The 144,179-nt window shown below is 31.9% G+C and overlaps 11 protein-coding genes and 1 long non-coding RNA gene across 18 annotated transcripts in view; 6 read left to right on the plus strand and 6 right to left on the minus strand.

Moving 5' to 3' along the window:
• Window positions 1-13,346, minus strand: part of LOC119604491 (formin-J) — a 68,921-nt gene extending 55,575 nt beyond the window's left edge. Inside the window, 1 exon segment of the mRNA XM_037957141.1 lies at window positions 12,485-13,346. Within this exon segment, the coding sequence (XP_037813069.1) occupies window positions 12,485-12,788 (304 nt within the window). The 5' untranslated portion in view covers window positions 12,789-13,346.
• A 41,662-nt stretch (window positions 13,347-55,008) lies between these two features.
• On the minus strand, window positions 55,009-65,334 carry LOC119604481 (sphingosine-1-phosphate lyase). Of its 2 annotated transcripts, XM_037957127.1 has the most exons (9): window positions 65,184-65,334; window positions 65,100-65,125; window positions 64,613-64,927; window positions 60,535-60,959; window positions 60,234-60,470; window positions 59,951-60,160; window positions 59,654-59,892; window positions 59,441-59,587; window positions 55,009-55,380 (listed from the first exon to the last, which is right to left on the minus strand). In XM_037957127.1, the coding sequence occupies exons 3-9, from the start codon at window positions 64,770-64,772 to the stop codon at window positions 55,140-55,142; spliced, it is 1,659 nt and encodes a 552-aa protein (XP_037813055.1). In that variant the 5' UTR covers window positions 64,773-64,927; window positions 65,100-65,125; window positions 65,184-65,334; the 3' UTR covers window positions 55,009-55,139. The 2 variants fall into 2 exon arrangements, with proteins under 2 accessions (XP_037813055.1, XP_037813056.1); XM_037957128.1 differs by lacking the exon at window positions 65,100-65,125 and having other exon boundaries at window positions 65,184-65,293.
• Window positions 65,335-65,636: 302 nt separating this feature from the next.
• Window positions 65,637-67,095, plus strand: LOC119604489 (enoyl-CoA hydratase domain-containing protein 3, mitochondrial-like). Its single transcript, XM_037957139.1, has 4 exons — window positions 65,637-65,827; window positions 65,887-66,350; window positions 66,434-66,722; window positions 66,781-67,095. Exons 1-4 carry the CDS (start codon window positions 65,795-65,797, stop codon window positions 66,868-66,870), a joined length of 876 nt encoding a protein of 291 aa, XP_037813067.1. The 5' UTR covers window positions 65,637-65,794; the 3' UTR covers window positions 66,871-67,095.
• A 230-nt stretch (window positions 67,096-67,325) lies between these two features.
• On the plus strand, window positions 67,326-68,720 carry LOC119604490 (enoyl-CoA hydratase domain-containing protein 3, mitochondrial-like). Its single transcript, XM_037957140.1, has 5 exons — window positions 67,326-67,451; window positions 67,517-67,974; window positions 68,033-68,157; window positions 68,218-68,381; window positions 68,449-68,720. The coding sequence occupies exons 1-5, from the start codon at window positions 67,422-67,424 to the stop codon at window positions 68,536-68,538; spliced, it is 867 nt and encodes a 288-aa protein (XP_037813068.1). The 5' UTR covers window positions 67,326-67,421; the 3' UTR covers window positions 68,539-68,720.
• A 689-nt stretch (window positions 68,721-69,409) lies between these two features.
• Window positions 69,410-93,975, plus strand: LOC119604470. 4 transcript variants are annotated; one of them, XM_037957112.1, is made up of 15 exons: window positions 69,410-69,454; window positions 76,827-76,948; window positions 77,025-77,188; window positions 77,260-77,488; window positions 77,556-77,763; window positions 77,823-78,117; window positions 78,193-78,254; window positions 84,098-84,371; window positions 84,432-84,802; window positions 84,897-85,003; window positions 86,850-87,551; window positions 87,613-87,718; window positions 87,786-88,062; window positions 88,130-88,616; window positions 90,211-93,975. In XM_037957112.1, the coding sequence occupies exons 2-15, from the start codon at window positions 76,849-76,851 to the stop codon at window positions 91,653-91,655; spliced, it is 4,827 nt and encodes a 1,608-aa protein (XP_037813040.1). In that variant the 5' UTR covers window positions 69,410-69,454; window positions 76,827-76,848; the 3' UTR covers window positions 91,656-93,975. The 4 variants fall into 4 exon arrangements, with proteins under 4 accessions (XP_037813040.1, XP_037813036.1, XP_037813039.1 ...); XM_037957108.1 differs by lacking the exon at window positions 69,410-69,454 and adding an exon at window positions 71,747-71,881; XM_037957111.1 differs by lacking the exon at window positions 69,410-69,454 and adding an exon at window positions 76,486-76,691.
• A 1,977-nt stretch (window positions 93,976-95,952) lies between these two features.
• LOC119604480 (serine-rich adhesin for platelets) lies at window positions 95,953-102,992 on the plus strand. Of its 2 annotated transcripts, none has more exons than XM_037957125.1 (7): window positions 95,953-96,326; window positions 96,385-96,662; window positions 96,768-97,598; window positions 98,222-98,379; window positions 98,490-99,833; window positions 99,936-100,369; window positions 101,849-102,992. In XM_037957125.1, exons 1-7 carry the CDS (start codon window positions 96,190-96,192, stop codon window positions 102,627-102,629), a joined length of 3,963 nt encoding a protein of 1,320 aa, XP_037813053.1. In that variant the 5' UTR covers window positions 95,953-96,189; the 3' UTR covers window positions 102,630-102,992. The 2 variants fall into 2 exon arrangements, with proteins under 2 accessions (XP_037813053.1, XP_037813054.1); XM_037957126.1 differs by having other exon boundaries at window positions 95,957-96,326; window positions 101,870-102,992.
• Window positions 102,993-112,053: 9,061 nt separating this feature from the next.
• On the minus strand, window positions 112,054-114,041 carry LOC119604475 (4-aminobutyrate aminotransferase, mitochondrial). Its single transcript, XM_037957118.1, has one exon. It carries the CDS (start codon window positions 113,840-113,842, stop codon window positions 112,376-112,378), a length of 1,467 nt encoding a protein of 488 aa, XP_037813046.1. The 5' UTR covers window positions 113,843-114,041; the 3' UTR covers window positions 112,054-112,375.
• Window positions 114,042-123,050: 9,009 nt separating this feature from the next.
• On the plus strand, window positions 123,051-123,811 carry LOC119604477 (protein PET100 homolog, mitochondrial). 2 transcript variants are annotated; one of them, XR_005231516.1, is made up of 3 exons: window positions 123,051-123,151; window positions 123,228-123,580; window positions 123,651-123,811. XR_005231516.1 is itself a non-coding variant. In XM_037957119.1 (2 exons), the coding sequence occupies exon 2, from the start codon at window positions 123,254-123,256 to the stop codon at window positions 123,500-123,502; it is 249 nt and encodes an 82-aa protein (XP_037813047.1). In that variant the 5' UTR covers window positions 123,051-123,151; window positions 123,228-123,253; the 3' UTR covers window positions 123,503-123,811. The 2 variants fall into 2 exon arrangements, 1 of the variants encoding a protein (XP_037813047.1); XM_037957119.1 differs by having other exon boundaries at window positions 123,228-123,811.
• Window positions 123,812-124,192: 381 nt separating this feature from the next.
• LOC119604493 lies at window positions 124,193-125,782 on the minus strand. Its single transcript, XM_037957143.1, has 3 exons — window positions 125,668-125,782; window positions 125,042-125,518; window positions 124,193-124,960 (listed from the first exon to the last, which is right to left on the minus strand). Exons 1-3 carry the CDS (start codon window positions 125,711-125,713, stop codon window positions 124,251-124,253), a joined length of 1,233 nt encoding a protein of 410 aa, XP_037813071.1. The 5' UTR covers window positions 125,714-125,782; the 3' UTR covers window positions 124,193-124,250.
• A 2,920-nt stretch (window positions 125,783-128,702) lies between these two features.
• LOC119604488 (facilitated trehalose transporter Tret1) lies at window positions 128,703-130,320 on the plus strand. The gene has a single exon (XM_037957137.1). It carries the CDS (start codon window positions 128,827-128,829, stop codon window positions 130,189-130,191), a length of 1,365 nt encoding a protein of 454 aa, XP_037813065.1. The 5' UTR covers window positions 128,703-128,826; the 3' UTR covers window positions 130,192-130,320.
• Window positions 130,321-133,315: 2,995 nt separating this feature from the next.
• On the minus strand, window positions 133,316-134,783 carry LOC119604487. The gene is made up of 3 exons (XM_037957136.1): window positions 134,696-134,783; window positions 134,118-134,591; window positions 133,316-134,057 (listed from the first exon to the last, which is right to left on the minus strand). The coding sequence occupies exons 1-3, from the start codon at window positions 134,739-134,741 to the stop codon at window positions 133,372-133,374; spliced, it is 1,206 nt and encodes a 401-aa protein (XP_037813064.1). The 5' UTR covers window positions 134,742-134,783; the 3' UTR covers window positions 133,316-133,371.
• A 5,741-nt stretch (window positions 134,784-140,524) lies between these two features.
• Window positions 140,525-141,626, minus strand: LOC119604485. Its single transcript, XR_005231517.1, has 2 exons — window positions 140,975-141,626; window positions 140,525-140,908 (listed from the first exon to the last, which is right to left on the minus strand). It is a non-coding gene; the product is annotated as an uncharacterized LOC119604485 (long non-coding RNA).
• Between the last annotated feature and the right edge of the window lie 2,553 nt (window positions 141,627-144,179).

Below are 144,179 nucleotides of genomic sequence, written 5' to 3' on the forward strand. Positions count from 1 at the left end.
GGACTATAGTCTAGTCTATAGTCTGGACTATAGTCTAGTCTATAGTCTAGTCTATAGTCTAGTCTATAGTCTAGTCTATAGTCTAGTCTATAGTCTAGTCTATAGTCTAGTCTATAGTCTAGTCTATAGTCTAGTCTATAGTCTGGACTATAGTCTAGTCTATAGTCTGGACTATAGTCTAGTCTATAGTCTGGACTATAGTCTAGTCTATAGTCTGGACTATATTCTAGTCTATAGTCTGGACTATATTCTAGTCTATAGTCTGGACTATAGTCTAGTCTATAGTCTGGACTATAATCTAGTCTGTAGTCTGGACTATTATCTAGCCTATAGTGTAAACTATAACCTAGTCTATAGTCGGGACTATAGTCTAGTCTATATTCTGGACTATAGTCTAGTCTATAGTCACTATAGTCTAGTCTATAGTCTGGACTATAGTCTAGTCTATAGTCTGGACTATAGTCTAGTCTATAGTCTGGACTATAGTCTAGTCTATAGTCTGGACTATAGTCTAGTCTATAGTCTGGACTATAGTCTAGTCCAGCGGTTCCCACCGTTTTTTACTTCGCGGACCCCTTGAGGAATTTATTTAATTTCACGGACCCCCATACATATTTTGATATCTTATTGTTATAAATAACACTGTGATACAAAAGTGAAGAAAAATAAAATGCAGGCGTTCTCATATACCAATTCTATTTCGTTATAGTCCATAGAGTACGAATATATTTTTAGTTTTCCCCTTCGTTTTTTTCACTTCGTTAACTTACTTTTTAAGAGCAAAAGATGCGAAAAAGAGCCATTTTTGAAGTTTTAAATTTGAAAAATCATAAGTTTAGTAGTTTTCACCCGATTTTCAAATCCGATATTTTTTTTAATGATACAAGTGTCTTTTAATCCAAAAAAAGAAATCCAAAATTTATGGTCAAATGTCTGAGTTACGGTCGTTTAAGTAAAAAAACTCACACTTTTTAAAAAAAAAATTTCATTTTCATCATGCTCTACTTTGACCATGAGGCAGTGAGTTCATCTTTTATTACTTTCCTGAAGAATCACATAAAGGAAGGTTTCTAAAACTTGTTATTTCATAAAAATCTACGAAAAACTGGATGATTTATGCCAATTTTTCTAATAGCATGTTTCTCGAATTTTTGGGTTTTTCCATACAAATTAATTTTTGTATAAAAATGTTTATAAACATTTTTTAAACTTGTTACAAAGAAAACCAGAAACATGAACGTTTTTGTATGGAAGAAATATGCTATATTTTTATAAAACTTAGCACAACTCATAACCTTTTTCATCGATTATCATAAATTGACCATCATTGGAAACCCAACTTAATGTGCCTTTTTTCAAATGTAATAAAAGCTAAAGTTACTGCTTCATGGCCAACGTAGAGCAGTATGAAAATTAACAAGTAAGCACTGTTGCCAATTTAGCTATTTTCTCGTCAAATCTAGCGATTTTTAATCCCATTTTGCGGGGAAAAATATGATTTAGCTATTAGCGGGAAATCTAGCGATTTTTCTTTAGATTTTAAGGCATTTTTTATTCATTTATATTTTGATAATATCGCTTAAAAGTTGCTACGAATGACGATTTACATATATGTATGTATATAAAAATATGCATTCAATGTAAATTATTTGAGTTTTAGCTGTGTGTATTATACTTATTTTGAATGTTCTGAAGAACATAATTAGGAGCAAATATTTGTGCGTACAGGTAAAGTTATACGAAAAACTTTAAAAGGGGTATATTTTGTTGTACTCAATTAAAAAACGAATATTTAATTATTCTAGTCTTTTAGTAAATGAGTGATATGATAATAAAATTTACCATAATTCTAAAAATTAGTGAACATTGGAAATAAGTGACGAAAGGATCGATCCATAAAGTCCTAAAAATTTACAACATTTCTAAGGCGAATAGGGCCGCATATCGATATTGCAGATAAACTTCCCACAAAAGGAGTGTATAATAATAATCTTGGGTGCCCCGGTAGGCTAGCTGGTAGTGTGCTAGCTGTCAGTCTGAGGGTTGTGGGTTCGATTTCCAGCAGAGATCCTGGTCTGCTACACTACAACGGTCGTATGGTTATCGTCACCCTGCTCGGTAAATTAGGTAAGAATATAATTTGTAATTGTATTGTAATGGAAAAATAAATAATACTCTTATGCTGAAAATAAAGGATCGATCCATAAAGGCCAGCATTTCGAAATTCAATTTATCTTTACAACATTTCTAAAGCAATCTGTATAGGGTCGCATATCGAAATTAACCTCAACTTGACATTTTTCCTAACCAAAAGTGAAAATATTTAACATAAAAAAAGATTCTCTTATGTGTTTGTTATAAGATGTGTTTGTATCACTATCCCATTCCTACGTATGTATATAGATTTTAGCGATAAATCGCTGACTTTTTAGAATAATATAAAAAATCTGAAAAATTTAGCTAGTTTTTTTAGCTATTTGTTTTCAGAATCATATAATAAATATTATTTTGACGATTTATCGCTAAATTTTTCAAAATGTCTTGAATTTAGCTATTTTCTAGCTATTTTTCAGTCGACTTTAGCGATATTTTTGGGAAAAAAGTTGGCAACAGTGCAAGTAAGAGTGTTATATTCGGCTGTGCCGAATCTCATATACCCACCATCAAACTGTATGCCATAAAAGGAATGCTCCCCTATAAACATCAGGGTGATATTTGGAATATGGCTTAAGTCAATTATGGACCGAGCTCTTTTGAACTAACAAAATATTAATTTTTAAAAACCAAATATTTTATTTAAATTTTTACGCTCACGTATGAGTAATTTTCTGAAGAGGACCTTTATATGCGTTAATTATGAACCGATACTCATAAAATTTTGTTCATAGATTTCGTTTGTATAGAACTTGTTTATGCAAAATTTCAGCGCTATACTCTTATTTTAAATAAGGAAAACTCGTATTTCAATAACCAAAACTCTTTCCTGAAGGGAACCTTTTATAGGGGCTAGGGTCAGTTTTAAATGAGTCCTCATTAAATTCGGAATGAAGAATTATGTTCCTAAGTATAAACTTTTTTTATGTCGATTTTAATCGCTGTACTTCCAATTATCTGAATTTTCTTCATAAAATTTTCTAAAGAGGAACTCATATGGGGTATGGTCAATTGTTGACCTATCCTCATAACTGTTTTTGTAGACCGATTTTGATTCATATAAAACTTGTTTACATTAAATATCATCGCCCTACTCGAATTTTTATGCCAGTAATTAACGTTAATTTAATTTTATAAAGGGGGCTTGTATGGGGGGTAGAATGAATTACCGACACATTCCGCATGAAATTCGGAGCGAATTTCATAACCGTATTTCATAACTCATATTTTTAAGCCAGTAATGATCGTTTAAGTGTTTTCTGAAGGGCGGTAGGGTAAATTATGGACCGATCCTCCCTAAATTTGGTGGACTTGCGCATTAAACTTATGTGCATCAATTTTCGTCACTACAGTCATATTTTTAAGCCAGTAATGAGCATTATAGTTATTTGCAGAGGGGGTCCTTATATGCGGGAAGGGTAATTTATTGGCCGATCCAAAAAAAAAAAAATTGGTACAGAGGTTTTGGCTCGTAAGAAACTTAAGTGTGTAGCACTTCATCGCTTCACTCATATTTTTAAGACAGTAATGAGCGTTGAAGCTATTTCCTGAAGTGGACCCAATAGGGGGAGTAGGGCCAATTATGGACCTATCCACATAAAAGTTATTAAAAAGATTTTGACTCGCGAGGAACTTAATTGTGTAAAATGTTATTGCTATATTCGTAATTTTTAGCCAGTAATGAGCGTTAAAGTCATTTTCAGATGGAGGATAGGGTCATTTATGGGACGATCTTAAAAAAAATCGTAGAGCGATTTTGGTTCGTAAGAAACTTACTTATACCGAATTTCATCGCTATACTCGCATTTTTGGACCAGTAATGAGTGTTAAAGTCATTTTCTGAAGGGGACCTTATATGGGGGTAGGGTCAATTATGGACCGATCCTCAAAAAATTTGGTAGAAAGATTTTGGCTCACATGAAACTTATTTATGTAGAATTTCATTGCTATACTTGCATTTTGGGACCAGTAATGAGTGTTAGAGTCATTTTCAGAAGGGGACCGTATATGGGGGTAGGGTCATTTATGGGCCGATCCTAAAGTAGAAATGTAGAGAGGTTTTAGTTCGTTAAAAACTTATTTATACCGAATTTCAACACTATACTCGCATTTTTGGGCCAGTAATGAGTGTTAACGTCATTTTCTGAAGGGGACCTTATATGGGGGGTAGGGTCGTTTATGGGCCGATCCTAAAAAAAATTGGTTAAAAGGTTTTGGCTCATATGAAACTTATTTATGTCGAATTTCATACTCGTACTTCTGAAGAAGTTATGTCCGTTAAAGCTGTTTCTTGGAAGTCCACTTGTATGGGGGCTATCCGAAAAATTGGACCGATATTGCCTATTTTCAATACCAAACAAACCTTAGCAATAGAGAATATTTATGCAAAATTTCAACTGTCTAGCTCCTCTCGTGTGGTCCCTATCGTGATTTCAACAGACAGACGGACGGACAGACGGACATGGCTAGATCGTCTTAGAATTTAATAAGGACCCGGAATATATATATACTTTTATGGGTCTATGGCCAATATTTCGATGTGTTACAAACGGAATGACAAAATCAATATACCCCCCATCTTTTTTGATGGTGGGTATAAAAATTGTGAAAAAAGTGTGAGTTTTTTACTTAAATGGCCGTAACCAAGACATTAATCATAAATTTTGGATTTATTTTTTTGAGTTGAAAGACAACGCTTGTATCTTTAAAACAAAATATCCAGTTTGTAAATCGGTTGCAAACTACCAAACATATATTTTTTTAAAGTTAAAACTTCAAAAATAGCTCTTTTTCACAACTTTTGCTCTTAAAAAGGAACTAAACGAAGTGATCGGGAAAAATTAAAAATAAATTCCTACTCTATGGACTATAACGAAATGGAATTGGTATATGAGAACCCCTGCATTTTTTTGCTGTATCACTGTGTAATTGTTCGTCCGAAAATTGTCTTAGTCCTGGTCCATAAACCCTATAAAATATTCCCGTACATTGAGAACATTTAGTATTTCGGAGATGTTTTCAATTTCATGGTTTTAAATATAGAATGACTTCTACCATGATGTTTAATTTTATGATCGTGAGAGCTTTCATGTTCATTTCTCGTCAAGGTAGAGAAAAGGTTTCTTTAACAAGTATTGTCGACATGTGCTTAAAGAGTCATGTTTCTAAATTTTTTTGCGATTGCATAGGAGTGAGCTGAGTATGTAAGCTAAGTTTTCGGGAAAATATGTGAAAGTTAGACTTCTTCGATGTTGTTGCGGAATGCGTTACCCACATAAAATACGACCTGAACTCTTTGCGAATGTACTGTGAATTTGGATCTTAAATTTGAATTTTAAAATACCTACGAATTATTTTACTGCGTGGTTTTGACTATTTACGCAAAACGCTATGAATATTCTGATGTTGATTTAATAATATTGGACAACAAAATGAAGTTAAAATCTGTGTATCACGTTGGAATGGAATATTTATATTTAAAATTAACTAGATTAACACTTTTGCTTACAATTTAAAAAAATATTATGAAATGTGACCTAACTTCATATTCCGGGATACCAGTATCAGTATTTAATTCTAAGGCAAATCATTATCCGTCTGCTATAAAAACATTTATTTCGATACATATATATTTATAAAAATTACAAATCACGTAATACTTTACTTTATAAAAGTGAAACAATAAATTTGTAGCGCCTAGCTTCATCCTGATAAACGACCGAAACAATAAAATTCAAAGAGTCACCAACAAATCTGGGATTATTGAATAAAAATTGTGTATTTTAGTATTTATGAAAAATTTGGAGATATTTTTAATATTTTGTAACATATAGAGAATATTTTTTATTCATTTTCGTTCGTCTTCGCGGACCCCCTAGGATTTTGCTACGGACCACTAGGGGTCCGCGGACCCCCTTTTGGGAACCGTTGGTCTAGTCTATAGTCTGGACTATAGTCTAGTCTATAGTCTGGCCTATAATCTATATATTTACCCTGATCTGTTAATTTCTAATGTTCAAAATTGTCCTTGTCTAGTTAATGGGTAAATTTGTTCCTCATTCAACAATTTTATTTTTTTACACAAAATTTTGAAAAATGTTTATTTTTAAACAATTAAATCATTTGCAAAGACCGCATGTAAGTGACACCTGTCAATTAAAAAAGTAAATCCGAATCAGCAGCAGAGCAATAATATTTTTGTTCGAGGGAGGAGTAAAGATCACTTTTAACATTCAATATATCAGCTGTAATATGTCTAATACATATTTATGTATGTATTTGTATCTGTGTGTGCGTGTGTTTTGTTGTGATGAAATTTGAATACTAATCGTTTTGAATATTTTGTTTACATTTTAGCTTAGTTTGCGGATTTTTTTTATTATTATTTCAAATCGTTTTGTTTACTTTGTTAAAATCCCAAGTAGTTTTGTATAAAGTAACAAAAAATCACATAGAAACTGTGACTTAACCTAACCGGTTTTTGAAAATCTCTACAATAAATTATGTTCGGAATTTTTGGCTTTTTTATGGTTTTATTAGTTGTTGGTTATTTGCCAAAAACAAAAACTTTGTAAATACAAAAAACGTTTGATATTTATTGTTTTAAGCTGGCAATAAATAGATTTGCAAAGTCAACAAAAAAAAAATAATAATAAAAGGAATTTTATTGATAAAATCCATAATGGAAAATTAAAATACAGGTAGAAATAAATATTTATGTATTTCCAGTCAATGTCAAGAATACAATACTTTTTTTAATTGTTTTAATTGAGGATGAAAGTTATTAAAATGACATTATTAGTTTGTTTATTATTAGAATATTTTGTTTAAATATAAACAAATATAGTCACTTTTATAGGAATTGTTCTAGAGCTCTGTTAGAAATCGTCTTATTTTGTACTAAAAAATTACCAAAAACCGCTTATTGAAAATTTAAAAGATGGTAACTTAATATTTACAAAAAAAGGCTCTTAATTTTTTCCTTCCAAAAAATATGCTTTCGATCTGAGTCATTTTATAATTTTTTCGAACTTTCTCCTTGATCATCATACAAATTATTTGCCTTCAAGTGCTTTAAATATTGTGTTTAAATTTAAATGCAAAAATCATCATCACATCTTACACCATTTCCAATTCTAGACTAGATCATTTCCAATTCTAGTCTATAGTCTAGACTATAGTCTAGTCTATAGTCTAGTCTATAGTCTAGTCTATAGTCTAGTCTATAGTCTAGTCTATAGTCTAGTCTATAGTCTAGTCTATAGTCTAGTCTATAGTCTAGTCTATAGTCTAGTCTATAGTGTAGTCTAGTCTAAGTCTAGTCTATAGTCTAGTCTATAGTCTAGTCTATAGTCTAGTCTATAGTCTAGTCTATAGTCTAATCTATAGTCTAGTCTATAGTCTAGTCTATAGTCTAGTCTATAGTCTAGTCTATAGTCTAGTCTATAGTCTAGTCTATAGTCTAGTCTATAGTCTAGTCTATAGTCTAGTCTATAGTCTAGTCTATAGTCTAGTCTATAGTCTAGTCTATAGTCTAGTCTATAGTCTAGTCTATAGTCTAGTCTATAGTCTAGTCTATAGTCTAGTCTATAGTCTAGTCTATAGTGTAGTCTAGTCTAAAGTCTAGTCTATAGTCTAGTCTATAGTCTAGTCTATAGTCTAGTCTATAGTCTAGTCTATAGTCTAGTCTATAGTCTAGTCTATAGTCTAGTCTATAGTCTAGTCTATAGTCTAGTCTATAGTCTAGTCTATAGTGTAGTCTAGTCTAAAGTCTAGTCTATAGTCTAGTCTATAGTCTAGTCTATAGTCTAGTCTATAGTCTAGTCTATAGTCTAGTCTATAGTCTAGTCTATAGTCTAGTCTATAGTCTAGTCTATAGTCTAGTCTATAGTCTAGTCTATAGTCTAGTCTATAGTCCTAGAGTCTTAGTCCTAGTCTATAGTCGTAGTCTATAGTCTAGTCTATAGTCTAGTCGATAGTCTAGTCTATAGTCTAGTCTATAGTCCTAGTCTATAGTCTAGTCATAGTCTAGTCTATAGTCTAGTCTATAGTCTAGTCTATAGTCCTAGTCTATAGTCTAGTCTTAGTCTAGTCCTATAGTCTAGTCTATAGTCTAGTCTATAGCTAGTCTATAGTCTAGTCTATAGTTAGTCTATAGTCTAGTCTATAGTCCTAGTCTATAGTCTAGTCTATAGTCTAGTCTATAGTCTAGTTAGTCTTAGTCTAGTCTATAGTCTAGTCTATAGTCTAGTCTATAGTCTAGTCTATAGTCTAGTCTATAGTCTAGTCTATAGTCTAGTCTATAGTCTAGTCTATAGTCTAGTCTATAGTCCGAGTCTATAGTCTAGTCTATAGTCTAGTCTATAGTCTAGTCTATAGTCTAGTCTATAGTCTAGTCTATAGTCTAGTCTATAGTCTAGTCTATAGTCTAGTCTATAGTTCTAGTCTATGTCTAGTCTATAGTCCTAGCTCATAGTCTAGTCTATAGGTCCTAGTCTATAGTCTAGTCTATAGTCTAGTCTATAGTCAGTCTATGTCTAGTCTATAAGTCTAGTCTATAGTCGAGTCCTATAGTCTAGTCTATAGTCTAGTCCTATAGGCCTAGTCTATAGTCTAGGTCTATAGTCTAGTCCTATAGTCTAGTCTATAGTCTAGTCTATAGTCTAGTCTATATCCTAGTCCTAGTCTATAGTCTAGTATATAGGTCTAGGCTATAGTCTAGTCTATAGTCCTAGTCTATAGTAGTCCTCTAGTCTCGTCTATAGTCCTAGTACTATAGTCTAGTCTATAGACTAGTCTATAGTCCTCGTCTATAGTCTAGTCTACTAGTCTAGTGCTATAGTCCTAGTCCTATCGTCTACGTCTATAGTCATAGGTCATAAGTCCTAGTCTATAGTCTAGCTATCCTATAGTCTAGTCTATAGTCCTAGTCCTATAGTCTAGTCTATAGTCTAGTCTATAGTCTAGTCTATAGTCTAGTCTATAGTCTAGTCCTATAGTCTAGTCCTATAGTCTAGTCTATAGTCCCTAGTCTATAGTCTAGTCTATAGTCAGTCTATAGTCTAGTCTATAGTCTAGTCTATAGTCTAGTCTATAGTCTAGTCTATAGTCTAGTCTATAGTCTAGTCTATAGTCTAGTCTATAGTCTAGTCTATAGTCTAGTCTATAGTCTAGTCTATAGTCTAGTCTATAGTCAAGTCTATAGTCTAGTCTATAGTCAAGTCTATAGTCTAGTCTATAGTCTAGTCTATAGTCTAGTCTATAGTCTAGTCTATAGTCTAGTCTATAGTCTAGTCTATAGTCTAGTCTATAGTCTAGTCTATAGTCTAGTCTATAGTCTAGTCTATAGTCTAGTCTATAGTCTAGTCTATAGTCTAGTCTATAGTCTAGTCTATAGTCTAGTCTATAGTCTAGTCTATAGTCTAGTCTATAGTCTAGTCTATAGTCTAGTCTATAGTCTAGTCTACAGTCTAGTCTATAGTCTAGTCTATAGTCTAGTCTATAGTCTAGTCTATAGTCTAGTCTTAGTCTAGTCTATAGTCTAGTCTATAGTCTAGTCTATAGTCTAGTCTATAGTCTAGTCTATAGTCTAGTCTATAGTCTAGTCTATAGTCTAGTCTATAGTCTAGTCTATAGTCTAGTCTATAGTCTAGTCTATAGTCTAGTCTATAGTCTAGTCTATAGTCTAGTCTATAGTCTAGTCTATAGTCTAGTCTATAGTCTAGTCTATAGTCTAGTCTATAGTCTAGTCTATAGTCTAGTCTATAGTCTAGTCTATAGTCTAGTCTATAGTCTAGTCTATAGTCTAGTCTATAGTCTAGTCTATAGTCTAGTCTATAGTCTAGTCTATAGTCTAGTCTATAGTCTAGTCTATATTCTAGTCTATAGTCTAGTCTATAGTCTAGTCTATAGTCTAGTCTATAGTCTAGTCTATAGTCTAGTCTATAGTCTAGTCTATAGTCTAGTCTATATTCTAGTCTATAGTCTAGTCTATAGTCTAGTCTATAGTCTAGTCTATAGTCTAGTCTATAGTCTAGTCTATAGTCTAGTCTATAGTCTAGTCTATAGTCTAGTCTATAGTCTAGTCTATAGTCTAGTCTTAGTCTGTCTATAGTCTAGTCTATAGTCTAGTCTATAGTCTAGTCTATAGTCTAGTCTATAGTCTAGTCATAGTCTAGTCTATAGTCTAGTCTATAGTCTAGTCTATAGTCTAGTCTATAGTCTAGTCTATAGTCTAGTCTATAGTCTACGTCTATAAGTCTAGTCTATAGTCTAGTCTATAGTCTAGTCTATAGTCTAGTCTATAGTCTAGTCTATAGTCTAGTCTATAGTCTAGTGCTATCGTCTAGTTATAGTCTAGTCTATAGTCTAGTCTATAGTCTAGTCTATAGTCTAGTCTATAGTCTAGTCTATAGCTAGTCTATAGTCTAGTCTATAGTCTAGTCTATAGTCTAGTCTATAGTTAGTCTATAGTCTAGTCTATAGTCTAGTCTATAGTCTAGTCTATAGTCTAGTCTATAGTCTAGTCTATAGTCTAGTCTATAGTCTAGTCTATAGTCTGTCTATAGTCTAGTCTATAGTCTAGTCTATAGTCTAGTCTATAGTCTAGTCTATAGTCTATAGTCTAGTCTATAGTCTAGTCTATAGTCTAGTCTATAGTCTAGTCTATAGTCTAGTCTATAGTCTAGTCTATAGTCTAGTCTATAGTCTAGTCTATAGTCTAGTCTATCTAGTCTAGTACTAGCTAGTCTATAGTCTAGTCTATAGTCTAGTCATAGTCTAGTCTAGTCTAGTCTAGTCGTCTATAGTCTAGTCTATAGTCTAGTCTATAGTCTAGTCTATAGTCTAGTCTATAGTCTAGTCTATAGTCTAGTCTATAGTCAGTCTATAGTCTAGTCTATAGTCTAGTCTATAGTCTAGTCTATAGTCTAGTCTATAGTCTAGTCTATAGTCTAGTCTATAGTCTAGTCTATAGTCTAGTCTATAGTCTAGTCTATAGTCTAGTCTATAGTCTAGTCTATAGTCTAGTCTATAGTCTAGTCTATAGTCTAGTCTATAGTCTAGTCTATAGTCTAGTCTATAGTCTAGTCTATAGTCTAGTCTATAGTCTAGTCTATAGTCTAGTCTATAGTCTAGTCTATTGTCTAGAACTGAACTGGAACTGAACTAGAACTGAACTAGAACTGAACTAGAACTGAACTAGAACTGAACTAGAACTGAACTAGAACTGAACTAGAACTGAACTAGAACTGAACTAGAACTGAACTAGAACTGAACTAGAACTGAACTAGAACTGAACTAGAACTGAACTAGAACTGAACTAGAACTGAACTAGAACTGAACTAGAACTGAACTAGAACTGAACTAGAACTGAACTAGAACTGAACTAGAACTGAACTAGAACTGAACTAGAACTGAACTAGAACTGAACTAGAACTGAACTAGAACTGAACTAGAACTGAACTAGAACTGAACTAGAACTGAACTAGAACTGAACTAGAACTGAACTAGAACTGAACTAGAACTGAACTAGAACTGAACTAGAACTGAACTAGAACTGAACTAGAACTGAACTAGAACTGAACTAGAACTGAACTAGAACTGAACTAGAACTGAACTAGAACTAGAACTAGAACTAGAAACTAGAACTGAAAAAACTAGAACTGAACTAGAACTGAACTAGAACTGAACTAGAACTGAACCTAGAACTGAACCTAGAACTGAACTAGAACTGAACTAGAAATGAACTAGAACTGAACTAGAACTGAACTAGAACTGAACTAGAACTGAACTAGAACTGAACTAGAACTGAACTAGAACTGAACTAGAACTGAACTAGAACTGAACTAGAACTGAACTGAGAACTGAACTAGAACTGAACTAGAACTGACTATAGAACTGAACTAGAACTGAACTAGAACTGAACTAGAACTGAACTAGAACTGAACTAGAACTGAACTAGAACTGAACTAGAACTGAACTAGAACTGAACTAGAACTGAACTAGAACTGAACGAGAACTGAACTAGAACTGAACTAGAACTGCTGAACTAGAAAACTGAACTAGAACTGAACTAGAACTGAACTAGAACTGAACTAGAACTGAACTAGAACTGAATTAGAACTGAATTAGAACTGAAATTAGAACTGAACTAGAACTGAACTAGATCTCAACTACAATTGTTCTTTTACTCTAAACTAGTCCTGGTTAGCTCTAGTCTAGTCAAAATTTAATTATTTTCAAATTTCTAAAAATGAGCAAAGGAAAGGGTGTATCAACAGTAAATAATTTAAATTATTAAAATGATTATTATTATTATTATTGAACTTACATTGATCCATATAATCATCGTACATTTGATCTAAAATGTACATGGTTGGTATTTCTCTTGGCGTATGAGTGGTTGTCCTCGGTGTTGTTGGTGTTATGGGTGCTGCAGCTGGTGAATGTGCTGCTGTTGATGTTGTTGTAGTTGTTATAACTAAAGGTGATAGTGGTGTTGGTTGCTGTTGTTGTTGTTGCAGCAGTTGAGTTTGTGTTGTGGGTGTTAATGACATTTCATTTGACAATGCATTTGTTGCTGCCAATGCTGCTGCTGCTGTTGGCGTTGAATACAAAACTTCAGAGGCCTCCATAATGGATTATGATAATTTTTTTTTTCAAAATTTTGTTTGGAAATTTTCTTTTATTATTGTTGTTACTCAGTGACTGGCTGGCTGACTGCTGATGTTAATTAAATGATTTTGAATTGTAACAGCAATTATAAAATTTTTATGCAAAACTTTATAAAAAATCAATGGGCATAGAAACAGTTTAAGACATGCAATCCATGCAACATCATCTTAATACTCAGGCAATATGTGGTGGTGGTGCCCCACCTCATACAACATACCAATCGCCGTTAGAGTAGACGTCGGTCGATCGTCTTTAACAAAAATAAACGTAACGTTTTTTATGAAAAATCGTTCAATAATTGGCGGTATATTTTATTTAAAGTTTGATTTATTTATTAATTTTTTTATTTTTTTTGTAAATTAAACCATTGAATCACTTTTTATTTTGTGGTACCAACTGCACATTTATAAATTTATTTTAATTTTTTGGCATTTTAGCAAAAAATTTATTTTCTTTTCATAACAATTTTCCACTTTTTTTCTTATTAATTATTCACTAGTATTTCCAATATTTTTATTTTCAAACTTTATTTTAAGGCACGCTATTTTGTGATTTTTATAACATTTATTTCCAAAACTTTGATTTAATTATATTGCATGTTAAATTTATTTTTTTTAACTTATTTGCAATCTACTAAAATATTTTTCAATTATTTTTTTTATTTTGTTTATTTCTACATGTTGTGTTTTATTTTTATTCCAGCAACAAGTTTTGAAAATTCTTTCCAAAATCGTATGTTAAATCTTATAGATTGTTTTAACTTTGGTATTTTATTATATTTGAGTTATTTATGTATTTTTTGTTGCTTTTACATTTGTATGGGTGGGGGATTGACTCAATACAATGGAAATTCAAGTTGTAAGTTGTGTTTCTATTGTCTTCCCAGCTAAAAGTTAAAAAAAAGAAAAATAACATATGTTAAAATAAATATCAATAAACTTTAAAACTAAAACTTAAAATTATTTTAAACGAAATTACGATAATGCAACAAAGTTGCGCTGAAAGCTATGTGACATTAGACTAGATATAGACTAAGCTTTCATGAACCATTATGCGACTCTAGAGTAGACTATAGACTAAACTATAGAGTAAACTATAGGCTTGACAAACAACACTATAGACTAGGCTATAGATTAAACTATAAACTAGACTATAAACTTGAATAGACTTAATACAGACTAGAGACTAGATTATATACTAGACCATAGACAAGACTATAGACTAGGACTATATACTAGACTATAGACTAAACTATAGACTAGACTATAGACTAGACTGTAGACAATCACTATAAACTGGAATAGACTTAATACAAGACTATATACTAGACTATAGGACTAAACTATAGACTGACTATAGACAAATAAGACTACAGGCTATAGATTAAACTATAAACTGAAATAAATAGACTAATACAAGACTACAGGACTAGACTATATACTAGACTATAGATTAGTCCAGAGACTAGAATGTAGACTAAAATATAGGACTAGACTGTAGACTAGACTATAGACTAGGACTATAGACTAGACTATAGACTAGACTATAGACTAGACTATAGACTAGACTAGAAGACTAGACTATGACTAGACTATAGACTAACTAGACTAGACTAGAGACTAGACTATAGACTAGACTATAGACTAGACTATAGACTAGACTATGACTAGACTATAGACTAGACTATAGACTAGACTATAGACTAGACTTATAGACTAGACTATAGACTAGACTATAGACTAGACTATAGACTAGACTAGACTAGACTATAGACTAGACTATAGACTAGACTATAGACTAGACTATAGACTAGACTATAGACTAGACTATAGACTAGACTATAGACTAGACTAGACTAGACTATAGACTAGACTATAGACTAGACTATAGACTAGACTATAGACTAGACTATAGACTAGACTATAGACTAGACTATAGACTAGACTATAGACTAGACTATAGACTAGACTATAGACTAGACTATAGACTAGACTATAGACTAGACTATAGACTAGACTATAGACTATACTATAGACTAGACTATAGACTAGACTATAGACTAGACTATAGACTAGACATAGACTGGACTATAGACTAGACTATAGACTAGACTAAAGACTATAGACTAGACTACAGACCAGACTATAGACTAGACTATAGACTACACTATAGACTACACTATAGACTACACTATAGATTAGACTATAGACTAGACTATAGACTAGACTATAGACTAGACTATAGACTAGACTATAGACTAGACTATAGACTAGATTATAGACTAGCCTATAGACTAGACTATAGACTAGACTATAGACTAGGCTAGACTATAGACTAGACTAGACTATAGACTAGGCTAGACTATAGACTAGACTAGACTATAGACTATAGACTATAGACTAGACTAGACTAGACTATAGACTAGACTAGACTAGACTAGACTAGACTAGACTAGACTAGACTATAGACTATAGACTAGACTAGACTATAGACTAGACTAGACTATAGACTAGACTAGACTATAGACTAGACTATAGACTAGACTAGACTAGACTATAGACTAGACTATAGACTAGACTATATACTAGACTAGACTAGACTAGACTAGACTAGACTAGACTAGACTAGACTAGACTAGACTAGACTAGACTAGACTAGACTAGACTAGACTAGACTAGACTAGACTAGACTATAGACTAGACTATAGACTAGACTATAAACTAGACTATAAACTAGACTATAGACTAGACTATAGACTAGACTATAGACTAGACTATAGACTAGACTATAGACTAGACTATAGACTAGACTATAGACTAGACTATAGACTAGACTATAGACTAGACTATAGACTAGACTATAGACTAGACTATAGACTAGACTATAGACTAGACTATAGACTAGACTATAGACTAGACTATAGACTAGACTATAGACTAGACTATAGACTAGACTATTGACTAGACTATAGACTAGACTATAGACTAGACTATAGACTAGACTATAGACTAGACTATAGACTAGACTATAGACTAGACTATAGACTAGACTATAGACTAGACTATAGACTAGACTATAGACTAGACTAGACTATAGACTAGACTATAGACTAGACTATAGACTAGACTATAGACTAGACTATAGACTAGACTATAGACTAGACTATAGACTAGACTATAGACTAGACTATAGACTAGACTATAGACTAGACTATAGACTAGACTATAGACTAGACTATAGACTAGACTATAGACTAGACTATAGACTAGACTATAGACTAGACTATAGACTAGACTATAGACTAGACTATAGACTAGACTATAGACTAGACTATAGACTAGACTATAGACTAGACTATAGACTAGACTATAGACTAGACTATAGACTAGACTATAGACTAGACTATAGGCTAGACTATAGACTAGACTATAGACTAGACTATAGACTAAACTATAGACTAGACTATAGACTAGACTATAGACTAGACTATAGACTAGACTATAGACTAGACTATAGACTAGACTATAGACTAGACTATAGACTAGACTATAGACTAGACTATAGACTAGACTATAGACTATAGACTAGACTATAGACTAGACTATAGACTAGACTATAGACTAGACTATAGACTAAACTATAGACTAGACTATAGACTAGACTGTAGACTAGACTATAGACTAGACTATAGACTAGACTATAGACTAGACTATAGACTAGACTATAGACTAGACTATAGACTAGACTATAGACTAGACTATAGACTAGACTATAGACTAGACTATAGACTAGACTATAGACTAGACTATAGACTAGACTATAGACTAGACTATAGACTAGACTAGACTATAGACTAGGCTATAGACTAGACTATAGACTAGACTATAGACTAGACTATATACTATACTATAGACTAGACTATAGACTAAACTATAGATTAGACTATAGACTAGACTATAGACTAGACTATAGACTAGACTATAGACTAGACTATAGACTAGACTATAGACTAGACTATAGACTAGACTATAGACTAGACTATAGACTAGACTATAGACTAGACTATAGACTAGACTATAGACTAGACTATAGACTAGACTATAGACTAGACTATAGACTAGACTATAGACTAGACTATAGACTAGACTATAGACTAGACTATAGACTAGACTATAGACTAGACTATAGACTAGACTATAGACTAGACTATAGACTAGACTATAGACTAGACTATAGACTAGACTATAGACTAGACTATAGACTAGACTATAGACTAGACTATAGACTAGACTATAGACTAGACTATAGACTAGACTATAGACTAGACTATAGACTAGACTATAGACTAGACTATAGACTAGACTATAGACTAGACTATAGACTAGACTATAGACTAGACTATAGACTAGACTATAGACTAGACTATAGACTAGACTATAGACTAGACTATAGACTAGACTATAGACTAGACTATAGACTAGACTATAGACTAAACTATAGATTAGACTATAGACTAGACTATAGACTAGACTAGACTATAGACTAGACTATAGACTAGACTATAGACTAGACTATAGACTAGACTATAGACTAGACTATATACTAGACTATAGACTAGACTATAGACTAGACTATAGACTAGACTATAGACTAGACTATAGACTAGACTATAGACTAGACTATAGACTATAGACTAGACTATAGACTGGACTATAGACTAGACTATAGACTAGACTATAGACTAGACTATAGACTAGACTATAGACTAGACTATAGACTAGACTATAGACTAGACTATAGAGACTATAGACTAAACTATAGACTCGACTATAGACTAGACTATAGACTAGACTATAGACTAGACTATAGACTAGACTATAGACTAGACTATAGACTAGACTATAGACTAGACTATAGACTAGACTATAGACTAGACTATAGACTAGACTATAGACTAGACTATAGACTAGACTATAGACTAGACTATAGACTAGACTATAGACTAGACTATAGACTAGACTATAGACTAGACTATAGACTAGACTATAGACCAGACTATAGACTAGACTATAGACTAGACTATAGGCTAGACTATAGACTAGACTATAGACTAGACTATAGACTAGACTATAGACTAGACTATAGACTAGACTATAGACTAGACTATAGACTAGACTATAGAGTAGACTATAGAGTAGACTATAGAGTAGACTATAGAGTAGACTATAGACTAGACTATAGAGTAGACTATAGACTAGACTATACACTGGACTATAGACTGGACTATAGACTAGACTATAGACTAGAATATAGACTAGACTATAGACTAGACTATAGACTAGACTATAGACTAGACTATAGACTAGACTATAGACTAGACTATAGACTAGACTATAGACTAGACTATAGACTAGACTATAGACTAGACTATAGACTAGACTATAGACTAGACTATAGACTAGACTATAGACTAGACTATAGACTAGACTATAGACTAGACTATAGACTAGACTATAGACTAGACTATAGACTAGACTATAGACTAGACTATAGACTAGACTATAGACTAGACTATAGACTAGACTATAGACTAGACTATAGACTAGACTATAGACTAGACTATAGACTAGACTATAGACTAGACTATAGACTAGACTATAGACTAGACTATAGACTAGACTATAGACTAGACTATAGACTAGACTATAGACTAGACTATAGACTAGACTATAGACTAGACTATAGACTAGACTATAGATTAGACTATAGACTAGACTATAGACTAGACTATAGACTAGACTATAGACTAGACTATAGACTAGACTATAGACTAGACTAAGATTTTGTTAGATATTGAGTCACATTACTTATTTAATATTCAATCTCAATTCTAGCACTTAAATAATATTCAAATATGTATATGGCAAATTTTATACTATAACTCTCCCTCTCCCAATTCTCACAATTTCATTTCAAATTGAATTCTGACCTTTAAACCGTGATTGAAGTGGAAACGAAATAATAGATAAATACATAAACCCTATATTTTTCGCTTGATTTCATTAGATGTTGAATATATTAAGCTAGAAACAAGTTAGACAACAAAAACAACTTCAGACAATTACTAAATACAAATGATGTGTCATAAACGAGACCTAATTTAAACCATATAAAACTAAAACTTTAATATTAATAATAAAAATAAAACTGGAAAAAGTGTATTTTGCAAACTAACAAATAAAGTACATTTTAATACCATATTTGGTAAACTATTGTAAACTTTTTACAATAAAAGTAAAACAATTATAAAACCAAGACCAGTGACTACTTACTAGTAGACCCATTAAATATTAAGTACTCGGCACCCGTAACTTTTTCTGTTCATCAATTTCGCAAAGTAAGCGTTACAATGTATTAGTTTTACTATTTAGTTGTAAAAAAAACAGCAACTTGCAAAACTGCTACTAATAGTAAAACTAATTTTAGTTTAAATTTAATGATAACAGGTCTAGAAAGCGTTAGTTTTAAAAGTTAACAGTTTATTCATTATAGTATTTTAGAGAGCCGCTATTTATAGCACATCATAATTCTCAATTGCCTGTTTATCAAAATGGTGTATTTTTTACCTTTTTAGTAACTATTTAATTAGCACTTTTTGTTATGAAAGGTTTATAAACTTATGTAAATTAATATTGTTTATCACAAATCTAATTTATCAATAGTCCAAGTGTAAAGTTAAAGCGTTAAAAATTCTAAAATTTTCTTTGTATTCTATTCATAATGTTTACTTCATAGCAAAATAATAGGGGGAAAACACGTGTACTTTACATTTACTAAAATTGTGATGATCGGAGTAAAATTTATATAGTCTGGTCTATAGCTAGTTCCTACTAAGATCGCTTCTTGTTCAGCTCATTTCTAGTTCCGTTCTAGTTTAGTTCTAGTTCAGTTCTAGTTCAGTTCTAGTTCAGTTCTAGTTCAGTTCTAGTTCAGTTCTAGTTCAGTTCTAGTTCAGTTCTAGTTCAGTTCTAGTTCAGTTCTAGTTCAGTTCTAGTTCAGTTCTAGTTCAGTTCTAGTTCAGTTCTAGTTCAGTTCTAGTTCAGTTCTAGTTCAGTTCTAGTTCAGTTCTAGTTCAGTTCTAGTTCAGTTCTAGTTCAGTTCTAGTTCAGTTCTAGTTCAGTTCTAGTTCAGTTCTAGTTCAGTTCTAGTTCAGTTCTAGTTCAGTTCTAGTTCAGTTCTAGTTCAGTTCTAGTTCAGTTCTAGTTCAGTTCTAGTTCACTAGTTCAGTTCTAGTTCAGTTCTAGTTCAGTTCTAGTTCAGTTCTAGTTCAGTTCTAGTTCAGTTCTAGTTCAGTTTCTAGTTCAGTTCTAGTTCAGTTCTAGTTCAGTTCTAGTTCAGTTCTAGTTCAGTTCTAGTTCAGTTCTAGTTCAGTTCTAGTTCAGTTCTAGTTCAGTTCTAGTTCAGTTCTAGTTCAGTTCTAGTTCAGTTCTAGTTCAGTTCTAGTTCAGTTCTAGTTCAGTTTTAGTTCAATTCTAGTTCAGTTCTAGTTCAGTTCTAGTTCAGTTCTAGTTCAGTTCTAGTTCAGTTCTAGTTCAGTTCTAGTTCAGTTTTAGTTCAGTTCTAGTTCAGTTCTAGTTCAGTTCTAGTTCAGTTCTAGATCAGTTCTAGTTCAGTTCTAGTTCAGTTCTAGTTCAGTTCTAGATCAGTTCTAGTTCAGTTCTAGTTCAGTTCTAGTTCAGTTCTAGTTCAGTTCTAGTTCAGTTCTAGTTCAGTTCTAGTTCAGTTCTAGTTCAGTTCTAGTTCAGTTCTAGTTCAGTTCTAGTTCAGTTCTAGTTCAGTTCTAGTTCAGTTCTAGTTCAGTTCTAGTTCAGTTCTAGTTCAGTTCTAGTTCAGTTCTAGTTCAGTTCTAGTACAGTTCTAGTTCTAGTTCAGTTCTAGTTCAGTTTAGTTCAGTTCTAGTTCAGTTCTAGTTCTAGTTCTAGTTCAGTTCTAGTTCAGTTCTAGTTCAGTTCTAGTTCAGTTCCAGCTCAGTTCTAGTTCTGTTCTAGTTCAGTTCTAGTTCAGTTTTTTGTCTAGTCTATAGTCTAGTCTATAATCTAGTCTATAGTCTAGTCTATAGAGTAGTCTATAGTCTAGTCTATAGTCTAGTCTATAGTCTAGTCTATAGTCTAGTCTATAGTCTAGTCTATAGTCTAGTCTATAGTCTAGTCTATAGTCTAGTCTATAGTCTAGTCTATAGTCTAGTCTATAGTCTAGTCTATAGTCTAGTCTATAGTCTAGTCTATAGTCTAGTCTATAGTCTAGTCTATAGTCTAGTCTATAGTCTAGTCTATAGTCTAGTCTATAGTCTAGTCTATAGTCTAGTCTATAGTCTAGTCTATAGTCTAGTCTATAGTCTAGTCTATAGTCTAGTCTATAGTCTAGTCTATAGTCTAGTCTATAGTCTAGTCTATAGTCTAGTCTATAGTCTAGTCTATAGTCTAGTCTATAGTCTAGTCTATAGTCTAGTCTATAGTCTAGTCTATAGTCTAGTCTATAGTCTAGTCTATAGTCTAGTCTATAGTCTAGTCTATAGTCTAGTCTATAGTCTAGTCTATAGTCTAGTCTATAGTCTAGTCTATAGTCTAGTCTATAGTCTAGTCTATAGTCTAGTCTATAGTCTAGTCTATAGTCTAGTCTATAGTCTAGTCTATAGTCTAGTCTATAGTCTAGTCTATAGTCTAGTCTATAGTCTAGTCTATAGTCTAGTCTATAGTCTAGTCTATAGTCTAGTCTATAGTCTAGTCTATAGTCAGTCTATAGTCTAGTCTATAGTCTAGTCTATAGTCTAGTCTATAGTCTAGTCTATAGTCCAGTCTATAGTCTAGTCTATAGTCTAGTCTATAGTCTAGTCTATAGTCTAGTCTATAGTCAGTCTATAGTCTAGTCTATAGTCTAGTCTATAGTCTAGTCTATAGTCTAGTCTATAGTCTAGTCTATAGTCTAGTCTATAGTCTAGTCTATAGTCTAGTCTATAGTATATCTATAGTCTAGTCTATAGTCTAGTCTATAGTCTAGTCTATAGTCTAGTCTATAGTCTAGTCTATAGTCTAGTCTATAGTCTAGTCTATAGTCTAGTCTATAGTCTAGTCTAGTCTATAGTCTAGTCTATAGTCTAGTCTATAGTCTAGTCTATAGTCTAGTCTATAGTCTAGTCTATAGTCTAGTCTATAGTCTAGTCTATAGTCTAGTCTATAGTCTAGTCTATAGTCTAGTCTATAGTCTAGTCTATAGTCTAGTCTAAAGTCTAGTCTAAAGTCTAGTCTATAGTCTAGTCTATAGTCTAGTCTAGTCTAGTCTATAGTCTAGTTTATAGCCTAGTCTATAGTCTAGTCTATAGTCTAGTCTATATAGTCTATAGTCTATAGTCTATAGTCTATAGTCTATAGTCTATAGTATAGTCTAGTCTAGTCTAGTCTATAGTCTAGTCTAGTCTAGTCTAGTCTAGTTAGTCTAGTCTATAGTCTAGTCTAGTCTAGTCTAGTCTAGTCTAGTCTAGTCTAGTCTAGCCTAGTCTAGTCTATAGTCTAGTCTATAGTCTAGTATAGTCTAGTCTATAGTCAAGTCTATAGTCTAGTCTATAGTCTAGTCTATAGTCTAGTCTATAGTCTAGTCTATAGTCTAGTCTATAGTCTAATCTATAGTCTAGTCTATAGTCTAGTCTATAGTATTCTATAGTCTAGTCTATAGTCTAGTCTATAGTAGTTTATAGCCTAGTCTATAGTCTAGTCTATAGTCTAGTCTATAGTCTAGTCTATAGTCTAGTCTATAGTCTAGTCTATAGTCTAGTCTATAGTCTAGTCTATAGTCTAGTCATAGTCTAGTCTATAGTCTAGTCTATAGTCTAGTCTATAGTCTAGTCTAGTCTAGTCTCTAGTCTAGTCTATAGTCTAGTCTATAGTCTAGTCTATAGTCTAGTCTATAGTCTAGTCTATAGTCTAGTCTATAGTCTAGTCTATAGTCTAGTCTATAGTCTAGTCTATAGTCTAGTCTATAGTCTAGTCTATAGTCTATAGTCTAGTCTATAGTCTAGTCTATAGTCTAGTCTTCTCTAGTCTATAGTCTAGTCTATAGTCTAGTCTATAGTCTAGTCTATAGTCTAGTCTATAGTCTAGTCTATAGTCTAGTCTATAGTCTAGTCTATAGTCTAGTCTATAGTCTAGTCTATAGTCTAGTCTATAGTCTAGTCTATAGTCTAGTCTATAGTCTAGTCTATAGTCTAGTCTATAGTCTAGTCTATGTCTAGTCTATAGTCTAGTCTATAGTAGTCTATAGTCTAGTCTATAGTCTAGTCTATAGTCTAGTCTATAGTCTAGTCTATAGTCTAGTCTATAGTCTAGTCTATAGTTCAGTCTATAGTCTAGTCTATAGTCTAGTCTAGTCTAGTCTATAGTCTAGTCTATAGTCTAGTCTATAGTCTAGTATAGTCTAGTCTATAGTCTAGTCTATAGTCTAGTCTATAGTCTAGTCTATGTCTAGTCTATAGTCTAGTCTATAGTCTAGTCTATAGTCTAGTCTATAGTCTAGTCTATAGTCTAGTCTATAGTCTAGTCTATAGTCGTCTATAGTCTAGTCTATAGTCTAGTATAGTCTAGTCTAGTCTAGTCTATAGTCTAGTCTATAGTCTAGTCTATAGTCTAGTCTATAGTCTAGTCTATAGTCCAGTCTATAGTCTAGTCTATAGTCTAGTCTATAGTTAGTCTATAGTCTAGTCTATAGTCCAGTCTATAGTCTAGTCTATAGTCTAGTCTATAGTCTAGTCTATAGTCTAGTCTATAGTCTAGTCTATAGTCTAGTCTATAGTCTAGTCTATAGTCTAGTCTATAGTCTATTCTATAGTCTAGTATAGTCTAGTCTATAGTCTAGTCTATGTATAGTCTATAGTATAGTCTAGTCTATCTATAGTCTAGTCTAGTCTCTAGTCTAGTATATAGTCTAGTCATAGTCTAGTCTAGTCTATAGTCTAGTCTATAGTCTAGTCTATAGTTAGTCTTAGTCTAGTCTATAGTCTAGTCTATAGTCTAGTCTATAGTCTAGTCTATAGTCTAGTCTATAGTCTAGTCTATAGTCTAGTCTATAGTCTAGTCTAAAGTCTAGTCTAAAGTTAGTCTATAGTCTAGTCTATAGTCTAGTCTATAGTCTAGTCTATAGTTAGTCTATAGTCTAGTCTCTAGTCTAGTCTATAGTCTAGTCTATAGTCTAGTCTATATCTAGTCTATAGTCTAGTCTCTAGTCTAGTCTAGCTATAGTCTAGTCTTAGTCTAGTCTAGTCTAGTCTAGTCTAGTCTAGTCTATAGTCTATAGTCTATAGTCTATGTCTATAGTCTATAGTCTATAGTCTATAGTCATAGTCTATAGTCTATAGTCTATAGTCTAGTCTAGTCTAGTCTATAGTAGTCTAGTCTAGGTCTAGTCTAGTCTAGTCTAGTCTAAGTCTAGTCTAGTCTAGTCTAGTCTAGTCTAGTCTAGTATAGCTATAGTCTAGTCTATAGTCTAGTCTATAGTCTAGTCTATAGTCTAGTCTATAGTCAGTCTATAGTCTAGTCTATAGTCTAGTCTATAGTCTAGTCTATAGTCTAGTCTATAGTCTAGTCTATAGTCTAATCTATAGTCTAGTCTATAGTCTAGTCTATAGTCTATTCTATAGTCTAGTCTATAGTCTAGTCTATAGTCTAGTTATAGCCTAGTCTATAGTCTAGTCTATAGTCTAGTCTATAGTCTAGTCTATAGTCTAGTCTATAGTCTAGTCTATAGTCTAGTCTATAGTCTAGTCTATAGTTAGTCTATAGTCTAGTCTATAGTCTAGTCTATAGTCTAGTCTATAGTCTAGTCTATAGTAGTCTATAGTCTAGTCTATAGTTATAGTCTATAGTTAGTCTATAGTCTAGTCTATAGTCTAGTCTATAGTCTAGTCTATAGTCTAGTCTATAGTCTAGTCTATAGTCTAGTCTATAGTCTAGTCTATAGTCTAGTCTATAGTCTAGTCTAGAGTCTATAGATAGGTCTATAGAGAGTAGTCTAGTCTATAGTTTCTTCTATCGTATAGTCTATAGTCTAGTCTATGTCTAGTCATAGTCTAGTCTATAGTCTAGTCTATAGTCTAGTCTATAGTCTAGTCTATAGTCTAGTCTATAGTCTAGTCTATAGTCTAGTCTATAGTCTAGTCTATAGTCTAGTCTATAGTCTAGTCTATAGTCTAGTCTATAGTCTAGTCTATAGTCTAGTCTATAGTCTAGTCTATAGTCTAGTCTATAGTCTAGTCTATAGTCTAGTCTATAGTCTAGTCTATAGTCTAGTCTATAGTCTAGTCTATAGTCTAGTCTATAGTCTAGTCTATAGTCTAGTCTATAGTCTAGTCTATAGTAGTCTATAGTCTGTCTAGTCTAGTCTATAGTCTAGTCTATAGTCAGTATAGTCTAGTCTATAGTCTAGTCTTAGTCTATTAGTCTATAGTCTAGTCTATAGTCGAGTCTATAGTCTAGTCTATAGTCTAGTCTATAGTATAGTCTATAGTCTAGTCTATAGTCTAGTCTATAGTCTAGTCTATAGTCTAGTCTATAGTCTAGTCTATAGTCTAGTCTATAGTCTAGTCTATAGTCTAGTCTATAGTCTAGTCTATAGTCTAGTCTATAGTCTAGTCTATAGTCTAGTCTATAGTCTAGTCTATAGTCTAGTCTATAAGTCTAGGTCTCTAGTCTCGTCTATAAGTCTAGGTCTATAGTCTTAGCTAATAGTCTTAGTCTATTAGTCTAGTCTATAAGTCTAGTCTATAGTCTAGTCTATAGTCTAGTCTCTTAGTCTAGTTCTATAGTCTAGTTCTATAGTCTAGTCTTATAGTCTAGTCTATAGTCTCGTCTATAGTTCTAGTCTTATAGTCTAGTCTATAGTCTAGTCTATAGTCTAGTCTTATGTCTATAGTCTAGTAGATCTAGTCTATAGTCTAGTCTGTAGTACTATTCTATAGTTCTAGTAGTCTATAGTACTAGTTTATCGACTAGTCTATAGTAGTCTAGTCTATAGTCTAGTCTATAGTCTAGTCTATAGGTCTAGTCTATAGTCTAGTCTATAGTCTAGTCTATAGTCTAGTCTATAGGTCTAGTCTATAGTTTAGTCTATAGTCTAATCTATTAGTCTAGTCTATAGTGCTAGTCTATAGTTCTAGTCTACGGTCGACTTAATTTTTGTTTTAGCCAAATTTCATTTGGTATTGTTCTTTATTCGAATAATTTAAGTCATTCACATCCATTTAAAATTTGCAGTTGTAATGGAAACCGGTTTGGTAATTTTAAGAAATTTATTTCTTAAAGCATTGATTCTAGGAAGTACGATCAATACAAAATGTTACATTATTTATTAGCACTTTCTTAACAATATTAATTTATGTAAATTTTTATAAATATTTATTTTTATTCTTAAAAATTTACATACATTTAAACATTTTCAGTTGGATTTTATTTATTTATAATCGTTTTAAAGTCACAAAACAGCAAACAATTTTTTAAATAATATTCGTTTTTCTTTTTAGTATGAGGAAATTTCGTTATTTTTTTATATATTTTTTAATATTTGTTTATTTTTCGTATTTTCTGTTCTAATAATTTTTCGTTTTATTTTAAGTTCTAAAACTACATCATTTTTCTTTTAAAGTAATGATCACGCGTTTATTGTAAAATCGAGACTAATTGCTTAAAAATGTATTTTTTTGAGCTTTAGATTTTTATGTAGAGTATAAATTTTTGTTATTGCTGTTTGTCGTTGTTTGTGGGTACAATTACTTTGTTGAGTACATTTATAGTTTGTTTTTTAACCCAACAATGTATAAAGGGGATCAAAAGAGGCCGGCAGTAGCGGACACTAAAAGTAAATAATAGTGATAATAACAATTAGCCTAAAGACAAGGAATATTGCACAGCGAACTAGTCCTGTAACTGGTTCTTTAGTTACCAACCTTCAAATGAAGTTGACCTGTCTCTGCCTCTATAATTAGGCGATGGACTAGTAGTACCTACGAAAATTGGTTTTTAAACTTTTATATGTTAGTTCTTATTTGCAAACGTTTAAAATATTTCCCATTTATCTTCTTCTCGTAAATATTTATCTAGTCCCTCCCTCACTTTTTAGGGTTAATTTAAGCAGCAAAGCATTCAATTCTTCGGTTACGTTATTATTTACTTTAATTTATGGTTATAAAATTTTTAATATGTACAAGTTGGTTCTCAGAATAATATTTTCTTATTACCACCCACCCCTTGGAAGATGAATTTAATTTCAAAGCTGACGAAACAATAATGACTTGACTGTATGATGTGAGAAGTGAAATGTGAAGCGTGTTTATTTGAATGGAAGAAAAGTGACTTAATGAAAGTGATTTGGAAGTTGTTGGAGATTTTTTCTCCCCAATATGTTGTAGATTAAATAGTAGTGATGCCTTAAAGGATAAGATCCCATTTTAAAAATCTGAAAGATAGAGGAAACTCATGTACAGGAAAATGTTCTGAAAAAGAGATCACTGTATGTTCTAGTTCAGTTCTAGTTCAGTTCTAGTTCAGTTCTAGTCAGTTCTTAGTTCAGTTCTAGTTCAGTTCTAGTTCAGTTATAGTTCAGTTCTAGTTCAGTTCTAGTTCATTAGTTCGTCTAGTTCAGTTCTAGTCAGTTCTAGTTCAGTTCTAGTTCAGTTCTAGTTCAGTTCTAGTTCAGTTCTAGTTCAGTTATTCTAGTTCAGTTCTAGTTCAGTTCTAGTTCAGTTCTAGTTCAGTTCTAGTTCAGTTCTAGTTCAGTTCTAGTTCAGTTCTAGTTCAGTTCTAGTTCAGTTCTAGTTCAGTTCTAGTTCAGTTCTAGTTCAGTTTAGTTCAGTTCTAGTTCAGTTCTAGTTCAGTTCGTTAGTTCAGTCGTTCTAGTTCAGTTCTAGTTCAGTTCTAGTTCAGTTCTAGTTCAGTTCTAGTTCAGTTCTAGTTCAGTTCTAGTTCAGTTCTAGTTCAGTTCTAGTTCAGTTCTAGTTTCAGTTCTAGTCAGTTCTAGTTCAGTTCTAGTTCAGTTCCTAGTTCAGTTCTAGTTCAGTTCTAGTTCAGTTCTAGTTCAGTTCTAGTTCAGTTCTAGTTCAGTTCTAGTTCAGTTCTAGTTCAGTTCTAGTTCAGTTCTAGTTCAGTTCTAGTTCAGTTCTAGTTCAGTTCTAGTTCAGTTCTAGTTCAGTTCTAGTTCAGTTCTAGTTCAGTTCTAGTTCAGTTCTAGTTCAGTTCTAGTTCAGTTCTAGTCAGTTCTAGTTCAGTTCTAGTTCAGTTCTAGTTCAGTTCTAGTTCAGTTCTAGTTCAGTTCTAGTTCAGTTCTAGTTCAGTTCTAGTTCAGTTCTAGTTCAGTTCTAGTTCAGTTCTAGTTCAGTTCTAGTTCAGTTCTAGTTCAGTTCTAGTTCAGTTCTTTCAGTTCTAGTTCAGTTCTAGTTCAGTTCTAGTTCAGTTCTAGTTCAGTTCTAGTTCAGTTCTAGTTCAGTTCTAGTTCAGTTCTAGTTCAGTTCTAGTTCAGTTCTAGTTCAGTTCTAGTTCAGTTCTATCAGTTCTAGTTCAGTTCTAGTTCAGTTCTAGTTCAGTTCTAGTTCAGTTCTAGTTCAGTTCTAGTTCAGTTCTAGTTCAGTTCTAGTTCAGTTCTAGTTCAGTTCTAGTTCAGTTCTAGTTCAGTTCTAGTTCAGTTCTAGTTCAGTTCTAGTTCAGTTCTAGTTCAGTTCTAGTTCAGTTCTACTTCAGTTCTACTTCAGTTCTAGTTCAGTTCTAGTTCAGTTCTAGTTCAGTTCTAGTTCTAGTTCAGTTCTAGTTCTAGTTCAGTTCTAGTTCAGTTCTAGTTCAGTTCTAGTTCTAGTTCAGTTCTAGTTCAGTTCTAGTTCAGTTCTAGTTCTAGTTCAGTTCTAGTCTAGTTCAGTTCTAGTTCAGTTCTAGTTCAGTTCTAGTTCAGTTCTAGTTCAGTTCTAGTTCGTTCTAGTTCAGTTCTAGTTCAGTTCTAGTTCAGTTCTAGTTCAGTTCTAGTTCAGTTCTAGTTCAGTTCTATTCAGTTCTAGTTCAGTTCTAGTTCAGTTCTAGTTCAGTTCTAGTTCATTCTGTTCAGTTCTAGTTCAGTTCAGTTCTAGTTCAGTTCTAGTTCAGTTCTAGTTCAGTTCTAGTTCAGTTCTAGTTCAGTTCTAGTAAGTTGTAGTTCAGTTCTAGTTAAGTTCTAGTTCAGTTCAAGATATATACAAGATCAGTTTGGAACAAGTAAAATAATACTATTATAAAATATGAATAGACAATGAAGTAGCTCTTTGAACCGCTAATAGTTCCGATTCAAAAATCTCAATTTTCCAGCTCTGCTTTTCCTTAAATATGCTCAATTTGTTTATTTCTGTGCTTATTTTCTTAAACATTTAAGAATATAAATTTAATTCAATAAATTAACGATTAATTTAAGCATTAAATGAAAACAACTTGAATTCGGTTATTTTTTGCGTTCAACTTCCCAACAACGCAGTTTATAATTTACGCTACACAGCTGTCACGACTTTTACGTATTTTTATGTATTTCTTACAACTTATAAGGATTTAATTATATAACAAAAAATAACCAAATTGGTAAAATGAAACAAAATTTTTTGTTAAAAATACATTTAACAAAAATATTATAATGCTATTGTTTAAACAAAATATTGTCCCCAGTTAAAGATAAATTAAGCAAAACCACCTACACGATTTAGAGGTGTTTGACATAATCGTACATCTGTCAAAAAAACATACATATTGTCATATGGTTTAGTGCTAATTATGTATGTAAATATGTTTGAAAGTTCGAAATATGTATGTCATTTATACTACTTGTGGTTGGTTCTCTTTTATAGGCATATTAAGTTACAATTTGTGTTATAATTCCTATATTATACATCAATTATTAAACTAATTGAACATATTTAAGAGATAATTAAGTGGTTAGCTACTTAACGAAAAGAAGTCATAGAAATGGAATTAAGTAATTGAGTACGTGCGAATAAAATGCGAAACACAACAAAAAAAAAAACAAGTAAGAAAGTTGTATAAACATAAATTGTAAGTTAATGGGGTTTTGAATTTCTAACAGGGGGTTTGAAACTTAACATTCTTGTTTTTCAAAGGTTAAAATAATAGATTTAGAGTTTAAAATATCATGAGAATAATAACAAAATTTTCAATCATCTGTTAATTTCAAGTATTTTCTTTAAACAATTTCCAACTGCACAACTTAGTATTTTTTCTAAAAGCAAGCGATAAGAAAAATATATTTTCTAGATTACACAAAAAATATTGCAATTTAATCGTTAATTTTTACCAACACATGTCTATATCATGTGACACTTGCTCAACAATATGCATGTGTGTACAAACTTATACAAACAGATCTAGTAGATAAACTGATCTTGTAAATAATGACCCTTAAAAATCAATATCAATAAAAAAGACAAACATATATAAAGATTAATAGTTTTCTTTGTATTCATTGTTATGATCTATATTCTTAACATTCTACTGTGATGACTAAATAATATTAAGGGTATTCATAGTTTGTTGTATTTTCAAAAGTTATGAACTAGAACAGAACTAGAACAGAACTAGAACAGAACTAGAACAGAACTAGAACAGAACTAGAACAGAACTAGAACAGAACTAGAACAGAACTAGAACAGAATTAGAACAGAACTAGAACAGAACTAGAACAGAACTAGAACAGAACTAGAACAGAACTAGAACAGAACTAGAACAGAACTAGAACAGAACTAGAACAGAACTAGAACAGAACTAGAACAGAACTAGAACAGAACTAGAACAGAACTAGAACAGAACTAGAACAGAACTAGAACAGAACTAGAACAGAACTAGAACAGAACAGAACAGAACAGAACTAGAACAGAACAGAACAGAACAGAACAGAACTAGAACAGAACAGAACAGAACAGAACTAGAACAGAACTAGAACAGAACTAGAACAGAACTAGAACAGAATTAGAACAGAACTAGAACAGAACTAGAACAGAACTAGAACAGAACTAGAACAGAACTAGGACAGAACTAGAACAGAACTAGAACAGAACTAGAACAGAACTAGAACAGAACTAGAACAGAACTAGAACAGAACTAGAACAGAACTAGAACAGAACTAGAACAGAACTAGAACAGAACTAGAACAGAACTAGAACAGAATTAGAACAGAACTAGAACAGAACTAGAACAGAACTAGAACAGAACTAGAACAGAACTAGAACAGAACTAGAACAGAACTAGAACAGAACTAGAACAGAACTAGAACAGAAGTAGAACAGAAGTAGAACAGAAGTAGAACAGAACTAGAACAGAACTAGAACAGAGCTAGAACAGAACTAGAACAGAACAGAACTAGAACTAGAACTAGAACTAGAACAGAACTAGAACTGAACTAGAATGGAACTAGAACAGAACTAGAACAGAACTAGAATAGAACTAGAAACAGAACTAGAACAGAACTAGAACAGAACTAGAACAGAACTAGAACAGAACTAGAACAGAACTAGAACAGAACTAGAACAGAACTAGAACAGAACTAGAACAGAACTAGAACAGAACTAGAACAGAACTAGAACAGAACTAGAACAGAACTAGAACAGAACTAGAACTAGAACAGAACTAGAACTTAACAAGGACTGAATTAGAAGAGTAATTGAAAGATGTCCCTTTTCAAGTGATATCTGTTTCTATCTATTAGTTTACGATTCTCATAACCTACGACATTCCGAAATGTATTTACATAATATTAATTTTTATTACATTTTCCATAATTCTGTAATTTGACACGGCACTTTACACTCTCTCTCTCTCTCTCTCTCTCTATGAATCTTTTTCTCTTACTCTACATTTAATTGCAAATACGAAATCATATTGTACGTAGTCGCTAGAATGTCTGTATTCATTATGAATAAACATTTAAATACTAGATATAGTATTTGTATCTTTATAATATACATATGCATACATCCAAGTATTTCTATCTACACACCATCTTAGAGTGTTACTAAATTGTATTCTTTACCTTGTCTTTGAGTTACTTTAATATTTATTTGTTCGAGTGAATATGTATGTTTTGTTTGAAGTGTTTGAGGAATCTTTAAGATACATTTTGGTACTTTTATTTATTATATAGAAGAAAAGTATGTACTTTGTTCTTTGATATATAAAAATATCCTGAAATTTTTAATTGAAAAAGGATACAATTGGTTATTAACAGGTTTAAGTTTGAAAGCACATTTTTATACAAAAAAACGAACTTAATGTTAAATTTAGCATCTCGGGACCCTGCGAATGAAATCTGCTCGTTCTAAGCGCTTAAAACAACAATTAATGAAAGTAAATTTTAAACATTGTTGTTTCCATGTTTAATATCAGTTCCCTATTCTTTTGTTTAAATTCTACATAATTTTGTATATTAAAGTTGTTTGTATGATACTTGTAGTCCAAACTATAAGTATGTTTAAATGTGTTATGTGGGTTTCTAGGGTTCTATTTTTAACAAAATTATTTCAATGACGTATATATACTATGAACAACCGACTGACTGACTGGCGGCTATCATTGCAATGTTCATGCTTGCCACCATATTCGTCGTACAATGAAAACGAGAATGTGACGTTAAATTTGCTCTAGTTTTTTGCGAAACAAAAAGTTGCAAAAAAATAAACTAAAGAATTAAATTTATACATTCAACCTTTTTGTTCAAATTTTGCATTCTTATTACTTTGTAAACAATTTTATTCTATTTTTTTTATTTTCAGTTAGAAACATTTAAAGTCTGTTAGAATTACTGGTTTCGAATTTTCATTTATTATAGTTGCCATACTTTCAAGCATAAAATTATGATGCTTGAAATGTCAGCCTAAACTGTCAAATTAATTTATAGTATAGGTTTTCTATAGTTGAAACGAAAAGTCGACTTTTCGACTTTTTTCATTTAGTTAAAAGTCGACTTCTCGACTTTTTGCATTTTATGAAAAGTCGATTTTTCGACTTTTCGACTTTTTGCATTTTATGAAAAGTCGATTTGTTGACTTTTTTCATTTAATTAAAAGTCGACTTTTAGACTTTTCGACTATATGTATTTTATAAATAGTCGACTTTTCGACTTTTTCCGACTTTTCGACTTTTTTTCGACTTTTTCTGACTTCGTTTTTATCGACTTTTTGACTATTTTCGACTTCTTTCGACTTTTTTTCGACTATTTTTTGAGTTTTTTCCGACTATTGTAGAGTTTTTGACTTTTTTTCCACTTTTTTTAAGATTTTCGACTATTTTTGACTTGTTTCTACAATATTCGAGTTTTCGACTTTTTCCGACTTTTCGACTTTTCGACTTTTTTCGACTTTTCGACTTTTTACGACTTTTCGACTTTTTTCGACTTTCTTCGACTTTTTTCGACTTTCAGACTTTCGACTTTTATTAACAAAGTCGACTTTTCGACTTTTTTCACAGACCATAGTCGAGTTATCGACCTTTTTGTAACAAAATTGTCGACTTCGACTTTTCGACTTTTTTCGACAAAAAGTCGATTGTTCGATTATTCGAAAGTCGATTTATAGAACCCTATTATAGTATACAAAATCTTAAAATCCTTTAAGAAAATCTTAATCTACTTTTGCAAATAGTTTATTTATAAAATATTTTGCTATTTATTTTCGTAAAAAATTCACTGCAGTTTTTTTCAAACAAATGATTTGTTGTTTTTTATCTTATCTCATAAAATTTTATATAAACTACCAGGTACAAGTACTGCTAACTGCTTGTTATCAAAATTAATCGAAAGTATATTTTATTTATCAAAATTGATAAATATTATATTACTTAATTGATTGTTTAAAAAACAAGTGAAAGTTTTGTTATTTTATTAATGTTTAAATACTAAATTAACGCCAGCATTATAAAAAACTTAAAATGCAGGAAATTAACAGCACATAGACTTAATGTCTTAAGGAAATAAGTCTACAGTCTAGTCTATACTCTGGACTATCGTTAAGTCTATAGTCTGGACTATCGTTAAGTCTATATTCTACAGTCTGGACTATAGTCTAGCCTATAGTCTGGACTACAGTCTAGTCTATAGTCTGGACTACAGTCTAGTCTATAGTCTGGACTATAGTCTAGTCTATAGTCTAGTCTATAGTCTAGTCTATAGTCTAGTCTATAGTCTAGTCTATAGTCTGGACTACAGTCTAGTCTATAGTCTAGTCTATAGTCTGGACTACAGTCTAGTCTATAGTCTGGACTACAGTCTAGTCTATAGTCTGGACTACAGTCTAGTCTATAGTCTGGACTACAGTCTAGTCTATAGTCTGGACTATAGTCTAGTCTATAGTCTAGTCTATAGTCTAGTCTATAGTCTGGACTACAGTCTAGTCTAAAGTCTGGACTATAGTCTAGTCTATAGTCTAGTCTACTAGTATAGTCTATAGTCTAGTCTATAGTCTAGTCTATAGTCTAGTCTATAGTCTGCTATAGTCTAGTCTATAGTCTAGGTCTAAGTCTAGTCTTGTCTGTCTAAGTCTAGTCTATAGGTCTAGTCTATAGTCTAGTCTATAGTCTAGTCTATAGGTCTAGTCTATAGTCTAGTACTATCAGTCTAGTCTATAGTCTAGTCTATAGTCTAGTCATAGTCTAGTCTATAGTCTAGTCTATAGTCTAGTCTATAGTCTAGTATAGTCTAGTCTATAGTCTAGTCTATAGTCTAGTCTATAGTCTAGTCTATAGTCTAGTCTATAGTCTAGTCTATAGTCTAGTCTATAGTCTAGTCTATAGTCTAGTCTATAGTCTAGTCTATAGTATAGGTCTATTCGTCTAGTCTATATAGTCTAGTCTATAGTCTAGTCTTAGTCTAGTCTATAGTCTAGTCTATAGGTCTAGTCTATAGTTAGTCTATAGTATAGTCTTAGTCTAGTCTATGTCTAGTCTATAGTCTAGTCTATAGTCTAGTCTATAGTCTAGTCTATAGTCTAGTCTATAGTCTAGTCTATAGTCTAGTCTATAGTCTAGTCTATAGTCTAGTCTATAGTCTAGTCTATAGTCTAGTCATATAGTTAGTCTATAGTCTAGTCTATAGTCTAGTCTATCGTCTAGTCTATAGTCTAGTCTATAGTCTAGTCTATAGTCTAGTCTATAGTTAGTCTATAGTTCTAGTCTATAGTCTAGTCTATAGTCTAGTCTATAGTCTAGTCTATAGTCTAGTCTATCAGTCTAGTCTTATTAGTCTAGTCTATAGTCTAGTCTATAGTATAGTCTATAGTCTAGTCTATAGTCTAGTCTATAGTCTAGTCTATAGTCTAGTCTATCGTCTAGTTCATAGTTCTAGTCTATAGTCTAGTCTAGTCTATGTCTATAGTCTAGTCTATTTTAGTTCTAGTCTATAGTCTAGTCTATAGTCTAGTCTATAGTCTAGTCTATAGTTCTAGTCTATAGTCTAGTCTATAGTTAGTCTATAGTCTAGTCTATAGTCTAGTCTATAGTCTATGTCTATAGTCTAGTCATAGTCTAGTCTAGTCTAGTCTAGGTTCTATAGTCTAGTCTGATAGGTCTAGTCTATAGTCTAGTCTATAGTCTAGTCTATAGTCTAGTCTATAGTCTAGTCTATAGTCTAGTCTAGTAGTCTAGTCTATTGTCTAGTCATAGTCTAGTCTATAGTCTAGTCTATAGACTAGTCTATAGTCTAGTCTATAGTCTAGTCTATAGTCTAGTCTATAGTCTAGTCTATAGTCTAGTCTATAGTCTAGTATATAGTCTAGTCTATAGTCTAGTCTATTAGTCTAGTCTATAGTTCTAGTCTATAGTCTAGTCTATAGTCTAGTCTATGTTAGTCTAGTCTATAGTCTAGTCTATAGCTAGTCTAGCTGTAGTCTAGTCTATAGTCTAGTCTATAGTCTAGTCTAGTAGTCTAGTCTATAGTTCTAGTTATAGTCTAGTCTATAGTCTAGTCTATAGTCTAGTCTATAGTCTAGTCTATAGTCTAGTCTATATAGTCTAGTCTTACAGTCTAGTTCTAAGTCTAGTCTTAGTCTAGTCTATAGTCTAGTCTATAGTCTAGTCTATAGTCTAGTCTATAGTCTAGTCTATAGTCTAGTCTATAGTCTAGTCTATAGTAGTCTATAGTCTAGTCTATAGTCTAGTCTATAGTCTAGTCTATAGTCTAGTCTAGTCTATAGTCTAGTCTATAGTCTAGTCTATAGTCTAGTCTATAGTCTAGTCTCGTTCTATAGTCTAGTCTATAGTCTAGTCTATAGTCTAGTTATATGTCTAGGTATAGTCTAGTCTATAGTCTAGTCTATAGTCTAGTCTATAGTCTGTCTATAGTCTAGTCTATAGTCTAGTCTATAGTCTAGTCTATAGTCTAGTCTATAGTCTAGTCTATAGTCTAGCTATAGTCTAGTCTATAGTCTAGTCTAGTCTAGTCTAGTCTATAGTCTAGTCTAGACTAGACTATTCTAGTTCTGTTCTAGTTCTATTCTAGTTCTGTTCTAGTTCTGTTTTAGTTCTGTTCTAGTTCTATTCTAGTTCTGTTCTAGTTCTGTTCTAGTTCTATTCTTGTTCTGTTCTAGTTCTATTCTAGTTCTATTCTAGTTCTGTTCTAGTTCTGTTTCAGTTCTGTTCTAGTTCTATTCTTGTTCTGTTCTAGTTCTGTTTTAGTTCTTTTCTAGTTCTGTTCTAGTTCTGTTTTAGTTCCGTTCAAGTTCTGTTCTAGTTCATTTTAAGTTTTGTTCTATTTCAATTCTGTTCGTTTCATTTCATTATTTTAAATTTCAAGATCAATTCGTTTACTGTATTGTCATTCGTGTTTTCAGAACATTTGTGGACATTTTTTACATCTCAAAATTTATGACAATAAGAACTTGTCCGTAATAAATTTAATGTATTCTTCTTTATATAAATTTGTTAATCCTCCACTTGTAGCTAATTATAATAATATTCTTAAAAAAAAACTTCCTAATGTATTTTTAAATAATTTTTTCTTTATGATTTTTACTAAAGTTTATTAGCGGTATAAACAAATAACCATTTTTAAACAAAGCATGCAACCGGAATTTTATTTAAATGTTAATTATTTTCAAATAAAAACAAAAAATCAAACAACACACTTATTATTAAACATGATTACTAACAAACTGATCATAATGATGATCATTAGCAAACCGCTAAAGAGGAATTTCCTTAATAAACACTCAAGCGTAGAGAATTTTTATACAATCTGAACACATTGCGATGATCGTAAGGCACATATTGTGTTGTATCGTAGACAAAATAAACTAAAGCAATTATTTGTTTGAAAATCTTTGGATTTGAGTATTAAATAAAATGCACAGCTATTAGACTATCGAGTTAAAAAGTACTTGAGTGTGTAAAGTGGCTTAAATACAAATTAATTATTGTAATTTTTTAATACTAAATAATAAACATTTCATTAATTTATAATTTAAATAAATTGTGTATTTGTATCTTGTTAAAAAGTGAGAGAGAAAAACATTAAGTCAGTATAGAAAATGACATCATTTTTTTTTCGAACAATTTACACAAAATACAATGATTTTGTTTTCTTGCTTTATTATCTAATATAAAAAAAACAACATCGTTAGTTTTTTAACATGATTTAAAATGACATATACACACATTCAAGTAGATACAATATTCATACAAACATTTTCTATAATATAATGACGTCTTATGTCTAACATTATGATGTTTAACAACTTAACTCAATTCCATTCATAAGAAGTTATTAAGAAAGACCACCAAACATAATGTCTTAAAGGTTCTTCAAACAAGTCAAGAACATGTTAATCATTTGAATATCGTTAAAACAAAAACAATCAATAGTCGATGATCGGTTGTCGGTCATCTACTACAGATTACACTCGTGCTGCTGTCATACGTACAACTTCGCATAGTTTTTTGTCCGAGAAGATCTATTGTTAAGTGGGTAGTATTCGCATGTGTAGCTTTTACCGTGAAACAAGTGTAAAAATTTTAAAAATTCAGTTTAGAAGACTTGAGAGACAGCCTACAGATTTTGTTTTCAAAGAACTAGAACAGAACTAGAACAGAACTAGAACAGAACTAGAACAGAACTAGAACAGAACTAGAACAGAACTAGAACAGAACTAGAACAGAACTAGAACAGAACTAGAACAGAACTAGAAACAGAACTAGAACAGAACTAGAACAAACTAGAACAGAACTAGAACAGAACTAGAACAGAACTAGAACAGAAACTAGAACAGAACTAGAACAGAACTAGAACAGAACTAGAACAGAACTAGAACAGAACTAGAACAGAACTAGAACAGAACTAGAACAGAGCTAGAACAGAGCTAGAACAGAACTAGAACAGACTAGAACAGAACTAGAACAGAACTAGAACAGAACTAGAACAGAACTAGAACAGAACTAGAACAGAACTAGAACAGAACTAGAACAGAACTAGAACAGAACTAGAACAGAACTAGAACAGAACTAGAACAGAACTAGAACAGAACTAGAACAGAACTAGAACAGAACTAGAACAGAACTAGAACAGAACTAGAACAGAACTAGAACAGAACTAGAACAGAACTAGAACAGAACTAGAACAGAACTAGAACAGAACTAGAACAGAACTAGAACAGAACTAGAACAGAACTAGAACAGAACTAGAACAGAACTAGAACAGAACTAGAACAGAACTAGAACAGAACTAGAACAGAACTAGAACAGAACTAGAACAGAACTAGAACAGAACTAGAACAGAACAAGGACAGAACCAGAACAGAACTAGAACTAGAACAGAACTAGAACTAGAACAGAACTAGAACAGAACTAGAACAGAACTAGTACATAACTAGAACATAACTAGAACATAACTAGAACAGAAATAGAATAGAACAGAACTATAACAGAAATAGAACAGAACTAGAACAGAACAAGAACATAACTAGAACAGAACTAGAACAGAACTAGAACAGAACTAGAACAGAACTAGAACAGAACTAGAACAGAACTAGAACAGAACTAGAACATAACTAGAACAGAACTAGAACAGAACTAGAACAGAACTAGAACAGAACTAGAACAGAACTAGAACAGAACTAGTACATAACTAGAACATAACTAGAACATAACTAGAGCATAACTGAACAGAACTAGAACATAACTAGAACATAACTAGAACATAACTAGAACATAACTAGAACAGAACTAGAACAGAACTAAACAGAACTAGAACAGAACTAGAACAGAACTAGAACAGAACTAGAACAGAACTAGAACTAGAACAGAACTAGAACAGAACTAGAACAGAACTAGAACAGAACTAGAACAGAACTAGAACAGAACTAGAACAGAACTAGAACAGAACTAAAACAGAACTAGAACTAGAACAGAACTAGAACAGAACTAGAACAGAACTAGAACAGAACTAGAACAGAACTAGAACAGAACTAGAACAGAACTAGAACAGAACTAGAACAGAACTAGAACAGAACTAGAACAGAACTAGAACAGAACTAGAACAGAACTAGAACAGAACTAGAACAGAACTAGAACAGAACTAGAACAGAACTAGAACAGAACTAGAACAGAACTAGAACAGAACTAGAACAGAACTAGAACAGAACTAGAACAGAACTAGAACAGAACTAGAACAGAACTAGAACAGAACTAGAACAGAACTAGAACAGAACTAGAACAGAACTAGAACAGAACTAGAACAGAACTAGAACAGAACTAGAACAGAACTAGAACAGAACTAGAACAGAACTAGAACAGAACTAGAACAGAACTAGAACAGAACTAGAACAGAACTAGAACAGAACTAGAACAGAACTAGAACAGAACTAGAACGGAATTAGAGCACTAGAACAGAACTAGTTCTGAATTAAAACTGAACTAGATCAAAACTAGGACTAAAACATTTAAACGCAAAATTTAATTGAATTGCGAGATTCTCAAAATCTTCCGTATTGAATATGTCTCAAATCATTCAAAAAAACTTAAAATACTTCCACAAGTGGGTAAGAGATTTCAATGATTTAATAATATATATTTTTTTAATTTTATGTGTTTTTTTTTTTTCTAAGGTGTGGTTCAAAGTATAAAATATTTTTACTTAGATGTCTGATTAGAAAAACAGCAAATATTGTGGCTTGAGTAAGTTTTGTTTTAAAAAAAACATGCAAAAATCTTTTTTTAAATATTAAGCAAACAAATAATTCATATTCTATATTTAAAAATGTATAGTTAATATTTAAAGCTGGAAAAATAAAATAATTATTAATATTTTATTAATAATGATCTTCTTCAAACAAACTAATTTGCATATAAAATATTAAACATTAATTTTCCACGACATTGTCAGAAGAGGAAAATAAGTTGTTACTATTAAGCATGTTTAGCTATTAGTTGGATACATTAATAAATATTAAAAAAAAACATAAAATATGATTTATTAAATATTTTTATAAGTTACTGTGATCATCAGAAGTCTGTGACTAAATTAGTTATTTGAAGAACAAAGATTTTGCAATTATAGTTTTGTATTATCTTTAATAAACGCAGTATTTCTTAGGTGTTTATTAACTTTTGATGCTCATAGTATATTTACCCATATGTTTGCCTATGTAAAAGTTTTATTTACTATTATTTTTCTAAAAAAACTAATACATAGGTACATATGTTTAATAAAATAAACATTAAGTTTGACATAAAGTTTGCATGACTTCTAATAATATATGTATGATATACATATTTAAAAAGAAATTATGAAGGGAAAGAGGGTACCTGTTTACTCGAAATTCAACCCCATTGGAAGTTTCAGTTATTATAATAACTATTGGTTTGTAGAACTAACTTTTAGTTGAGTTAAACTCAAAATAAAATGTTAATAAAATTCAGCTATAAATCATAAAATGTTGGAAATCTCTACTGTGTATTTCAAAAAACTTACTCGGAATATTGAACATTTTTAACGAAATCGGGAGAGTATGTTTCAAGAGTCTGTTATGAGCATAGACATTTCGCTCCGGTAAGAGAACTTGCCACAGTCAAAAAGGAGACCAAGGGATCAAAAAAATTCCTTTTAAATAGTTAAAAATTTTCTCTGACATCGAACTAAACTAGAACCGAACTAGAACTGAACTAGAATTAGAACTAAACTGGAACTGAACTAAAACTGAACTAGAACGGAACTAGAACTGAACTAGAACTGAACTAGAACTGAACTAGAACTGAACTAGAACTGAACTGAACTGAACTAGAACTGAACTAGAACTGAACTAGAACTGAACTAGAACTGAACTGAACTGAACTAGAACTGACTGAACTAGAACTGAACTAGAACTGAACTAGAACTGAACTAGAACTGAACTAGAACTGAACTAAACTGAACTAGAACTGAACTAGAACTGAACTAGAACTGAACTAGAACTGAACTAGAACCTGAACTAGAACTGAACTAGAACTGAACTAGAACTGAACTAGAACTGAACTAGAACTGAACTAGAACTTGAACTAGAACTGAACTAGAACTGAACTAGAACTGAACTGAACTAGAACTGAACTAGAACGAACTAGAACTGAACTAGAACTGACTAGAACTGAACTAGAACTGAACTAGAACTGAACTAGACTGACTAGACTGACTAGAACTGAACTAGAACTGAACTAGAACTGAACTAGAACTGAACTAGAACCTGAACTAGAACTGAACTAGAACTGAACTAGAAACTGACTAGAACTGAACTAGAACTGAACTAGAACTGAACTAGAACTGAACTAGAACTGAACTAGAACTGAACTAGAACTGGAACTAGAACTGAACTAGAACTGAACTAGAACTGACTAGAACTGAACTAGAACTGAAACTAGACTGAACTGACTTAGAACTGAACTAGAACTGAACTAGAACTGAACTAGAACTGAACTAGAACTGAACTAGAACTGAACTAGAACTGAACTAGAACTGAACTAGAACTGAACTAGAACTGAACTAGAACTGAACTAGAACTGAACTAGAACTGAACTAGAACTAGAACTGAACTAGAACTGAACTAGAACTGAACTAGAACTGAACTAGAACTGAACTAGAACTGAACTAGAACTGAACTAGAACTGAACTAGAACTGAACTAGAACTGAACTAGAACTGAACTAGAACGAACTAGAACTGAACTAGAACTGAACTAGAACTGAACTAGAACTGAACTAGAACTGAACTAGAACTGAACTAGAAACTGAACTAGAACTGAACTAGAACTGAACTAGAAACTGAACTAGAACTGAACTAGAACTGAACTAGAACTGAACTAGAACTGAACTAGAACTGAACTAGAACTGAACTAGAACTGAACTAGAACTGAACTAGAACTGAACTAGAACTGAACTAGAACTGAACTAGAACTGAACTAGAACTGAACTAGAACTGAACTAGAACTGAACTAGAACTGAACTAGAACTGAACTAGAACTGAACTAGAACTGAACTAGAACTGAACTAGAACTGAACTAGAACTGAACTAGAACTGAACTAGAACTGAACTAGAACTGAACTAGAACTGAACTAGAACTGAACTAGAACTGAACTAGAACTGAACTAGAACTGAACTAGAACTGAACTAGAACTGAACTAGAGCTGAACTGGAACTGAACTAGAACTAAACTGGAACTGAACTAGAACTAAACTGTTTTTTTTTTGAGTGTATTCCTATTAGTTTTGCTTCCTCATTTAAAATTGTATGCTTTTTTACAACCCGCATGACCCTGTTATTGCACCCCAAGAATTCCCCATAGATATTTCATCATCAAATAAGTGTGGGCCACAAAATAGTTGAAAAAAAAGCAACACACATATTGATAATAATACATATACTAGTATTTCCAAGTTAAATTGCTGGAGAGTAATTAAAAGTTTATGACATACTAACTACACCATAGACAAAGGAATTTAAAAAAGGAGATTTAACAAAATTAAATAATTTCAAAAATATTTTGAAAAAAAGTAAATTTGTAAACCTTTTTTAGCAGAAATTTTTAGACATTTGGTAAAAACCCCCAAAATTTGTTTTTTTTGGAAACAGTGTATTTTTGGCCTCACTAACAATTTCAAATGCAATTAGACATGCGCTCTAAAATCTAAAACATACATTACCAGCATTTGGATTTTTCTTCAACATTTTTCTTTATAAATAGTTTTGAAACATCAATAAATATTCCCAACTATGTTCACATTCATTCATAAAGTTTGTGTGTGAATACACTTTTACTTTAAAATCCCTCAAAGCAATTCAACTATAAACAACTAGTTGAGCTGTTAAATTATACGAAAATCGCTTTACTATGGCAACGTTAAGTTGTAAGTTTTTTCTAGTTGTCTCCATACAAACAACATATTCGATTAGAGTCAACAATTAAGTGTGGGTTGCAAAGAGTTTCCCAAAGTTGAAAAACTGTAGGCAAGAGTTATAGAGGAAATTCCCCCTGAGGGAGTATGAAGTATTTTTGTATATACAACTCGACGACTAAACATTTAGTTGGCTAAACTTTCGTTGTATGTTGTTGAAGGACATTAAACATACAGTTAGTTGTTGTAGTTACTGTTGTTGTTTAGGGAGTGCCTTTATATTTTGGTATAAACGACTTTATTCCAAACCCCATTATAGTAGAGTGAAACTTTTAGAAAAAAAAAAAGACAAAATGAACAACGTCATGCCACATTTTTAGAACATTTACGCATTTCAATAATTTTTTGTTGTTTTTAAAAGGATTTTTTATGTAAAGTAGACAGCAGATCCATAAAAGAATGTATATATACGTTTTATGGATAAGTTTGAGTAGGAAAGGATTGTAAATATTTCAAATAATTCCTTTAATCTCTCTGGCGATTCAAATTTGGCGTTTAAAACAAGTAACTTGATAAAATTTTCATCATCAATCGATCTCTGAATTCATTCTTTCAAATTTCGGCAGCTACAAGTTAATTAGAAAGTAGTTATATCCTTTTGCTCACTCTATTTTCCTTGCTAATGTTCCAAATGTTTAATCAATAAACTACAAAATTCCATGAAATAACTAATTATTTAGGTAATTTTTATTAATAAACAGCGGAAAATTTTGAAATATCACAAAAATTTCGAGTTGGAACGAAATGGAATTAAAAGAAACACAACAAAAATATATTTTAAACTATAAGAAATACATTTTTTTAATAAATCTATAATGAAAACCGTAAAATTTAAGTAAAAACCTCGAAATTTTGAACTGGAACGAAATGGAATTAAGTGAAACAGGCTTTTAGCATGTTAAAAATATAAAAAATAATACGATTTTTTAATAAATTACACAAACTGTATTAAAAATTGCCAAATTGTTTAGCAAATATAAGAAATTTTGGCAAAGGAACGTAATGGAATTAAATGAAACAAAGAGAAATTGGTTGTACACTTTATAGAATTGATGGCTTTTATCAAATCTGTAAGAAAAAGTTAAAATTTAAGTAAAAACCTAGAAATTTGGAATTGGAACGAAATGGAATTAAGTGAAACATGCTTAAAATTTAGTTTAAACCTCAAAAATAACTATATTTAAAGCAAAGCAATTAAAATTTTGTAAAAAATTTAAAGAATTTGGAAACTTTAATCAAATTTGTTTACAGGAACGAAATGGAATTAATAGAAACAAAGAAAAGTGCTTTTATTGAATTTATGAGAAAAGATGGTGAAATTTAAGTAAAACATAAAAATTTTTGAGTAAAACGAAATGGAATCAAGTGAAACATGCTAAAAATGTAGGTATTAATTAAAAATAACTAGATTTTAAGCAAATCAATTAAAATTTTGTAAAAAATTCAAAAATTGTTGGCACTTTGAAGAAATTTGTTCAAAGGAACAAAATGGAATTAAATGAAACAATGAAAAATAGGGTTTATACTTTGCAGAATTCATGGATTTTAACTTAAATTTGAAAATTAACTAGTTTTTTGGCGACTTATTTCAATTGTTGTTAAAACTGCACAATTCTTTGAGAATTGGAAGATATTTGTTCACAGGAACACTATGGAATTAAATGAAATATAGCAAAGACATACATATTTAAACTTTAAGAGACACAATCCTCTTATTTAATTAAAAGAAAAATGACAAATTTTAAGTAAATACTGTGAAAATGTTGATTGGAACGAAATGGAATTAAGTGAAACATGCTTAAAATTTTGTTTAAACTTTCATAAAAATAGATTTTAAGGCAAATTCTTTAAATTGTCTTAAAAAATCACAAGTTTTTGTCAATTGGAACAAATTTTTACAAAGGAACGAATTGGAATTAAATGAAACATAGCAAAAATTAATTTTACACTTTACAGAATTTCGTGCTTTTATCAAATTTATAAGAAAAATGATGAAATTCAAGTAAAAATCTAGAAATTTTGAATTGAAACGAAATGGAAATAACTGAAACAAGCTAAAATTTTTGTTTAAATTTCGGATTTTTGTGTTATCATTTAAACTGTTGTAAAAAAGATCACAATATTTTGTTTATTTGAAGAAATTTCTATAAAGGGACGAAATGAAATTAAATGAAACATAGCAAAAACATACTTAAACTTTAAGAAACGCATTGCTCTTATTAAATCAATAAGAAAAATGTTAAAATTTAAGTAAAAATGTAGATATTTTGATTTGGAACAAAGTGGAATTAAGTGAAACATGAGAAAAAATTTGTTTAAAATTGTAAGAGAGTAAAATTTTTATGAAATCATTTAAACTATTATAAAAGAATCCCAATATTTTGTTAGTTTAAAGCAATTTCTAAACAGGAACGAAATGGCATTAAATGAAACATAGCAAAAACATATTTAAACTTTAAAAAAACACATTGCTTTTATTAAATAAATAAGAAAAATGTTAAAATTTAAGTAAAAATTTAGATATTTTGTATGGGAACGAAATGGAATTATGTGAAACAGGTTAAACATTTTGTTTAAACTTAAAAAATAGCTAAGAAATGTTAAAATTTTCATAAATTTATGATATTTAAGCAGAGGAACGAAATGGAATTACATGCAACAATACAAAACTAGGCTTTAAACTTCAAAAAATTTAAGTTTTAAACTTGAAAATTTTCATTAGAAAAAAAGCTTAATTTTTTGCAAATTTTGGTTGAAAAATTCAATTAAATTAGAGATTTTTCTCAGTTTTGTTTCTTTTCATTTTATGGCATCTGTGGAGCCACAAGAAAATCAAAAACAAATGTTATTTTATAAAATGAGTAAAATTATGAAATGAGTTGAAGATGATTTTTAATGACTGCATTGCAGACTATGAGTCACATTACACAATTTGTTGAGGAGGAAAGTTATTTATGACCAACCATTTAAGGAAACTTGTGAAATTCTATGATTTTCTTTTAAAGTTTGAAACTAAAGTTATTATTTCAATTTACAGGCCTCTCTCTCTCTTGTATAAAATTATTGTTTTTGAAATTTTTGTTGTTATTGGTGGCGTAAATTTCAATTTACATTCATAATTAGTTAAACAACAATAAAACAACAATTATTTTTCATATTAATTTGCATTCAATAGTTAGAATTATTTACTTATTTTTGCCAACTATATAACTTTTATATACAAACACGTCTTTAGATTCAAATTATGGAGGTAAATATTAGAAATATTTGTTAACTATTCTAAAAAGTTTAACAGTGATACCTCTTTAAAGAGTTCTCCCTTAAAAAAACTAACAAAAAAAGTCTTTATAAATTAAAATTTCTAAATTATTTAAGAAAACTCTGGATTTCACTTTTTTAACTCAACTATTCTATTTCCTTTTCTATTTATCAAGGTTTCACTGTTATCAACTTTTCTACATTTATTTGATGTGAGCGTATTATTTACCTATTGTAGTACGTATAATTATTTGTTTTTTAATTAAGTTCATATAAATATTTGTTAATACATTGGTATTTGTAATAAACATATGTTTTTTTAAATAAATATTTTAGCAAAAATAAACAATAGAATTCTAGTTAAAAAACTATTTAGTATATTTTTTTTCAAAATATGAATAATTTATTGCCTAAAGTCGGTTGTCCAAAACTTCAGGTTATCCTTCTATTCAAACATTTGACCTTATGGAGAAAATATTTGCCAAACGTTTAAACTATTTCCTTTTTTCGAATCTCCTATTTGCATTATCGATAAAACGATATCATTAATTATATAGCAAATAATCAAAATTAGGTTTCTTATCTATAGCTATAACTCTATATTTCTTATCTAAATATAGACAACAAAAATTTTGGTGTGGGAGTTTCAAAAATGATAAGAAAAACTGCATTGCGTTGAAAATTACACGATATGACATCACAGGTAAATTACAAATACAAAAACTGAACTATATCTGAACTAGAACAGAACTAGAACAGAACTAGAATAGAACTAGCACAGAACTAGAACAGAACTAGAACAGAACTAGAACAGAACTAGAACAGAACTAGAACAGAACTAGAACAGAACTAGAACAGAACTAGAACAGAACTAGAACAGAACTAGAACAGAACTAGAATAGAACTAGAACAGAACTAGAATAGAACTAGAACAGAACTAGAACAGAACTAGAACAGAACTAGAACAGAACTAGAACAGAACTAGAACAGAACTAGAACAGAATTAGAACAGAACTAGAACAGAACTAGAACAGAACTAGAACTGAACTAGAACTGAACTAGAACTGAACTAGAACTGAACTAGAACTGAACTAGAACTGAACTAGAACTGAACTAGAACTGAACTAGAACTGAACTAGAACTGAACTAGAACTGAACTAGAACTGAACTAGAACTGAACTAGAACTGAACTAGAACTGAACTAGAAACTGAACTAGAACTGAACTAGAACTGAACTAGAACTGAACTAGAACTGAACTAGAACTGAACTAGAACAGAACTAGAACAGAGCTAGAACAGAGCTAGAACAGAACTAGAACAGAACTAGAACAGAACTAGAACAGAACTAGAACAGAACTAGAACAGAACTAGAATAGAACTAGAACAGAACTAGAATAGAACTAGAACAGAACTAGAACAGAACTAGAACAGAACTAGAACAGAACTAGAACAGAACTAGAACAGAACTAGAACAGAATTAGAACAGAACTAGAACAGAACTAGAACAGAACTAGAACTGAACTAGAACTGAACTAGAACTGAACTAGAACTGAACTAGAACTGAACTAGAACTGAACTAGAACTGAACTAGAACTGAACTAGAACTGAACTAGAACTGAACTAGAACTGAACTAGAACTGAACTAGAACTGAACTAGAACTGAACTAGAACTGAACTAGAACTGAACTAGAACTGAACTAGAACTGAACTAGAACTGAACTAGAACTGAACTAGAACTGAACTAGAACTGAACTAGAACTGAACTAGAACTGAACTAGAACTGAACTAGAACTGAACTAGAACTGAACTAGAACTGAACTAGAACTGAACTAGAACTGAACTAGAACTGAACTAGAACTGAACTAGAACTGAACTAGAACTGACTAGACTGAACTAGAACTGAACTAGAACTGAACTAGAACTGAACTAGAACTGAACTAGAACGAACTAGACTGAACTAGAACTGAACTAGAACTGAACTAGAACTGAACTAGAACTGAACTAGAACTGAACTAGAACAGAACTAGAACAGAGCTAGAACAGAGCTAGAACAGAACTAGAACAGAACTAGAACAGAACTAGAACAGAACTAGAACAGAACTAGAACAGAACTACGAATAGAACTAGAACAGAACTAGAATAGAACTAGAACAGAACTAGAACAGAACTAGACAGAACTAGAAAGAACTCAGAACTAGAACAGAACTAGAACAGAACTAGAACAGAACTAGAACAGAACTAGAACAGAACTAGAACAGAACTAGAACTGAACTAGAACTGAACTAGAACTGAACTAGAACTGAACTAGAACTGAACTAGAACTGAACTAGAACTGAACTAGAACTGAACTAGAACTGAACTAGAACTGAACTAGAACTGAACTAGAACTGAACTAGAACTGAACTAGAACTGAACTAGAACTGAACTAGAACTGAACTAGAACTGAACTAGAACTGAACTAGAACTGAACTAGAACTGAACTAGAACTGAACTAGAACTGAACTAGAACTGAACTAGAACTGAACTAGAACTGAACTAGAACTGAACTAGAACTCAACTAGAACTGAACTAGAACTGAACTAGAACTGAACTAGAACTGAACTAGAACTGAACTAGAACTGAACTAGAACTGAACTAGAACTGAACTAGAACTGAACTAGAACTGAATTAGTACAGAACTAGAAACAAACTAGAATAGAACTAGAACAGAACTGGAACTGAAATTGAAGCTGAAAAGTACTTACTAGGAGAAAACGAAATAATTCAGATTTTAAAATCCATTTATTTTTGCGAAATTATTTTTAAAAAATTTCTCTGTGTGTTTTTTCACAGTATACATATATCTCAATTAGTCTATGATCTAATCTAATACTTTTAAGAAGAATAAATTGATATTTACCTTTTCGTTTTTTAAATTAATTAATCCAAATCCAAATTAAGCCTTTTTTGTTGAGCTGCTGCAAACAATGTTTCGTGAAAAATTCAATGTGTTGACTCAAAACGATTCGAAAAAATAACTTTGTTAATTACTTTTCGAAAGTTAAATTGAAAAATAAACTTATTGCACAAACACTGAAATAACAAAATAAATTGCACAAAATATAAATAGTTAACGAAATTAAATTCCAAAAAATAATAATAAAGAAGAAATAACAAAATTTTTGTGTATGAATGAATAATTCAACAAAATCTAACGACGCATACGGGCGATAAAGGTATGAAGATTTTTTTTATAAAAATATTTATTTTTTTTTAATTTTGATTTGTTGTTGTAGTAATTAAGCTTATCAAAATGTATTTACTTGTTGTTGTCACTATAATTTTTTGCGATATTTGAATTTCTATGTTGTTTTAAGTTGCAAATTTGTGGTTAAAATTTTTTTGGGGGATTTATTTTTTCTTTTCCTTTTTTTTCTCTTTTTTATATTTTAATTTCTAATGTTTAACACTTAGTTTATTATTTAAAAAAATAAAAAAAAAATACACGCGCCGGTATTATTTTTCTAACGCCGCTTAAAACGAACGTATTGAAATCAAAACCGCTACTAACGTAACAAACAAAAATTTCAACCAATGTTGGTGCTACTCGGCTGGTATGAAATGAATATTATTAACAACAACAACTACAACATTAGTAACAGCGTCAACAACAACAAATACACAAGTAAACAAACACTAGAGTGTGAGTACGTATTGAGCGACATTGTTGGGCTAGGATTTATTTAAGGGTAAAAAGGGTAAATTGAATTGAGTTCTTTTAAGAAAACTCTATATTTCAAGAGTTTTTAAGTAAATATTTAGCTTTGAAAGAGTTTTACTTAATTTATGATGATTTTATATGACTTTTAACAAACATATGTTTAATTTTTTTCTATTTGTAGTACCTTAAACAAACAAAAGTACCTATCATCTCTATTGCGTTTGTAGGTGGCATGTTATATATTTGTAAAGGACTAACATATAAACACTAAAGGATAAAACAATTAGTGCACTTCTAAATTATTTGAAATAAAATAAACAACTATTTCTTTAACTAGAACTGAATTAGAACAGAACTAGAACTGAACTAGAACTGAATTAGAACAGAACTAGAACTGAACTAATGAACTAGAACTGAACTAGAACTGAACTAGAACTGAACTAGAACTGAACTAGAACTGAACTAGAACTGAACTAGAACTGAACTAGAACTGAACTAGAACTGAACTAGAACTGAACTAGAACTGAACTAGAACTGAACTAGAACTGAACTAGAACTGAACTAGAACTGAACTAGAACTACTAGAACTGAACTAGAACTGAACTAGAACTGAACTAGAACTGAACTAGAACTGAACTAGAACTGAACTAGAACTGAACTAGAACTGAACTAGAAACTGAACTAGAACTGAACTAGAACTGAACTAGAACTGACTAGAACTGACTAGAACTGAACTAGAACTGAACTAGAACTGAACTAGAACTACTGAACTAGAACTGAACTAGAACTGAACTAGAACTGAACTAGAACTTAACTAGAACTGAACTAGAACTGAACTAGAACTGGACTAGAACTGAACTAGAACTGAACTAGAACTAAACTAGAACTGAACTAGAACTGAACCAGAACTGAACTAGAACTGAACTAGAACTGAATTAGAACTGAATTTGAACTGAATTAGAACTGAACTGAACTTAACTAGAACTTAACTAGAACTGAACTAGAACTGAACTAGAACTGAACTAGAACTGAACTAGAACTGAACTAGAACTGAACTAGAACTGAACTAGAACTGAACTAGAACTGAACTAGAACTGAACTAGAACTGAACTAGAACTGAACTAGAACTGAACTAGAACTGAACTAGAACTGAACTAGAACTGAACTAGAACTGAACTAGAACTGAACTAGAACTGAACTAGAACTTAACTAGAACTGAACTAGAACTGAACTAGAACTGAACTAGAACTGAACTAGAACTGAACTAGAACTGAACTAGAACTGAACTAGAACTGAACTAGAACTAAACTAGAACTGAACTAGAACTGAACCAGAACTGAACTAGAACTGAATTAGAACTGAATTTGAACTGAATTAGAACTGAACTTGAACTTAACTAGAACTTAACTAGAACTGAACTAGAACTGAACTAGAACTGAACTAGAACTGAACTAGAACTGAACTAGAACTGAACTGAACTAGAACTGAACTAGAACTGAACTAGAACTGAACTAGAACTGAACTAGAACTGAACTAGAACTGAACTAGAACTGAACTAGAACTGAACTAGAACTGAACTAGAACTGAACTAGAACTGAACTAGAACTGAACTAGAACTGAACTAGAACTGAACTAGAACTGAACTAGAACTAGAACTGAACTAGAACTGAACTAGAACTGAACTAGAACTGAACTAGAACTGAACTAGAACTGAACTAGAACTGAACTAGAACTGAACTAGAACTGAACTAGAACTGAACTAGAACTGAACTAGAACTGAACTAGAACTGAACTAGAACTGAACTAGAACTAGAACTGAACTAGAACTGAACTAGAACTGAACTAGAACTGAACTAGAACTGAACTAGAACTGAACTAGAACTGAACTAGAACTGAACTAGAACTGAACTAGAACTGAACTAGAACTGAACTAGAACTGAACTAGAACTGAACTAGAACTGAACTAGAACTGAACTAGAACTGAACTAGAACTGAACTAGAACTGACTAGACTGAACTAGAACTGAACTAGAACTGAACTAGAACTGAACTAGAACTGAACTTGAACTGAAGTAGAACTGAACTATAACTAAACTTGAACTAAATTAGACTTTCTTTAGAAAATATTTGTCATAATCAGTGGGACACTAATTTTCTATAGAACATGTTTATAACAATCTCTGGAAAATGTAACAATCAGTTATCGCTCTCAAGATATTTGAGTCTAATTTCGATGAAGGTCTGGCAATGACAAAGAAAGTGTTCCAGAGTTTCACTCTCCTAGCCATATGCTCTACTTTAGTCTGAATCTGATCGTCCCATTTTGTATGGTTTTGCCCGCTAACCAGTGCCCATTAAGAATAAGCACCATCATACTAACCTCGGACTTATTCATTCAAAGGATGCTTCTCGACCTGTATTGGGGCCATCTCATAGTGGTCCTACCTACTGCTTCATTATTCCAAATGGCCGTTGGACCCTCTTCTTTCGCCGAAGGCCTTTGCGTTCATCAGGTTAACTTCCTCAAGTTCAATTCCTTTTATATATCGCCCTAATTGCGATATTTCTCTTATAATTCAATTTTGTTGTTAATGTTGTTAACGATTTGCTGTTTTCGGTATGTGTTAGGGCACGTCTGGTATTTGTGTATAATCGTACCATATGTCCAGTATACATTGATGACAGATCTCCACTGTAGATCAGATCTTCACTACAGATAAGATCTCCAGTGCAATGGAATGGAAAGATAATGGTAATGCAAGGAGTTGTGATAATCCTGTTAAGCCCTGAATGTTCAATATTGAAACCTATATCTTAGAAGTTCTCACGATGTCCAGTAATTACTTTACAGACATCAACATTTTGAGACTTTTACACTCAGAGACGCCCAGTATACACCGATCAGGGATTAAAAAGCAGATTGGCTTTCTGATGTCCATATTAGATATCCGATACAACTTTGGCTTAGCTTGGAGTATAAACATGGCAATAGTCCGCAATTTATAGAAATATATATAATACCGGAAATGTGTGTTCAGGAACACAATAGTCATAGAGTTTGGAAGGAGATTAAAAATTTTTGTTTTGGATCCCTTAGTATAAACATGGTAACATTCGACAGTTGAAGAAGGAGATTCATAGGACTCCGTAAAGATATGACACCGGACATTTCTTTTAAAGGACGGTTCAGGAACAAAGTAGTCAATAGGGATTTGGAAGATTAACAATCTTTGTTTTGGATCCATCAGTCATCCATTTGGATTCTGTTAGTTCCGGAACACAGTAGTCAATAGGGGTTTGGAAAGAGATTAACTATCTTTGCATGGCGTCTAGTACAGATGTTCCACTTGCCACTGCTGCACAGTTTGACTTCAGTGCATATTGCCAATTGTTTGGCAAGAAGATATCCAGGAGTTGTGGTTAGAACACTATTTATGGGAAGCGCAGACGATCTCATAACCTTTACAAAAGGTTTTCTATTTAAGATCTTCCATTGAGCCATTTAACATTACTAGGGCCATACTGCAGAGTTCTTTTTTCCAATAAGCCCACAGTTTCTCTTAATCTTCGAGATAACCCCTCAAGGTGGATTCCAGTTACCGCTGCTTCGTCTGCGTAAACAACCGTTTCAAGGCCAAGATATTCTAGTGATTCTGATGATCTAGTGATTCTGATTGCCAATGGGACAGCAAGGGCGACATGCAGACGTTCGGGAATAAGTATAAGGAAGCTGTTATAGATTTGACACTAATCAACCGTCTAGATGATCTCGTTACGGATAGAAAAGTGGCAACAGATTGTTCTTTTTTAGACCATAGTCGAATTATCTTCTCGCTGAACTTTGTCTTGACTAGAAGTGAACCTTTTAGGGATCCTAGAAACACAAATTGTGAAGCCTTTAGCACTGGGTTGAACCTTTACTTTTCTGGGCAGACGTGAACAACCTATGTAATGGACTAAGGAACTTTGAATTCAAAGTTCGACTATTGGGAAATTTGTCAATAGAGCCAAGCCTAGAAGTCAAGCAATAGTTTGGAACAACTACAAAATGTGCTTTAACAAGTATAAATCGGATCTCAAATGAGCAAAAAGGATTTCATGGTCCCAGTACTGTGAATCGATTGACAATGTGAACGAGTTATTCAGATATTGACGTATACTATCCAAAGACTCAAAGGTTCTGAAAGATTCAGAATTGAATATTATTCTTATTTTGAAAAATTTTCGAAAATTCCAAACCAAACTAATAATTGAACTGACTCCATTGTATGAAGCTATCTTTACTAATTTGGCAACACCAATGGTAACCACGACACACACACGATATCAATATGTTTGTTATAAACTATTTCTTCTATGTGTTATACGTCAAATACCAAAATAAAACGTAATGATTTTAACAGACTTGTTACCGCCACAACAGCTAACGAGACGGCCAAAGATGCATCACCGCCTTAACAAAAAAAAAAAAAAAAAAACTACAAACAAAACTCCACAAATAATGTGGGAGTTTATTTCCAATTCTAAAACAAATTTAGTTCATTCATTCATTCAATTCAAAATTGAATTAATTAAAGCTGAAACGATCAGCCAAGACAGCACACAGCTAAAAAATGCGCGTATTGCTTAAAATGGTAAAATATTTAAATACCAGTTTTGGTTTTTTATTTACCACACATTCACATAAATTAATTTCTTTTTATTAATAATTTATAAGTCATAATTAAGAGATAACAATTGTGAAAGAAAACTAAATAAAAATACACTAATAATGTTTAACAAAAAAAGTCCTTTTTTTAATGAAGTGCTATTATAAAAACAAGTACAATAAATGTTATATATTTTTTCTAATACAAATAAGTTGAAAACAAAATTATTTTATAAAAATTATAAAGTTTCTTTAATTGCTGATTGTTTTAGTTTCAGGTCGTGTGTAATACATGCAATTAAGGTAACAGCGTGTTACTTCACCCACTACCGTACGATCGGGTATACTTTGGGCCATACCATATAAAGCCATTTTGCCAGATACTGGTACACCAGGATCTTTCATTATCTCTGCTACAGCCGATCTTACATCGTCTATAAATTTATCAGCAACGCCGGGTTTTGTATGCATGTCGGTGATACAGATGTGTATGCTGGAATTGTAAGATTGTCGTTTAGGTTTATCATGGGATTCTTGAAAATAACTCAGGGACTGTAATGAACTTGAAATGTGTTAAATGATGATTCCTCTTAAACTTCAATATTTCTCCTTGTCATCTTTCTTAATTGACTAATTGTATATCGTTTTAGTCTTGATCTTTCTTGATTTCACATTAATGCTTTCTTTTTTATTACACGATTTCAATCACTTATGGAAAGTAGTTTCACACAAATTTTTGGACTTTGATTTTTTCTAATGAGACACCACCGATTTCTTAAATACTTCGGAACACCTAACAACTTTATCAATATAGAATTTGCAGTACCGAAAAACTTTTTTGAAATTTTCACTAGAATGTAGATCTCTAAGACACCCACTGAATGTAACTTGGATCGATTTTACAGACTTTGAACTCTACATATGCGATATACCTTTTTACTTCAGAAGAACTTGTACTATTCCAGTTCAGTTGTGCAGTTCTAGTTCTGTTCTAGTTGAGTTCTAGATGAGTTCTAGATGAGTTCTAGTTCTGTTCTAGTTTTGTTCTAGTTCTGTTCTAGTTCTGTTCTAGTTCTGTTCTAGTTCTAGTTCTGTTCTAGTTCTGTTCTAGTTCTGTTCTAGTTCTGTTCTAGTTCTGTTCTAGTTCTGTTCTAGTTCTGTTCTAGTTCTGTTCTAGTTCTGTTCTAGTTCTGTTCTAGTTCTGTTCTAGTTCTAGTTCTAGTTCTGTTCTAGTTCTGTTCTAGTTCAGTTCTAGTACAGTTCTAGTACAGTTCTAGTACAGTTCTAATTCAGTTCTAGTTCTGTTCTAGTTCTGTTCTAGTTCTGTTCTAGTTCTATTCTAGTTCTGTCTAGTTCTGTTCTAGTTCTGTTCTAGTTCTGTTCTAGTTCTGTTCTAGTTCTGTTCTAGTTCTGTTCTAGTTCTAGTTCTAGTTCTGTTCTAGTTCTGTTCTAGTTCTGTTCTAGTTCTGTTCTAGTTCTGTTCTAGTTCTGTTCTAGTTCTGTTCTAAGTTCAGTTCTAGTTCTGTTCTAGTTCTGTTCTAGTTCTGTTCTAGTTCTATTCTAGTTCTGTTCTAGTTCTGTTCTAGTTCTGTTCTAGTTCTGTTCTAGTTCTGTTCTAGTTCTGTTCTAGTTCTGTTCTAGTTCTGTTCTAGTTCTGTTCTAGTTCTGTTCTAGTTCTGTTCTAGTTCTGTTCTAGTTCTGTTCTAGTTCTGTTCTAGTTCTGTTCTAGTTCTGTTCTAGTTCTGTTCTAGTTCTGTTCTAGTTCTGTTCTAGTTCTGTTCTAGTTCTGTTCTAGTTCTGTTCTAGTTCTGTTCTAGTTCTGTTCTAGTTCTGTTCTAGTTCTGTTCTAGTTCTGTTCTAGTTCTGTTCTAGTTCTGTTCTAGTTCTGTTCTAGTTCTGTTCTAGTTCTGTTCTAGTTCTGTTCTAGTTCTGTTCTAGTTCTGTTCTAGTTCTGTTCTAGTTCTGTTCTAGTTCTGTTCTAGTTCTGTTCTAGTTCTGTTCTAGTTCTGTTGTAGTTCTGTTCTAGTTCTGTTCTAGTTCTATTCTAGTTCTGTTCTAGTTCTGTTCTAGTTCTGTTCTAGTTCTGTTCTAGTTCTGTTCTAGTTCTCTTCTAGTTCTGTTCTAGTTCTGTTCTAGTTCTGTTCTAGTTCTGTTCTAGTTCTCTTCTAGTTCTGTTCTAGTTCTGTTCTAGTTCTGTTCTAGTTCTGTTCTAGTTCTAGTTCTAGTTCTGTTCTAGTTCTGTTCTAGTTCAGTTCTAGTACAGTTCTAGTACAGTTCTAGTACAGTTCATTCAGTTCTAGTTCTGTTCTAGTTTTGTTCTAGTTCTGTTCTAGTTCTGTTCTAGTTCTGTTCTAGTTCTAGTTCTGTTCTAGTTCTGTTCTAGTTCTGTTCTAGTTCTGTTCTAGTTCTGTTCTAGTTCTGTTCTAGTTCTGTTCTAGTTCTGTTCTAGTTCTGTTCTAGTTCTGTTCTAGTTCTAGTTCTAGTTCTGTTCTAGTTCTGTTCTAGTTCAGTTCTAGTACAGTTCTAGTACAGTTCTAGTACAGTTCTAATTCAGTTCTAGTTCTGTTCTAGTTCTGTTCTAGTTCTGTTCTAGTTCTATTCTAGTTCTGTTCTAGTTCTGTTCTAGTTCTGTTCTAGTTCTGTTCTAGTTCTGTTCTAGTTTCTGTTCTAGTTCTGTTCTAGTTCTGTTCTAGTTCTGTTCTAGTTCTGTTCTAGTTCTGTTCTAGTCTGTTCTAGTTCTGTTCTAGTTCTGTTCTAGTTCTGTTCTAGTTCTGTTCTAGTTCTGTTCTAGTTCTGTTCTAGTTCTGTTCTAGTTCTGTTCTAGTTCTGTTCTAGTTCTGTTCTAGTTCTGTTCTAGTTCTGTTCTAGTTCTGTTCTAGTTCTGTTCTAGTTCTGTTCTAGTTCTGTTCTAGTTCTGTTCTAGTTCTGTTCTAGTTCTGTTCTAGTTCTGTTCTAGTTCTGTTCTAGTTCTGTTCTAGTTCTGTTCTAGTTCTGTTCTAGTTCTGTTCTAGTTCTGTTCTAGTTCTGTTCTAGTTCTGTTCTAGTTCTGTTCTAGTTCTGTTCTAGTTCTGTTCTAGTTCTGTTCTAGTTCTGTTCTAGTTTCTAGTTCTGTTCTAGTTCTGTTCTAGTTCTGTTCTAGTTCTGTTCTAGTTCTGTTCTAGTTCTGTTCTAGTTCTGTTCTAGTTCTGTTCTAGTTCTGTTCTAGTTCTGTTCTAGTTCTGTTCTAGTTCTGTTCTAGTTCTGTTCTAGTTCTGTTCTAGTTCTGTTCTAGTTCTGTTCTAGTTCTGTTGTAGTTCTGTTCTAGTTCTGTTCTAGTTCTATTCTAGTTCTGTTCTAGTTCTGTTCTAGTTCTGTTCTAGATCTAGTTCTGTTCTAGTTCTGTTCTAGTTCTTTTCTAGTTCTGTTCTAGTTCTGTTCTAGTTCTGTTCTAGTTCTGTTCTAGTTCTGTTCTAGTTCTGTTCTAGTTCTGTTCTAGTTCTGTTCTAGTTTTGTTCTAGTTCTGTTCTAGTTCTGTTCTAGTTCTCTTCTAGTTCTGTTCTAGTTCTGTTCTAGTTCTGTTCTAGTTCTCTTCTAGTTCTGTTCTAGTTCTGTTCTAGTTCTGTTCTAGTTCTGTTCTAGTTCTGTTCTAGTTCTGTTCTAGTTCTGTTCTAGTTCTGTTCTAGTTCTGTTCTGTTCTGTTCTAGTTCTGTTCTGTTCTGTTCTGTTCTAGTTCTGTTCTGTTCTGTTCTGTTCTGTTCTGTTCTGTTCTAGTTCTGTTCTGTTCTAGTTCTGTTCTAGTTCTGTTCTAGTTCTGTTCTAGTTCTGTTCTAGTTCTGTTCTAGTTCTGTTCTAATTCTGTTTTAGTTCTGTTCTAGTTCTGTTCTAGTTCTGTTTTAGTTCTGTTCTAGTTCTGTTCTAGTTCTGTTCTAGTTCTGTTCTAGTTCTGTTCTAGTTCTGTTCTGTTCTAGTTCTGTTCTAGTTCTCTTCTTGTTCTGTTCTAGTTCTCTTCTTGTTCTGTTCTAGTTCAGTTCTAATTCTGTTTTAGTTCTGTTCTAGTTCTTTCGTCACTCTTAAGTTATGTTTCATGTTGCATTCAATCGTTGTAGTTTTAAAGAAGAAATCTTGTATTTTCTGGGAAATTGTTTATTTTGCTCGATATTCCATCGAATTTATATTCTTAGCACTTTCTAGAGTCTTTGATATATCTCAAAGTTAAATATTTATAATAATCGGTTATAGTTCTCTTTCTGTTGGGGCCTTAAAACCACCACTTATTAATAAGAATTATTTTTCTTCACTAAGATTGGTTTACTTTCCTAAAATAATGAATTCTTCTTAAAATATACTTTTATTTACTGAGTTATTAGTTTTTTATATTCCAGAAACCAATTAGATACCTACAAACTTTTTCATTATCAAATTTATTAAAAAAAAATAAACTAAAATTATTCTACTTTTTCCAAAAAAATGTTACCAATTTCTGATTTTGTTCATATGTATGTGTTAAATGACTTTAAAACTTAAAACAATGTAATGGTAGATAATGAATTTGTGAAAAAGTGTTTTCGACTTACCCCGAAGGAAACTGCAAAGTATTCAAATTCCAGCCCAATTTACATAAAGCATCCGATAAACGGAAAATATCGAAAACATTTGAACCCATAGCCACCACAGAAGTGGCAGGTTTACCAAAAACAAAAATGCCATCAATTTTACGTATGCTAAAATTAAAAAACAAAAACAATTTATAATTTTTTTATTATAAAAAGATTAACTAGACAACTTACCCTTGCTCCACATAACGGGCAGTATCTAAAATACGTTTAGTAGCCTCTAAATAACCACTATAACCAAAACTCATCATAGTGGCCCAGCAGGCGGCAATAATACCACCAGCACGAGAACCATTAATAGTGGGAGAGCCATAAACACCACCAGGCCAATCGGTGGTAACGGTAAATTGATGATTAAGATATTTACCCTCAGAGTATAAAATAACCGATGAGCCTTTGGGGGCAAAGCCGTACTAAAGTAAGATTTACATTAAAACACTACAAACTTTAACTAAAATTTCTTATACAAACCTTATGAGTATCAGCCGAAATACTGGTTACACCGGGCAGTTCAAAATCAAATGTTTTTGTACTATAGCCAGCTGCTCTAGCTAAAGCCACCACAAAACTGCCCAGACAAGCATCTACATGTACTGGAATGTCATATTTAACACCTAAAGCAGCAATAGCTTCTATATCATCCATGGTACCATAAGGGAAATTAGGCGCTGAGCCAGCTAACTTTAAAAATAAGGAGAAATTTTAAAAATTTTAATAGAAAATAAATAATTTTGTATTGTTTAATAATACTAACCATTATGGTATTGGAATTAATGGCCTTTTTAAAGGCTTTCATATCAACTTCATAAGTTTCGGGATCTACATCAACATAACGCACATGAATATTGAAATATTGGCCAGCCTTATCGAAGGCAGCATGTATGGTACGAGGCACCACCATATTTGGTTGGGTAATACCTTTATGTTCACGGGCATAATCACGATAAGCTTTACAAGCCATCACAATAGATTCAGTGCCACCAGTAGTCATCTACACAATCAAAAATTAATAATAAATAAAACGGTCTTACACTTAAAGCTTCTTCCCGACTTACAGTACCACATGTCTTAGCATCACCATGAAATAGTGTACAGGCCATACGCACTACCTCTGCTTCCATTTTACATACACCCGGAAAGATATCTGGATGTAAAGGATTCGTATAGGAAGCTTTGCCATAAACTTGTGTCACTAGATCCACTAAGTCCTCTTGGAAACCATAAACAGCACCCGATACACGACCATCACGCCAATCGTAATGACCCAATTTCAAATGTTCATCCACCAATTTAAGAATTTCCTCTTTACTAAGACCCTCTTCGGGTAGGCGCAGGGAATAGGTAAGTTTTTCACAACTTTTTGATATGTCATTCTCGAAATCAGTTGTAGCTTTAGCTAATTCTGATTCGATTTTTCTGCGCACGGCTGGTACTCTCTTTAGATAACGGAAAAATTGTCTTTTACCACGTACCCAAATGCCTGGAAGTAGACAATAAGAATAGAATAATTGGAAACATAAATCTTCGAACTTGGATGACACCGATTTTGAATATTTTTACTAATTAACAGATATTTGGATAAATTTTTGGAATAATTTTAGAACTAAGTTCGAAAGGAACTAGAACTGATGTAAAAAATGGACGTTTTTGTTTTGTATTTTCTATTTGTTGTTGTTTATAATCATGACTCTTAAAGTATCTATAGTTCAATAATTATTTTAAAACAATAAACGATTCTAATCACTAAATATGAACTAATAAGCAATTACTTAAAAGAAATATGCGAACGTGTTAACATAGGGTTTATCACATTCATTTGATTAAAGTGCAATAAAATGAGTGAACAAATTTATTTCAAGATTTTAAATTTGTTAAAAAAATAACAATTTCGTGGAAGGAAATAGGAACAGATGGAGGTTTTATAAAGTTCACTTTAAATATTGGAATTTTTTTTTATTTATTTTATTTTTGTTGTATTTGCCCAATAATCAATCATCTTTTTTCAAATACATAAATAATATCATCAATTATTTAGATTCTTATATAAAATCGAATCGAAAAGATTTTGAAAATACCCTGTTTTGTAACAACTTAAAAACAGGGGAAAAAACATGATATATATTTTTTAAAATATTTAATATGCATTTTTGAATGTTTTATGAATCATTGTTATTATTATAAAAATACAACAAAGTTAAATTTATTAACAAAAAAAAAAACTTGTTTGTTCATCTAATTATTTTTCGTTTTAATTTAAAATTTTTTAATAACCCCCTGAAACATTTTTTCTACCTGTTGCTGCTTATTGATTTCTAATATCAGTTTGTTAATCCTAATCTATTTAAGTTTTTATATTATTTATTTATATTAGCGGTACTTTAAATATTTACTTTAGTACATTCCGGTAAATTAACGACATATATTTTAAAATTTATGAAATTCATGATAGAGATAAAGGAAACTAAAACACACACAGACACTATTGTTTCATAGTTGTTGTCTTTAATAAAAATTGAAAACCCCCCATAGAAAAGAATTGATAACAGCAGAATTTTAAAACTTTTTGCAGAAGTTTTCTTACAAAAGTAGGAACATTAAAGAAAGCAGTAAAGCTATAAGAAAGTGTTTCTGCTTTAAACAGAATTTCTATAAATTCCACAGTTACAAATCAAATTAGATCTAGTTCAGTTCTAGTTCAGTTCTAGTTCAGTTCTAGTTCAGTTTTAGTTCTGTTCTAGTTCAGTTCTAGTTCAGTTCTAGTTCAGTTCTAATTCAGTTCTAGTTCAGTTCTAGTTCAGTTCTAGTTCAGTTCTAGTTCAGTTCTAGTTCAGTTCTAGTTCAGTTCTAGTTCAAGTTCTAGTTCACGTTCTAGTTCAGTTTTAGTTCTGTTCTAGTTCAGTTCTAGTTCAGTTCTAGTTCAGTTCTAATTCAGTTCTAGTTCAGTTCTAGTTCAGTTCTAGTTCAGTTCTAGTTCAGTTCTAGTTCAGTTCTAGTTCAGTTCTAGTTCAGTTCTAGTTCAGTTCTAGTTCAGTTCTAGTTCAGTTCTAGTTCAGTTCTAGTTCAGTTCTAGTTTCAGTTCTAGTTCAGTTCTAGTTCAGTTCTAGTTCAGTTCTAGTTCAGTTCTAGTTCAGTTCTAGTTCAGTTCTAGTTCAGTTCTAGTTCAGTTCTAGTTCAGTTCTAGTTCAGTTCTAGGTTCAGTTCTAGGTCAGTTCTAGTTCAGTTCTAGTTCAGTTCTAGTTCAGGTTCTAGTTCAGTTCTAGTTCAGTTCTAGTCAGTTCTAGTTCAGTTCTAGTTCAGTTCTAGTTCAGTTCTAGTTCAGTTCTAGTTCAGTTCTAGTTCAGTTCTAGTTCAGTTCTAGTTCAGTTCTAGTTCAGTTCTAGTTCAGTTCTAGTTCAGTTCTAGTTCAGTTCTAGTTCAGTTCTAGTTCAGTTCTAGTTCAGTTCTAGTTCAGTTCTAGTTCAGTTCTAGTTCAGTTCTAGTTCAGTTCTAGTTCAGTTCTAGTTCAGTTCTAGTTCAGTTCTAGTTCAGTTCTAGTTCAGTTCTAGTTCAGTTCTAGTTCAGTTCTAGTTCAGTTCAGTTCTAGTTCAGTTCTAGTTCAGTTCTAGTTCAGTTCTAGTTCAGTTCTAGTTCAGTTCTAGTTCAGTTCTAGTTCAGTTTAGTTCAGTTCTAGTTCAGTTCTAGTTCAGTTCTAGTTCAGTTCTAGTTCAGTTCTAGTTCAGTTCTAGTTCAGTTCTAGTTCAGTTCTAGTTCAGTTCTAGTTCAGTTCTAGTTCAGTTCTAGTTCAGTTCTAGTTCAGTTCTAGTTCAGTTCTAGTTCAGTTCTAGTTCAGTTCTAGTTCAGTTCTAGTTCAGTTCTAGTTCAGTTCTAGTTCAGTTCTAGTTCAGTTCTAGTTCAGTTCTAGTTCAGTTCTAGTAGTTCTAGTTCAGTTCTAGTTCAGTTCTAGTTCAGTTCTAGTTCAGTTCTAGTTCAGTTCTAGTTCAGTTCTAGTTCTAGTTCAGTTGTTCTAGTTCAGTTCTAGTTCAGTTCTAGTTCAGTTCTAGTTCAGTTCTAGTTCAGTTCTAGTTCAGTTTTAGTTCAGTTCTAGTTCAGTTCTAGTTCAGTTCTAGTTCAGTTCTAGTTCAGTTCTAGTTCAGTTCTAGTTCAGTTCTAGTTCAGTTCTAGTTCAGTTCAAGTTCAGTTCTAGTTCAGTTCTAGTTCAGTTCTAGTTCAGTTCTAGTTCAGTTCTAGTTCAGTTCTAGTTCAGTTCTAGTTCAGTTCTAGTTCAGTTCTAGTTCAGTTCTAGTTCAGTTCTAGTTCAGTTCTAGTTCAGTTCTAGTTCAGTTCTAGTTCAGTTCTAGTTCAGTTCTAGTTCAGTTCTAGTTCAGTTCTAGTTCAGTTCTAGTTCAGTTCTAGTTCAGTTCTAGTTCAGTTCTAGTTCAGTTCTAGTTCAGTTCTAGTTCAGTTCTAGTTCAGTTCTAGTTCAGTTCTAATTCAGTTCTAGTTCAGTTCTAGTTCAGTTCTAGTTCAGTTCTAGTTCAGTTCTAGTTCAGTTCAGTTCTAGTTCAGTTCTAGTTCAGTTCTAGTTCAGTTCTAGTTCAGTTCTAGTTCTAGTTCAGTTCTAGTTCAGTTCTAGTTCAGTTCTAGTTCAGTTCTAGTTCAGTTCTAGTTCAGTTCTAGTTCAGTTCGTTCAGTTCTAGTTCAGTTCTAGTTCAGTTCTAGTTCAGTTCTAGTTCAGTTCTAGTTCAGTTCTAGTTCAGTTCTATTTCAGTTCTAGTTCAGTTCTAGTTCAGTTCTACTTCAGTTCTACTTCAGTTCTAGTTCAGTTCTAGTTCAGTTCTAGTTCAGTTCTAGTTCAGTTCTAGTTCAGTTCTAGTTCTAGTTCAGTTCTAATTCAGTTCTAGTTCAGTTCTAGTTCACTCTTATTTCCATTCAAGCTTAGTTCATGCTTAGTTCTAGTTCATTTTGAGTTCATGGACAATTTTCAATAATTTTTTAATTTTACAGAAAGTTTTCCTTAAACAATAAATAATAATTTTATAAAATTTATTACATTTTATAGTAATCACCTCCTATAAAATCAACCTTTACCCCTTCCAAGTTTACATAACTTCTTTAGAGATACTATACAATGTTTAATTTTGACATTATACTTACTTTCATCTTGATTGATAAAACTCCATAACCAAATGGAGGTAAGAACAGCAGAAGCTGTTATGCTGGCCACTTGCCAGGGTTCACGATTCGCAAACAAACGATTGATATTTTCGGTCAATAGTTTGCTACAATCGTAAGCACCAGTTTGAAAAGGTTTCATGATTATGAAAACGGGAATTGTTGTTGTAGTGGTGTTCTTTGGTATTTTTAATTGTAGTCAATGCAAGGTGGATTTGAAATTTTATTTTGGGTATTTTTTTATTAATAAAAATGAAAATTAACAAATTACTTAACACTTTGACGAAACGAAAACAACTGAAATGAGAATTGAAGCAAATTGAGTAAAAAAGGCGATTAAACAACAACAGCCAATGAGTTATGAGTTGGAATGCAATAAAATAATTATAAAAACTTAATTTACTTTGTTATCAATTAAATACAAATGAAAAAAATAACTGATAAAGAAAATTATCAATTATGTACCTACTTTTTTCTATGTCAGGAATTATAACGCTGAAAAAGGCGGGAAAGGGGTAAAACTGAAGCTTTATAAATATTGTGAAAAACTTACGATTTTTTGCAAAATATTGTTGGAATTTATTCAAAATTTACTTAAAAACATAACAAAGAGTTTAGCCAATCGTTTTTGTTGCCAATATTACAACATAAAAATTTAATTATACAGCTGTTCTATTACAAATTGTTTTTGTAACTAAAAAGAAATGTAAACAAACCTGAAGTTGGCTGCAATTGCTAATATAGACAAAAACAGAGCTGTTATTCCTACTAGATAAAGTTATTTAAACAGCTGATGGTAAACAAACCGGAAGTTGGCTGCAGTTGCTGCAAAAAATAACAGGGTTGTTTTCGATATTAACAATTGAAACAAGGTAAATAAATTTAATATAAAGAAATTTAAACAGCTGCTTAATATTTTGGTCACAAGACTGTCAAACTCTATATATAAAAAACATATATATAATAAAAATAGCGTATAGCCATTAACAACTACCTAGTTTAAATACAACTTGTTATCAAACAAAAACACTTTTGGAAATGTTCAGCTGTTTGCAAATTTAGTTTTATTTACATTTTATATATTCACCTGTTGTTATTAATTGCTCAAAATTTAAAGTGATAACATATACATAAATTAAAAAACAAAACACTCAACGCAAAAAAATGCTTCGTCACTTTAGATTTCTATTAAATACAGTAAGTTTTTAAGCAAGTAGATTTTTTTTGTTGTTATCTAAAATCTCTAATTTTTTTAGGCCTTCACTACTGCAAACAAACTTCCTTTGACTAATATGTGTGCCGCCATGTCCACCTCCAGTGCCAGTAATAAATACTGTCAAATTACCGAAAGCAATGGCGTACGTGAAATTATACTTAACGATGCAAAAACACGTAATGCCTTATCGCTCACCATGATGGATGAGTTATTGGCAGGATTAACAAAAACTTGGCATGATACCAATTTACGTTGTATAGTTTTATCTTCTACGGGACCGGTTTGGTCGGCTGGTCATGATTTAAAGGAATTGGCTCCCGAGTGTGGTGTCCAACAGCATACTGCCGTTTTTGAAAAACTAACAAATATCATTTACAATATACGCAAAGCTCCGGTGCCGGTCATAGCTAAAGTTAATGGTATAGTAGCGGCTGGTGGCGTACAGCTGGTAGCCTCCTGTGATATTGTGGTGTGTTCGGCGAAAAGTTCTTTCATAACGCCCAGGTAAGAGTAAATTAGAACCGTTTAGAGATAGATTTATTGAAAAAATATTATATAACAATTATCATTTTAATATACATATTTAGTGCCAACTTTGGTGTCTTTGCCTCTACCCCTGCCGTTGCCATGTCACGCATAATGCCACACTCCAAATGCTTAGATATGTTAATGACTGGCCACCCCATTACTGCCGAAGATGCCTATAAAATCGGTTTAGCTAGTCGTGTGGTACCCGACGAAGAGCTCAATAATGAAATGAATAAAATCGTGAATGCTATAAAAAATAAAAGTCGTTCGGTATTGGCTTTAGGTAAAGAGTTTTTCTACCAACAATTGGAATTGCCTTTGGAAGAGGCCTATAAACAGGGTACAAAGGTAAGTTTAAATGATTTAGAAAGTCCAACTATTATTATTCTATCTGTTTTCATTCCAGAAAATGACTGAAAATCTTCAGCTAGAAGATTCAAAAGAAGGTGTTCGCGGTTTTATGGAAAAACGTAAACCAGTATGGTCTCATTTGTAAATGACACTCTATAACTAGCTGCCTTTAAAATGAAGCCTTAAAGTAATAAGAATAGTAAAACTTATATATTTATATATAATTTTGAAGCAAATCAAAAGTCTTTACACGGCTATTAAAGATTTATACATATTTATTTTTTTATGTGACTTATTTAACTGGTTATGGTTATAATGCATTTATATTTTCAATTTTACCTAAATAAATTATTTAGTATTTTTATGAAAATACGGTTTTATTAAAAAATTATAGTTTTGATTTTTAATAAAATTTAAATTACATTTTTATTAAATTTTTAATTGAAACTGTGTTAATATTTTTCAGAAGAACGTGTAGTTATTTGTATACAACTAGTAACGGTTTACACTGTGCTGTAAAGTTCTTGGATTTCTTTGCATAACTGTTTAAAATCAGTGTTGTAAAGTTTTTGAAATTGTGAGTAATACAGAGTTGTTTCAATTTTTTGCACAAACAATCAGATGTTTTTGTTTTCAATAAATTTCACTTGTTGATAAGACAATAATAGTATAAAATTAAAAAAATTTCCATCAATAATGTTGAAGGTTATAACTAATTTAAATAAGGTAAAATATAGTGTACAAAATAGACAGTTAAACTTTAATAATATAATCTTTTTACCCAAAATTAGCCACAAGCTGTGACCCAAATTTGCAAAGCTGCCCTGCATGTTTCCAGCACCAGAGCAGCTGCACAAACCTACACCGAAGTTACACAATCCAATGGCATACGTGAGATATGTTTAAATGAACCCAAAACACGTAATTCCCTTTCCATGGGTATGATGAATTCCATATTGGAGGCTCTAACCAGTGACTGGCAAAATAAGGAATTACGTTGTATTGTCTTAAGTGCCAAAGGACCGGTATGGTCGGCCGGCCACAATCTAAAAGAACTTATACCTGGCAGTGAACAGAATTGCCAGAAAGAGGTATTTCAAAAGTTAACTGATATAATTTTAAATATATACAAAGCACCAGTACCAGTTATAGCCAAAGTTAATGGTTTGGCGGCAGCAGCCGGTTGTCAATTAGTGGCTTCATGTGATATTATTATTGCTTCAGAAAAGAGTAATTTCTCTACGCCAGGGTATTTAAAAATCAAATCTAATGGTTCAAGATAATATTTTACACCTTTTTTCTTTCAGCGCCAATTTTGGGGTATTTTGTTCTACTCCGGGCATTGCTATATCGCGCGTTATGGCCAGACCCCAATCAGCTTATATGCTAATGACCGGTTTACCCATAACGGCACAAGAAGCCTTTACGGCTGGTATATTTTTGAAACTATTTAAAGGGGTTTAAAAATATTTATTAAATTTTGATGTTTTAGGTCTTGTAAGTCGTGTGGTACCCGTGGCGGAATTGGAAACTGAAATGCAAAAAGTCACCGATGCTATTAAGCATAAAAGTCGTACTGTTATTGCTTTAGGCAAAGAGTTTTACTACAAACAATTGAATTTGTCCATTGAAGAGGCTTATAAATTGGGATCTGAAGTAATATTTTAAACATTTTTAAATTTAGTAAATGGTTTGGTGATTTAAAGATTTGCATCCCTTACAGAAAATGTTGGAAAATCTTGGCTTAAATGATTGTCAGGAGGGCCTTCGTAGTTTTGTGGAAAAACGTAAAGCCCAATGGAAACACGAATAAATAGAAGTATGAATGATTTACAACTTTCTAAAGGAACATTTATAGCGACTAATTTTTCAACTCTTCAAATTTGTCAAAGTGCATTTATTAGTTTTTATATAAAATCATGATGGTTATATTATAATGTAAAATAATGTAAAAAGAAATAAATATGTAAATAAAGTTTGAAAACATTTTGTAAATTTCAAGTTGAGTATTAATGGATAGGATCTAACCCTTTAAAACTCGTTAAATTCAAAGATGTTTCAAATATCCTATGTAAACCTATACACATCGAACATAACATTCAAAACATATACAAAATTCTCTAAAAATCGTGTTTTTTTCGAAATTTTGCACATATCTTGATTATTTATGTCTCGATTGTGCTGATTTCATACAAAAAACTTTATATTCAAAATTTGGTTCTCAAAGATATTTAACTGAACCACAGATATAACATTGGACCATTCAGAAAATAGTTTTCAACAAACATACGAACAGATAGGCGGATATCGCTAAATCGACGGCGTTAATATTTGAAATTAATCAGCGTCTTGGTTTTCAGTCAGTCGACGTAGGTTTCTGTCAGTATTGAGTTTTTAATTTCTACACTTTAGAACACTGGACAAATGGATAGATAACAAACACATATGGCAACTCAAAAATAACAGATTTATATTCTTGGAAAAACCTTAAAATAAAAAATGAGTGATTCCCCATTTAGCAGAAATCAATTATTAGTGTTTTCTCTATTTATAACTCACAGTAAAATAAATCGCTTGGTTAGTTTCACGTTCGCTTTAAGAGACGGATAAAAGTGAATAAATAAAAAAAAAGTTCGTAATTATATTGTTTAGAAAATTGTAAAAGAAAATCCGGTTAAAATTAATATTTACAAGTGATTTTTAATTTTACGTATTAAAAAAATTAAATAGTAAGTATAATTGTAGATTGAATGTAAAATAGTGGTGACGTGGATTTTGTTAACATTAAGGAAATGTAAAAATGCATAGAAAGCTGTTTTGGTGTTTTTGTGTGAAACGGTGGCAATACCCATTTTATTAAAATAAATTCTATTTTGATATAAAAAATATGTCTGCCTTTAGTCCATTCGGAGCTTGAACTATTTTTTTACAAAATTTCAGCATTGGGTTACCTCTTCTAAAATTCCAAAGCAGCGATTAGAAAATTGAAAGTAGTTTCAGAAGCCTTAATGTGTTTCCTATTTATCCCAGCCCTTAGAGTGGGACCCAATTTGCAAATTGTAAAAAATACAATTTTTGGGATTTTCACATAAATTTTTGGGAATTGTTTCCTTCGACCTTTTGAGACTTTATTAATTAATTTAATTTTGGATCTTACAAAAAAGTGAAAACATAGTATTAAATTTAAATATTTATAATTTTTGAACCAAATTAGTTTTTAAAAGATTAGTAGAACAAAGTTCTAGGATCTCTAAAATAATAGAGTTATTTAGAAAACCCCAGTTTATTGTTATAATTGTTGGTAAACCAATATGAATTACTATGATTTTATCTTTAATTTTTAACAACACGAAATCTAATAATTAAATTAATTTGTAAAATCACGCAAACTTTTCAAAACCTTACCTATGATGCTAAAAAACAAAGAACATATACATATATGTATTTAAAAGCAGCGATAATAACCAAATATAATATAAATCATATAAATAAATAAAAGTAGTTATAATGAAAAATTAAAAAAAAACTATGGATCAAAATAATTTACACAGAAAAAAGTTTGAGCATAAATATTATGAACTGCTTTCATTGATAAAAGTTAAGGTATTTTCAGACTACAATACTGAGTATTAATACTTGTCAAGAATATTTGTATCATAATACAATTTACTAGTCTAAATATAATTTGTAATTTGATTTTCAAAAATATTACTGATTTTTTTGGCATACGGTCGGTATTCATAAATTTTTTAAAACAATTCAAAAACTTTTTATTTTCAAACGTATTCGGTATGTATTTTATAAATACAATAAAAAACAAACAAAAAGTGTAAAATACATTAAAAATAAGAACGAAAAGTGCATAAATAATTGAAAATTGGATAAAAAATATTACAAATGTTATAGTGTAAACATAAAATGTATTTTTCGGATTGATTTTTTGAAAATGCGAATTATTTTCATAATATTTTTAATTTGAAGTGTGTTAATACTCAGTATTGTAGTCTGAAAATACCTTTAATAATATTTAAGAATAAGTTCCTAAACTGTATGAATTTTTATTTTTTCAAACATAATCTAGAAGCCTTGACTTAAAATATTTCAAATATGTTTTTATTTTCTATTTGTTAAAAAAATGTTTGAAATTTTCCTAGGAAAATTTTGTACTTCTTTATGAAAAAAAGTAAAAATTAAAAAAAATTCAGTCAGGTTCAAATTAATACATTCTATGAAGTTTTAATATTTTGAATGAAAATGGTTTGGGGAAAAAAAGTCATGTTCATTTATTTATTACAAAATTCATTCAAGTTATGTATTATTTTTTTCTGTCTAATTTTTAAACACATGATTATAGAATTCTAATTCTAACTTAAAATTTTGTTTAAAACTTTTTTTAAGCTGCGCTGTTACCGAATTTGGACTCATCTTTAATCCATCACACCATATTTTCTAGATATCATGTCATAAAGATTAAAATAAAAAAATTTGGTCATATTTGAGACGTTATAATAGCGCGAAGAAATCTTTATTTACAAAATTTTATGTTTAAATTTATGTCGTCCAAAAGTCAAATCTGTCGACAATTTGTAATATATTTTTTCACAAAAATATTTTTTAATTGTTTAGAAATAACTATTAGTTATTTGCTGAGAAAATATAATTTTTAAATATTTATAATACGATATCTGAAAGATAAGATGTAATGCAGGAATTCTGAGGCCAGATTCACGCGGCTTTGGTCTCTAAGTTTCGACTTATTTCAAATTTTGTTGGCCGGTTTTTCATTTTATTTGTACAATTAATTTAAGGGCAACAGCGCTAATCAAAAAAAAAATCTGGCATCACCCAAAGTTGGCTTTACCTGTTGTTCTGTTTACATCATTTTCAAATGTGGCAACATTTTTATCAACACTGTTTCTGATTATCTTCGTGTCATTTTATAAATAAAAAAAGGGGAACCACACATTAAAATTGCTTTGTTTGTTAAAAACTGCGGTTTTCTTCACTTTGTGCACCATACACAATCGACATTTTGTTTTATTGCGAACACAAGTGCATTACTGGTACGGGTAGCAAATAAATTTTATAAAAAATTTCGACTAAAGTTTTGTTATTATTAAAAATATTGTATACGCTGTGAAAATTGTTTGCTAAAAGTAAGATAAATCTTTTATTTAAATAAAATATACGAATTGAAAGTGATTAAAAAAGTAATTAAAAAGTTTAGACTTTGGCATTTACAAAAAAAAAATTATTAATATGCAGATAAATCAGTTTTTTTTTTGTTCTAAAGTGTTTTTTGTGGTTATTTTTATTTAAAAATAGATATAAAAGCTTTTATTTATGTATATAAATGATTTTCTATAAGCAAATTTATCTTTATATAAAAGATTTATACAAACTTTAACAAAACAAAAAGAACTCGAATTTGCCCAAGGATTACAATTGCAACTGCCGCCGTAAAGCGACAGGCGATAAACAGTGTGATGGGTGAAAAATAAAAATGAAAATTAAGCTGTAATTTCTAAACGTCCGATTTTCCGATTGTCCGATTTGAATGAAATTTGGCATGTATAAAGAGGAATTGTTGTCGAGTTAAGACTTTGAATTTGGAGCTCATAAACTTTTATACCCAATTTTCTCAACGAATCAATTTTAGCAAAAAAAAAAAAAAAAACAAAGCAATAATTGCTAGCAAAAATTAAATACATTTTAATAATATTTATCATTAATTTGGCAAACAATATTATGTATAACCCCCCACCCTTCCCATAAATACTAAACAAAATTCATATAGTATGAATGTGTATGCGCCATTTGCTTAATTCAATTTTTATACCCTACACCACTTTAGTGGGGAGGGTTTATTGGATTTGTGCTGATGTTTGTAACATACAAAAATATTCGTCCTAGACCCACCTTAAAGTATACCAATCGGCTTAGAATCGTTTTCTGAGTCGATTAAGCTATGTCCGTCTGGCTGGCTGGCTGGCTCTCTGTCCATGTAAACCTTGTGCGCAAGGTACAGGTCGCAATTTTCAAGATAGTTGGATGAAATTTGGCACGCATGTTTTATTTGACCCAAGGACGTAGCCTATTGAAAATGGTTAAACTCGGTCCATTATTTCACCTAGCCCCCATAGAACAGAACCCCCCGAAAAGGGCTTCTGAGCTCATAATTATGTTAAATATACAGATATATCGATAAAATACGGCACAACTAAGTTTTATAGAAGTCTGCCAAATTTCATAAAGATCGGGCCCCATTTGACCCTAGCTCCCATACAAAGTCCCGTTCAGAAAATTACTTGAATATCCCAAAACACAAATATCGCGATAAAATTCAGCACAATAAAATATTATGTACATATAAATATTCACAAAATTTTATCGGGCTTGGTCCATATTTGCCCCTAGCCCCCATATAAAGCCTCTTTCAGAAAATTAATTTTTCATCCATAAATTGCTTAAATGTATCGGAACAAGGGAATATTGAAGATAAATGCTTTATTATGAAAAATAAATCAAATTTAATATTCATAACTAGTGTAGGGTATCATATGGTCGGCCACGGCCGACTATACTTGTTTATAAATATGTACATACATGTATAATAAATATTTAGCAGTCGTGCATATTGATAATATACAATCAATAGCACAATATTATATACATTTACTTATCATTATGCACATATTTGTTGAGATTATTAAACTCTACATCAAGATGTTTCAATTATAAGGTGAAGTTATTTAATTTTGGAGCGAATTAATGATTTTTTTTATACATGCAATTTGACTGTTTTTTGTAAATGGAAATTTAGTCCGACGCCGTCAAACTCCATATAAAAAGTAGGGTTCTATAGTTGAAACGAAAAGTCGACTTTTCGACTTTTTGCATTTAGTTAAAAGTCGACTTTTCGACCTTTTGACTTTTTCCATTTTATGAAAAGTCGATTTTTCGTCTATTCGACCTTTTTCATTTATTTAAAAGTCGACTTTTAGACTTTTGGACTTTTAGTATTTTATAAATGGTCGACTTTTTCCGACTTTTCGACTTTTTCCGACTTTTTTCGACTCTTCGACTCTTCGACTTTTCGACTTTTTCCAACTTTTTGACTTTTTGATTTTTTTACGACTTTTTGACTATTTTCGATTTATTTCGACTTTTTTTTTGACTATTTTTTTACTTTTTTCGAGTTTTTCCGACTATTTTAGAGTTTTTGACCTCTTTTCCACTTTTTTAAAATTTTCGTCTCTTTTCGACTTTTTCCGACTTTTCGACTTTTTTCGACTTTCTTCGACTTTTTTCGACTTTTCAACTTTTTTCGACTTTCCGATTTTTTGACTTCGACTTTTTTCGACTTTTATTTACAAAGTCGACTTTTCGACTTTTTTCATAGACGATAGTCGAGTTATCGACTTTTGGAACAAAATAGTCGACTTCGACTTTTCGACTTTTTTCGACAAAAAGTCGATTGTTCGATTATTCGAAAGTCGATTTATAGAACCCTAATAAAAAGATTCCCTCTCAAAACCGATGCTGTCAAACTCCATATTTAAAAAAATTTATAATCTATTCGCCTTGGCTTCAACTTTTGAAATTACTTCACCTTATTAGTAACGCCATGCTCCACATTCTCAATTAGCAAATTGCAATTTTGCCAATAAGCAGAGTTGCCGCGCTTGTTTGCAATAGAATAGAAACTGTGCTCCGTTTCTGTAATTCTTGCATTGAGAAAAACTGTCAAAAAAAATTCATGATCATCTTGTGTAAAACAGGGTGAATACATGAAATTTAAACGTTTCTTATTAAATTTTAATGAGAACAGTTTAAAAATAATCAGAGTCACACTGTTAAAAACTGAAAGACTATTATATTTTAAATTTTTTCTCGATTCGAAAAAAAAAAACAAGTAAGAGTGCTATATTCGGCTGTGCCGAATCTTATATACCCTTCACCATAGTGTATTTAAAAAATATAAATTTTATAAAATTTAAATTTATGTACCTATGTACATATTTAATTTTCCCGATTACATCATTATTATAGCAATACCAACAGACATCCAAACATACGAAACGAAATACACAAAAAAAAACAAAAACAAAATACACAACGCAATGAAACCAACAGACATCAAACATACGAAACTGTACACCAACAAACAAAAACAATATACACAAGGCAATGAAACACACAGCCATCCAAACATACAAAACTGAATACACCAAGAAACAAAAACAATATACACAAGGCAATGAAACACACAGCCATCCAAACATACAAAACGAAATACTCGAAAAAAAAAAACAAAAACAAAATACACAACGCAATCAAACCAACAGACATCCAAACATACGAAACTGAATACACCAAGAAACAAAAACAATATACACATGCCAATGAAACACACAGCCATCCAAACATGTGAAACGAAATACTCAATGAATAAGCAGTGTTGTTGTTGTTGCTTATTAATCAAAACATGAAAAAAATTGTCTATTTTTATGAAATTTTCAGAGGTTGTCTCGGATTTTTGCTTATATCTCCGTCATTTATGGACCGATTTTGCTGATTTTAAATAGCGATCTTCTCGAAAGCATGTCTAACAGAATTATTGAAGATTCGGATCTCGCCGATATCTGGGGTCCTCTAAAAACTGATTTCAACAGACAGACAGACAGACGGACATGGCTTAATCGACTCCGCTATCTATAAGGATCCAGAATATATATACTTTATAGGGTCGAAAAATTATATTATAGAAATTACAAACGGAATGACAAACTTATATATACCCTTCTCACGAAGGTGAAGGATATAAATACAGAAACGAGGTACTGGTATAGGATCAATGATGATGAAACTAATAAGTTGAAGTCATTTCAACAGCTGATTGTTTTTTTTTTGTCCATTGAAATTTAGCCCGAAAGTAGTATATGTATATGTCAGACTAAAGAATAATCTTTAAAGCAGACCATAGCTTTGACTATGGGATAGTCTATAGATCAAACTATATACTAGTATATATGTGAGACTATAGATTAGGCTATAGCTCAGACTATAGTCTGTAGCTTAGACTACAGAATAGTGTATAGCTTGGAATATAGACTGTGGTATATAGAATATAGCACTGACTGTAGAGTATATCTTAGACTATAGCTTAGATCATACCTTTTCTATATTCCAGACTTTAGACTTGTCTATAGTTCAGACTATAGACTAGTATATATCTCAAACAATAAACTGATCTATAGATCAGACTATGGATTAGTCTATAGATCAGACTATAGACAAGTCTATACATCAGACTATAGATCAGTCTATAGATCGGACTATAGACAAGTTTACTGTTCAAATCACTTGAACATGTGTTTATATATAACTGTATTTCAATCTGCTAGTAACATTTTCTTCTATGGTTATCTATATATACATGTATGTGTAACGATAAGAAGGAAAAACATCTCTTATTTAATGGCTGTATTTTCCACAAGTCCTTCTATTGTGTTTATGTTTATCACACACATAGAGTGATAAGGATTAAAAAAAACATGTGTTTAACACTTACGCATGTGTACTAGTCTACGTTTAGATTTTACTATGTAGTACTTAAGATTTTTAGTTTAATAAAATATTTAGTGTCTTACAACCATTCAATAGTGTCGTACAACCCCTCAACTACTAAAGATTTGTTTTATTCGAAAAACAATTTCTTTACACTACAGATCAGACTATATACAAGTCTACAGATCAGACTAATAGCGCAGACCATATACTATTCTATGTTTCAGACTGTAGACTAATCTATAACTCAGACTATAATATATATTCTAGTAGATTCTGTGGAAATTATTAAAAAAATTATACATATTTATATTAATGCATTTGACAACACAGTCCATGAATAAACACAATCAGTCGATTGGCAAACGGTGCAGGGAGTAGTTGTAATTATACTTTGTATGAGAAAGAAATGATCGTTTATTTTATATAGTTATTTGTTGTTGTTGTAATACATCATTATTTTTTTTTTTAATATTAAACAAAACTTACTAAATATTACGTTGTTACTAATAAATTTATATTTTCCAATAGTTTGTTTTAAAAAATAGCAACAATGTCCAGCGACGAATCAATTGGCACCCAAATTTCAACAGTTTCAAATCGTGATGATGGTACTAAGACAAAACTAAAGTCTCACAAATCGGAACAATGGGGTATGTATAAAAATGTCTTTATGTACTTTAACTTATATATTTGTATCACATTAATTAATTAATTAAAATCCTTTAGAAATAAATTTAATTGGAAACTTTGTGCTTGGTTTATATCATCGATCATTTGTAAGCGCCAATAATGAATGGCTTATTAAAAAATCCATAATACGGGAAGAGTATAACAAATTTATTACAAAAGATTTAAGAAAAAAATTAAATGAACTCAATGGTTCTTCTGATGTATGTATAAATATGGAAACAGGTTAAAAGTTCTAGACAAAACTAAACAACATTTGATTTCATACCCACAGATTGGCACCTTGTTACACCGTTGCGGTTTTCTACTCAACACTCCCCGTGGAAATCCTTTTTTCAAAATAAAATATTCCAGTTTATTTGATTTTCGCAATAATAAAATTAAAGAATTGGATAAATTAAAAATAAATAGTGATGGTCTTGAACAGAAAACAGACACTGTTAAATCTCCTGAAAGCTTATTACTGGAATTAGTGGATAATATATCAAATGTTCTACAAGAAGGTTAATCTTTATAATATAAAAATCATAAAAATATAAAATTAAAAAATAAAATTACACAAAATTTTAGATAATTTGGAAGTGGATGAAAGTATGGAGCCAATTCCTTTGGAATATCAGGCCTCCTTAATGCAGTTACGCAAAGAAAACTATAATCCTACTAATATGAGCTGCTGCATATGTGAAGAAGATTTTAGCACTATGGATGCATATGAAGAGCATATACAGAAACACGGTGATGATACAGATTTTGAATTTTTAAACACCATGAGTAAATTGTTAGTATAATTTTCCAAAATTTAAACAATTTTTGCTTATATTCTTGTTTTCATTCCAGTGATAACCCCATTTTTAAAATGAGCTATAGACTTTGCAAAAATTCTCATTACTTTTGTTTTGAATTCGAAACAAAACTAGAGAATTTAATAATTGATAAAATTATTATTGTTCAGTCGCGTTCATTTTACTATGTCCACAATATGCGTGTTCCCTATAAGTGTCCGGAAAATGGTACGGATCGCTTTTTTGTCGATTCACATTTGTTTACCATACACGTTGAACAACCAATTGTTTTGATATGTCATCTGGAGAGTAACAAGGAAACACATATTGTTGAACAACATCATTTTATGGTAAATTTAAAAAAAGTTTTTAATATTTTTATAAAAAAAATAAAAATATACATTTGGTTATTTTCTTGTTTACAGCGTTCTGAGGAATTTCCAAAAGTGAATTTTTCTATTAATCCTTATCGTTTACCGGATAAAAAGTAAGTAAATTTTAAAATATATAATTAATTACGGACTATAAACCATACTCCAGAATAGACTATAGTCCAGACTAAAGACTAGACTATAGACTAGAATATAGGCTAGACTATAGACTAGAATAAAGGCTAGACTATAGACAAGATTATAGACTAAATTATAGACTAGACTATAGACTAGACTATAGACTAGACTATAGACTAGACTATTGACTAGACTAGACTATCGACTAGACTATAGACTAGACTATAGACTAGACTATAGACTAGACTATAGACTAGACTATAGACTAGACTATAGACTAGACTATAGACTAGACTATAGACTAGACTATAGACTAGACTATAGACTAGACTATAGACTAGACTATAGACTAGACTATAGACTAGACTAGACTATAGACTAGACTATAGACTAGACTATAGACTAGACTATAGACTAGACTATAGACTAGACTATAGACTAGACTATAGACTAGACTATAGACTAGACTAGACTATAGACTAGACTATAGACTAGACTATAGACTAGACTAGACTATAGACTAGACTAGACTATAGACTAGACTATGACTAGACTAGACTATAGACTAGACTATAGACTAGACTATAGACTAGACTATAGACTAGACTATAGACTAGACTATAGACTAGACTATAGACTAGACTATAGACTAGACTATAGACTAGACTATAGACTAGACTATAGACTAGACTATAGACTAGACTATAGACTAGACTATAGACTAGACTATAGACTAGACTATAGACTAGACTATAGACTAGACTATAGACTAGACTATAGACTAGACTATAGACTAGACTATAGACTAGACTATAGACTAGACTATAGACTAGACTATAGACTAGACTATAGACTAGACTATAGACTAGACTATAGACTAGACTATAGACTAGACTATTGACTAGACTAGACTATAGACTAGACTATAGACTAGACTTGACTAGACTAGACTATAGACTAGACTATAGACTAGACTATAGACTAGACTATAGACTAGACTATAGACTAGACTATAGACTAGACTATAGACTAGACTATAGACTAGACTATAGACTAGACTATAGACTAGACTATAGACTAGACTATAGACTAGACTATAGACTAGACTATACTAGACTAGACTATAGACTAGACTATAGACTAGACTATAGACTAGACTATAGACTAGACTATAGACTAGACTATCGACTAGATTATAGACTAGATTAGACTAGACTATAGAATAGACTAGACTATAGACTAGACTATAGACTAGACTATAGACAGACTATAGACTAGGACTATAGACTAGACTATAGACTAGACTATAGACTAGACTTATAGACTAGACCTATAGACTAGACTATAGACTAGACTATAGGACTAGACTATAGACTAGACTATAGACTAGACTATAGACTAGACTATAGACTAGACTATAGACTAGACTATAGACTAGACTAGACTATAGACTAGACTATAGACTAGACTATAGACTAGACTATAGACTAGACTAGACTAGACTATAGACTAGACTATAGACTAGACTATAGACTAGACTATAGACTAGACTATAGACTAGACTATAGACTAGACTATAGACTAGACTATAGACTAGACTATAGACTAGACTATAGACTAGACTATAGACTAGACTATAGACTAGACTATAGACTAGACTATAGACTAGACTATAGACTAGACTAGACATAGACTAGACTAGACTATAGACTAGACTATAGACTAAGACTATAGAACTAGACTACTAGACTATAGAACTAGACAGACTATAGGACTAGACTAATAGACCTAGACTAGGGATATAGACTGACTATAGACTAGACTATAGACTAGACCTATAGGACTTAGGCTATAGAACTAGACTATAGACAAGACTATAGACTAGACTATAGACTAGACTATAGACTAGACTATAGACTAGACTATAGACTAGACTATAGAGCTAGACTATAGGACTAGGATATAGGACCTAGACTATAGACTAGACTATAGACCTAGACACTATAGACTAGACTATAGAATAGACTTATAGACTGACCTATAGAACTAGACTATAGGACTAGACTATAGACTAGACCTATAGACTAGACTATAGACTAGACTATAGACTAGACTAGAGACTAGACTATAGACTAGCATATAGACTAGACTATAGACTAGACTATAGGACTAGACTATAGGACTAGACTATAGACTAGACTATAGACTAGACTATAGAGCTAGACTATAGACTAGACTATAGACTAGACGATAGAATAGACTAGACTATAGACTAGACTAGACTATAGACTAGACTATAGACTAGACTATAGACTAGACTATAGACTAGACTATAGACTAGACTATAGACTAGACTATACTATAGACTAGACTATAGACTAGACTATAGACTAGACTATAGACTAGACTATAGACTAGACTATAGACTAGACTATAGACTAGACTATAGACTAGACTATAGACTAGACTATAGACTAGACTATAGACTATACTATAGACTATACTATAGACTAGACTATAGACTAGACTATACTATAGACTAGACTATAGACTAGACTATAGACTAGACTATAGACTAGACTATAGACTAGACTATAGACTAGACTATAGACTAGACTATAGACTAGACTATAGACTAGACTATAGACTAGACTATAGACTAGACTATAGACTAGACTATAGACTAGACTATAGACTAGACTATAGACTATACTATAGACTATACTATAGACTAGACTATAGACTAGACTATAGACTAGATTATAGACTAGATTATAGACTAAACTATAGACTAGACCATAGACTAGACTATAGAGTAGACTAGATTATAGACTAGACCATAGACTAGACTATAGGACTAGATTATAGACTAGACTATAGACTAGACCATAGACTAGACTATAGACTAGACTATAGACTAGACTAGGACTATAGGACTAGACTATAGACTAGACTATAGACTAGACTATAGACTAGACTATAGACTAAACTATAGACTAGACTATAGACTAGACTAGACTATAGACTAGACTAGACTATAGACTAGACTATAGACTGGACTATAGACTAGACTATAGACTAGACTATAGACTAGACTATAGACTAGACTATAGACTAGATTATAGACTAGACTATAGACTAGGACTATAGACTAGACTATGGACTAGACTATAGACTTAGGCTATAGACTGACTATAGACTAGACTATAGACTAGACTATAGACTAGACTATAGACTAGACTATAGACTAGACTATAGACTAGACTAGACTATAGACTAGACTATAGACTAGACTATAGACTAGACTATAGACTAGACTATAGACTAGACTATAGACTAGACTATAGACTAGACTATAGACTAGACTATAGACTAGACTATAGACTAGACTATAGACTAGACTATAGACTAGGACTATAGACTAGACTATAGACTAGACTATAGAAGACTAGACTATAGACTAGACTATAGACTAGACTATAGACTAGCTATAGACTAGGGACTAGATAGGGGACTATAGACTGGACTATAGACTACTCGATAGTCTACACTATTACTACACTATAGACCAGATTGTAGACTTGACTACTGGCTAGGACTAAGAACTATACTATATCCTAGACTTGACTACTGACTAGAGTATAGACAAAACTATGTATTGGACTATAGACTAGACCAGGGGTCGGCAAACTTTTGAGTCTGAAGAGCCAAAATTTACAGTTTACAAAACATGGGTTTTAAAAGAGCCACAAAATGTTTGTTTATTAAAACATTACAAATACTTTATGAATTCACTTCAAAAACATATTTTTTGTTTAATTATCTACAAGACGATTTTGCAAGGAATCTTTCTTATAGATTTTTGACTAGAAACACTTTTAGAATTTTTATGGGTCATTCGAATGCGTTTTTTAACACTTGTTATATAAATATATAACAGTTTATTAGAGTGGAGCGACAGTGATATAATTAGGCAGCAATCGAGATAAAATTTTGCACAATTTTTTTTATACAAACAAAAAATTTACTGTGATGTATTGCGGTCATTGAACCATAATTGACCAACCCCAATTCAGAAAATTACTCTAACGATCATAATTGACTTGACAGTAGCAGTATAGAGACGAAATTCGACATAAACAAGTTGTATAAGAACAAAAATCTATCTTCCAAATTTGATTTTATCATAACTGGCTTAATAATGGCAATTTTATGACGAAATTCAACACAAACAGAAACAATAATCACTTTACCAAATTTGGGTACGGTCGGCTCATAATTGATCCTACCCCCCATATTAGATCTCCATTAGAAAATTACCCTATCGCTCTTAAGTGACTTAATAATAGCAGTAAGCGACAAAATTCGACAAAAAACAGATTTTATAAGAACAAAAAAAATATCTGTACCAAATTTAATAAGGATGGATTCAAAATTGACCCTTCCCCCCATATGGAGTCCACTTTCGAAAGTTCCGACATACAACAGGCTAAAATACAAGTATAGTGATGAAAATCAACACAAACAAGTTTAATAGGATCCAAAACTTCATTACCAAATTTTGTAAGGATGGGTCCTTAATACTTTTTCTGGTCCCTTATTTATAGGCAAAAATTTTATGTCAAAAATATATCAATCTTTCATAGATCACTGTCATTAAAACGTGCAATATATAAAAATTTATAATTTTTTGCACCTTTTTATAAAAAAAGATTAAAGTTTAAAGTTTTGAGATAGACTAAGTTTTTAGTATTTAACTGTATCAAAATTCTCCACATTATTAATTAATTACTACATTTTAAATTTCCAAAATATATGTTTTAATTCGAAAAACACGAAAATTTCGGAATGTATGATCATGATTTACATCTTATCTAATCACTGATATGATACCCCATTCGTTTATAGGGAACTTTTCAATTAACACTTTAAAGAATTAAACATTTTCTTACAATATTAACTTGTACATGGAACAAATTCAATGGGAATGATAGGTTTGTATGGCTTTAGAAAGCTTGGATCATAACTTGTTGTTTAAAGTTTCAAAAATGACTCTAAATTTTCATTTTAGATTTTACCTAAATCTTCCAACTTGCTTTTAAACTTTGACAATTTTCCAAAACACAAAGCTTTACTTTTTAAATTGATCAACTGCATTTCTAGAGATCCAATACCAATTTCAAATGGCTCAATGAGGATTTATTCTCAAATGTATAATTGTAGGGACAAATAAAAGCAAGGAAATGAGCGTAAAGCTAATTGTGTTCTTTCTTTCTCACATAAAAAGTATTTGTTTTTGTTTTGTTCATGTACAGAACGATTAAGCAAAGTTAAAAAGTTTTGTATATTGTAGAAACGTTTGCGAAGTGTTTTGTTAGTTTTAATACATTGCTCGTTAATCGATTCGGAAAGATTTTAAAATATGCATACAAATATTTTTTTATAAAATAAATAAAATTTGTGTATGAAACTAAAGAGCCACAGCTCCACATCCAAAGAGCCGCATTTGGCTCGCGAGCCATAGTTTGCCGACCTCTGGACTAGACTATAAACCAGATCATAGAGTAGACTATAGACTAGACAATAGTCCTGTCTAAAGACAACACTTTAGTCCAGACTAAATTCCTGACTGGAAACTAGCCTATATTTTAGACTATAGACTAGATTATAGTCCAGACTATAGACCAAACTTTAGACTCGACTGCATATAGTCTACATTATAAACTAGACTTCAGACTATAGGCAAATTTTATAAGAATTTTTGACTAAATTTTAAACTTGCATTAAACAAAAAACTTCACTACTTCTTCTTCGTCTTTAGAATTTTTAAACCAAAATTCCAATTAGCCGACTATTATCCACCAAAAGAAATTCAAGATGCTTTAAAGGATGATTTCTATTATGAGAAACTCATGAAAACATCTAATGAATTCCGCGACTATGTACGTAATGGCAAAACATTACAGCCTCATAATATAGGAGCTTCGATAAATATACTATTGCAAATAGAAGATATGGACACCATACAACAATATCTGCAATTAACGCAAAAGAATATAAAATTACGTAGTTATGGTGATGAATATAGTTTTCAGGTAATTGAAATAAAAATTTTAAATTATATTCATGTTATAAATATTTTTATAACATTTCAGCTTAAACCCAAACAACGTGTCTTTATTGAGAATATATTATCAGCTTATGATGAGGTAATACTCACCACTCGTACTGATATCTTGGCAAAATCCGAAGATATAATGCAATTAATGCTGCAGAATAAGAGCGATATTAATCGTATGAAGAATACATTTGTTGGTCTAATACAGGCTGTCAATACGGGTCGTATTAGCTTTAAATGTGATAAAAAAATTAATATACACGGTTCATATACGATTATATGTCGGCCATCACGTTTAAATTTTCGTTATCAATATCGTTCGCTCGAGTTGTTGCCAATTGCTATGGATTTTTTAAAGAAATTTCTATTTCCTTCTAAAATAATGCCACGACCATTATCGAGGGTTAGGTAAGAGATCACAGTCGATATATATCTATTTTTTTTAAATGTTCAAACTTTTATTTTTATTATTTTTTTAAATAATTTTGACCTTTTGCTTTAGTTTGGATTTGTATAATAAAAATATAAGCGGGGAGCAATTACAAGCGGTGCGTAATATAGCTGAAGGTCCACGTAATGATGCTACGTATATTGTATTTGGTCCACCCGGTAAGTAACAATTTTATAAAATATAGACTAGACTATAGGCTAGACTATAGACTGGACTATATACCGAACTAGACTATAAACTAGACATAAGACTATAGACTAGACATTAGACAGGACTATAAACTATACTAAAGACTGGACTATAAACTAGACTATAGACTAGACTATAAACTAGACTATAGACTAGACTATAGACTAGGCTATAGACTAGACTATAGACTAGGCTATAGACTAGACAATAGACTATATAGACTAAACTATAGACTAGACTGTAGACTGGACTATAGACTAGACTGTAGACTAGATTATAAAATAGACTATAGAGTGGATTATAAAGTAGACTATAGACTAAATTATAGACTACACTATAGACTAAACTATAGACTAGACTATAGACTAGACTATAGACTAGACTATAGACTAAACTATAGACTAGACTATAGACTAGACTATAGACTAGACTATAGACTAGACTATAGACCAGACTATAGACTAGACTATAGACTAGACTATAGACTAGACTATAGACTAGACTATAGACTAGACTATAGACAAGACTATAGACTAGACTACAGACTAGACTATAGACTAGACTATAGACTAGACTATAGACTAGACTATAGACTAGACTATAGACTAGACTATAGACTAGACTATAGACTAGACTATAGACTAGACTATAGACTAGACTATAGACTAGACTATAGACTAGACTATAGACTAGACTATAGACTAGACTATAGACAAGACTATAGACTAGACTATAGACTAGACTATAGACTAGACTATAGACTAGACTATAGACTAGACTATAGACTAGACTATAGACTAGACTATAGACTAGACAATAGACTTGACTATAGACTAGACTAGACTATAGACTAGACATCAGACTGGACTATAAACTATACTAGAGACTGGACTATAAACTATATTATAAACTAAACTATAGACTAAACTATAGACTAGACTATAGTCTAGACTATAGACTAAACTATAGACTAGACTATAGACTAGACTATAGACTAGACTAGACTATAGACTAGACTATAGACTAGACTATAGACTAGACTATAGACTAGACTATAGACTAGACTATAGACTAGACTATAGACTAGACAATAGACTTGACTATAGACTTGACTATAGACTAGACTATAGACCAGACTATAAACCAGACTATAGACTAGACTATAGACTAGACATCAGACTGGACTATAAACTATACTAGAGACTGGACTATAAACTATATTATAAACTAAACTTTAGACTAAACTATAGACTAGACTATAGTCTAGACTATAGACTAAACTATAGACTAGACTATAGACTAGACTATAGACTAGACTATAGACTAAACTATAGACTAGACTATAGACTAGACTATAGACTAGACTATAGACTAAACTATAGACTAGACTATATACTAGACTATAGTCTAGACTATAGACTAGACTATAGACTAGACTGTAGACTAGACTATAGATTAGACTATTGACTAGACTATAGATTAGACTATAGACTAGACTATAGACTAGACTATAGACTAGTCTATAGACTAGACTATAGACAAGACTACAGACTAGACTATAGACTAGACTATAGACTAGACTAGACTATAGACTAGACTATAGACTAGACTATAGACTAGACTATAGACTAGACTATAGACTAGACAATAGACTAGACTATAGACTAGACTGTAGACTAGACTATAGACTAGACTATAGACTTGACTATAGTCTTGACTGTAGACTAGACTAAAGACAGGTTCAGGTTGGAAACTAGACTAAAATTCAGACTATAGACGACTATAAACTATACCTTGTTTCCATTTCCATTTTAGGTACTGGCAAAACTACCACCATAGTCGAGTCCATTTTACAACTTTTAAAGAAACCGAATACCAAAATATTAGTTACTGCTAGCTCGAACAGTGCTTGCGATGAAGTAGCCTTACGTTTGTGTAAATATCTAAAACAATTAGATATTCCCCGAGCCATGGTACGCATCTATTCACGTTCATCGGAAATTCGCACCGAAACAATCGATGATGAACTATTGGAAAATTCCAATATGTACAATAGACAATTCTATCCTGATATCGAGGTATTACATGAATATCGTATTGTTGTGTGTACGCTGTCGGTTTTAGCGAAATTGGCAACAGGAAAATTTGGTCGCCAAGAAAATGGTGCAACTTTGTATACGCATTTATTTATTGATGAGGTTGCCGCCTCAATGGAAGCTGAAGCTTTAATAGGTATAACTACAGTTTTGACACCGAAATCATGTCTAATTATATCCGGTGATCATAAACAATTGGGTCCGATTCTACAATCGAAACGTGCCAAAGAATTGGGTCTAGATGTATCGTTAATGGATCGTTTATTAGATCGTGATTGTTATCGTGTCGATGTTGATACGGGCGATTATGATCGCACCATACAGACACGTTTGATACGTAACTATCGTTCTCATCCCGCTATTGTTAATTTATATAGTGGTCTCTACTATAATCATAGTTTGGAATCGTTTGCTAAGAAGGGTAATTATATATAGCAGATTATTATATATATTTCGATTTTATTATTTTATTTGCCTTACAGATGATGTTTCCTCATGTGAACTTTGGCACAAATCGCGTAATAAACAATATCCTATAATATTCCATGCTATATATGAGCCCTCTCATTCCGACTATCAATCGCATAGGTAAGTAGTACTTTCCTATTTCAAAAATTCCTTAAACTTAATTGAATTTAATTTAAATCTTTTGCAGTTTATATAATCTCCGAGAGCTGGAAGTAGTAATGGATTATGTTAAAGATCTCATGTATTTTGGCATAAATGGCAAGCCGGTGCAAGAGAGTGATATTGGCATTATATCGCCTTATAAAAAACAATATAGACGCATACAGGAAGAGCTAAATATACGCAAATGGTTTGGTATTGAAACTGGTTCGGTGGAAACGTTTCAGGGTAAAGAAAAGGATATAATAATTGTATCATTTGTACGTTCTGGCACTCGTAATTTGGGTTTCTTGGATAATCCAAGAGTAAGTTTTAATTAAATTAATATAATACTCAAATTTGATGTTGTTAAACAAATCTCTTACTTTTTAGCGTTTAAACGTTACTATATCACGTCCAAAATCTATTTTAATTATGGTGGGAAATCCACAAACTTTAAGTTTAAATAGTGATTTTGAGTATATAATAAAAGAGTGTCAACGTAATAATACGTTTGTGGGTGGTATAGGGCCACCAAGAGGCTTTGCAGGTGGAGCAGGAGGTGCAGAAGCCAAAAAGGAAAATACTACAAAAGCTGACGATGATTTGCTAAAACTTTTAAATGATAATATGAAAGCTCTAAGTGTAGAGAATAAAAATGGCGAAAAAGAAGAGCAGAAAACTACTAAAAATTCAAGAAAAAGTCGTGGACGAAAACGTGGAGGTAGAAAGTCTAATAATAAGAATAAAATTTCGAATGAGAATAAGGATACAACTGTGGATGATAAAGACGAAGACGATGATGACGATGACGATGATGAAGAGGATGATATTAGTGAAACTAGCAGTAAACCTTCTACATCTGGAAAGAAAAGAAATGGTAAGAGTACATTTTATAGCTAAGACTACATACAGTCTAGTTCTGTTTTAGTTCAATTCTAGTTCTTGTTCAGTTCTAGTTCAGTTCTAGTTCAGTTCTAGTTCAGTTCTAGTTCAGTTCTAGTTCAGTTCTAGTTCAGTTCTAGTTCAGTTCTTGTTCAGTTCTAGTTCAGTTCTAGTTCAGTTCTAGATCAGTTCAGTTCTGGTACAGTTCTAGTTCAGTTGCAGTTCAGTTCTAGTTCAGTTCTAATTCAGTTGTAGCTCAGTTCTAGTTCAGTTCTAGTTCAGTTGTAGTTCAGTTCTAGTTCAGTTTTAATTCAGTTCTAGTTCAGTTCTAGTTCTAGTTCAGTTCTAGTTCAGTTCTAGTTCAGTTCTAGTTCAGTTCTAGTTCAGTTCTAGTTCAGTTCTAGTTCAGTTCTAGTTCAGTTCTAGTTCAGTTCAGTTCTAGTTCAGTTCTAGTTCAGTTCTAGTTCAGTTCTAGTTCAGTTCAGTTCTAGTTCAGTTCTAGTTCAGTTCTAGTTCAGTTCTAGTTCAGTTCTTGTTCAGTTCTAGTTCAGTTCTAGTTCAGTTCTAGTTCAGTTCTAGTTCAGTTCAGTTCAGTTCTGGTTCAGTTCTGGTTCAGTTCTAGTTCAGTTCTAGTTCAGTTGCAGTTCAGTTCTAGTTCAGTTCTAATTCAGTTGTAGCTCAGTTCTAGTTCAGTTGTAGTTCAGTTTTAATTCAGTTCTAGTTCAGTTCTAGTTCAGTTCTAGTTCAGTTCTAGTTCAGTTCTAGTTCAGTTCTAGTTCAGTTCTAGTTCAGTTCTAGTTCAGTTCTAGTTCAGTTCTGGTTCAATTCTAGTTCAGTTCTATTTCAGTTCTAGTACAATACTAGTTCAGTTCTAGTTCAGTTCTAATTCAGTTCTAGTTCAGTTCTAGTTCAGTTCTAGTTCAGTTCTAGTTCAGTTCTAGTTCAGTTCTAGTTCAGTTCTAGTTCTGTTCTAGTTCAGTTCTAGTTCAGTTCTAGTTCAGTTCTAGTTCAGTTCAGTTCTAGTTCAATTCTAGTTCAGTTCTAGTTCAATTCTAGTTCAGTTCTAGTTCAGTTCTAGTTCAGTTCTGGTTCAGTTCTGGTTCAGTTCTGGTTCAGTTCTAGTTCAGTTCTAGTTCAGTTGTAGTTCAGTTGTAGTTCAGTTCTAGTTCAGTTCTAGTTCAGTTCTAGTTCAGTTCTAGTTCAGTTCTAGTTCAGTTCTAGTTCAGTTCTAGTTCAGTTCTAGTACAGTTCCAGTTCAGTTCTGGTTCAGTTCTGGTTCAGTTCTGGTTCAGTTCTGGTTCAGTTCTAGTTCAGTTCTAGTTCAGTTCTAGTTCAGTTCTGGTTCAGTTCTAGTTCAGTTCTAGTTCAGTTGTAGTTCAGTTCTAGTTCAGTTCTAGTTCAGTTCTAATTCAGTTCTAGTTCAGTTCTAATTCAGTTCTAGTTCAGTTCTAGTACAGTTCCAGTTCAGTTCTAGTTCAGTTTAGTTAGCCTGTAGATTAGTTTATATACTATAGCTTAGACTAATCTTAGATTAATCTGTATGTCTGCCGAAATATTACTTACATATACATATATTTATTAATTTGCAGACAAAAATAAACGCCAATTAAACAATAGAGCCGGAGCAAAAAGTGGCAAAATTACCAAGCAATATGGTAAAGGTAAACAAAAAAATGTTGATAATAATAGTAGCAGTAGTAAAATGCCTGAAAAAAATAAAATCGAATCATTATTCGATGAATTACCTAAAGTGCCACTGACTACACTGAACACTACTACTACAACAGTAAATTCAAAAAAAGCTGTTACCTATACAAATGAACAACTAATGCAAATGAGACAACAACAACAGCAATATTTTGAAAACATGCAAAGGCAACAACAACACTTACAATTTCAACAACATCAACAATTACAACAACAACAATTACATCATTGGTCTAATAGTTCTTATTCAAATACTAACGATTCCTTTTTCAAAATACCAACAGCCGGCCATTGTCCTCCAACAAATATACCATTCATGAGTCAACAGCAACATTTTAATCAACAGCCTTTGCAATATACTTCACCATTTGCTTCGACACCTAATGCAACTGTTGTCAATAATGCAAATAATTTCCGTTTACCAAACGTTAATGTTCCCAACGATACTACGGCGAATAGAAACAAAGATAATAATAATGGAGCAGCTGTGAATGCTGCTAATAAGGCCAATACAAATAATAGAAATTCGGCTAAGAATAATTATAATAGAAAAGATAACAACAATAATAAGCAGAAAACATCTGGGGTCACTAAAGTGTATGCTAACAAAGCTAGAAATGCCAACGCAGTTAATGCAACAAAGAAACCCACAAAAATTGCTGCTAATATACATGCAAGTGCAAAGGTAAATAGTGACAATACTAATAAGACAAAATTTGGAGCAATACCAAAAACAAATCTTACTAGCAATACAGCAGCTAGGCCAAGTAATTCGGTAACATCTTCATATACTACTGGAGCTGTTAGTCCGATTACCAAAACAGTGGCTCCTAAAGCCAGTACTGCAACAGTTTCTAACAATATTGGGGCTAATAAACCAATTAGCAGCACTGCTAATATATATCCCACCCTAAACAAAACTACCCCTGTAGCTACTTCTACGTCTACAGCAAACTCTTTTACTTCATCCTATAATATCAATCGTCCAACTATTAGTTTAACTACTTCCAATAATATTAACTTTAATAGAGCTACATCAGTTGCTTCAACGAACTCTACAGCTTCTACATTGAATCGTCCAACTAGTAGTTTAACTACTACATCTACAGCAAGTTCTCTTAATTCATCCTTTAATACTAATCGTCCAACTAGTAGCTTAACTACTAATAATCATAACTCACCAAGTTACGCTCCATCAGCACCACCATATAACATTTATTATCAGGATTCTATAAACATTGATTCGATGTATAATCGACCCACTCGTAATTTATCTTTTGAACGAAAACAGAAAGAAAAGAAAGATAATTCATGTGTTATTTCCTAAAGGAATGTGGAAATGTAATTTCCCTAAAATGTTTCTTTATTTATGCGCTCTAACACTTTATCTTTCTTATTTTAAAGACAATTTTATGATTTGCATCATTATAGCATAAAACGTTTAAGTATAAGTACTCGAATTCGGGAAATAGCTAATCTTTAAATAGAACATCTTCTATAAAAAGAAAGGAAAGGTTATATAGTGAGGAAGGTTGTCTGTAGTTTGGACTGTTGAATAGTCCATAATTTGGACTGTAGTCTAGTCAAAGGTCTAGACTATTATCCAGTTTATAATCCGAACTGTTGTGTAGTATATAGTCAAGTCTATAGCCTAGGTTGTAGTCTAGTCTATAGTCTGAACTCTAGTCTATAGTCTGAACTCTAGTCTATAATTTAGACTAAAATCTAGTCAAAAGTCTAGACTATTATTCAGTATATAGTCAAGAATGTTGATTTCTATAGTCTTGACTATTGTCTTAACTAAAGGCTGGACAGTCGTATAGTCCTAAATCTGGACTATTATCCGGTCTATAGTCTGTACTGTTGCCTTGTCTATAGTCTGGACTGTCGTCTAGTCTATATTTTGGACTGTTGTGTAGTCCATAATCTGTACTGCAGTCTAGGCAATATTATGAATTGTTGCCTATAGTCTGGACTGTCGTCTAGTCCATAATATGGATTATTTTTTAGTCTATATTCCGGACTGTAGTCCAGTCAAAAATATAGACTATTATCCTGTCTAGTCAAAAGTCTAGTCTAAAATCTAGCCTGTTGTCTAGTCTATAGTCTGGACTGTTGTCTAGTATAAAGTGAAGCCTATACCGTTGTCCAAACTAAAGTCTGGACTGTTGTCTAAACCATAATATGGACTGTAGTTTAGTAAAAAATCTAGACTATTATCCAGTCTGTAGTCAGTCTAAATCTTTGAAACTAAAGTCAATGCGTTTGGTTTTTAAAACCAAAACTCGATTGACGTCTATTTGGGGCCTCTTAACATTAGTGTATTTCTAAGTCTGGGTATATACTTATGTTGAGATAGTAAAGCATTTAATCAAATCTTTTGAAAGTTCTTGGTCGCAACAGAACTTTCACACTATCGTCAGTTAGCAACCAATGATCTCTGAAAAGTCTTTGACGTTATAAACGTTAATGACTGCTAAAATACTCTTTACTCTCGTTTTTCGAAAGCTTTTGCTTTTGAATCGTATAAATCCCCCTGAACTATATATATAGTTCTAGAGGTGGGTTTAAGAGAGAGAGAGTAAAAGAGAAACAGAAACTTATTTAACTGAATTTTTATATTAAACTCTATGGAATAGAGACAAAAATTCGGTTGTATAGACATCAGAGTATTATTTTTTTTAGAAGAGGAGATCCAGAATCTAGGGATTTGAGAGATTTGTTTGGATCAATATTCCTTTTAACACTGAGAGGGTGAGCTAGAGAAGACTTGTATTTTAATTCTCGCGATATTAGGATTTAAGAGATCATTTAGGGATAATGATTTGATTGATCCCTTTTAGACCTAACCTTAAAAACCTAAATTATTCAAAATGACTATTAACCCTAAGAAGGCGAGACAAAAACTTGTTACAAATTTGAAACTAAAAGTTTAATTTCAAACATTTTAATACATATTTCTAAAGTCTCGGGATTTTGGTAGTTAAAAGATCATTTATGGTATACAATTTTATTGGTCCCTTTTAGTACTAACAATGTTTGAATCCTAAAACCCTAAATTATTAACATTTCTATTAGCTCTAAGAAGGAAACTAGTTAGAAGTTTGAAACTTAAAGTTAGTTTCAAGATTTCCTAAGTCTCAGGATCTTGAAATTTAAAAGAACATTTAAAGGTGAAGATTTGGACTAGACGTTTATCATGAAACACTTTTGTTTGTTTCCCGAATTTAAATAATTTTAATCGAATCTCTTAAGTTTTTTTTTTCTTAAGAAATATAATTTCTTAATCGTATTGAAATTGATTTAATTTGTTATTGTGCTAAAACGTTTTTGCATTGAAATTGTCTTTATTTATATATTTATCACTTTATTTAAACTAATACCCATTAACCCTTAAACATATAAATATTCAAAATTTTATATACTAAAACATGAAATTTGATTGAATATTGATTGAATTTCTATTTTGTAATGTTTAAAGTAAAATATGCTGTATTTAATATCAAAGAAAATATTAAATACCAAGCGTATTCATTACAATTATTAATTCAATTCTTATTCGGTTACTTTTCACCAATAATTACAAATATTATTTTATATTAAATATCAAATATATATGGATTTATGGTTATATATAAACTTTATAATAAAATAAAAAATGAAATCGAATAATTATCAAATTGATTCATTAATAGACTAAACTTGTCAGATAAAGGTTTGTATGTTGTGTGTTTTAAAACAAAACAGAGCATATACTAGCGTCTACACTGGACTATAATCTAGGACTATAGTCCAGTCTAGTCTATAGACTATAGTCCAGACTATAGACTATAGTCCAGACTATAGACTATAGTCCAGACTATAGACTATAGTCCAGACTATAGACTATAGTCCAGACTATAGTCCAGACTATAGACTATAGTCCAGACTATAGACTATAGTCCAGACTATAGACTATAGTCCAGACTATAGACTATAGTCCAGACTATAGACTATAGTCCAGACTATAGACTATAGTCCAGACTATAGACTATAGTCCAGACTATAGACTATAGTCCAGACTATAGACTATAGTCCAGACTATAGACTATAGTCCAGACTATAGACTATAGTCCAGACTATAGACTATAGTCCAGACTATAGACTATAGTCCAGACTATAAACTATTGTCCAGACTATAGACTATAGTCCAGACTATAGACTATAGTCCAGACTATAGACTATAGTCCAGACTATAGACTATAGTCCAGACTATAGACTATAGTCCAGACTATAGACTATAGTCCAGACTATAGACTATAGTCCAGACTATAGACTATAGTCCAGACTATAGACTATAGTCCAGACTATAGACTATAGTCCAGACTATAGTCCAGACTATAGTCCAGACTATAGACTATAGTCCAGACTATAGACTATAGTCCAGACTATAGACTATAGTCCAGACTATAGACTATAGTCCAGACTATAGACTATAGTCCAGACTATAGACTATAGTCCAGACTATAGACTATAGTCCAGTCTATAGTCCAGACTATAGACTAGACTATAGTCCAGACTATAGACTAGACTATAGTCCAGACTATAGACTAGACTATAGTCCAGACTATAGACTAGACTATAGTCCAGACTATAGACTAGACTATAGTCCAGACTATAGACTAGACTATAGTCCAGACTATAGACTAGACTATAGTCCAGACTATAGACTAGACTATAGTCCAGACTATAGACTAGACTATAGTCCAGACTATAGACTAGACTATAGTCCAGACTATAGACTAAATTATAGTCCAGACTATAGACTGGACTATAGTCCAGACTATAGACTAGACTATAGTCCAGACTATAGACTAGACTATAGTCCAAACTATAGACTAGTCTATAGTCCAGCCAATAGACTATAATAAACTATAGTCCAGACTATAGACTAAATTATAGTCCAGACTATAGACTAGACTATAGTCCAGACTATAGACTAAACTATAGTCCAGACTATAGACTAGACTATAGTCCAAACTATAGACTAGTCTATAGTCCAGCCAATAGACTATAATAAACTATAGTCCAGACTAGAGATTATAGTCCAGAACCACAGATATAACGTTTGGACTATAGACTTAACTATAGTCCAGATTATAATACAGACTATAGAATATACTATAGGGCAGAATATAGACTAGACTATATTCCAGCCTATACATTATAATATAGACTTTACTATAGTTCGAACAAAGTTTTAAAAACCTCTAAAATTGCATATATCTAGTATCAGAAATATTTTTTAATCAAAAAAAAATTTATTTCTCCGAAAATTTTATAAAAACTAAAAGGTAAAGAACGTTTATTCATGATTTTTTATTAAAAATCTAAATTTTTATACAAAATATTAATATCTCACCGAATATTTGCTTGCAGTTGCCACTAACTTGTTAATTGACTTAAATCTGGCAGCTTTATTTAAGCTGTCAACAGTTTGAAAAGCACTGAGACGCAGGTTTTTTATTTAAAAAAAGTCAGCGGTTTTTTAAGGTGGCAAAGAAATTTAATTTATAATAAAAGTTGTAAAAGAGTAATTTTTTTACCAATCGCTTAATAATTTTTGACAAAATCTATTCGATTTATAAAAAAAACATAATATAATGAAGTATAATTGTTAAAAAAAAAAAAACATAAAATATAAATAAAAAAATTCGCTTTAAAATAAAGATACAAAAAAAATAATTCAATGTTTGACATTTGTTGTTGTTGTAATCATTTGTGGTGTCATTTGTAAAATAGAAAATAAGAAAATCTATTCCCCGTGGAGGGAATTTATAAGTTATTATATTAGTTTTTGATTTTGCTTTAAATATTGGAATATGGATTTGGAGTCATTGAATTTTACGGAATTACGAGATGCCGAAATAGTGGCACGCATGCGTAAATGTAATTATGAGAAATTTAAAACCTTGGTGCGCATGCATTTATCATTTGAATTGGATTTAAATACAGATGAGTAAGTTGTATATAATTTGGATTGGAAGGCTTCCTTTTGCAACAATAAATTGTTTCAGATTCGATTTACCCTGTCACGAAATTGTTTATGAAGATAAGGGCAAACTAAAGAAATGGAATCGTTTGAGTAAGAAACATAAACATGGTGGTGTTATGGCTGCCGCCTTGGCTACCGGTTCGGCTGGTTGTGCTTCTGTAGGTGTGGGCCATAAAAGTGGCCATAGCGGCAATGGTAATTGTGACAATGGCAGTCCAATTGAGGGCTTACATCAGCAGATTGATGCGGGATTTCTGTTTCATTTGCAGGAATTGAAAGAGTTTTTAATGTTGGAAAAGAGTAAGTTGGTTTATTAAAATGTCCAATTTATGCACTAGTCTCTAATCACAAATAAAATATCCTTTAAATCCTTTAATCGAATTCTAACTCATTTCCTCATTTAAGATCTACAACAAGAAGGTATTTTCCGCAAAACTGGTTCAGCTTCCCGACAAAACGATTTACGTGCACAAATTCAAAATGACAAGCCATTGGAACTAGAGACAGCTGGCTATTCGGCTCATGATTGTGCCACAGTGTTCAAAGGTTATTTAGCCGATTTGCCAGAACCTCTTCTAACAGATGCCCACTATCCAGCTCATTTGCAAATAGCACCATTATGTCTAGGCATTAATCATCACCTGGAACAGGATAAGACCTCAACTTCCAATAATGCCGAACGTATTAAAAAAGAATTACATGTTTTGAATTCCATACAATTACTTTTACTCCTATTGCCCGATGAAAATCGTCAATTATTACAAAACATTATCGATATGTTACATGCTGTTGCACGCCAACATGAATTCAATAAAATGGGTCCCGATAATTTGGCCACACTGTTTGCACCACATCTCATTTGTCCTCGTAATTTACCGCCCGAAGCTTTACACTATTTGGCCAAGAAAATGTCTAGTATTATAGCTTATATGATCATAAGAGGACAGGATATATTTTCAGTACCGGCCAAATTGGCCACCGATATTAGAGCCTATTTCCTGGAACGTAAACGTAAGAAAACCATGTCTCCCGAAATGACTTTGGATGATTCCATATCGGATATATCAACTGTAAATACAGTGTATACATTTGTTGATCGTGAGAAAACTGCAGCAGCTCATAATACTAATAACACCGACACTGAGTTGGCACAGTTGTATGCTCATATACAATCGCTGCCGGAATCCTCAAAGAAACGTAGACTGATAAAACAGTTTAATAAACAGAATGGTCAAGGTAAGATAGCTTTTACAGAAAGTGTTCAGTACTTCAGCTTTAAAGGAGAAATTAAATAGAACTAAAGTAGAACAGAACTAGAACAGAACTAGAACAGAACTAGAACAGAACTAGAACAGAACTAGAACAGAACTAGAACAGAACTAGAACAGAACTAGAACAGAACTAGAACTGAACTAGAACAGAACTAGAACAGAACTAGAACAGAACTAGAACAGAACTAGAACAGAACTAGAACAGAACTAGAACAGAACTAGAACTAGAACAGAACTAGAACAGAACTAGAACAGAACTAGAACAGAACTAGAACAGAACTAGAACAGAACTAGAACAGAACTAGAACAGTACTAGAACAGAACTAGAACAGAACTAGAACAGAACTAGAACAGAACTAGAACAGAACTAGAACAGAACTAGAACAGAACTAGAACAGAACTAGAACATAACTAGAACAGAACTAGAACAGAACTAGAACAGAACTAGAACAGAACTAGAACAGAACTAGAACTAGAACAGAACTAAAATAGAACTAGAACAAAACTAGAACTGAACTAAAAAAGAACTAGAACATAACTAGAACTTAAAAAACTTATGTTCCCAATTTTTACTTTCTTTTCTATTAGGAACACCCTTGCAATTACAAGCCATGAATCGTGTTAAAAATTCCGAAACTTCACGTACAGCTAAATCGCTAAGTGATTCGATTAAAAAACATATATTCCACAAGGGTATAATGTCAAGGACACCAAAACGTCAAGCCATACCAACAGTAGTATTAGAAGTAAGTATTATTTTATCATTTCCCCAAAAAGGCATGTTTTTTAAACTAAAAACTAAAATTTCATATCAATCTTTTACAATTTTTTCAAACTTACGCTATAACCTACACAGACTCCAAATAACTCTAGCATGAAGTCACATAAACAAAGAGTTTTATTCCAAAGTCCTAATCCTCAACCCTTTGCCACCAATACTTCTACCACAACAACAACTTCTGCATTAACATACAACTCATCAGTATCTTCATCATCATCTGCACTAACTACAGCTAACAGTCATACACCTTACAATATTAAAACGCATCCATTACAAAAATCTATATCCTCATCTTCATTACTAATGGGTCAACAATATGCTCTAAATATGAGGGCTGCTGTAAATGATGAACATGATACGGCTATGACTCAGCATCTTCATCATCATAGTAGCAATAGTGGTAGTAGTGATGGTTTTGCTTGCCAAACTAAATCTATATCGGCTCCTGTTAGTCGTCAAACATCTTCGGATTTACAGCATCAAATTAACACTTCTATAATTTCCACAACCTCATCATCTTCGTCATTGGGTTTAACGGCCGGTTTGCCTCAACATTTGGATCCCAATTGTTGTGTTACTCCTTTGAAATTAATATCAGAAGCCGCTAAGCAATTAATAACAGGTGCTGGTGGTCCTGGTGTAGACAAAAAATCAGTAGCTTGGGATGATGCTCATCTGCTAGATATAGAGCATATTTCTAATCCTTCTACACCTCTGAGACAAACACCCTCAAATGATTTAAAATCTCGTTACAAGTCAGAACCAAATCTTAGTTTATCACACAATATATGCGATACACCGAACTCATCAACAGCCCATAACCAGGGAGGTTATGAAATGATTACACCTATAGCTAAACATTTAACAGGACGTTCTCTAACGCGTAAGTTAATGAAGGGCGTAAGCATGGGTAACTTGAAGTTTCCATTTAGTACCCCAGAGTCTACCAAACGTTTAGTACGCACTGTATCCTCTACTTTGAAAAGACGTTCTAGTGATGATTCTCAAATATATCAACAAGCCGAAGGAAGTTTTGCTGCAGCCATTAGAAGTGGTAATGCTCCTCTATTACAAGATATGGATGATGAGGATATCGAAGATGATGACGATACCTTTGAAGATGAGGCAAGTGATTCAGATACTGAAGTCGATAGCGAGAGGGATGAGGATAATGAAGAACACCACATACTTAGGGAAAATAATATAAGTTTGATGGCAGCTGCTGGTGGTAGTAACTCTTCAGAAGTGGCAAATTGTTTTGCAGGAGGGCCGGCTGCTTATCAGCAATTGTTATTGCAACAAAGTGATCTTTATCATCGTAATTTGGATTTAGTTACCAGCACACCATCACTACTGCTAGGGCGCAGATCTATGTCGCCTATAACAAAGTCAACACAAAGAATGCCCAAAGCTATGCAGGTAAAATAGTAGAATTAAAAATAAATCCTTAAAAAAAGAACACTCATTGTAAATTTAACATAATTTTATAAAAAAAAAATTATATTTTATATTTTATTTTAGGAATCCATTATGACACCCCGCTCCCGCAAACCTGTAATGGTACTCACTACCACCACCAGTTCTACTGATCAAAATCAAACTATAAATCAAACTTATTTATCGGAATTTCATGAACAACCAGAACACAATGAAGAGGAAATTGATCAACCAGAAGATGAAGAGGATGATGTTAACGATGATGAGAATTCAATTATGGACAGCAATACTACTGCTCCTCCTCAGCTGGAAATTATTAATGAAGATGCTACCTCTTTGGGTGGCTATTCGGATATTTTTAAACGTCAACAATTATTGCAAGCCAATCAAAGTTTTGTCCAGCAACATTCGGTTGCTTTAGGTTTAAGTTCTGACTCGGACTCTCAAACGAATTCCCAAAGTAATGTACCAAAGGAAAATAATACTACCGATGCAGATGCCCTAACGGAACATTTTAAGTAAGTAGAAAATATCATGGTTTCTTAAATGATTTAGAACTGAACTGGAATTGAACTAGAACTGAACTAGAACTGAATTAGAACTGAACTGAACTGAACTAGAACTGAACTAGAACTGAACTAGAACTGAACTAGAACTGAACTAGAACTGAACTAGAACTGAACTGAACTAGAACTGAACTAGAACTGAACTAGAACTGAACTAGAACTGAACTAGAACTGAACTAGAACTGAACTAGAACTGAACTAGAACTGAACTAGAACTAAACTAGAACTAAACTAGAACTGAACTAGAACTGAACTAGAACTGAACTAGAACTGAACTAGAACTGAACTAGAACTGAACTAGAACTGAACTAGAACTGAACTAGAACTGAACTAGAACTGAACTAGAACTGAACTAGAACTGAACTAGAACTGAACTAGAACTGAACTAGAACTGAACTAGAACTGAACTAGAACTGAACTAGAACTGAACTAGAACTGAACTAGAACTGAACTAGAACTGAACTAGAACTGAACTAGAACTGAACTAGAACTGAACTAGAACTGAACTAGAACTGAACTAGAACTGAACTAGAACTGAACTAGAACTGAACTAGAACTGAACTAGAACTGAACTAGAACTGAACTAGAACTGAAATAGAACTGAACTAGAACTGAACTAGAACTGAACTAGAACTGAACTAGAACTGAACTAGAACTGAACTAGAACTGAACTAGAACTGAACTAGAACTGAACTAGAACTGAACTAGAACTGAACTAGAACTGAACTAGAACTGAACTAGAACTGAACTAGAACTGAACTAGAACTGAACTAGAACTGAACTAGAACTGAACTAGAACTGAACTAGAACTGAACTAGAACTGAACTAGAACTGAACTAGAACTGAACTAGAACTGAACTAGAACTGAACTAGAACTGAACTAGAACTGAACTAGAACTGAACTAGAACTGAACTAGAACTGAACTAGATCTGAACTAGAACTGAACTAGAACTGAACTAGAACTGAACTAGAACTGAACTAGAACTGAACTAGAACTGAACTAGAACTGAACTAGAACTGAACTAGAACTGAACTAGAACTGAACTAGAACTGAACTTGAACTGAACTTGAACTGAACTTGAACTGAACTAGAACTGAACTAGAACTGAACTTGAACTGAACTTGAACTGAACTTGAACTGAACTTGAACTGAACTTGAACTGAACTAGAACTGAACAGTTCTAGAACTGAACTCTGTTTAGAATATTGTAAGTGTATAATATTGATCACTTTTTGTTTTAATAGAAGGTGATCAATACTGATCACTTCTATAGAAAGTGTGATCAATACTTTTATAGATGGGATCAAACCGGTCATTTTAAAGTGATCAAAATTGATAAATTCTAAGAAATATAATTAATTTTTAATATGCTTTTAATTCCTTTTTGCATTTTTTTTTACCTTTAAGAAAAAAACTAAATTTTCGAAAGAACTTCTTTGTGTATTTCCAGAGAATATCTACTAACACGTAGTGTTCTAACCGCACCCCCCGAGGATACCTCATTTACCAGTCATTCGGATGATTTCGATAGTTCACATGAAATCGAAGAAATCGATGAGAATCAATTGAGTTCCAGTTTATTATACTGTTTAGATGGTAATCGACCTGAAATCACAAATGATTCGAATACAACAACAACGGAAAATTTCGAAGATAATGAAGATGATACCGAGGATACCACACATACCAATGAAGATATGAATACTCCAACATTGGCTTTACTTAAAACAGTTACAGCCGTTAGCAGCAGTAGTTGTGGTAGTAGCAGTAGCAATAGTAGCAGTGCCAATAGTGGTAGCAGTAGTAGTGATAGTAGCACTAGTGCTAGTTCTAGCAGCAATAGCAGTAACAGTTGTAACAATACTCATATACCTTTAATAACTACAAATCGTTTAGCCAACAATCCCTTTGTTATACTTAACAATGCACGTAAACGTGCTGCTACCCAAGATTTGGAAAAAATCTCTTCTACTCTTTTCAACAGTCATGCACAATCACCCAATCCCACAACTACTGCTCAGACTTCTTATCATACAAGTTTAGCAGCAAAACAATTAAATTCTCCCACAAGCAGCAAACCAAAGATCAATTGTAATTTTCCAACAAATTCAAATTCTTCTTCAAACAAGGAAAATTGTGAACAGAATGAGAATTATGTGGTTAGCAAGAAACTGCTTATAAGTGAGTATCCTGGAGAAACTTCTTTTTAATATTTATAAAAACTAAAGATTTTTTTTAACATTTAAAATTTATAAACATTTAAACATTTTTTTAGTTTTATAACAACAAATTCATTTTAAAACCGTTGTACGGTTACGTTCTTCCCAAAAATAACTTTCTTTAAAGAATCTTAAGAAATTTCATTTTAATTTACTTTAAATATTTTAGCAATTTGTAAAAAACAATAAAAATTTTAATGACAATTATAATAATTTTTAAATGCGTTACAGTAGCGTCTCGTTTTGGGATTAAACCAGAGTCAAAAGCTTAAAATTTGCTACTTAAAGTTTACAGTCTAGTCCATAGTTTAGTCTATAGTCCAGTTTATAGTCTAGTTTATAGTCTAGTTTATAGTCTAGTTTATAGTCTAGTCTATAGTCTAGTCTATAGTCTAGTCTATAGTCTAGTCTATAGTCTAGTCTATAGCTCTAGTCTATAGTCTAGTCTAGGCTAGTCTATAGTCTAGTCTATAGTCTAGTCTATAGTCTAGTCTATAGTCTAGTCTATAGTCTAGTCTATAGTCTAGTCTATAGTCTAGTCTATAGTCTAGTCTATAGTCTAGTCTATAGTCTAGTCTATAGTCTAGTCTATAGTCTAGTCTATAGTTAGTCTATAGGTCTAGTCTATAGTCTAGTCTATAGTCTAGTCTATATCTAGTCTATAGCTAGTCTATAGTCTAGTCTATAGTCTAGTCTATAGTCTAGTCTATAGTCTAGTCTATAGTCTAGTCTATAGTCTAGTCTATAGTCTAGTCTATAGTCCTAGTCTATAGTCTAGTCTATAGTCTAGTCTATAGTCTAGTCTATAGTCTAGTCTATAGTCTAGTCATATAGTCTAGTCTATAGTCTAGTCTATAGTCTAGTCTATAGTCTAGTCTATAGTCTAGTCTATAGTCTAGTCTATAGTCTAGTCTATAGTCTAGTCTATGAGTCTAGTCTATAGTCTAGTCTATAGTAGTCTAGTCTATAGTCTAGTCTATAGTCTAGTCTATAGTCTAGTCTATAGTCTAGTCTATAGTCTAGTCTATAGTCTAGTCTATAGTCTAGTCTATAGTCTAGTCTATAGTCTAGTCTATAGTCTAGTCTATAGTCTAGTCTATAGTCTAGTCTATAGTCTAGTCTATAGTCTAGTCTATAGTCTAGTCTATAGTCTAGTCTATAGTCTAGTCTATAGTCTAGTCTATAGTCTAGTCTATAGTCTAGTCTATAGTCTAGTCTATAGTCTAGTCTATAGTCTAGTCTATAGTCTAGTCTATAGTCTAGTCTATAGTCTAGTCTATAGTCTAGTCTATAGTCTAGTCTAGTCTATAGTCTAGTCTATAGTCTAGTCTATAGTCTAGTCTATAGTCTAGTCTATAGTCTAGTCTATAGTCTAGTCTATAGTCTAGTCTATAGTCTAGTCTATAGTCTAGTCTATAGTCTAGTCTATAGTCTAGTCTATAGTCTAGTCTATAGTCTAGTCTATAGTCTAGTCTATAGTCTAGTCTAGTCTATAGTCTAGCTCTAGTAGTCTAGTCTATAGTCTAGTCTATAGTCTAGTCTATAGTAGTCTAGGTCAGTAGTCTAGTCTATAGTCTATAGTCTAGCTATAGTCTATAGTCTAGTCTATAGTCTAGTCTATAGTCTAGTCTATAGTCTAGTCTATAGTCTTAGTCTATAGTCTAGTCTATAGTCTAGTCTATAGTCTAGTCTATAGTCTAGTCTATAGTCTAGTCTATAGTCTAGTCTAGTCTAGTCTATAGTCTAGTCTATAGTCTAGTCTATAGTATACATATAAACAAGGAATCACATTAAACGAGTTATTACTGTAAGTTTAACCTAAAGTAGTTTGTTTATCATCTTGATATTTTTTTTTGCTAATTTTAGCAAATTTCTTATTCAAAAACTTGTTTTTCATATTTAAAAACATATTGGAAAAATTTTAATTTTAAAATTAGCATCCACATTCAATTTGACGCAGCGCATTTAAAGATTATATAATAAATTGTTATTATACAAATTTATTCGATTACATTTTGGGCAGCTTTATTCTGTGTATTTTTATATTGTCTTCAGAAAACTCTTTAAAATATAAAGATTCCTGAAACGTATAGTATTAAGTGTTTTATCTATAAGAAATTAAATTATATATAATTTTATTCTATATATTTTTTTTTTACTAAAACTAACAAAATCATATAAAATGATGTTAAATATTAAACGATGCACCGAAACATATACAAGAAAAATTTAATTGAAAGTTTTTTTTTTATTAACATAATCATTTAATATTGCTGGGGCAACTATATAAAAAAAATCATTTAATTTCGACAAGCAAAAGAGTCTTGCTAAAATGTTCAGAGGCATAAAGAAAAACAAATTTTTCAATAGTGCTGAATTTTCCATCTCTGTGTTGGTCTAAGCGTGTGTAGACTTCATGTTTTGTTGTTAAACAAATATTTTTGAAATGTTTATCATAACAGCAACAAAAACAATTCTAAAATTTACACTTTTATTAAGTAGATAATACTCTTTTAACTATCTCTAGACAAGTAGTATTTCCCATTTCTTTTCATTTGCAATTTGCTATTGTTTTCATTTCAATTTCAAAGATCAACATGATCATAAATGAATAAAAGTAACTCTAATTGAATAGAAGCCTTCTTTTAGATAGATAGATAGATAGATAGATAGATAGATAGATAGATAGATAGATAGATAGATAGATAGATAGATAGATAGATAGATAGATAGATAGATAGATAGATAGATAGATAGATAGATAGATAGATAGATAGATAGATAGATAGATAGATAGATAGATAGATAGATAGATAGATAGATAGATAGATAGATAGATAGATAGATAGATAGATAGATAGATAGATAGATAGATAGATAGATAGATAGATAGATAGATAGATTAGATAGATAGATAGATAGATAGATAGATAGATAGATAGATAGATAGATAGATAGATAGATAGATAGATAGATAGATAGATAGATAGATAGATAGATAGATAGATAGATAGATAGATAGATAGATAGATAGATAGATAGATAGATAGATAGATAGATAGATAGATAGATAGATAGATAGACAGATAGACAGATAGAGAGATAGAGAGATAGAGAGATAGATAGATAGATAGATAGATAGATAGATAGATAGATAGATAGATAGATAGATAGATAGATAGATAGATAGATAGATAGATAGATAGATAGATAGATAGATAGATAGATAGATAGATAGATAGATAGATAGATAGATAGATAGATAGATAGAAAGATAGATAGATAGATGGATAGATAGATAGATAGATAGATAGATAGATAGATAGATAGATAGATAGATAGATAGATAGATAGATAGATAGATAGATAGATAGATAGATAGATAGATATATAGATAGATCGATCGATAGATCGATAGAGGCTACAGTCTAGACTATAGACTACTAGACTATAGACTAGACTATAGACTAGACTATAGACTAGACTATAGACTAGACTATAGACTAGACTATAGACTAGACTATAGACTAGACTATAGACTAGACTATAGACTAGACTATAGACTAGACTATAGACTAGACTATAGACTAGACTATAGACTAGACTATAGACTAGACTATAGACTAGACTATAGACTAGACTATAGACTAGACTATAGACTAGACTATAGACTAGACTATAGACTAGACTATAGACTAGACTATAGACTAGACTATAGACTAGACTATAGACTAGACTATAGACTAGACTATAGACTAGACTATAGACTAGACTATAGACTAGACTACTATAGACTAGACTACTATAGACTAGACTATAGACTAGACTATAGACTAGACTATAGACTAGACTATAGACTAGACTAGACTATAGACTAGACTATAGACTAGACTATAGACTAGACTATAGACTAGACTAAAGACTAGACTATAGACTAGACTAGACTATAGACTAGACTATAGACTAGACTATAGACTAGACTAGACTATAGACTATAGACTATAGACTAGACTATAGACTAGACTAGACTATAGACTAGACTAGACTATAGACTAGACTAGACTATAGACTAGACTATAGACTAGACTATAGACTAGACTATAGACTAGACTATAGACTAGACTATAAACTAGACTATAAACTAGACTATAGACTAGACTATAGACTAGACTATAAACTAGGCTATAGACTAGACTATAGACTAGACTATAGACTAGACTATAGACTAGACTATAGACTAGACTATAGACTAGACAATAGACTAGACTATAGACTAGACAATAGACTATAGACTAGACTATAGACTAGACTATAGACTATAGACTAGACTATAGACTAGACTATAGACTAGACTATAGACTAGACTATAGTAGACTATAGACTAGACTATAGACTAGACTATAGACTAGACTATAGACTAGACTATAGACTAGACTATAGACTAGACTATAGACTAGACTATAGACTAGACTATAGACTAGACTATAGACTAGACTATAGACTAGACTATAGACTAGACTATAGACTAGACTATAGACTAGACTATAGACTAGACTAGACTATAGACTAGACTATAGACTAGACTATAGACTAGACTATAGACTATACACTAGACTATAGACTAGACTATAGACTAGACTATAGGCTAGACTATAGACTAGACTATAGACTAGACTATAGACTAGACTATAGACTAGACTATAGACTAGACTATAGACTAGACTATAGACTAGACTATAGACTAGACTATAGACTAGACTATAGACTAGACTATAGACTAGACTATGGACTAGACTATAGACTAGACTATGGACTAGACTATAGACTAGAGTATAATATAGTGTAGTATAGAAATAGTGTAGAATATTCTAAAGTTATAAAGGTTTTATGCAGAAGAGACAAACTTCGACCCATGAAATATTTTTAATTCTATTCATCGATTTAATAATAATTATATACATATGAATAATTGTGATAACTCATTATCATCTACTTGAAGACAATTCATCACTCTTACTCCAACTATTAGTTTATCAATACGTTTAAGAAAGTTATAAGTACCTAATCGTAAAAACACTTTAAACTAATTGTGTTGATTTAGATAACATGAGGCTTGTGCAAATTATAGTTGTTACAAAGGAAATTTTGTATGGCAACAATTTTCTGCAATATTTCTTAAGAAAACAAGAAGCTAAACAATAATTTGTGTTAACGGCTATAGAATAGTTATTGAAGGAAGAAAGGATTAGAATACTTATTAGAAATGTACAATAATTTGTTTTATTTTTGTTATAATTTGTTTAAGAAAAAAGTACCTAAGAATCTAAGTTAAAATGCACTTGCTGGCAATTTAAATAATTTATTTCACTCCACAACAAACCACACACGTTTTAAATGATAAAAAGCAAAAGTACAATTAACACTCTGAATAAAAAATATCTGCATTGTATGTATTTGTTTATTAATAGTTAATTTATTAATAAATAACTGCGTTCTATTCTTTATTTATTTTTATATTTTTGCCAAAATTTCATTTTTTCTCTCAACTCAACAAATTTAGTGACCCACCATAAAAATAAACAAATATTGCAAAATTTCAAATTCAATTTTTTCAAATTTTTCCCCTTGTTAAAAAGATAAGAAGATTGTTTAGATTTATATACAAACATTTTTATTATTATTTCTCTTATCAAAACCTTGATAATGAAAATAATAATAGGTTTTTAATGGCAACAGATTTTACTGAAACTAAGCAGTAAGAGTGTAAATATGATAAAAAAGTTTCCACTGTGCTTAATATTGGATTATATTACAGCATATATTTTAATAATCGTATAAGTTTTTAAAGAATTTATTAAATTCTATTAAAGTTTTATTATAAATTTTATGATTTATTAGTGAAAAGTAGCTACTGTTCACTCATGAAACACATATTATAAAATGATTCTATGATGCAAATTATGTTGAGATACACTTATCTACATTAGGTTGGTACTCAAACTATAGATTACTCTATAGTTCACACTATAGAGTAGTTTATGGTGCATACTGTAGACTACTCTATAGTCCAGAGTGTAGACTATTCTATAGTCCAGATTATACACCATTCTATAGTCCAGATTATAAACTATTCTATAGTCCAGACTATAGACTATTCTATAGTCCAGATTATAGACTATTCTATAGTCCAGATTATAGACTATTCTATAGTCCAGACTATATACTATTCTATAGTCCAGACTATAGATTATTCTATAGTCCAGACGATAGACTATTCTATTCTAAAGTCCAGACGATAGACTATTCTATTCTAAAGTCCAGACGATAGACTATTCTATTCTATAGTCCAGACTATAGACTATTCTATAGTCCAGACTATAGACTATTCTATAGTCCAGACTATAGACTATTCTATAGTCCAGACTATAGACTATTCTATAGTCCAGACTATAGACTATTCTATAGTCCAGACTATAGACTATTCTATAGTCCAGACTATAGACTATCCTATAGTCCAGACTATAGACTATTCTATAGTCCAAACTATAGACTATTCTATAGTCCAGACTATAGACTATTCTATAGTCCAGACTATAGACTATTCTATAGTCCAGACTATAGACTATTCTATAGTCCAAACTATAGACTATTCTATAGTCCAGATTATAAGACTATAGACTACTCTATAGTCCAAACTTTAGACTATTCCATAGTCCAGACTATAGACTATTCTATAGTCCAGACTATAGACTATTCTATAGTCCAGACTATAGACTATTCTATAGTCCAGACTATAGACTATTCTATAGTCCAGAATATAGACTATTCTATAGTCCAGACTATAGACTATTCTATAGTCCAGACTATAGACTATTCTATAGTCCAGACAATAGACTATTCTATAGTCCAGACTATAGACTATTCTATAGTCCAGACTATAGACTATTCTATAGTCCAGACTATAGACTATTCTATAGTCCAGACTATAGACTATTCTATAGTCCAGACTATTCTATACATTATATCTCAGACTATAGCCTAATCTATAGTCCAGACTATAACCTATTCTATAGTTCAGAGACTATAGACTTATAGGATTAAACTATTCATTAACTTTTCTGTCAATTGGTATGACCCTAATGTATTAATTTTTATTAAATCATTGCGTAATTAATGTTGGTTATTTTATAATATTTAATGCCACACGGAGATTAACACAAATGAGGAGATCTTTTTATGAAATAATTCTTATCAATATATATTTTAATGGGGGAAAAATACCACCAGTAAATAATTATAATTATTTAGAATTTAAATTAATTTTAAACTTCCAGTCCATGCTGAACATCTTGACTTCTATGTTAGTTCCCAATACAAATTTGTGTCGAATCATTGTTTGAATTTATAATTAAAATTAAAACATTGACGTGGGTATTATATAAGTAATACAAAAATTCTATAAGCTAAAGGTTATCGGAAGAATTTAATGCCAAATTTGTATACCTCAAAACCAGAAAAATCACGTTTTAGAAAAATTTTAAATTAATAGTTTAAAATGACCTAAAAATTTAGATTTATTACTGAGATAAACTGATTTCGAATTAACACATGGTAAACTGAGTTGGAATTAGAGAGATATTGTAATTTCTCCCTTCGACTATAGAGTAGTTTAAAGTCACGACTCTAGAGTAGCTTATAGACTATACTATGGAGTAGTCTATTGGCTATTTAATAGAGTAGTCTATAGTCAGTCTAGCAGCAGTCTCGATTCTCAACTATAGAGTGGTCTAAAGTCTCGACTATGACTATTGTTGTTGTTTATATTCTGGACTGCAGAGTAGTTTATGATCTGGACTATGGAGCGATCTAAAGTCTAGACTAGGAGTAAAGTCTCAACTATAGAGAGGTCTAAAATCTTGACTGCAAAGTAGTCTGAAGTCTCGAATGCTGAGTGGTCTAAAATCTCGACTATGAAGTGGTCTAAAGTCTTCACTATAGAGTAGTCTCTAGTCTGGACTATAGAGTATTCTATAGACCCAACTGTAGAGTAGTCTATGGTTTCTACTATAGAGTAGTCTATAGTCTTAACTATACAGTAGTCTATAGTCTGGACTATAGAGTAGTCTATAGTCTGAACTATAAAGTAGTCTATTGTCTGGACTATAGAGTAGTCCATAGTCTGGACTATAGAGTAGTCTATAGTCTGGACTATAGAGTAGTATATAGTTTGGACTATAGAGTAGTCTATAGTTTGGACTATAGAGTAGTCTATTGTTTGGACTATAGAGTAGTTTATAGACTGGACTATAGAGTAGTCTATTAACTGGACTATAGAGTAGTCTATAGACTGGACTATAGAGTAGTCTATATACCGGACTATAGAGTAGTCTATAGTCTGGACTATAGAGCAGTCTATAATCTGGATTATAGAGTAGCCTATAGTCTGGACTATAGATTAGTTTATAGTCTGTACTATAGAGTAGTCTATGGTCTGGACTATTGAGTAGTCTAAGTCTGAACTATAGAGTAGTCTAAGTCTGAACTATAGAGTAGTCCATAGTCTGGACTATAGAGTAGTCTATAGTCTGGACTATAGAGTAGTCTATAGTCTGGACTATAGAGTATTCTATAGTCTGAACTTTAGAGTAGTCTATAGTCTTGACTATAGAGTAGTCTATAGTCTTGACTATAGAGTAGTCTATAGTCTGGACCATAAAGTAGTCTATAGTCTGGACTATAGAGTAGTCTATAGTCTGGACTATAGAATAGTCTATAGTCTGGACTATAGAGTAGTCTATAGTCTGGACTATAGAGTAGTCTATAGTCTGGCCTATAGAGTAGTCTATAGTTTGGACTATAGAGTAGTCTATAGTTTGGACTATAGAGTAGTCTATAGTTTGGACTATAGAGTAGTCTATAGTTTGGACTATAGAGTAGTCTATTGTTTGGACTATAGAGTAGTTTATAGACTGGACTATAGAGTAGTCTATTAACTGGACTATAGAGTAGTCTATAGACTGGACTATAGAGTAGTCTATATACCGGACTATAGAGTAGTCTATAGTCTGGACTATAGAGTAGTCTATATACCGGACTATAGAGTAGTCTATAGTCTGGACTATAGAGCAGTCTATAATCTGGATTATAGAGTAGCCTATAGTCTGGACTATAGAGTAGTTTATAGTCTGTACTATAGAGTAGTCTATGGTCTGGACTATTGAGTAGTCTAAGTCTGAACTATAGAGTCTATAGTCCCGACTATGAAGCGAATGTATCAAAGATTACACCTCACTGTTAATAACTTAATAGCGTCTAATGTACAGCAACCAATCTCTATCAACTTTTTCTAAATTCTAGACACTTTTTTTAAATAAAATTTAACAAGAACCAATTGAATTAAATTAAACCAAACTTGTTTGTAGTTTTTATAATTTTTTTATTTGTTATTTTTGTTTTTGTTTTCTTTTATTATTCTTATTTTGTGCCAGCAAATTTGTTCAATCAACATTTATTAATTTATTGTCTCTCTAAATTAAAGCAACATAAATAAATTAAAATATGCTTTACTCTATATGCTTTGACTCTATATGTCTCTCTCTCTCTTTTTTTTGGGTGCTTGCAAGAGACTAAAAGCAGCATTGAGTGCAAATATGTGTGTGTGTGTATTTTCCTAACAGTAAATTATACATATGTATGTATGCAGAGCTTAGATAATTGTACGTAACGGTTACTTAAATTTACATTCCTTTAAGGATTGTGCGGAAACGATCCAACACAATGTTGGCATGTTTTTCGGTGAAAATGAGAGCAGGTCTAAAACGTACAGCCAAATCACCGCAACCACCGGTTTGAAGACCTTGCATTTTGAATTTGTTGATAATGTCGTCACGAGTTTGGGCATTCTTGCAGTTGAAGGCCAAGTAGGTACCACGACCTCTAATGGAGTTGATAATGGTGGGGAATTCCTTCTCCAAATCCAAAAGACCTGACTTCAAGACCTTGCCGGACTTGTTGACCTGTTCCAAAAGGTTGTCCTGTTTGATGGTCTTAATGACCTGTTCGAGCATAAGAATTTTGGCAGGTTCACCCATCCAGGTGTTGAAGATACGGTAGGCTTCTTTGGGGCGGAAAGTGGAGTTGTGGAAGTAACCACCCAATTGCATTTTCTTACTGAAGGTAACAACATCGGGAGGAGATTCCAAGTTGAAGTATTCGTGGCACCACATTTTACCAGTACCACCACCGCCGGTTTGTACCTCATCCATCAACAAGGCCATGCCATTGGCTTTGCAGATGCGTTGCAAACCTTGGAAGAATTCGGGAGAAGCTTCGTTGTCACCACCTTCACTTTGAATGGGTTCAACAACAACACCAGCTACGGGAATGTCCTTTTTGCGGTATTGCTCTACAAGATCCTCAACTTCGGCCAAACAGCGTTTGTCTTGTTCTTGGTTATAGGCAACATTTTCCTCCAAAGGATAACGGTATTGAGGGAAAGAAGCCACTGGCCAATCGAAGGAAGGAACATCAATTTTGTGTATATATTTAGAATGGGTAGTGGACAAAGAGCCCATAGTACGACCATGGAAAGCACCCTTGAAGGACAACAAACTCAATTTAGGAGCACCAGGAGCCATATTAACCATGCAGGAATTCTTTTCCTCCTCGGTGAAAGTAACATTTTCACCACGTTGTGTCTGTCTGTACCACATGAAAATGTTCTTGTAGGCATTCTCATTCGAACAGGAACCACACATCATGGTAGTCAAGTTATCCATACCCTTGGGAGCCACTTCCAACAAAACATTACGCAATTTTTCGGGCCACTCCTTGTTGGGGAATACACCCAAAGCGGGTCTGTTAATAAGCGACTTAAGATTGGCCTCATTTTGGAAGACATTCACCAAACTGGGATGATTATAGCCCAAAGGCATAGAGGAAATTTGTGTGTAAACATCCAACAGCATATTGCCATCTACATCGGCCAAATAATTGCCGATGGAACGTTCATAATCGGCAAACAATTGTACACTTTCGGCATTTTGTACGGCACTCAATTGTTTCTTCAATTCCAAAGATTTGGGACCAGGAATAGTAGCTGTCTTAAGGATGGGTTCCTTGGGCTCAGCTAAGCTGGCAAAATGTTTGACATTTTGCAAAGTGGAAGCTCTAGTTACTTGTTTTAAACCTAAGGCAGCACGCATTGTTATTCCGTTTTTTCTTTTTGTCTTTTTCGTTTTTTTTTAAGTATAAATTTATTGAAATTTCTTTTTTATTTGTCCAGCAAATGTGTTTGTTAATCGATATTTCGACTGAACAACAAAATATTTACCAAATACTGAACAACACGGAATACAATTTAATACTAACTAATGGTATACATTATTTCATTCCAACGTCGGTAATATACCTCTTCACTGAGGCTCTCCAAAAAAAAAAAAAAAATTAATAAAGATGATAGATAGAAGAAAGAAGAGAAAGACCAACAACAATCACAAACAATCTAGACATCATGCTATACTATATACAATACGGTTTAGGGAGGCAACAGCTGCGTTGACAGCGACCGATAACTGCTTTGCCAGCAGTAAGTGAGTGAGTACCCCAAAAACAGTTTAAATCAGATTCGGCGCACATTTAGAAATTATCTTGTTTATACTCAGTATACGTCCATATATTGAGTTTGTTATACAGTTTGCGACACATCCAAATATTAGCTGAAGATTCTTAATAAACTGAGATAAGACAATCTAGCTATGTCCATCGTTCTATCTGTTGAAGCCACTTATAGTATAACGAAGAGAACCTAGTAGATTGAATTTTGTTCTAAATTATATTCTAGTGAGAAATATTTGCTATTGAAAATGGGTCAAATTGGTCATCCCGAAAAACTTGAAAAATAGGACCTTATCGAAGGGAACAAGAAAGCTGAAATTTTGCTGGCAATACGTTCAATCGGTAAATTGTTGCGAATCAAAATACATATGTACTACGTTGCATGTTTTGGCGAAGGGTATATAAGACTCGTTAAAGCCGAATATTGCGCTCTCACTTGCTTTTTTTGTTTCTTGTACTTTTTGTTAAACAAATTATTATCACTATTATTTTGATATAAAAACAATTCAACAATAACATAAGTGTATTGGGTTCTGCAGTGAATACACAACGAATTGTTATCACTCTATAGGGAAATCCAATAGACTAAAGACATGACTATAGACTATTGACCAGATTGTAGACTAGACTACTAAACAATAGATTGGACTATAGACTAAACTATAGACTAGATTATAGACTAGATTATAGACTAGACTATAGACTAGACTATAGACTAGACTATAGACTAGACTATAGACTAGACTATAGACTAGACTATAGACTAGACTAGACTAGACTATAGACTAGACTATAGACTAGACTATAGACTAGACTATAGACTAGACTATAGACTAGACTATAGACTAGACTATAGACTAGACTATAGACTAGACTATAGACTAGACTATAGACTAGACTATAGACTAGACTATAGACTAGACTATAGACTAGACTGTAGACTAGAGCTATAGACTAGACTATAGACTAGACTGTAGACTAGAGTATAGACTAGACTATAGACTAGACTGTAGACTAGTAGACTAGACTATAGACTAGACTATAGACTAGACTATAGACTAGACTATAGACTAGACTATAGACTAGACTATAGACTAGACTATTAGACTAGACTATAGACTAGACTATAGACTAGACTATAGACTAGACTATAGACTAGACTAGACTACTAGACTAGACTATAGACTAGACTATAGACTAGACTAGACTAGACTATAGACTAGACTAGACTATAGACTAGACTAGACTAGACTAGACTAGACTAGACTAGACTAGACTAGACTATAGACTAGACTAGACTATAGACTAGACTAGACTATAGACTAGACTAGACTAGACTAGACTATAGACTAGACTAGATACTAGACTAGACTAGACTATAGACTAGACTACACTATAGACTAGACTATAAACTAGACTATAGACTAGACTATAGACTAGACTATAGACTAGACTATAGATTAGACTATAGACTAGACTATAGACTAGACTATAGATTAGACTATAGACTAGACTATAGACTAGACTATAGACTAGACTATAGACTAGACTATAGACTAGACTATAGACTAGACTATAGACTAGACTATAGACTAGACTATAGACTAGACTATAGACTAGACTATAGACTAGACTATAGACTAGACTATAGACTAGACTATAGACTAGACTAGACTATAGACTAGACTAGACTATAGACTAGACTATGGACTAGACTATAGACTAGACTATAGACTAGACTATATAATAGACTATAGACTAGACTATAGACTAGACTATAGACTAGATTATAGACTAGACTATAGGACTAGACTGTAGACCTAGACTATAGACTAGACTATAGACTAGACTCTAGACTAGACTATAGACTAGGCTATAGACTAGACTATAGACTAGACTATAGACTAGACTATAGACTAGACTATAGACTAGACTATAGACTAGACTATAGACTAGACTATAGACTAGACTAGACTATAGACTAGACTATAGACTAGACTATAGACTAGACTTATAAACTAGACTATAGACTAGACTATAGACTAGACTATAGACTAGACTAATAGACTATAGACTAACTATAGACTAGACTATAGACAGACTATAGACTAGACTGATAGACTAGACTATAGACTAGACTAGACTAATAGACTAGAGACTAGAACTATAGACTAAGACTATGGACTAGACTATAGACTAGACTAGACTAGACTATAGACTAGACTATAGACTAGTACTATAGACTAGACATAGACTAGATATAGACTAGACTATAGACTAGACTATAGACTAGACTATAAGACTAGACTATAGACTAGACTATAGAACTAGACCTATAGACTAGCTAGGACTATATAGACTAGACTATAGACTAGACTAGACTATAGACTAGACTATAGACTAGACTATAGACTAGACTATAGACTAGGCTATAGACTAGACTATAGACTAGACTATAGACTAGACTATAGACTAGACTATAGACTAGACTATAGACTAGACTATAGACTAGACTATAGACTAGACTAGACTATAGACTAGACTATAGACTAGACTATAGACTAGACTATAAACTAGACTATAGACTAGACTATAGACTAGACTAGACTAGACTATAGACTAGACTATAGACTAGACTATAGACTAGACTATAGACTAGACTATAGACTAGACTAGACTATAGACTAGACTATAGACTAGACTAGACTAGACTAGACTAGACTAGACTATAGACTAGACTAGACTATAGACTAGACTAGACTAGACTATAGACTAGACTATAGACTAGACTATAGACTAGACTATAGACTAGACTATAGACGAGACTATAGACTAGACTATAGACTAGACTATAGACTAGACTATAGACTAGACTAGACTATAGACTAGACTAGACTATAGACTAGACTATAGACTAGACTAGACTAGACTATATAGACTAGACTAGACTAGACTAGACTAGACTAGACTAGACTATAGACTAGACTATAGACTAGACTATAGACTAGACTATAGACTAGACTATAGACTAGACTATAGACTAGACTATAGACTAGACTATAGACTAGACTATAGACTAGACTATAGACTAGACTATAGACTAGACTATAGACTAGACTATAGACTAGACTATAGACTAGACTATAGACTAGACTATAGACTAGACTATAGACTAGACTATAGACTAGACTATAGACTAGACTATAGACTAGACTATAGACTAGACTATAGACTAGACTATAGACTAGACTATAGACTAGACTATAGACTAGACTATAGACTAGACTATAGACTAGACTATAGACTAGACTATAGACTAGACTATAGACTAGACTGACTAGACTATAGACTAGACTATAGACTAGACTATAGACTAGACTATAGACTAGACTATAGACTAGACTATAGACTAGACTATACTAGACTAGACTATAGACTAGACTATAGACTAGACTATAGACTAGACTATAGACTAGACTATAGACTAGACTATAGACTAGACTATAGACTAGACTATAGACTAGACTATAGACTAGACTATACTAGACTATAGACTAGACTATAGACTAGACTATAGACTAGACTATAGACTAGACTATAGACTAGACTATAGACTAGACTATAGACTAGACTATAGACTAGACTATAGACTAGACTATAGACTAGACTATAGACTAGACTATAGACTAGACTATAGACTAGACTATAGACTAGACTATACTAGACTATAGACTAGACTATAGACTAGACTATAGACTGACTATAGACTAGACTATAGACTAGACTATAGACTAGACTATAGAATACTATAGACTAGACTATACTAGACTATAGACTAGACTATAGACTAGACTATAGAATAGACTATACTAGACTATAGACTAGACTATAGACTAGACTATAGACTAGACTATAGACTAGACTATAGACTAGACTATAGACTAGACTATAGACTAGACTATAGACTAGACTATAGACTAGACTATAGACTAGACTATAGACTAGACTATAGACTAGACTATAGACTAGACTATAGCCTAGACTATAGACTAGACTATAGACTAGACTATAGACTAGACTATAGACTAGACTATAGACTAGACTATAGACTAGACTATAGACTAGACTATAGACTAGACTTATAGACTAGACTATAGACTAGACTATAGACTAGACTATAGACTAGACTATAGACTAGACTATAGACTAGACTGTAGACTAGACTATAGACTAGACTATAGACTAGACTATAGACTAGACTATAGACTAGACTATAGACTAGACTATAGACTAGACTATAGACTAGACTATAGACTAGACTATAGACTAGACTATAGACTAGACTATAGACTAGACTATAGACTAGACTATAGACTAGACTATAGACTAGACTATAGACTAGACTATAGACTAGACTATATACTAGACTATAGACTAGCTATAGACTAACTATAGACTAGACTATAGACTAGACTATAGACTAGACTATAGACTATAGACTAGACTATAGACTAGACTATAGACTAGACTATAGACTAGACTATAGACTAGATTATAGACTAGACTATAGACTAGACTAGACTATAGACTAGACTATAGACTAGACTATAGACTAGACTATAGAATAGACTATAGAATAGACTATAGACTAGACTATAGACTAGACTATAGACTAGACTATAGACTAGACTATAGACTAGACTATAGACTAGACTATAGACTAGACTATAGACTAGACTATAGACTAGACTATAGACTAGACTATAGACTAGACTATAGACTAGACTATAGACTAGACTATAGACTAGACTATAGACTAGACTATAGACTAGACTATATACTAGACTATAGACTAGACTATAGACTAGACTATAGACTAGACTATAGCCTAGACTATAGACTAGACTATAGACTAGACTATAGACTAGACTATAGACTAGACTATAGACTAGACGACTAGACTATAGACTAGATTATAGACTAGACTATAGACTAGACTATTGACTAGACTACAGACTAGACTATAGACTAGACTGTAGACTAGACTGTAGACTAGACTATAGACTAGACTATAGACTAGACTATAGACTAGACTATAGACTAGACTATAGACTAGAATATAGACTAGACTATAGACTAGACTATAGACTAGACTATAGACTAGACTATAGACTAGACTATAGACTAGACTATAGACTAGACTATAGACTAGACTATAGACTAGACTATAGACTAGACTATAGACTAGACTATAGACTAGACTATAGACTATACTATAGCCTAGACTATAGACTAGACTATAGACTAGACTATAGACTAGACTATAGACTAGACTATAGACTAGACTATAGACTAGCCTATAGACTAGACTATAGACTAGACTATAGACTAGACTATAGACTAGACTATAGACTAGACTAGACTAGACTATAGACTAGACTATAGACTAGCCTATAGACTAGACTATAGACTAGACTATAGACTAATAGACTAGACTATAGACTAGACTAGACTATAGACTAGACTATAGACTAGACTAGACTATAGACTAGACTATAGACTAGACTATAGACTAGACTATAGACTAGACTATAGACTAGACTATAGACTAGACTATAGACTAGACTATAGACTACTATAGACTATATAGACTAGACTATAGACTAGACTATAGACTAGACTATAGACTAGACTATAGACTAGACTATAGACTAGACTATAGACTAGACTATAGACTAGACTATAGACTAGACTATAGACTAGACTATAGACTAGACTATAGACTAGACTATAGACTAGACTATAGACTATACTATAGACTAGACTATAGATTAGACTATAGACTAGACTATAGACTAGACTATAGACTAGACTATAGACTAGACTATAGACTATAGACTAGACTATGGACTAGACTATAGACTAGACTATAGACTAGACTATAGACAAGACTATAGCCTAGACTATAGACTAGACTATAGACTAGACTAGACTAGACATAGACTAGACTAGACTATAGACTAGACTAAGGACTTACTAGACTAGACTAGACTAGACCATAGACTAAACTAGACTAGACTATAGTATAGAGTCTACATTGTAGAGATTTTCTATAGAAATAGAATCTAAATTGTGGAGACTTTTATATAGAAAAAGAGTCTACATTATTGAGAATTTTCTATAGAAAAAGAGTACATTTTCCATTAAAAGATACTACATTGTAAGAGACTTTTTCTATAGAAAAAGAGTCTACATATTAGAGACTTTTTTTATAGGAAAATAATCTACATAATAGAGACTTTTTCTATAGATAAAGAGTCTACATAGAAGAGACTTTTTCTATAGAAAAAGTATTAACAGAGAAAGACTTCATCTATAGAAAAAGGAATTAACATCGTAGAAGCTTTTTCTATGGAAAAAGTATAATATTGTAGAGGATCTTTCTATAGAAAAAAGATCATCTTTAAAGGCCTTTTATAGAAACATTATCTATGTATGTATGTATGTATGTATGTATGTATGTATGTATGTATGTATGTATGTATGTATGTATGTATGTATGTATGTATGTATGTATGTGTGTTTATTTATTAATATTGATTTACAGGTACTATATACTCCAAACAAATCTTATCACTATTTCCCCAATTTAGAAACATATGAGTAAAAAACTCTTTAAAATTGTATATAAACAAAATACTAATTCGTACTATCACCCGACACACTTCTTGCATAGACGACTAGAACAAAATTTATCACACTGAAAGTAAACCATTTTGTTTTATATCAAAATACCGATAAGTATTTAATAAAGATTAGAAAAAAAGTCATGCTATGAAAGTGTCAACGAAATAAATAATAATTTAATATTGTTTTCTTTAATAGACGTCTTCTCAAACAAGTTCAAACTAGAAGTAGATTTTATCAGAGAAACACTTTTATAATAACAATGGAAAAGTTTTATTTCTAAAGGGTCCATACTATAGATGAGGAGGTCTGTTAACCTAAATAATGTTAAACACTTGTTAATTGTTATTGTTAGTACTAAGCAGAGGGTGCTGCTTGTTATCTGGGGTATATTATTGTTTATGGGGGTTTGTATTAAAGTTTGTAACTGGGTATTAGTTATTAAATATTTCGATAGGTTTAGTACAATATATTAAGGTGGTCTACATAAATATAATGTGAAAATCGTTAACTAAAAGAACTAATTTGGAAACAATTTTCATGTGGTATTGAAGTAAAACGTTTAGATTGCTTGTGTGCCTAATTTGTCCGACCACGCTCCTTTTTATTAAACGGATAATAAGGATGTTTAAAAATCAGAATATGATTATTTCAAAAAGTACAGAAAGAGTACACAATTTATAGAAAAAGTTTTAAAAATAACACATAAAAGATAGATATTACCGATTTGTTTTAGGAAATCAAGCAAAGAGGGAAATTATGTAGTGTATTCAAAGTGTCGCATATGCAGTCGTTTCAAACCAATTGTATTGTTTACTTGTCTGTATAAATATGTAATCAAAAAGCTTGAGAACTATAACGCGTGTTCCTTGTATATAATTTGTAAACAGTTTAATTGAATCTCTAGAAATATAGAGAGATAATATATAAAGAAGAGAAATATCACAGGTCGGATACCTAATGATTCTCATTTACTGCAGTAAGAACATAACTACAGAGAAGGAAAAGTTCGTAGTATTGGAAAAGGTTTTTTTAGATGATAATTTTGCTATATAAAAAGAGTCTACTTGGTAGATGATTTTTATATAGAAAACATTCTTCTCTGCTTGGTAGAGTCTTTTTCCATAAAAAGTGTCTGGTTTGTAGAGACATTTTTATAGAAAAAGTGTCTCATTTATAGAGGATTTTGTTATAGAAAAAGTGTTCCAAAAAGTTTCTACTTTATAAAGACTTTTTTTCTATAGAGTGTGTCTGCTTTGTAAGGACTTTTTCTATTGAAAATTGTCTACTTTTTGCAGATTTTTTCTATAGAAAATGTGTCTAATTTGTAAAGAGATTTTTTTCTATAGTATAGCGTCTACATTGTAAAGATATTTTCTTTAGAAAATGAGTCTAATTTGTAAAGACTATTTCTATGGAAAAAAATTGTAAAGACTTTTTCTATAGAAAAAGTGTCTATTTAGTAAAAACTTAGAAAAAGAGAACAGAGAAACAGAGAGAAAAAGTGTTTTCTATGGAAACTGTTTTTTTTATATAGAAAAGGTGTCTGCTTTGTGAAGACTTATTCTAAAGAATTTTTCTATACGACAAGATTCAACTTCTTAGAGATTTTTTTCTATATAAAAAGTGTCTACTTTGTGCAGCCTTTTTCTATAAAAAATTACTACTTTGTAAAGACTTTCTATACAAAAAGGGTCTCCAATGTAAAGACTTTTTTCTATACAACAAGTGTAGAGTTTGCAGAGATGTTTTCTATACAAAATGTGTCTCCTTTGTAGAGACTTTCTATAAAAAAGGAGATTTATCTAAAAATGTGGAACAAATATTAAAAATGATAGAGAAACCTTGAAAGCAGAGTTTCTCCTCTATGTACTCTATGGATTTTACGCACATTCAACGAAGCAGACTATTGCTCTTTTTCTATTAAGTTGTATTAAGTACCGATTTTATTTTGATAATTCCAAAAATCACAATTTTAAAAATAGATGCTTCCAAAATCCCATTTTTTAAACACTAGGATTTCGTTTTTTATTTAAAATCATTAAACAATTTAAAAACACAACTGAAAACTAAGTCGGCTTTAAGCTGCCGACGTTATTTTTAGTTTCAAACAACACCGCCGTTAATGTTTGTCGGCACAGAGCTCTAGTTTGTGTTTGCTGCTGTTATTGTACAAAACAATCAGCTGTGTTTATTTATCGAACGAAAAGGTAAATTTTTTTAAACAAAACTAAATTTGCAATTTATTTTTTTTTTTAACAAATTACCTTTTTACAATTCCATCAGCATATATAAACATTAAATTTCTCGCCATGGGCAACTGGACTTTGGAAATCTTTAAAATGGGCATGTACATGACATTTCCCGTAGCGATGTTTCACATTTTCAATCAACCGGCCTACTTCGAAGAATGGGTGACCAAAAAGAAACGTGAACTTTATCCACCCGAGAATTTGGGACATCGCGAAGCCATACAACAGGCCATACGTGATCATCGCGAAAAACAAGATTTGCAAATAATGAAAGCACTCGAAGATATGGAGAAAAAACAAAAAGTATGAAAAATAGTGTAAAGCTAGTCGTATGCCTTCCAGCATTCGGCAAATGTTTGCTTTGTTGCGGGGAAGGAAATTTATTATGTAAGAATGTGTTGTAATTTTTAAAATTCTATTAATTTAATAATATTAAAATAAATTATTATTTTTTTAGAGAAAGAAAATAAGAATTAAGCAAATTTTGGTTGTTAATTAATGCGAGAAATTCGGAAAACAAGCCGAAGGAAATAGGGTTGCCGAGTTTTTAATTTTATTTTTAAGGAAATTTTAAAGGTAAATTTTTAAACTTTGAATAAATTAGAAAATTTGAAAGTATTTTATTTCTTTAATAATACATATTTATCTCGATTTTGATAAATTTGTGCTTAAATATTTATGAAAGTCATTTATGGTTAAGAACGCAAACAAACTACAGATATAACTACCCAAATATCTAAAATTTTTAATGATCAGAAAATTAAAATCTATATGGTCTCAGTATTGGCATTACTTTTAATGGGGATAGTTGACGTCAAAGACTTCAGATTCTGGTTCAGTTCTAGTTCAGATATAGTTATTTCTAGTTTTTGTTCAGTTTTAGTTCAGGCATTCTATACTTGAGACTATAGTCTATTCTATAGTCGACACAACAGTTTGTTCTATAGTCGAGACTATATTCGTATCTGTATTATATTCTATAGTTTTGAAAACCCTTAATTTTAACAAAAATCTTTATTCAATTAAAACAATATAATTAAGATTGCAAAAATATCTGTCAACCATGCTGCAGACGATGTTTTAATAAATTATTAGCCATAACCTGAGCGGGAAGCCAATTGGCGCCCGCCCTAAGTTTGAACTCATTTAATTCACAAAAAAATGTATAACCTTTTGTTTCATCTGGAAAATTTGGATGTATTAAACCCGATTGTTGACAAACATCTGTACACAATTTCACTTTTGGTATATCCGCTTTAAGTAAATAAGGATTATTGACAGTTAAAAAAACTATAGCAGAATCACTGGCTTTATGCAACAATATCTTATAGAAAAAGATGGGAACTTCGATTTTGCGTATGTCATCCAAATATATTTCTACTAAATTTCGGTCATCTCGAGGTAATGCTAAAACACTTATATAACCATTATATGATTCGATGTCATCTTGGTAGCTGATCGAGACAGCTCGTGCCAATTCCTCTACTCTTAACCAATTGCCGGTGTTAATTGTTTGAAATTCAGGCGCTGTATTGACATAAAAATATGTAGCTAATTTTTCATATGGAAAAATAAAATCAGCATCGGCTGATAAATGGCCACGTGCCAAAAATCGGTGAATATCATTATCTACATAATTTTGACGAACGCCAAAATTGCTTATAAAGCGATTTTTTTGTTCTTGGTAGAACTTATTCATTTGACTAGTTATATAATTCATGCCATCAGCGGTAAAAGTACGACGTTGATCTCCCGTGGAAATAGCATCTAAAGTGAAGAAAGGCAAATTAGGGAAATTTCCAAACCAAAATTAATTAAAGGGCTAATAGCAATAGTCCTTATACTTACATGCCATGGCCGCACCATTCAAGGTATTATGCGTATAGTAGGTATATTCATTTGTGTTATCGTAACATATCTCAAATACTGGTCCATAAAATTGTTGATTGATATTGAAACCGGTTTCATAAATAACACCTTGACCATTTGCACAACTACGCCCAGTAATTTGCAACATAGACATCGGTGCAATTTGGCATAATAATTGCTTGAAATTAGCTCTATTTCTAGTTTTCGAATATATAAAATTACCATTGTCACATGTCAATTGTATGACCTGCTGTATGTTTTGATCTGTATTCACAAATTTATTTCGATTAACAGTGGGACAGGCCAATAACAAATTTGCACCGTTATTGATGAGGGCAACTTGACCGCTAGGCTTGAATAGTTTGTAGTTATGGCCAAAGGATGAAACCAAGATAACTGGTGAACGTATTTGAATATCCGTTGAAAGATTGATATAACAATTGGCAGTTACAATAGCTAAAAAGAGAAATATATGTATATCAAGTCTAATCTAGTCGAGAGTCTATAGACTAGACTATAGACTATATAGTATAGTCTATGATCTAATCTATAGTCTATGGTATAATCTAGAGTCTGGTTTGTAACTTAAATGTTTTTATACCTACCAAATGTTGTGAAACTGCAAATTACTAGAACACAAAATTTGCACATCTTGTCGCAATGAATGTACAAATGAACAATTACAATTACTTTAAAGCATTTCTAATTGTTGAAGCTGTATTTATAGTTTTATTCTGAATCATAATTAAACCATACACCACTATAGTGGTAAGGGTATTATGCGTTTGTGCTGATTTTTGTAACCTCCAAAAATATTGGTCCCATACCCACCTTAACAAATACCAATCTGCTCAGAGTCGAGCCTGTCCCTCCGTCCATGTAAACATCTTTGCTCTCATATAAAGCTTCTTTCAGAAAATCATATTTTTGTTAAGAAATTATTAAAATAATTTTCATTGTTGTAGGGTATCATACGGTGGGCGATGCCCAACTATACATTCTTACTTGTTTTTATCATAGAATTTGCATATAATTTCTAAAAATATAATTACACTGGCTTAAGGCTTTGACGAATTAAAATAAAAGTGTTAATGTCATAAGAAATCTAAAACTTGACCGATTTTGCCATTTAAGTCCCAAGAAACTTTGTTGTTTCTCTAGCTACTTATGAACCCTTCATAAAACCCTCGTTATAGACAAACGGTATTATTTCGTTCCACAAATCCTATTACATATTAAATTCAATTAAAATTTTTCGTTAAACCGAAAAGCTACTGTAGTCGTATTTTTGTTTTGAGATAAAAGAACTTGTCATGCAATTTTGAAAATTTGACAAATGGAATACGCCTCACGAATGGTTAAATTTTGATAAAAAAAGTTATAGAAGAACAAAATTTTTTTTTGCTTGCATTATTACACATTACCATTAATAGGGCTGACATTTTTCAACACACTGCAATCTATTGTTTAGTCTGTAGTCTCGACTATTGTCTAATATAAAGGCAGGTCTAAAATCAGGTCTAAATTCTGGTTTAAAGTCTAGTCTACAGTAAAGTCTGTAGTCAAGTCTATAGTCTAGTCTATAGTCAAGTCTATAGTCTAGTCTATAGTCAAGTCTATAGTCTAGCCTATAGTCAAGTCTATAGTCTAGCCTATAGTCTAGTCTATAGTCTAGTCTATAGTCTAGTCTATTGTATAGTCTAGTCTATAGTCTAGTCTATAGTCTAGTCTATTGTATAGTCTAGTCTATAGTCTAGTCTATAGTCTAGTCTATAGTCTAGTCTATAGTCTAGTCTATAGTCTAGTCTATAGTCTAGTCTATAGTCTAGTCTATAGTCTAGTCTATAGTCTAGTCTATAGTCTAGTCTATAGTCTAGTCTATAGTCTAGTCTATAGTCTAGTCTATAGTCTAGTCTATAGTCTAGTCTATAGTCTAGTCTATAGTCTAGTCTATAGTCTAGTCTATAGTCTAGTCTATAGTCTAGTCTATAGTCTAGTCTATAGTCTAGTCTATAGTCTAGTCTATAGTCTAGTCTATAGTCTAGTCTATAGTCTAGTCTATAGTCTAGTCTATAGTCTAGTCTATAGTCTAGTCTATAGTCTAGTCTATAGTCTAGTCTATAGTCTAGTCTATAGTCTAGTCTATAGTCTAGTCTATAGTCTAGTCTATAGTCTAGTCTATAGTCTAGTCTATAGTCTAGTCTATAGTCTAGTCTATAGTCTAGTCTATAGTCTAGTCTATAGTCTAGTCTATAGTCTAGTCTATAGTCTAGTCTATAGTCTAGTCTATAGTCTAGTCTATAGTCTAGTCTATAGTCTAGTCTATAGTCTAGTCTATAGTCTAGTCTATAGTCTAGTCTATAGTCTAGTCTATAGTCTAGTCTATAGTCTAGTCTATAGTCTAGTCTATAGTCTAGTCTATAGTCTAGTCTATAGTCTAGTCTATAGCTAGTCTAGTCTATAGTCTAGTCTATAGTCTAGTCTATAGTCTAGTCTATAGTCTAGTCTATAGTCTAGTCTATAGTCTAGTCTATAGTCTAGTCTATAGTCTAGTCTATAGTCTAGTCTATAGTCTAGTCTATAGTCTAGTCTATAGTCTAGTCTATAGTCTAGTCTATAGTCTAGTCTATAGTCTAGTCTATAGTCTAGTCTATAGTCTAGTCTATAGTCTAGTCTATAGTCTAGTCTATAGTCTACTATAGTCTATCTAGTCTAGTCTATAGTCTAGTCTATAGTCTAGTCTATAGTCTAGTCTATAGTCTAGTCTATAGTCTAGTCTATAGTCTAGTCTATAGTCTAGTCTATAGTCTAGTCTATAGTCTAGTCTATAGTCTAGTCTATAGTCTAGTCTATAGTCTAGTCTATAGTCTAGTCTATAGTCTAGTCTATAGTCTAGTCTATAGTCTAGTCTATAGTCTAGTCTATAGTCTAGTCTATAGTCTAGTCTAGTCTAGTCTATAGTCTAGTCTATAGTCTAGTCTATAGTCTAGTCTATAGTCTAGTCTATAGTCTAGTCTATAGTCTAGTCTATAGTCTAGTCTATAGTCTAGTCTATAGTCTAGTCTATAGTCTAGTCTATAGTCTAGTCTATAGTCTAGTCTATAGTCTAGTCTATAGTTTAGTCTATAGTCTAGTCTATTTTCTAGTCTATAGTATAGTCTATAGTCTAGTCTATAGTCTAGTCTATAGTATAGTCTATAGTCTAGTCTATAGTCCAGTCTATAGTTTAGTCTAGTCTATAGTCTCTAGTCTATCGTCTAGACTAGTCTATAGTCTAGTCTATAGTCTAGTCTGTAGTCTAGTCTGTAGTCTAGACTGGTCTAAAGTCTGGTCTAAAATCCGGTCTACAGTCTAGTCTATAGTCTGATCTATAGTCTAGTCTATAGTCTATTTTATAGTCTAGATTATAGTATAGTCCATGTTCTACTCTAGTCTATCTCTATTCTATAGTCTATTCTATAGTCTGATGTATTGTCTAGTTTATAGTCTAGTCTATAGTCTAGTCTATAATCTATTATTTAGTGTAATTTTGAAATCAGAAAATATCGATAGTTATAACCTAATGTATAAATGATTATTATTATCAAAGTATTTCCCTGATCTAAATATCTAGAATCAAAAGTAATTTTCCAACGTAGAACTCCATATAAAATTTGTCAAATAATTTGATATATTTTTCTCAAGACGTATTTTTTCACAATATATATTTTAAAATAATATTTTTAAATATTAATACAAACTAAATATCAAAATAAAATCCTGATATGGCTGCAGAAGCTAAACTTTTACCCCAATACGTAGCGGGTTTATCAGCTGCCATGGGCTCTTTTGCTCTCGGCACAGTTATTGGCTGGACAGCTCCCGTAGAGCCCGACATAAAAGATGGCAGTTTGGGCTTTGATGTTTCGAGTGCTGAATATGGCTGGGTGGGTTCTTTAATGGCCTTGGGTGCGGCCTGTGTTTGTGTACCAATTGGTTATGTGATAAATGTAATTGGTAGAAAATGGACTATGCTGATATTAGTGCCTCCTTTTGTGCTCGGTTGGGTGTTAATTCTATTGGCCTCAAATGTTTTTATGTTGTATGCGGCACGCTTTTTATTGGGCATGTGTGGTGGTGCCTTTTGCATTATAGCGCCTATATATACCACAGAAATAGCTCAGACCAAAATACGCGGTGTTTTGGGTTGTTTCTTTCAAATGCTTATCACTAGTGGAATTCTATATGTCTATGTGGTGGGTGCTATGGCTGAAGTAATGGTGTCTTCGATACTGTGCGCTATTGTACCAATATTAATGGCTTTACTTTTCCTATTACTGCCCGAATCACCCGCCTTTTTTGTACTCAAAGGAAATATGGAAAAAGCCCAGAAATCTTTACAATGGCTAAGAGGCAAGGATTATGATATATCTGGAGAAATGGCAGAATTTGTGGCAAATGATAAATATTCCAAGGAAAATCAAGTTTCAGTAGCTAAATCTCTAGTCAAGAAATCGACTTTACGAGCCTTTGCAGTATCAATCTCTCTCATGCTGTTTCAACAATTGAGTGGCATTAACGCCATTGTCATGTATTCTACTGGAATTTTTAAAGATGCCGAAACTGGTTTTACTGATACTACCTGTACCATTTTAGTGGGTACCATGATGGTGGTGGCTACCTTTGTTTCCTTGTTTTTCATAGATCGTGTGGGTCGTAAACCTCTTCTAATGATCTCGGCTAGTTTTATGAGTGTTTGTACCTTTGGAGTGGGATTTTACTTTTTCAAAAAAGCCGGAGATGAAGAATTTGCTAAATCTATTGCTTGGTTACCAGTGGTCTGTTGCTGTTTATATGTCATTATGTTTTCCTGTGGTTTTGGCGCTATACCTTGGCTTCTTATGGCTGAATTGTTTTCGGAAGATATTAAGGGCATTGCCGGTTCCATTGCGGGTACTACCAATTGGTTGGCAGCATTTTTGGTTACCAATACCTATCCGTTTGTTAGCGAAGCCATTGGTATTGGTCTAACATTTTGGATATTTTCCGCTTTAACTCTGTTGGCCGTTTTCTTTGTGCTGTTTATTGTTCCTGAAACGAAGGGTAAAACATTTTTGGAAATTCAAGCTATTTTGGAGGGTAATGCTTGAAGAGAAGATGGTTATTTTAAATTGAAGTATTTGGTTTTTGAAAATTCAATATCTGGTTTTTGGACTTGTTAGTTTGTTTTGTTAATATTGATAATTCTTGGATTTGGATAAATAAAAATAATATTTTTTACACAATTAATAATCTTTATTTAGATTTTCTTAATAGACTATAGACTAGACTATAGACTAGACTATAGACTAGACTATAGACTAGACTATAGACTAGACTATAGACTAGACTATAGACTAGACTATAGACTAGACTATAGACTAGACTATAGACTAGACTATAGACTAGACTAGACTATAGACTAGACTATAGACTAGACTATAGACTAGACTATAGACTAGACTATAGACTAGACTATAGACTAGACTATAGACTAGACTATAGACTAGACTATAGACTAGACTATAGACTAGACTATAGACTAGACTATAGACTAGACTATAGACTAGACTATAGACTAGACTATAGACTAGACTATAGACTAGACTATAGACTAGACTATAGACTAGACTATAGACTAGACTATAGACTAGACTATAGACTAGACTATAGACTAGACTAGACTAGACTAGACTAGACTATAGACTAGACTATAGACTAGACTATAGACTAGACTATAGACTAGACTATAGACTAGACTATAGACTAGACTATAGACTAGACTATAGACTAGACTATAGACTAGACTATAGACTAGACTATAGACTAGACTATAGACTAGACTATAGACTAGACTATAGACTAGACTAGACTATAGACTAGACTATAGACTAGACTATAGACTAGACTATAGACTAGACTATAGACTAGACTATAGACTAGACTATAGACTAGACTATAGACTAGACTATAGACTAGACTATAGACTAGACTAGACTATAGACTAGACTATAGACTAGACTATAGGCTAGACTATAGGCTAGACTATAGAATAGACTGTAGACTAGACTATAGACTAGACTATAGACTAGACTATAGACTAGACTATAGACTAGACTATAGAATAGACTGTAGACTAGACTATAGACTAGACTATAGACTAGACTATAGACTAGACTATAGACTAAACTATAGACTAGACTATAGACTAGACTATAGACTAGACTATAGACTAGACTATAGACTAGACTATAGACTAGACTATAGACTAGACTATAGACTAGACTATAGACTAGACTATAGACTAGACTATAGACTAGACTACAGACTAGACTATAGACTAGACTATAGACTAGACTATAGACTATAGACTAGACTATAGACTAGACTATAGGCTAGACTATAGGCTAGACTATAGAATAGACTGTAGACTAGACTATAGACTAGACTATAGACTAGACTATAGACTAGACTATAGAATAGACTGTAGACTAGACTATAGACTAGACTATAGACTAGACTATAGACTAGACTATAGACTAAACTATAGACTAGACTATAGACTAGACTATAGACTAGACTATAGACTAGACTATAGACTGGACTATAGACTAGACTGTAGACTAGACTATAGACTAGACTTTAGACTAGACTGTAGACTAGACTATAGACTAGACTATAGACTAGACTATAGACTAGAATATAGAATAGACTGAAGACTAAACTATAGACTAGAGTATAGACTAGAATATAGACTAGAGTATAGACTAGACTATAGACTAGACTATAGACTAGACTATAGACTAGACTATAGACTAGACTATAGACTAGACTATAGACTAGACTATAGACTAGACTATAGACTAGACTGTAGACTAGACTATAGACTAGACTATAGACTAGACTATAGACTAGACTATAGAATAGACTGTAGACTAGACTATAGACTAGACTATAGACTAGACTATAGACTAGACTATAGACTAGACTATAGACTAGACTATAGACTAGACTAGACTAGACTATAGACTAGACTATAGACTAGACTATAGACTAGACTATAGACTAGACTATAGACTAGACTATAGACTAGACTATAGACTAGACTATAGACTAGACTATAGACTAGACTAGACTATAGACTAGACTATAGACTAGACTATAGGCTAGACTATAGGCTAGACTATAGAATAGACTGTAGACTAGACTATAGACTAGACTATAGACTAGACTATAGACTAGACTATAGAATAGACTGTAGACTAGACTATAGACTAGACTATAGACTAGACTATAGACTAGACTATAGACTAAACTATAGACTAGACTATAGACTAGACTATAGACTAGACTATAGACTAGACTATAGAATAGACTGTAGACTAGACTATAGGCTAGACTATAGAATCTATAGTCTAGTCCATGGTCTAGTCTATAATCTAGTTTATAGTCTTGTCTATAGTCAGCACTATAGACTAGACGATAGACTAGATTAGATACTATACACTAGACTACAGATTATACTATAGACTAGACAATTCACTAGACTATAAACTGGACTATAGTCTAGCCTATAGACTGGACTATAGACTAAGATTAAGATAGACTAGACAAAGATTAGACTATAGACTAGACTATAGACTATACTATAGACTAGACTAAGGACTAGACTAAAGACTAGACTATAGACTAGACTATAGACTAGACTATAGACTAGACTATAGACTAGACTATAGACTAGACTATAGACTAGACTATAGACTTGACTATAGACTAGACTATAGACTCTATAGTCTAGTCCATGGTCTAGTCTATAATCTAGTTTATAGTCTTGTCTATAGTCTATACTATAGACTAGACGATAGACTAGATTAGAGACTATACACTAGACTACAGATTAGTCTATATACTAGACTATTGACTAGACTATAAACTGGACTATAGATTAGCCAATAGACTGGACTATAGACTAGACTTACAGGCTATAGTCTGTAAAGTAGTCTAGACTAGATATTGCTACGAAGTCTAGTCAGTTGTTTAGTCATTAAATTAGTCTTTATCCTAGTCCAGTCTATTTTTTAGTTAGGTCTACAATCTAGTATAGATTCTAGTCTCTAGGCTATTTTGGTATCTTGTCTACACTTTAGTATAGATAATTGTTTATAGTCGGGTCCTAAGAAATTTCTCAAAATATTTAAATATTTCTCTAATTTTGGTTTTCATAGAACAAAATACTTCACTTTATGTCCAATCAACTTTATTCCAGAAGTAACAACTTCTCCAAAAACAACTTAAAGATTACGCTTCAACAATTTACTACCCTGCACCTCGGCAGGCAAGAAATCAACCAACTCTTTGAATTCTTCCAACTCGCAACAGAATGTATAACCTTTTGTTACGTCAGGGAAATTGGCATGTACTAAACCAGATTTTTCACATACATTTGTGCAAAACTCCTCTGCGGGACCATCCTCTATGTAAGGATTATTCACCGTAACAAAAACTATAGACGAATCTGAAGCTCGATGGACTAAAACCTTAAAATAATACTTAGGAACTTCGATTTTTTGTGTATCATCCAAATAGATTTCCACCAAATCACCATTATTATTGGGTAATTTTAAAATACCCATATAACTGTTATAGGATTCGATATCATCTTTATAGTTGGCTGAAGCTGAACGTGCCAATTCTTCTACCCTTAACCAGTTGCCAGCATTTATTAATTGAAATTCAGGCGCTACATTGGCATAATAATAGGTGGCCAGTTTTTCATAGCCAAAAATAAAATCTGCATCGGCTGCTAAATGGCCTCGAGCCAAGAAGTTTTTGGTGTCGATATAAGTTTGATCGCTGCCGAAATATTGCTCAAAACGTTTGATTTGATTTTTCTGAGTATAGAATGTATTCGTTTTAGTGGTAGAGAATTGCATGCCATCAGCGGTAAAAGAACGGCGGGTACTTTCCGAAATGGAGTCTGGAGTAAAAACATTATTAATATCTGATTAAAAACACTAACTTTAAAACTAAAACTCACAATCCATAGCAGCTCCATTTAGTATACCATGTGTATAGAAAGTATTCTCGGTAACATTACTATAACAGATTTCAAACACAGGACCATAAAATTCATCTTCTATTTGAAAACCTGTTTCATAAATATAACCATTTCCATTTGAACACTCTTCGTTGGTTATTTTCATAGAGGAACTAGGTATAGATTTGCACACCAATTCACTTAAAGGCTGAACATTATTATTTGCATCCACAAAATTGCCTTTTGAACATTTCAGTTCCAATGTATCATAACTTGTATTCTCAAAAACATTTTTATTGCCGGTACAAACCAAGCGTAATTTTGTACCTTCTTTTAGGTTTGTTATCTCTCCAGTAGGTTTGAAAAGTTTATAGTCATTTTTGGACACTGCGGTCAAGATGACGGGAGCAAATCCTTTGATATCTGTGGGTAGTTTAATAGAACAACCGCTTGTCTTAGCAGCAGCTGCGAAAACTAAAAGCATTTAAAAAAGAAAGTGTTTTCTGTTAAAAGCTGTTTTCTATTAATTTGTTTAATTGTTTTTCTATTTCCCCCCTTTTCCGTTACCCTAAACCCACCATATGTTGTATAGCTGCAGATTAATAGACTTATAAACTTCCACATTTTGCTATAAAAGTTTTTGCTACTTTAAACTGTTTTCTAAATTGTTTAACGGTATTTATAGTAAATTTTGCTTAAGTTTTATTATAAAGTTTTGTGGTTTTATGTATAAATATTTGTTTCTATTTACATAAATTTATATTATTAGTTAAAACGAATGAGGCATTTTTAACTAAATCATTCGTTTGTGAAGAATTCATTTAAAATTATGGGAATAGGATACCATTTACTAGATTATAAACTATATTTAAGATTAGAAGCTAGGCTAGAGTAAAGAGTAGGCTATACATAGACTGGACTGGACTATAGACCAGATTATAGACTAGAGTATAGACTGGACTATAGACTAGACTAGACTCTACACTTGATAATAGACTAGATTATATACTAAACTATAGAAAAGACTATATACTAGCCTATAGACTAGAATATACACTTGACTATAGACTAGACTATACACTTGACTATAGACTAGATTATAGACTAGACTATAGACTGGACTATAGACTAGACTTCAGACTGGACTAGACTAGACTATAGACTAGATAACAGACTAGATTATCGACTATACTATAGACTAGACTAGACTAGACTAGAATATAGACTAGACTATAGACTGGACTATGGACTTGACTATAGACTTCAGAAAGGCAGGAGCCTTTATAGACTAGACTATAGACTAGACTATAGACTAGACTATAGACTAGACTATAGACTAGACTATAGACTAGACTATAGACTAGACTATAGACTAGACTATAGACTAGACTATAGACTAGACTATAGACTAGACTATAGACTAGACTATAGACTAGACTATAGACTAGACTATAGACTAGACTATAGACTAGACTATAGACTAGACTATAGACTAGACTAGACTAGACTATAGACTAGACTATAGACTAGACTATAGACTAGACTATAGACTAGACTATAGACTAGACTATAGACTAGACTATAGACTAGACTATAGACTAGACTATAGACTAGACTATAGACTAGACTATAGACTAGACTATAGACTAGACTATAGACTAGACTATAGACTAGACTATAGACTAGACTATAGACTAGACTATAGACTAGACTATAGACTAGACTATAGACTAGACTATAGACTAGACTATAGACTAGACTATAGACTAGACTATAGACTAGACTATAGACTAGACTATAGACTAGACTATAGACTAGACTATAGACTAGACTATAGACTAGACTATAGACTAGACTATAGACTAGACTATAGACTAGACTATAGACTAGACTATAGACTAGACTATAGACTAGACTATAGACTATACTATAGACTAGACTATAGACTAGACTATAGACTAGACTATAGACTACTATAGACTAGACTAGACTAGACTAGACTATAGACTAGACTATAGACTAGACTATAGACTAGACTATAGACTAGACTATAGACTAGACTATAGACTAGACTATAGACTAGACTATAGACTAGACTATAGACTAGACTATAGACTAGACTATAGACTAGACTATAGACTAGACTATAGACTAGACTATAGACTAGACTATAGACTAGACTATAGACTAGACTATAGACTAGACTATAGACTAGACTATAGACTAGACTATAGACTAGACTATAAGACTATAGTAGACTAGACTATAGATAGACTAGACTATAGACTAGACTATAGACTAGACTAAGACTAGACTATAGACTAGACTAAGACTAGACTATAGACTAGACTATAGACTATAGACTAGACTATAGACTAGACTATAGACTAGACTATAGACTAGACTATAGACTAGACTATAGACTAGGACTATAGACTAGACTAGACTAGACTATAGACTAGACTATAGACTAGACTATAGACTAGACTATAGACTAGACTATAGACTAGACTATAGACTAGACTATAGACTAGACTATAGACTAGACTATAGACTAGACTATAGACTAGACTAGACTATAGACTAGACTATAGACTAGACTATAGACTAGACTATAGACTAGACTATAGACTAGACTATAGACTAGACTATAGACTAGACTATAGACTAGACTATAGACTAGACTATAGACTAGACTATAGACTAGACTATAGACTAGACTAGAGACTAGAACTATAGACGAGACTATAGACTAGACTATAGACTAGACTATAGACTAGACTATAGACTAGACTATAGACTAGACTATAAGACTAGACTATAGAACTAGACCTATAGACTAGACTATAGACCTAGACTATAGACTGACTATAGACAGACTATAAGACTAGACTATAGCCTGACTATAGACTAGACTATAGACTAGACCGATAGACTAGACTATTAGACTAGACTATAGACTATAGAATCGACTATAGACTAGACTATAGACATAGACTATAACTACTATAGACTAACAATAGACACGACTATAGACCACACTATAGACTAGACTATAGATTCTGCTTATAATGTGTAAAATTAGAGTGTTTAAATTACTATTGATGTAAAATTAACTAACTTTCATAATTGGTTAATTCATTATTTTAAATAATGCCACACAGGAAGCACTACTAACATAATTAAAGCATAAATTTAGAAAATGCCATCTGATGCACAGATCATTTAAAGACTGTAAACATTACAGAAAAGAGAATGATAATGTAACTAATGTATAGGGAACAACTAACTTGTGATCGCAGAGACCATAATATAGATATCATAATATGGGATCTGAACTTTATTAAAATTGTTGTGAATTAATTTAGAAAGTATCACTGTATTTTCCACTAGTCATATCACTAGTTCTTTGTAAGCAGTTCTTCAGAAAGGCAGGGAGCCTTTAAATTCGTTGAATTTAATAACTTTTTATTAAAATGTTATAGGTTTCATATTTTTAAACAAATATGTATTTAATGTTTTATTACAAATTTAAAGAATTTTATATTTAAATTATAATGTTTGCCCACGGGAGAAGGTATTGTGGAATTGTTTTTTTTTTTCTTCTATTATAGTTTAAATTGTTTCAATTAAAATAAGTTTGTAATTAAAGTTTATTAACAAATATTTAGTTTTCTTTTCTTTTTTGTAGACTTGACTTAGTTTTGTATTAAGGCAGACAGACGTCAATGATGTAAAAAGTAATATGTAAAGACTTGGAATGACTTTTATTAAAAGACACTGTTTATTATAAAAGTTTTAAGTTATAAGAGATACAGGGTGATCACAGCCTTTCACAATTTAAGGATACACATTTTAATTCTACAGTACAGTCTATAGTTTGAACTACAGTCTAGTCTTTAGTCTGGACTATAGTCTAGTCTAAAGTGTGGACTACAGTCTAGTCTATAGTGTGAACTATAGTCTAGTGTATAGTCTTTACTATAGTCTAGTCGATAGTATGGACTATAGTCTAGTCTATAGTCTGGACTATAGTCTAGTCTATAGTATGGACTATAGTCTATAGTATGGACTATAGACTAGTCTACAGTCTATTCTATAGTCTGGATTATATTCTAGACTATAGTCTGGACTATAGTCTATAGGACTATAGACTATAGACTGGACTGTAGTCTAGTTCTATAGTCTGGACTATACTTTAGTCTATAGCCTGGATTATAGTCTAGTCGATAGTCTGGACTATAGTCTAGTCTATAGTCCGGACTATAGTCTAGTCTATAATTTGGACTATAGTCTAGTCTATAGTCTGGACTATAGCCTAGTCTATAGTCTGGACTATAGTCTAGTCTAAAGGCTGGACTATAGTCTAGTCTATAGTCTGTATATACTATAGGCCAACCTATAGTCTATTCTATACTCTAGTCTATAGTTTGAACTATAGTCTCCAGTCTAGTATATAGTCTGTTCTATAGTCTATAGTCTGCACTATAGTCTATAGATTGGACTATAGTATAGTCTATAGTCTGGACTATACTTTAGTCTATAGTCTGGATTATAGTGTAGTCGATAGTCTGGACGATAGTCTGGACTATAGTCTAATCTAAAGGCTGGACTATAGTCTAGTCTATAGTCTGTATATACTATAGGCCAACCTATAGTCTATTCTATACTCTAGTCTATAGTTTGAACTATAGTCTCCAGTCTAGTATATAGTCTGTTCTATAGTCTATAGTCTGCACTATAGTCTATAGATTGGACTATAGTATAGTCTATAGTCTGGACTATACTTTAGTCTATAGTCTGGATTATAGTGTAGTCGATAGTCTGGACGATAGTCTGGACTATAGTCTAGTCTATAGTCTGGTCTATAGTCTAGTCTATAATTTGGACTATAGTCTAGTCTATAGTCTGGACTATAGTCTAGTCTAAAAGCTGGACTATAGTCTAGTCTGGACTATAGTCTAATCAATAGTTTGTACTATAGTCTATAGTCTGGACTATAGCCTATAGATTGGACTATAGTCTAGTCTATAGTCTGGACTACACTTTAGTCTATAGTCTGGATTATAGTCTAGTCGATAGCCTGGACTATAGCGTAGTCTATAGTCTGGATTATAGTCTAGTCTATAATTTGGACTATAGTGTATTCTATAGTCTGGACTATAGTCTAGTCTAAAGGCTGGACTATAATCTAGTTTGTATATACTATAGGCCAACCTATAGTCTATAGTCTGAACTATAGTCTAGTCTATAGTCTGAACTATAGTCTAGTCTATAGTCTGGACTATAGTCTAATCAATAGTCTGGACTATAGTCTAGTCTGGACTGTAGTCTAATCAATAGCCTGGACTATAGTCTAGTCTATAGTCTGAACTATAGTGTAGTATATAGTCTAGTTTATAGTCTGGACTATAGTCTAGTCTATAGCCTGGATATATTCTGGAATATAGTCTAGTCTATAGTCTGGACTATAGTCTAGTCGATATTCCAGACTATAGTCTAGTCTATAGTCCAGGCTATAGTCTAGTCTATAGTCGGGGCTATAGTCTAGTCTAAAGTCTGGACTATAGCCTACTCTATAGTGTATGTCTGTACTATAGTCTAGTTTATAGTCTGGTCTATAGTATAGTTTATAGTCTGGACTAAAGTTATTCTGAACCATAGACTATAGGCTAGTTTATACTCAAGTCTGGACTAAAGCCTTTTTCATAGTCTGGACTATAGTCTAGTTATAATCTGGATTATAGTCCAGTTTATAGAGTTTACGGTCTGGATTAGTATATGGTCTGGACTATAGTCTTATCTATAGTATTGTAAATATTCTGGGTTATGGTGTTTTTTATAGACTGGATAGCCTGGCCTATAGTCTGGATTATAGTCCAGTTTATAGTATGGACTTCAGAGTTGGTTATAGTAATGAGTACAGACTAATTTATAGACTATAAATTGTAGTATGGAAAGCGGCCTAGTTTATAGTCAGCGTTACAGTGTATTTTATAATCTGGACTATAGTCTAGTTTGAAGCTTGGTCTATAGTTTATGGTCTAGTTAATAGTCTACAGTTTTAGTTTTTATGCTGGACTATAGTCTGTACTATAGTGCAGTTTAATATAAAACACCCAATTCCATTTTTTATATATACTACATCCTTTTTCCTTTATTTAGTTGTTGTTTTTTTATTAATAAATTTATGCTAAACATATTTAAATTATTGCAAAATTTTATAAAAAAAGAGAAATTAACATTAAATATTTGTGCTAAAAATTTCGTTTGTTCTTTCCCCTTGTAAAAAAAAGTATTGAATTCTAGATTATATACAAAACAGACAAATTAACAAATTAGTTTTTAATTAACAATACAAAAATTAAGTCTTTTACTTATAAAATAAGTTAAAAATAGAAAATTTATTTATTTACGAATAGTTTACAGTTTTATTTTATTAAAATTACATCACATAAAGCTGCCAGCAGCATTTCTATTAAATAAATAAAAAATTAATTTAAATTTTGTTAAAATTTTTGATTCTTCTTTTGATTATTTACAAATAGTTACTAATTACAGTTTAAATTGCTGTTAAGGCAAACTTTTAAAATTTCTATATTACAAAATAATAACCTAGAATTATTTAAATTTAAGTATAAAAAAAAAATACAAAATATTTAAATTAAAGCCACCAAACTTGGACCAAACCATAAACCGAGACCCTTTTCTCATCTTAAGATCACAATCCTTTACAAACGATTATGATCTATTCGCATGTTGTCACGAAACAATCCATGAATGTATTATTCCTGCAAGTAGTTGAAATAAATTATTTAGAATTTGTTCCATTACTTCTTCCAATAAAGTTCACTTACTATTTTCACCAGGCGATAATGTTATATGTATATCTTCTCTACTAAGTACTGGTTCTTGAAACGAAATAAAATTTTGTGAAAAAAACACATAAGTAAATTAATTACGCAAAACTTTTATGTTTTTATATTAAATTTAAGTCAATATTAATTTTAATTCAAATATTTGCTTAATTATGCCTCACAACTGTTGAGCTATTTTTATAAAAAACCAAATTATTTGTTTTAAATAAAAATTAGTTTAAATAGAACATAAACAAATAAACAACTTAAGTAGTAAATTAATAAATTACCAAATAAATAAACAACATGCATATTTAATACAGTTTAATTTTTTTTAAATATTTAATAATTTATTTAACAAACATTTTCACAGTAGCGACTTTAACGAAACGGTTAAGGGAAACTCAATTTTTATAGAAAATACTAGTAGACTAGGGTCTGGAGTACAATCTAGTCTATAGTCAGGAATATTATCTAGCCTAGTGTGAAATATAGTTTAGTTTATATGTGGACTGTAAATCGGACTGTGGTCTAGTGTATAGACCAGATTGTAATCTTGACTATATTTTAGTTTATATTCTAAATTACTATGTGGACTATATTCCACTTTATAGTCTATAGTCTATAGTATAGTTTATAGTCTAGACTATAGTCTAGTATATAGTCCAAACTAATGTCTATTCTATAGTCTATATAATCTAGTCTATAGTCCAGTCCATAGTCCGTTCTATAGTCTAGTACAGTTCATAGTCCGTTTTATAGTCTAGTCCAGTACATAGTCTAAACCAGTTCATAGTTTAGTCCAGTCCAGTATTATATGGTCTTTAGTAAAGTCTATAGTATAGTCTATAGTCTAGTCTATAGTCTAGTCTGTAGTCTAGTCTGTAGTCTAGTCTATAGTCTAGTCTATAGTCTAGTCTATAGTCTAGTCTATAGTCTAGTCTATAGTCTAGTTTATAGTCTAGTCTATAGTCTAGTTTATAGTCTAGTCTATAGTCAGTCTATTGTCTAGTCTATTGTCTAGTCTACAGTCTAGTCTATAGCCTAGTCTATAGTCTAGTCTATAGTCTAGTCTATAGTCTTGTCTATAGTCTAGTCTATAGTCTAGTTTACATTCTAATCTATAGTCTTGTGTATATTCTAGTCTATAGTCTAGACTATAGTCTAGTCTACAGTCTAGTCTATGGTCTAGTCTGTAGTCTAGTCTATAGTCTAGTCTACAGCCTAGTCTATAGTCTAGTCTATTTTCTAATCTATAGTCTAGACTATAGTCTAGTCTATAGTCTACTCTATAGCCTACTCTATAGTCTAGTATATAGTCTAGTCTATAGTCTACTCTATAGTCTAGTATATAGTCTAGTCTATAGTCTACTCTATAGTCTAATCTATAGTCTAATCTATAGTCTAGTATATAGTCTAGTCTATAGCCTACTCTATAGTCTAGTATATAGTCTAGTCTATAGTCTAGTCTTTAGGCTACTTTATAGTCTATAGTCTAGTTTATAGTCTAGTCTATAGTCTAGTTTATAGTCTAGTCTATAGACTAGTATGTAGTATATTCTATAGTCCAGTCTATAGTCTAGTCTATAAACTAGTCTATAGTCTAGCCTATACTTTAGTCTACACCATAGACTATAGTTTAGTCTATAGTCTAGTCATTAGTCTAGTCAATAGTATAAACTATAGTTTAGTGTATAGTCTGCTATATTATGTAGTCTATAGTCAATTCTATAGTGTAGTCTATAGTCTATTCTGTAGTCTAGTCTTTAGTTTATTCTATAGTCTAGTCTTTAGTTTATTCTATAGTAGTCTATAGTCTTGTTTATAGTCTAGTTTATAGTCTAGTTTATAGTCTAGTCTATATCATAGTCTACAGTCTAGTCTAAAGCCTAGTTAACAGTCCAGTCTATAGCCTAGTCTACAGTCTAGTCTACAGTCTAGTCTATAGTCTAGTCTATAGTCTAGTCTATAGTCTAGTCTATAGTCTAGTCTATAGTCTAGTCTATAGTCTAGTCTATAGTCTAGTCTATAGTCTAGTCTATAGTCTAGTCTATAGTCTAGTCTATAGTCTAGTCTATAGTCTAGTCTATAGTCTAGTCTATTGTCTAGTCTATAGTCTAGTCTATAGTCTAGTCTATAGTCTAGTCTATAGTCTAGTCTATAGTCTAGTCTATAGTCTAGTCTATAGTCTAGTCTATAGTCTAGTCTATAGTCTAGTCTATAGTCTAGTCTATAGTCTAGTCTATAGTCTAGTCTATAGTCTAGTCTATAGTCTAGTCTATAGTCTAGTCTATAGTCTAGTCTATAGTCTAGTCTATAGTTTAGTCTATAGTCTAGTCTATAGTCTAGTCTATAGTCTAGTCTATAGTCTAGTCTATAGTCTAGTCTATAGTCTAGTCTATAGTCTAGTCTATAGTCTAGTCTATAGTCTAGTCTATAGTCTAGTCTATAGTCTAGTCTAGTCTATTAGTCTATAGTCTAATCTATAGTGTGGCCTATAGTCTAGTCTACAGTCTAGTCTACAGTCTAGTCTATAGTCTAGTCTATAGTCTAGTCTATAGTCTAGTCTATAGTCTAGTCTATAGTCTAGTTAGTCTAGTCTATAGTCTAGTCTATAGTCTAGTCTATAGTCTAGTCTATAGTCTAGTCTATAGTCTAGTCTATAGTCTAGTCTATAGTCTAGTCTATAGTCTAGTCTATAGTCTAGTCTATAGTCTAGTCTATAGTCTTGTCTATAGTTGTCTTGTTTATAATCTAGTTTATAGTCTAGTCTATACCTTATCTACAGTCTAGTCTATAGCCTAGTCTACAGTCTAGTCTATAGCCTAGTCTACAGTCTAGTCTATAGCCTAGTCTACAGTCTAGTCTATAGTCTAGTCTATAGTCTAGTCTATAGTCTAGTCTATAGTGTGGTCTATAGTCTACTCTATAGTCTAGTATATAGTCTATAGTCTATTCCATAGTCTAGTCTATAGCCTAGTCTATAGTCTAGTGTATAGTCTAGTTTATAGTCTAGTTGATAGTCTAGTCTTTACTGTAGTTTAGTATATAGTCAAGTCTGTAGTATAGTCAATGGTCTAGTCTACAGTCTAGTCTATGGTTTAGTTTATTGTGTACTATATATTACACTATAGTCTAGTTTATAGTCTGGTTTATAATCTAGCTTATAGTCTCGCCTATAGTGTAGTCTATTGTCTCGTCTATA

Source organism: Lucilia sericata, unplaced genomic scaffold, assembly GCF_015586225.1.
Source record: "Lucilia sericata isolate MDLA Ls3-8-SP2 unplaced genomic scaffold, ASM1558622v1 Contig000398F_arrow, whole genome shotgun sequence".
Lineage (NCBI taxonomy): Eukaryota > Metazoa > Arthropoda > Insecta > Diptera > Calliphoridae > Lucilia > Lucilia sericata.

Coding starts and splice junctions, on each gene's coding strand:
- LOC119604475 (XM_037957118.1), bottom strand. CDS start 113,842: ATGCGTGCTGCCTTAGGTTTAAAACAAGTAACTAGAGCTTCCACTTTG.
- LOC119604480 (XM_037957125.1), top strand. CDS start 96,190: ATGGATTTGGAGTCATTGAATTTTACGGAATTACGAGATGCCGAAATA. Junction 97,599..98,221: donor TAATAAACAGAATGGTCAAG/GTAAGATAGCTT, acceptor CTTTTCTATTAG/GAACACCCTTGCAATTACAA. Junction 100,370..101,848: donor GCCCTAACGGAACATTTTAA/GTAAGTAGAAAA, acceptor AATTTTCGAAAG/AACTTCTTTGTGTATTTCCA.
- LOC119604477 (XM_037957119.1), top strand. CDS start 123,254: ATGGGCAACTGGACTTTGGAAATCTTTAAAATGGGCATGTACATGACA.
- LOC119604488 (XM_037957137.1), top strand. CDS start 128,827: ATGGCTGCAGAAGCTAAACTTTTACCCCAATACGTAGCGGGTTTATCA.
- LOC119604489 (XM_037957139.1), top strand. CDS start 65,795: ATGCTTCGTCACTTTAGATTTCTATTAAATACA. Junction 65,828..65,886: donor TTAGATTTCTATTAAATACA/GTAAGTTTTTAA, acceptor TAATTTTTTTAG/GCCTTCACTACTGCAAACAA. Junction 66,723..66,780: donor CCTATAAACAGGGTACAAAG/GTAAGTTTAAAT, acceptor TTTTCATTCCAG/AAAATGACTGAAAATCTTCA.
- LOC119604487 (XM_037957136.1), bottom strand. CDS start 134,741: ATGTGGAAGTTTATAAGTCTATTAATCTGCAGCTATACAACATATG. Junction 134,592..134,695: donor CTGCAGCTATACAACATATG/GTGGGTTTAGGG, acceptor AAATGCTTTTAG/TTTTCGCAGCTGCTGCTAAG. Junction 134,058..134,117: donor AAATGGAGCTGCTATGGATT/GTGAGTTTTAGT, acceptor TTTTTACTCCAG/ACTCCATTTCGGAAAGTACC.
- LOC119604490 (XM_037957140.1), top strand. CDS start 67,422: ATGTTGAAGGTTATAACTAATTTAAATAAG. Junction 67,452..67,516: donor TTATAACTAATTTAAATAAG/GTAAAATATAGT, acceptor ACCCAAAATTAG/CCACAAGCTGTGACCCAAAT. Junction 68,158..68,217: donor ACAAGAAGCCTTTACGGCTG/GTATATTTTTGA, acceptor TTGATGTTTTAG/GTCTTGTAAGTCGTGTGGTA.
- LOC119604493 (XM_037957143.1), bottom strand. CDS start 125,713: ATGTGCAAATTTTGTGTTCTAGTAATTTGCAGTTTCACAACATTTG. Junction 125,519..125,667: donor TTGCAGTTTCACAACATTTG/GTAGGTATAAAA, acceptor TTCTCTTTTTAG/CTATTGTAACTGCCAATTGT. Junction 124,961..125,041: donor GAATGGTGCGGCCATGGCAT/GTAAGTATAAGG, acceptor TCTTCACTTTAG/ATGCTATTTCCACGGGAGAT.
- LOC119604481 (XM_037957127.1), bottom strand. CDS start 64,772: ATGAAACCTTTTCAAACTGGTGCTTACGATTGTAGCAAACTATTGACC. Junction 60,161..60,233: donor TTAATTCCAATACCATAATG/GTTAGTATTATT, acceptor TTATTTTTAAAG/TTAGCTGGCTCAGCGCCTAA. Junction 59,588..59,653: donor GCCCGTTATGTGGAGCAAGG/GTAAGTTGTCTA, acceptor TTTTAATTTTAG/CATACGTAAAATTGATGGCA.
- LOC119604470 (XM_037957112.1), top strand. CDS start 76,849: ATGTCCAGCGACGAATCAATTGGCACCCAAATTTCAACAGTTTCAAAT. Junction 76,949..77,024: donor TCACAAATCGGAACAATGGG/GTATGTATAAAA, acceptor AAAATCCTTTAG/AAATAAATTTAATTGGAAAC. Junction 77,189..77,259: donor AACTCAATGGTTCTTCTGAT/GTATGTATAAAT, acceptor TCATACCCACAG/ATTGGCACCTTGTTACACCG.